The 144,179-nt window shown below is 45.6% G+C and overlaps 2 protein-coding genes across 2 annotated transcripts in view; one reads left to right on the top strand and one right to left on the bottom strand.

Moving 5' to 3' along the window:
• The first annotated feature begins 4,665 nt into the window (after positions 1-4,665).
• On the top strand, positions 4,666-81,303 carry ATP8B3 (ATPase phospholipid transporting 8B3). The gene is made up of 27 exons (XM_087702736.1): positions 4,666-4,724; positions 8,321-8,412; positions 8,988-9,101; positions 12,711-12,809; positions 15,089-15,150; positions 19,063-19,135; positions 21,414-21,484; positions 22,776-22,858; positions 27,117-27,275; positions 28,914-29,002; positions 32,060-32,253; positions 33,157-33,365; positions 37,002-37,030; positions 40,492-40,642; positions 46,170-46,358; positions 50,095-50,207; positions 51,812-51,976; positions 53,477-53,588; positions 55,412-55,487; positions 60,198-60,339; positions 61,937-62,207; positions 63,753-63,976; positions 67,092-67,175; positions 72,484-72,723; positions 76,193-76,331; positions 77,507-77,637; positions 79,175-81,303. Exons 1-27 carry the CDS (start codon positions 4,670-4,672, stop codon positions 79,460-79,462), a joined length of 3,654 nt encoding a protein of 1,217 aa, XP_087558862.1. The 5' UTR covers positions 4,666-4,669; the 3' UTR covers positions 79,463-81,303.
• A 25,683-nt stretch (positions 81,304-106,986) lies between these two features.
• LOC106554934 (one cut domain family member 2) overlaps positions 106,987-144,179 on the bottom strand; it is a 97,140-nt gene continuing 59,947 nt past the window's right edge. The window contains exon 2 of the mRNA XM_014073681.2: positions 106,987-109,101. Within this exon, the coding sequence (XP_013929156.2) occupies positions 108,809-109,101 (293 nt within the window). The 3' untranslated portion in view covers positions 106,987-108,808. The remainder of the gene's footprint in view (positions 109,102-144,179) is intronic.

The raw sequence follows: 144,179 nt of genomic DNA on the forward strand, positions 1-144,179 counted from the left end.
TCTCTCACTCACCCTTCATTCCAGGGGTGGGTTTCAGCCAGTACAGAGCGGCATGGGTGTACCAGTTGGTGAAATTCAGCGTGCTTTCCCGTACCCGTTCTTCCGGAGGCCCCATATCGGAATGCTCCCTCCTCTGGCCTGCCCCCCCTGCTTGCTCCCCCTGCCCACCCAGTCACCGCTTGCTCGCTCCCCTTGCCCGCCCACCCCGGCTGTGGAGGTTTGGGAGAAGTGGAGGATTGGGAGAAGCCCACATGGCGCACACTCCCTTCTCTTTGACAGCCTCCTTGTTTCCAATGCAGGGGGTGGGGAATCCATGCAGTGGGAGGAAATCACATGGATTCCCCATCCCCTTCATTGGAAACGAGGTGCCTGTCAAAGAGAAGAGAGCAGTGCGCGCCACGAGGCTTGGTCAACAGCCAAAGAAGGAACAGGAGGCAAGGATTCGGCTGTTGGACAAGCCCATGTGGCGCGCGCTGCTCTCTTCTCTTTGACAGCCACTTCGTTTCCAATGAAGGGGGTGGGGAATCCATGCGATTTCCTCCCTCTGCATGGATTCCCCACCCCCTGCATTGGAAACAAGGAGGCTGTCAAAGAGAAGGGAGCGTGCGCCATGTGAGCTTCTCCCAATCCTCCATTCTGGCAAAGGAAGAGCCTTCTCTGTGGCTGCTCCGACCCTTTGGAACGAACTCCCCATGGAGATTCGAACCCTCACCACCCTCCAGGCCTTCCGCAAAGCCCTTAAAACCTGGCTGTTCCGACAGGCCTGGGGCTAAAGAACCGTTGCCCCTGTCTCGAATGGTATGACTGTTGTGTGTTTTAAATCATGCATTGTTTTGTGTCGTTTTTAATTTTGTCTGTATCCCCCCTTCCCTGGTTTGAGTTGTGAGCCGCCCTGAGTCCCCTTCAGGGGAAAAGGGCGGCATATAAATATAATAAACAAACAAACAAACAAACAAACAAACAAAGGAAGAGGGTGGCCGGGGCAAGCAGGTGCGGACAGGTGGGGCGAGTGAGCGGCAACTGGGCAGGCAGGTTGGGGGAGCGAGTGAACAGTAACTGGGTAGAAGGGGAGAGTGAGCAGGTTGGGGGCAGGCCAGAAGTGGGAGCATTCTGGTACGGGGCCTCTGGAAGAACAGGTACGGGAAGGCATGCTAAATTTCACCAACTGGTATGCCTGTACCGGTCCATCCTGGCTGAAACCCACCACTGGTCCTATCACACTTGGCCAATAAAGAATTCCATTATTGATTCATATTTACAGGTAGACCTTGACTTATGACCAGTTGCTTAGCAACTGAAATTCCAACTTACCTGGGGGTACTTATGACCCAGATTGAAAGTTCCAAAAATCATCCCACCCCTCCTTGCAGGCATGTCGCCACCCAGTAACCAAGTTGCATTTACAACCATTTACGGCATCTTGCAATCATGTGACTGTGTTTTATGATGGTTTTGCCCAAAACTGGCATTTACTTCTGGTTTTCAGAAAAACCTTGACTATAGCAAACCTTTACTTCATTTAAAGACATGGATTCACTTAGCAACCATTGCAAAAAAGTTTGTGAAAGCAGATCAGTCACATGGCAGTCATTAGTTACGACTATAGAACACAGACTTGGAGGGGACCTCAGAGGTCTTCTAGTCCAACCCCCTGCTGGAGCAGGAGACACAGGAAGAAGAGGCTCCATAACGATTGTAACTCGAGGACTACAGGACTACTTGTATTCCATGATCTGCTCCTCCTCCTTTGAATCAGCAGCGTATTTTCTTTCGGTAGTGACAATAGAAATAGTGAATAGAGACCACACAGTAAAGATTTCAATACTATAGTGTTTCCCTGTTGCAGCCATAAAAGCCTTTATGAGAACTAGGAAGTTTTATAAACAACAGCTGTTTTACTTTGTATACTTTTGACAGTTGCATTGCTTTTAATTTGATTTCCCCCCACTTTGGCAGTCAATAAGAACTAGAAGCTTTGGTTGCAGTAATAAAAAAGACTTTTGTGTCCTGTAATAATGAAGCATGTTTACATCGTTTGCATAACTGGTTTTGTTCTACACTGTTTGGTCTTATTATTCTAGCCTTGGGAGAGATAATTCCCAGTCCACTCAGGTTTCTGAGGTCCTGCTTCACAAACATTTTTTCCATGCATATGCTCCAAAGTAGTGAGTTGATTTTAAAAACAGAAGAGTAAGTTTCTGGAAAGCATATGGCACAGAATAATCTAATTTATAATTTACAGAAACTGCATTTTCTATAATTTAACGGATACAACATGTTTTGAATAACCTTTATGCCTTTCACCTTTAGGGCTCCTTTTCTCTGTTTTTCTTCTTCCTCCTCCTCCTCCTCCTCCTCCTCCTCCTCCTCCTCCTCCTCCTCCTCCTCCTCCTCCTCTGTTGGTCAGAATATTCCCTGTTTAACACATCGTCCTCCTCAATATTGCCTTCCTTTGGCTGGCTCCTCTCTGTCACTACTTGTCTGGAAACCCCCCGGATTGGATCACTCTGGATTTCTGCACCGTAGTCTGACAGACTTCTCTAAACCTACTCAAGAGAACTCTATGATGTTGACATGGGTCCAAAAAATATAGGAATCTTCCAGAGGTGGTATTCAGCAGGTTCTGACCAGTTCTGGAGAACCGATAGCGGAAATTTTGAGTAGTTTGGAGAACCGGTAAATACCACCTCTGACTGGCCCCCCCTCCCATCTATTCTCTGCCTCCCGAGTCCCAGCTGATGGGGAGAAAATGGGGATTTTGCAGTAACCTTCCCCTGGAATAGGAAGGGAAAGGACATTTTACAGTATCCTTTCCATGCCATGCCCACTAAGCCACACCCACCAAGCCATGCCATGCCCACTAAGCCACACCCACCAAGCCATGCCATGCCCACTAAGCCACACCCACCATGCCATGCCCACTAAGCCACACCCACCAAGCCATGCCATGCCCACTAAGCCACACCCACCAAGCCATGCCATGCCCACTAAGCCACACCCACCAAGCCATGCCATGCCCACCAAGCCATGCCCACAGAACCAGTAGTAAAACATTTTGAATTCCACCACTGGAATCTGCATAATCTCAGAGGAGACTATTTCTCCAACTAGAAGACAAGATAGTTGCACTATTTAAAGAAGGAGATATGGGGAAACCTCCTGTGGTTTCAACATTTTCCACCCCCACAGATTGCAAGTTTGAAAAATCTCTGCATTCTAAAAAAATCCCAAGTGTGTTGTTAAGTGGATTGCAGTGTTTCTCACCCTTGGTAACTTCCAGAGGTGTGGACTTCAACTTCCAGAATTCCCCAGCCAGCTATGCTCTGCTAGCTGGGGAATTCTGGGAGTTGAAGTCCTCACCTCTAAAAGTTGCCAAAGTTGAGAATCACTGAGATGGAGGATGACCACATTATTACTATACCAAGCACAGTATTTCCTGCAGGTACTTGGAAGGATGTGAATGGCATTACTGGATTCTTTACAAGCAAGTTTCCTGGCCAGGAGGACAAATGCCATGGTCAGATTGGAAGGCAGATAACATTCCAAAGGCATCCTTGAAGCTTATAGGTCATCTGAATGCATCCTAGCAAACCAGACAGGCCTGGTTATTTTGTATGCACACTTCCCAGGCAGGTGGTCAGCCCCTCACAGGCTTGTGATGCTGCTAGTGGATTATTCCGTCCAATGAGGACGATTGCGTAGTCAGGATTAAACTAGCCAGTGAGGCTGTTCTTATGCTTGTGTTGAACCAGCGTGCCAGTTTCTTTTTCTGAGTTTGCTGATGTGGAAAAGAGATAAGAAGAGGGGTGAGCCCGTTTAAGCCCGTGGGAAGGAAGGCTGGTGCATTTTATCATCCTAATCCGCCCTTTGGTGTGGGAAGGACTCAGGAGTATTTCCAAAGAGGCTCTTGCAGTGTGTCCCCATCCTCACACACACCCTTGGGTGACCCATCTGATTTTCCTCTGGCCAGGCTGCAAAACTTTTGCAACTCTAGAAAGTTTGAAAGTGAACTGTTTCCCCATTCCCTGCTTCTTGAGTCTCAACTGCCTCTCACTACTGAAATCTGGTGTTACTTAAAGCAGCCTGTACCCAGCCTTAATTCTTCTAAGCCGTTTGATAATCCCGGTGGAAAAACATACAAACAACCTCCAGGAAACCAACGCACGTGATTCCCCTGCTTTCTCAGCCAGAGCAATCAGGCTGAAAGATAACTGACTTGTGCCCACCACAAAGCGAGGGAGAAGGGTGACTGGGGATCTAAATCCAGATCTCCCCTCATCCCAGCTCAACCTTTCTAGGTCTGGCAAATCGTCCAGCTCTCTGGACTTCAATTCCCAGAATTCCCCAGCCATCCTGGCCTTTGCTGAGAATTCCAAGGGTGGAAGTCCACACATCTGGGAGGCACCAAGGTTGGGAAAGGTGTGGTACCCTATCGCTTGGGAAATGAGTACAGGTGGCAGAACGGCTAAATAAGCCTTGCAGCTGCATTGGAATGTACAAGAATTATTCTGGAGGGGTGAATGTATCAGTCACAATCATCCTAATCAAAACGCTACAGATACTTCTTGGAGCACCTCCTACCACTGTTGGGATCATAGCCAACAAGGGATAAGCTATCAAATTGCAGGAAGGTTAAATGACTTAATCTTTTCGCTTTCTAGATTTGAAAATGCCAAGCCAAGAGTCTCTCGGGAGTTACCAGGATGAGACTAAAACAGGACAAGGTAAGTACAAGTGGCGATTTTTAGAATCACAGATGGGAACATTTTGGGGGGGGGGCGGGAAATATACAGATTTTTGAACCATGAAATGTATATAACTGAAGTAATTTTTTCCCCAGGTTAAAGCTTGTCCCCAGCTTTAGTTTCATCTCCAGTTGATGTAATCCAAAGGAGGGGGAGGGGAACGACACTTTAGAAGCTTGAAAAACTTGATTTTTGGGGGGAGATATATCTTGGTATTTCCTCCCTGGATCTGAGACTGGCAGACTTTGTTGGCAAACTTTTTTCTACTGTAATCAATAACAAGGAATCCTTTGTGCCCTGTTTCATTTTATTTCCAGCTAAGATCCTAAGGTGGTTGATATCTCATTGAAAGGCACGTGTGGATCTGTTCCTCACATAAGATCCCATCTGTGGACCAGAGCTAGGGACTCATAGAATCATAGGGCTGAAAGGGACCTTCGGGGTCTTCTAGTCCAACCCCCATCTCAAAGTAGGAGCTTTATACTATCCCAATCAAATGGTTGTTTTCCAAATCCTCCAGCAATGGATCACCTACAACTCCAGGAAGCAAGCTATTCCATCAATCAATTAATTGTTCTCACTGCCAAAAAAATTTCCCCTTACTTCTAGGATGAATCACTCCTTAACAAGGTTCCACCCATTGCAAGGTCCTGTCCTCTGGAGCTTTGGAGAATACATCAATCCCATCTTCTCTGGTGACAGCTCCTCAAATATTAGAAGACAATTTCTCAGGGTTTGCAATTATCACATTCCCTCCTAATCCTTCTCATGAGTAGGCTAGGTTAGAGACACCTAGCTCCCTCAACTATGTCTCCAGCTATCTCAAGATGCCTGTTCCTGACTTTTTCTGAGCTCAGAAGGGGAATAGATAGTAGGGAGAGCTCGTTATGTATGCCTGGAGGGGGAAGGGGTAGGATAGGGAAGACTGAGTAAGAGTGAGATATTACTATTAATGGGGAATCTTCATTTACACATAAATGATTTTGTTGGGAGGGGGAGATCCTTGCTCAATTGGACCATGGGGGACACACGATTTTTGAGGCCTCCTGAACTCACAGCATACACACATGGAGGACTGGGGTGATGCTGAGATCCCAAATAATTGAGGTCTTGTGATCCCTAAACTTCCCACTGAGCGAAACAGTCATCAACAGGCACATAGACGTACACAATTTCTACACACCATTCAAAGGAGAGAATCAAAAAGCCAAAAAGGAAACAAAATGACCAAAACACCTCATCACCGGCAATCAACACACAGATGAGCCGAGACGAATACCAAGATGCACATTAAAATTATAATCAAGAAGCAAAAAATGCCCCAATCAAGGAACTGCCAAACAAGCTAACAGAACAGCCCAACCAAGGAACCACCAAGACCACTCCTGACCAACACTGACATGACAAGCCACTAATATATAAATAAAACATATGATGAATGGTTGCAGGAACTGGGCGTGGCTAGTCTAATGAAGAGAAGGACCAAGGGAGCCATGATAGCAGGGTTCCAATATTTGAGGGGCTGCCACAGAGAGGAGAGTGGTCAAGCTATTTTCCAAATCCCCTGAAGGCCAGACAAGGAATAATGGGTGGAAACTGATCAAGGAGAGATTCAATCTGAAATAAATAAGGATATTTTTTCGGACATTGAGAAACCAATGGAACAGAAGTTGCCTTCAGAAGTTGTGGGAGCTTCATCACTGGAAGCTTTCAAGAAGAGACTGGACTGCCATCTGTCAAAAATGGTGTAGGGTAGTGATGACGCAACTTTTCGGCACGAGTGCGCAAACTGGAGCATGCATGCATGCATGTGCATGAAAGTCTGTGCATTTGCACACCAGAGCACCTCCGGTCCTTCCGATGCGCCCTAAAAAGTTGGCTTTTCCAGCAAGCCGGCCTGGCCTGAACAAAATAAAATAAAGGATTGATTTAATTGTTAATTTTAATTTAATTTTTAAAATGTTATTGTTAATATTAATTGGGGTTTGTTTTTGGATACTCTATCTATTTTCCTTTTAAACTTTTGTAATATGTGTTTTTTTTTTATGTTGTACGCCGCCCTGAGTCCTTTGGGAGAAGGGCGGCATATAAATCCAATAAACAAACAAACAAAAAACAAACCAGAAACCTGGAGACCAGCTTGCCGGTTCCACCACAAAACCGCGTTCGACTAAAGGGCGCTCGACGAAACCGCGTAGCTGACGTCATCACAGCGCGACAACAGCGAGGAGAAAAAAGCATGCTGTAAACGCTAAACCTAAAATTAACCCCTAAACCTAAACCTAACCCCCCTAAACCTAATCCTAAACCTAATCCTAAACCTAATCCTAAACCTAACCCTAAACCTAACCCTTAACCTAACCCTAAACCTAACCCTAACCCTTAACCTAATGCTAAATCTAATCCTAACCCTTAACCTAACCCTAAACCTAACCCTAACCCTTAACCTAACCCTAACCCTAACCCTAACCCTAACCCTAACCCTAACCCTAACCCTAACCCTAACCCTAACCCTAACCCTAAACCTAACCCTAAACCTAACCCTAAACCTAACCCTTACCTTACCTTGCTTTCAAAGTGCTATTTAAAGCGCCCTTCTTTCTCCGTGCTCGCTGTTGTCGCCCTGTTGATGACGTCAGCGACGCGGTTTGATCAGGCGCGCTTTAGTCGAGCGCGGTTTTGTCGTGCCACGCAGCTGGCCGACACACACATGCCTGTTTATTGGCCATTTTTGGCTGTTTTCAAGCCATTTTGGGCCTGAAAATGCCCCCCAAACAGCTGAAAAACAACCTGAAAATGGCCCCAAAAACGGCCCAGAAAATGGTCTGGAAAACGGCCTGTTTTTTGGCTGGTTTTGGCCATTTTGGGGGCTGCTTTCAGGTCATTTTCTGCCACTGTGGCGCCCACGAAGGCCAGCTGGCTGGTGCACATGTGTACACCGGAAACCAGAAGAGCAGCTGGCGATGGCACAGGTGCCCACATGCCATAGGCTCACCATCACAGGTGTAAGGGCTGCTTGGATGGAGGGGGGTTGGACTAGATGAGCTACAAGATCCCTTCTAACTCTGTTAATCTGTATCTGTACGAGATCAAACCCCACCCTCTACTAGAACTGATGATGTTACCTAGTTTGGTAGTTAAATGTCTGCAAGGAAAAACCTAGCTCACCTCTGGAAGACCCTGTGTGATGATCACTTAGGGGACCTTTTTCTTTCTCAGCATCCTTTCAGTGAGACTCCGGCTTGTTGCAAGGGATTCTTCACCTTTTGAAGAGCCCCTCCCCTCCCCCTCCCCAGGGCTCCTTTGAGATGCTGGTGAACCTCTGTGGATCCCTCCGCAGAAAACTAGTTTTCAATGCATAGCTAAACTTCATTGACACAGATTGTATTGCAAAGGCAATTGATTATACTTGGACTTGGTGAGCAGGATATTCACAAGTTGTGTGGGTATTTAGTTTGAAGTACAAATGGTGCTGACCATTGCCAAGGCAGGGCATGCTTTCGGAGAAAACGGCACAGATAGTCCACGAAGTGCAACCACAATTGGGGCCAGTATTTACTGTCCTTTCCTTCCAGATTTTACCTGGGTGGTTAAGGCTAATAACCGGGCGTATCATGCACAAATTCGAAAGAGGCATCTCTGGTGTTTGAAGAAGAGGAAATATGCAGTAAGTCTTATTGGAGGTCAGGGGAGGGAGGGAGGAATAACAATGTTAGGGATTTCAAACCCTCTTTATATTCTGCTTCCCTGTTTGTGTGTGTGTGTGTGTGTGTGTGTGTTTGTCTCTCTTTGTTTTAAGTTTAGTGAGCCTCCCAGAAGCTAACTAGTTCCTTTCCTTTCCCTCCCCTCTCCTCCCTTCTCTTCCCTTCCTTTCCCTCCCCTCCATCCCCTCCCCTTCCTTTCCTTTCCTTCCCCACTTCCTCCCTTTCCCCTTCCTTTCCCTTCCCTTCCTTCCCTTCCCTTCCTTTCCTTCCCCCCTTCCTCCCTTTCCCCTTCCCTCCCTTCCTCCCTTTTCACATTTCCCTTTTCACATTTCTAAACCTTTTTGCTGTTTTTCTGCTAGAAAAATAAACATGGCAAAAATGTCACAAATCTCAGCTTTGGTCTTGCCAAGAATACTACCTGCCTATTCCATTCTTCACACTTCGCAAAGTGGATTTTGATTTATGAAAATGTACACGTGATAATAAATTAGTTAGCTCAAGTTTTCATGTGAATCTTTTGCTGGTTTCTCGTTTGCAGGCCAATGCCATTAAGACAGCCAAGTACAACTTTTTCACTTTTCTCCCTCTCAACTTGTATGAACAATTTCACCGGATGGCTAACGTATACTTCTTGTTCATAATTCTTTTGCAGGTAAGAGGGCTCTTTATTCCATTCCCGATTAGCAGCAAAATTAGGACCTTTCTACTTTTTTATAGAGATATGTACATAACCTGTTTAGAGAACCTGTCAATTCTCTAAAGCAATTCTATTCCCAATCTATTTTTTAAAAAAATATGGCATCCTTTGGGGCAAAAGAATCAAGATGGCTGCTGCAATCACATGACTGAAGTCCAACCCCATTTTAGCATGCATCACACATGTGAACAAGAGATAGAGCGGTCAGCCTTATGAGATAGACCAGTCAGGAAACACAACCAGGTGAGCTAATTGGAATTAAGTAGAAGTGTAAGGTAAAGGTAAAGGTTCTCCTTACACATATGTGCTAGTCATTCCCGACTCTAGGGGGCAGTGCTCATCTCCGTTTCAAAGCCGAAGAGCCAGCGCTGTCCAAAGACGTCTCTGTGGTCATGTGGCCGGCATGACTAAACACCAAAGGTGCAAGGAACACTGTTACCTTCCCACGAAAGCTGGTTCCTATTTTCCTACTTGCATTTTTATGTCCTTTCGAACTACTAGGGTGGCAGAAGCTGAGACAAGTAACGGGAGCTCACTCCGTTTCGTGGCGTTAGGGATTCGAACTGCCAAGCTGCCGACCTTTCTGATCGACAAGCTCAGCGTCTTACCCACTGAGACATCTCCTAAGTAGAAGTGTAAAAGTATATTTTATGAGTCTAAAACTACATTTCTTCCCCTGCCTCTTTTACAACCCAGAATCTAGGGAAAGTTTCTTCTGAGCTTCTTGCTATCCCAGATTTCTACTGAGAGCTAAATTGCCTTTTGCCTGACATTCCCTTGTGACATATTTTTGCTCTGCCTTCCAAGGTCATTTTTCACATAACATTACAGAAGCTTCAGTTTCACTGGCAGACTTGCCATCCTGACTTTTTGGATTCACTTTCTAGAGCCTTCTTGGTATGAGGAAAACAACAACAACAACAACTCCATGAGAAATCACACCACTTAAATTCAGCCATTCTGCCCCCAACCTGAAGAGTATGAACTTGAATGACTGAAAGCTGGAAGTAAGGATTGCATGTGGGTGGATGGTATTGGTGCAGAGGTGGCATTCATCAGGTTCTGAGCAGTTCTGGAGAACCGGTAGCAGAAGTTTTGAGTAGTTCAGAGAACCGGTAAATACCACCTCTGGCTGGCCCCGCCCCCATCAATTCTCTGCCTCCCGAGTCCCAGATGATTGAGAGGGAAATGGGGATTTTGCAGTAACCTTTCCCCACCACGCCCAGCAAGCCACACCCACCAAGCCACACCCACCCAGCAATGCCAACAGAACCGGTAGTAAAAAATATTGAATCCCACCATTGTATTGGTGCTTACCAGATTGAAGTTTGAGGTTAATGTGGGTTTGAACAAGATGAATAATATTTTGGTATACGCTTTCACAGCCTGTATCTTTTGGACAAGGTTGAGCTTGAGGGTTTAGTAATTATATTGTCTAGGCCATGGTCACTATACTCTGAAGCTCCACACTGCCCAACAATGTGGACATTCGTAGGCATTCCATCATTGGATGTTTTTAAGAAGAGATTGGACAAGCTTTTGTCTGAAATGATATAGGGTCTGTTGCTTGAGTTCCCTTCCAACTCCCTTCCAACTCTGTTATTCTGATACCAGTTTTGGCTTCTATTTTTTCCTCACCTTTAATTACACATGAATCCTACTCTATGAGGATGCAAGGAAAATTGCATTCATAGTTTTGTCACGTCTCATGAGTTGCCACGATATTTTCCAAGGGTGACTCAACACTATTGCTTAGGAAGTTGGAGTGCTAGAATGGTTCCACCACAAATGCGCGAACGACAAAAGCGCGTCTGACTAAACCGCGGTGACAAAACCGCGCCGACGAATGAGTGCTGAAGCGCGCTGACAACAGCGCGCCGACAGAAGCGCACTGTAACCTAACCCTAAAAATAACCCTAAACCTAACCCTAACCTTAACCCTAACCCTAACCCTAACCCTAACCCTAACCCTAACCCTAACCCTAACCCTAAACCTAAACCTAACCCTAAACCTAACCCTAAACCTAACCCTAAACCTAACCCTAAACCTAACCCTAAACCTAACCCTAAACCTAACCCTAAACCTAACCCTAACCCTAACCCTAAACCTTACCTTAAGTTAAATTGCGCTTCTGTCGGCGCGCTGTTGTCGGCGCGCTTTTGACATGGTGGTTTTAGCGCCGCGGTTTTGTCGGCGCGCTTTTGACGTTCACGGTTTTGTCGGGTCATGTGCTTGAATTACTTTCCCCATAATTTTGCAATGTTATACAGCTTGTAAGTGAGCAAACAAAGTAGAAGCATAAAGAGTTTGTATATTTAATTTTGAAGACAGAGGATCCTTGAAGTGGTAACCCTTTAAAACTTCCTTATTTCCTGTTCCTTGCCCGCTTCCCTAACTTGGTGGAGTACCATACTGTCTAGATCCACGTAGAACAAACTTCTACATCAATGAAGAGAGCAGGATTCTAGTTAATCTTATCAGATCTACCTTGGGGTAAGAGCCTATTTGCCTGTGAACCTCAAGGCCTCTGCTTTGCCACTTGTCTGGCCCTTCTTGTACAACAAGAATACAGGTAGTCCTCGATTTACGACTTCAACTGAGCCCAACATTTCTGTGTCTAACCAAACTGTTTTTAAGTGCATTTTTGCCCCCTTTTATGACTTTTCTTTTGTTGACACCCTGCCAACAAAAGTGCGTATAGTCAAGGCTGTGGTTTTCCCAGTTGCAATATATGGCTGTGAAGGTTGGACCAGAAGGAAGGCTGAGCGTCAAAGAATGGAGGCCTTTGAACTATGGTGCTGGAGACGACTCCTGAGAGTCCCTTGGATTGTAAAGCTATCAAACCGGTCAGTCCTAGAGGAGATCAACCCTGATTGCTCTTTAGAAGGCCAAATCCTGAAGAGGAAACTCAAATACTCTGACCACATAATGAGAAGGGAGGACTCACTGGAGAATGCTGGGAAAGATGGAGGGCAAAAGAAGAAGAAGGGGACGACAGAGAATGAGGTGGCTGGATGGAGTCACTGAAGCAGTAGGCGTGAGCTTAAATGGACTCCAGAGGATGGGAGAGGACAGGAAGGCCTGGAGGAACGTTGTCCATGGGGGTCGCAAAACAACTTTGCAACTAACAACAACGATGACCTTTCTTGCCACTATTGTTAAGTAAATCACTGAAATGGTTAAGGTAGTAACAAGGTTGTTAAATGAATCTGGTTTCCCCTTGACTTTGCTTGTCAGAAGGTCGCAAAGGGTGATCCCACGGCCCCCCGGGACACTGCAACCGTCATAAATATGAGTCACTTGCCAAGCTTCTGAGTGTTGATCCCATGACCATGGGGAAGCTGCAATGGTCCGAAGTGTGAAAAACGGCCATACGTTTTGTTTTCCAATGCTGTTGTAACTTTGAACGGTCACTAAATGAACTCTTGTGTACGTGCCCTGTTTTGATTCTACTTTCCCCAAATGGAAGGAATGCTTTGTTCCTGCTGAAGGTATTGAAGTGAAATTCTCCCTTTAAGCCTCCTTTGTAATAAGTAAAGTTTCCCTTTTACCTTCTGTTACAGACCGTCCCACAGATCTCCACACTGCCTTGGTTCGCACTTCTCTTTCCCCTCGGTATCTTGTTCTCCATCAGGGGCATCCGTGATTTAATTGATGATGTCGTAAGTACCGTATTTGTTTTCAGCGCCTGCAAAGGAATCCGCCTAATTGGATGATGAGTGTCTGTTATCTCTTGGAGGAGGATAGTAGGATCATTCTGTAGCGGATGAGTCATCTGTGGGGTGGTGGGGGGCATTGGGGGGTGAAGGCAACTCAACAATCTAGACCAGTGTTTCTCAACCTTGGCGACTTGAAGTCCACCGAACTTCAAGTCGCCAAGGTTGAGAAACACTGATTTAGACCAGTTGTCAGGTCCCCGTAGGGACACTGTCATTCTGGAGGGGGAAGGGGCAGGTTGCTGGAGCTAGATTCCTTCCATGGCTTTCGCTGTTGCTGTAATGCATGGGTCCTCAAACTACGGCTCGCGGGCCACACGTGGCTCACCAAAGCCATTAATGCAGCCTGCACAGAACCAAGAGGCTGTCCCGCCCACATCGCCCCGCCCACCCTTACCTTTGTGAGCCCCGCGGGCTGGAACTGAAAGGTAAGGTCAACAATTTTGGTCTGCCAAGACATTCTGGAGGTGGGGAAGGTGAAAAACGGGGCATAGAGATGCCCCAGGAGGCAAAAAAAAAAAAAAAATTGGGCAAAACGGCTCGTTTTTGTCCTGCAATGAGGTTCTGGGGGCAAAAAATGGGGTGCACAGACACCCCAGGAGGCCAAAAATACAGTCCATTTTCACTTAGTTTTGGCCTGCAGAGATGTTCTGGAAACAGGGGTGGTGAAAAATGGGGCACACAGACACCCCAGGAGGCCAATGTTTAGTGGACTGTTAAATTGACCGTGCCCCCCCAGTCATATGACCACCTAGCCATGCCCACCCAGTGGTCCAGCGACCCCAACAGTCTGAGGGACCATGAATTGGCCCCCTGTTTAAAAAGTTTGAGGACCCCTGCTGTAACACATGGAATTTGGAGAGAGAGACAAATGGATGGGCTTCCTCCCAGCCAGAACCAGTTTACTGAGGTTGCAGCACCCTGAGAGTGAACTGCTATCAAGTTAAGAGCCAAGGTGGCGCAGTGGTTAAATGCAGCACTGCAGGCTACTTCAGCTGACTGCAGTTCTGCAGTTCGGCTGTTCAAATCTCACCGGCTCAGGGTTGACTCAGCCTTCCATCCTTCCGAGGTGGGTAAAATGAGGACCCAGACTGTTGTTGGGGGCAATATGCTGACTCTGTAAACCGCTTAGAGAGGGCTGAAAGCCCTATGAAGCGGTATATAAGTCTAACTGCTATTGCTATTGCTAAAGTCTTGGAGTTCTCAAAACACCTTTGGGGCATATTGTTGGCTACTGGTGGACTGGGGGATTGGGGTGGGGTGGGGTGTTTGAAAAAGGAGAATTAGCTTAACGCTTTGCGTAGGAACTTCAGGTTCTGCCTGACTTCTCCGCAATCACTGTCTCTCAGTAAAAGTCATTTCAAGAGTCATGCTTTCCTGAGAAGATAGCTGAGGCAGATCCTTTTCCAGTTTGACAACTTTAAGATCTATGGACTTCATCTTCAATTCCCACTCAGAACGCATGGGCTGAATGTCTGTGTCTTATCTTGTCCAACCAACTTTCCTCTTTCCTTTTTTCTTTGTTGTGTGAACTATAAAAAGGAATGTAAGATGGGTCTTGAGGTCCTCCTCTTCCTCTCCCCACTTTGTCAGGTTACTTTAATAAACTGCTTTTTAAATTATCTTTTGACTCGGTTGCTTATTGGGAAGGTAAACTGAGGCAGAACCTAGGGCCAGATTTGGCTATCAGGGTCACCTAAGTTTAAAGAAGGTAAGCCTAGGACAAGAAAAGAGCCAAGAAAGGCAAGAAGGGTGCTTCACCAGTTGTTTTATCATTGTTCAGCTGAAGAACTCCACTGTTAAAATATACTGTAACAGTTAACTCTACTCTATTCATGCCCTGGGATTCTCAGGTTGACCAAAGCTAAATGAACACATCTTACAGGACAGAATTATGGTCATCCAGAAAAGGCAAAAGAAGATCAGGGACTTATCTAGCATTGCAAAAGCTCATTTCCTGTATGCATGCTTTGTATAAACTTTTCATGATTTGATGGAAATATTTCACATTCCACCTTTGGTGAAATGTAAGATGAGAGTTTCTGGTCAGAGGGCTGGCAACGTTTGATCTTGGATTAAAACAGTGTTCCTCAAACTTGGCATGGAGCTGAAGTCTACACATCTGCCAAGTTTGAGAAACCCTGGATTAGATGCCGTTCTGGATGAACAGAAGCCCAGTGTACCAATGCATTTCATTCATTCTTTTTTTTAATGTTGCTTCGCAGGCACGACACCGAAGTGATGGTGAAATCAACAACCGCCCTTGTGAGATCTTGACAGGTGGAAGGTAAGCCAACCGGGGAGATGCTTTCAGAAACACGTTAATCTCCTTTGAGAAGCACTATCCTTTTAAGTAAGAGCGTAAAGTCGGAGAACAGGGGATCACTAATACTTTTCTGAATGCTTATATTCTTCCTGGAAGTTATTCCTAGTAATGGGCTTCCTGGAATGGAATAGCTACTCATGGGGCAAATACAGAGATCGTCAAGGCATTGACAAAAGATCCATATTAGAATAATATGTAGCCATGGCTTCATTCTGAAAAAATTGGGATGCGATCTTCTACCTGACTGGCGATTGGCGGGAATCACCCCAAAAAAGATAGCAGTAGCACTTAGATGTCTCAAGGGTGCTTTTTAAAACAGGCAACTGGATTTTCTGGTTTTTCTTTGAAGACGTTTCGCTTCTCATGAGAAGCGAAACGTCTTTAAAGAAAAACGAGAAAGTCCAGTTGCCTCTTGAAAAAAGCACCTTTCGGACAACCATGATCTCAATGGCTGAGAATCTCCATAGACAATAGACATATACTGCTTCATAGTCCTTTACAGCACTAAGCAGTTTACAGAGTCAGAATATTGTGCTCAACAATCTGGCTCCTCATATTAATGACTTCAGAAGGATGGAAGGTTGAGTCAACCTTGAGAGACCGCCTTCTGCCGATTACCTCCCTCCGACCGATAAGATCGCACAGGCTGGGCCTCCTCCGAATCCCATCCGCCAGTCAATGTCGACTGGTGACTACACGGAGGAGAGCCTTTTCTGTTGCAGCTCCGACCCTGTGGAACGATCTCCCCGTCGAGACACGCACCCTCACCACCGTCCAGGCCTTCCGCGCAGCCCTCAAGACCTGGCTCTCCCAACAGGCCTGGGGATAAGTCTCTAATTTGCCCCACCCGAGTGTTGAATGTTGAATGCAAGTTGTGTTTTTATTACTTTATTTTGTTTGTATATTGTTTATTTTGATTTGCACCCCCTCGCTGGTGATTGTAAGCCGCCCTGAGTCCCCTCAGGGAAAAGGGCGGCCTATAAACCCTAATAAAATGAAAAAAAATGAAAATGAAATGAATGAAAATGAGCCGGTCAGGATTGAACTCCTGGGAGTGGGCAGAATTAACCTGCAATACTTCATTCTAACCACTGCACCTCCAGGGCTCATAAGCTTGATTGACTTGATCATTATTACTTCTTCCAATGGCACTGGATCATCAGATAGCAAACGCCCAAGCAAACCACAAGAAACAGGGAGAGTGGAGATCTGTGGGCCTTTATCTCTCACAATATCACATTTCATGCTCAAAATGCTTGCTTGGCAAAAATGAACTTGGGGTTGAATTTTCCTACAGCGTCTAAGGTGTGTCCGAAGAACAACCGTGACTTTGCTTATTTACAACTATAGTAGGGAAAGTTAACGTGAGGGCAACTTGGAGTGAATTTCTTCAGAGTGGCGGGGGGGGAAATATTCTCCAACAACTCTTTTAAAACTTTTTCCAGTTTTAAAACTTTAATAAACACACACACACACACACACACACACAGAGAGAGAGAGAGAGAGAGAGAGAGAGAGAGAGAGAGAGAGAGAGAGAGAGAGAGAGAAGCTAGAAAAGGGGAAAGGGATAGCAAAAAAAAATTACAGTGTGCAAGGAACAACAAAAAACTATTTAAAAAGGATCTTCCGTCTTTCTTTGATAGAGATAAAAATAGCAGTAGACTTATATACCGCTTCATAGGGCTTTCAGCCCTCTCTAAGCGGTTTACAGAGTCAGCATATTGCCCCCAACAACAATCTGGGTCCTCATTTTACCCACCTCGGAAGGATGGAAGGCTGAGTCAACCCTGAGCCAGTGAGATTTGAACCGCTGAACTGCTGATCTAGCAGTCAGCTGAAGTAGCCTGCAGTGCTGCATTTAACCACCGCGCCACCTCGGCTCTTGATTCCTTAAATCAATGACCCTTTGAACTACAATATACCATAACAAACAGTATCTCTATCACCATAAACGTACTGTATTAATCATCAAAACCCAAATTTCATTTTTTCCAGTTTCGGTCAAAAATTCCAAGAGTTGGTTTCCAGGTAGAAACAAACCTTGATAAAAACTATTCTTTAATCAAATCAGTCAGTTTTGCCATTTCTCCAATCGTTCTTGAGAGTGGCATTCGCTAAAAAAAAAGTTACCCTTCTTTCTTTCCTTCTTTTTAGTCTATTGACACAAATCCTTTCATTGGTCCCACAAAGTGGATGTATTTATTTTATTTGTATTTATTTATTAACTTGTATCCCACCTTTATTATTTTTACAAATAACTCAAGGAGGTGAATATATCCAACACACCTTGCTCCTCATATTTTCCCCACAACAACAACCATTTGGGGTGGGGTTGAGAGAGAGAGTGATTGGCCAAAGGTTACCCGGCTGATTTTCATGGCTAAGGTGGGATTTGAACTTGCGATCTCCTGTCCCAAAGGTGCTTTTTCAGGAGGCAATTGGACTTTCTTGTTTTTTGTTTGAAGACGTTTCGCTTATTATCTAAGAAGCTTTGAAGGGATAGTGGGGAATGGAAGGATTTATACTCTTTTAAGATAACTGGTCATTTGCATTCTTTTAGAGGGTCATTGAAGCACTTGGAGGTTTATCTGTGTCCTCAGAGTCACCTGAGTTAATGCTCCCAGTTCCTCTAGTCTGCAATTTTTCCTCTGGAAATAGAGCATTACAGGAACCAAATTGCAGACTTCAGGAACCAGGAGTACTACTCAGCACTCAGGTGACCCTGAGGACACAGATAAACCTCCAAGTGCTTCAACGACCCTCTAAAACAGGACTGTCAAACTCAAAGCCCAGGGGTTGGATCTGGTGCTTAGATCTGGCCTGTGGGTTTGCCCTGGAAACAGCAAAGGACCGGCCCGTGGTGCAGAGGTGAGTTTCTCGCCCTGTTCCAACTGGTTTGGTTGGAACGGGGCCGGCGGCGTCCTCGTGCACGTGCGCAGCGTACGCATGCGTACTAGCATCTGTGCGATGCTCCAGCTGCTCCTGGAGGATCGCACAGGCGCTGCTGTATGCGTCCTGCGCATGCGTGGAAGCTCAGAACTCATCAAAACCGGGTAAGGAACGTGGGTGGGCGGGTGGGCCCTTCGCCGTTCCCGGAAGTTACTTACTTCCGGGTTCGCCGACCAACTGGTTCGTGGGGACCGTCGCAAACCGGTTGAAACCCACCCCTGCCGTGGTGCCTCTGCCAGTGAAAATGGAACTTGGGAGGGCTGTGTGCAGTCCTACCAAGCTCCATTTTCACTGGCAGAGGGTTGCAGGAGGCCGTCGCAGCCTAAAATGGAGCTCGGGAGCCATTTTTGCTGGCAGAGTGCTGGGGCCACCACAGGTGCCCCCAACACGAGTGATGTTGAGCTGGTCATGTCCATCCTGGTCACGCCCACTCCACTGTCCCCAAGGTCAAATAGAACCCCGATGTGCCCCACAATGAAATTGAGTTTGACACCCCTGCTCCAAAAGGGTGCAAATGACCAGCTGTCTGCAAGGAATATAAATCCTTCCATTCCCTGCTATCCTGTCAGAGCTGAAGAAGCTTCTTGGATGAGAAGCGAAGTGTCTTCAAAGAAAAAATAAAACAGTCCAATTGGCTTAGATTGGGTGCATGTTGTGTCTTTTTTAAATTTGTCATGTTTTATCTGTTTTTAATCTTTCTTAATTTTTGTTTCTGTAAGCCGCCCGGAGTCCTCCGGGATTGGGCAGCCTATAAATTTAATAAACAGTAAACAGTAAACAGTCTCCTGAAAAAGCTCCTTTGGGTCAGCCATGACCTGAATGACTGAGAATCTCTACAGACGTTTGCGATCTCCTGCTTTCTAACCCGGTGATTTAACCACTAGACCAAACTTTTCTTATCTATTATCTTTCCCATATTCCCAGTTTCTGCAAAATGAAATGGTGTGATATACAAGTGGGTGATATCGTTTGCCTCCGCAAGGATAGCTTTGTACCGGTAAGAATTTGTCTTTTCCTCTCTTAATCAAGGCTGCCCCGGAATAAAAATTTAAGTTCTCGAGAGACAAAATCAAAAGTGGCTGAGCTTCTATCAGCACCGTTTTGCTTTTCCAGCAAGTTGCCCAGGTTGAAATGGAAGACCAGGATCAGCGGCGTAGTAAATTTCCTTTACTACGCACTGAACAAACAAAATTGTTTTGGTGAGATGGTGGTGAAAAATGTTGAGATCCTAAAAGAATCTGCTGCCTCTTCTAATTGTCGCAGCTCCATTTCGGTTCAGAACAGAAGAGCGGAGTTTTGGGGGGGAAAAATTGTGTTTGCAAATCTCCATCTTTAGATTCGATCCAGTGGTTGGAAGGGAATGTCTTTTGTCATATATAGAGGCTTCTGTGAAATTGCTGGTGGGAAAGGGCAGGATTTAACATGCTTCCCATCGTTTGCACAGTGATGCTGTTTTGTGTATAACTGGACCTGAAATCATGAAATCCATCCAGGAGGGCAGCCTAGACGGTTACAATCTACTTTTTTAAAAAAATCTTGTTTAAAAAAACTTCCCCACAGAAGGCAATGGAAAACAAATACAATATTTTATTTATTTATTAGATTTTTGTCCTGCCTATTATTTTATTAGTCATTCACAGTGAATACAGCGAATACATACCGTATATTTCTTCCTCTTCCTATTTTCCCCATATCAACAGTTCAGGTGGGGTTGGGCTGAGGGAGAGGAACTGGCCCAAAGTCATACAGTTGGCTTTCATGCAGTAGTGGGATTCAGCCGGTTCGCACCTATTCGGGAGAACCGGTTGTTAGCTTTCTAAGCAATTCGGAGGACCGGTTGTTGGAAGAAATCTCATTTTGTTTTTTTCCCCACTTTACAGGGCTAATCCTGTAAGGAAGGGAGGAAGGAAACATTCTGGTGTTGTTTCTAGCCTAATCTTCTAACCTAAACCTGCTTACAGAAACTGTCTCTCCGGTTAACCTTTATTACATTGTAACGGCTAAGACAAAGTGCCCATCGACCTGAGTGACGTTGAGTTGGCCACGCCCACCCAATCACATGACCATCAAGCCACACCTACCCAGCTGGTCATTAGGGCAGAGAACCGGTTGTTAAAGTATTTGAATCCTACCATTGCTTTCATGCCTAAGATGGGACTAGAACTCCCTGTCTCCTGGTAATTGGTTGGCCTAAAGTCACCCAGTCACTTTTCATACCTAAAATGGAACTACAAGTCATAGCATTCCAGTTTCTAGGCCAGCATCTTAACAATTACATCAAAGTGGCTCTGGTATTTCAGTTTAAATTTACCTAATTTTTCATTTGCTACCAACACATGAACCGTAATTTTGGAATCATTTAATATTTGCACTTTTATGAATTTCACCAATCTGCAATTCAAATATATATTAGGAAAAAATGTATGAAAACCATATATTTATTTATATAATTTATAGGTTGCCCATCTGGCCTCAAGGTAACTCACACCAACATATTACAAGCATTAGGGGAAATGGGTTCTTAAAACTGCATTATGCAAAATTAAAAACTAAAATCTTTGACTTGAACAATTAAACTGATGATATACAGATAGTCCTCAACTTACAATCACAATTGGAACTAGAATTTCCGTCGTAAGTCGTTGCTGTTACAAGCTGAGTGAGACCTGATTTTATTACAAGTTTTACTTGTAATAAAGTTTTACTTCATTAAGTGAATCAGAGAACTTTTTAAACTTTATTAGACATTATGCCCATATAGAAAAAGATTGCCGCCTGTTCTTTCTAATAGCAATTATCAATCGATACCGCTCACCTTATATTATTTCCCCTTCTATTGTATTTCATTTGGATTTCACCATTCATAACCCTCTTATTTTACTCATAACTATTATTTTTAAGTTTTGTTATATTCCTTCATTGATTCTTGTTTCTTTCCTCCATCCATCTATACCATTTATCCCATATCTGGAAGCTTCTGTTCATATTGTATTGTGTAAATGTGGTGTATGTCTAAGTTTTGTGTGTGTGTGTTTTACATGTTTGTTAATAAAAAAAAGAAAAGAAAAAGATTGCCTAGAGTAACATTTTGTCGGAGATGTAATAAATACAATTCTTCTTTAAAACATGTTTTTACCAAGTCTTATATTTACTAAGCTTGGAGAAAAAGTAGTGGATAATGTAAATGTGACAAAAGCCAGCATTTTCAGAAGATGGATTGGTAGTTGCTGGCTGCGTTTGGGTCTATCAACAAAGCTCTCTGCTTTTTTTCCCAGGCTGACCTGCTCTTACTCTCCAGCTCAGAACCAAACAGCCTCTGCTATGTGGAGACCATGGACATAGATGGGTAATGTCTTTGCTTGTTATTTTTAAATGATAGAATTAGAATAGAATGGAATGGAATAGAATATAATTCTTTATTGGTGAAGTGTGATTGAACCAGTGGTGGGTTCCGGATCCTGTTGCAACCGTACGGTGCAATGGGTCCACCACATAAACGCGCACACGTGCAGCGTGTGCATGCGTACTTATTGCCGCAACACTCTGCGATGCCTCCGCGATGCTCCAGCTGCTCGGGAGAATATCGCGCAGGCACCGTACGCCTGCGCGGAAGCCCTGAAAAGCCCAAATACCGGTAAGGAGCACGGGCGGGCGGGTGGGTCCTCCAGAGCACTGTACCGGAATGGTACCTGGTGCTCCCGGCAGGGACTGGTACACTCGTACCGGGGTGTACTGGTCGTAACCCACCACTGGATTCGACACACAAGGAATTTGTCTCCGGCGCATAAGCTCTCAGTATACATACAAGCAATAAGTGATAAATCATGATCACAGGCATACATTCATCATAAATCATAAGATACAACACTTAGTGATAGTCACAGGATACTAAATAAGCAATCACCATAAATCATACTAGGATACTAGGTAAACAATATAAATCGTTGAACATTGAACACAAACCTTCTCAAATACTGGCTGGGGAATTCTGGGAATTGAAATCCATACACCTTCAATTTGAGGTTGAAAAACACTGATTTGGACATTTTTCACACATCAAAGGTGCTCTTGGCTAATGGATAGAATAAGGGGGGGGGGAATTATTTTGATACCAGTTAACCAATTATTTAGTTAAGGGTGATTTCAACTTGTTTCGCTCCTGGCTTAGGGAATAAAATTGAAGACCATGTAGGAAATAGTTGTGGCAGGACTCATGCTCTGGTTAGATGCCAGTATAGAGGAATGCATTCAATTAATTAATTTGAATGAATTAATTTTGATTAAATGGAATTGGTCTATTTATGCACATGAATACAGGTAGTCCTTGACTTATAGCACAGTTTGAGGCCAGAATTTCCATTGCTACGACCGTGGGGGTGCTGCATCGGTCAAAAGTGCAACGACTGGCTGTAAGTCATTTTTCTCAGTGCCGTTGTAACTTTGGACACTGAATAAACACTGTACGTCAAGGACCACTGTAGAAATCCAAAGAAAGTAGCACATATTCCCATCCCAGCCTTCATTTAGGAAATGTTCTCCATTAAATTTACATTGAAACAATACAACGCAACACTACAATGCAGAAGCACCACTCATTTTCCAGTTTTTAAGCTGACTCCACTCTGCTTTTTTTTCAGAGAGACTAACCTGAAATACAGACAAGCTCTGCTGGTAACACATGAGCAGCTGACCTCCACGGAGAGCATGGCTGCCTTTGACGGTCAGTGTTTCTCCTAATCATTTTCAGTTTCAGAAATAGTTCTCTGGGATTGGTGGTTTCGTTTATGATTAGCCTGGTGTAAAGTACCCTAACGATGCCTGCTTCATAATAAGCGACCCGATATTGTAATGCAAAAAGCAGCGATTTATTAACAGCTTCATTAGGCATTCTTCAGTAGGCATTTCTTATTCGCAGCCATCTTTTTTGCTTCCTTTATCTGCTTTTGAACTTTGCCCGTGTTTCTGTCCTCCCTTCAGTCTTGTAATAAATCACATTATCCAACAGCTTCATTCATCTCAACCCAGCTACTGTAATCTGACCTCTGGCTCTGCCGACGCTCTGCATGGAGTGTCAACACGGAGAGTTGACATCCAGCTCCCCTCACTTTTCAAAGGCAATTAGTGCAAGCAAAAACAATTCGAGTACCAGAGTGGGATTCAAGGCTGCATCCTCCCCCCAGGCTTGTTTGGATTTTTTTCATGGAATCTCTCTATAAGGCGATCAGCCTGGATATTTCTACTCTTTACCCAAGATGCCTCTGACAAGGGATAGACCTTTCAATTAATTAAGTACTGGAGTTGCCTCTTGTGCCACTTCAAATCAAGGATGCGTTGCACCGTATAATAGGTTTGCCCCCCTATGACCACAGGGCCTGGGGGCTCCCGGGGCAGTGGTCTCAGAGTGGATCCAACCACGGGATTTAAGAGACTACTATGGAATACTGGGTGTACCTTCCCTAGCAGTCGGGGCAGTTTCAGTTGCACTGAGACTGGGTTGATGATCTTTACTATGGGAATAGGAATAGGAAAGTTTATTTATAGGCCGCCCTTTTCCCTGGGGGGACTCAGGGCGGCTTACAATCCATGGGGAGGGGAACACAAACAGTAAGACATATAACGATACATAATTAAAAATAACACAACATTCATCATTCGGGTGGGGACGGATTACAATCTAACCCCAGGCCTGACGGGATAGCCAGATCTTACGGGCTGTGCGGAAGGTCTGGAGGGTGGTGAGGGTACGGATCTCCACGGGGAGATCGTTCCACAGGGTCGGAGCTACTACCGAGAAGGCTCTCCTCCGCGTAGTTGCCAGTCGACACTGACTGGCAGATGGGATTCGGAGGAGGCCTAATCTGTGTGATCGAATTGGTCGCGAGGAGGTGATTGGCAGGAGGCGGTCTCTCAAGTACCCAGATCCACTACCATGAAGGGCTTTATAGGTGGTAAGTAGCACCTTGAAGCGCACCCGGAGATCAACAGGTAGCCAGCGCAGCTCGCGGAGTATAGGTGTTATGTGGGTAAACCGAGGTGCACCCACAATCGCTCGCGCGGCCGCATTCTGGACTAGCTGAAGTCGCCGGATGCTCTTCAAGGGCAGCCCCATGTAGAGCAGGTTATAGCAGGAATATCCAGCCTTGAGGTCACAAGGGCACGAGTGACTGTTGTGAGGGCCTCCCGGTTCAGGTAGGGTCGCAACTGGTGCACCAGGCGAACCTGGGCAAATGCCCCCCTGGTCACAGCCGACAGGTGGTGATCAAAGGTCAGCTGTGGGTCCAGGAGGACTCCCAAGTTGCGAACCCTCTCTGAGGGGTATAGTGTTTGACCCCCCAGCCTGAGTGATGGAACACTTGCCAAATTATTGGGAGGGAAACACAACAGCCACTCGGTCTTATCCATGGGGAATGGTCCCACAAACTTTGGTCCCAGTTTCTTGCTTGGGAGTCTTAACCTCAAATATTTTGTGGAGAAATAAACCTTCTCTCCCACCAGGAATGGTCGTTGCGGAGCTCGGAGTTTATCTGCCTGTTTCTTATAGGCTTGTGCTGCTTTAGCTAGAGCTTTTTTGACATTCTCCCAGGCTGCTTTTAGCATTGACATCCAGTCAGTCAAGCTGACTGAGGAAGGCAGATCCCTCGGATACTCAGGCATTGGGACAAAGTCCATGCCACTCACTACTTTGAACAGTGTTAGACCTGTGCTGCAGTGAACAGGATTATTGTACGCAACCTCAGCGAAGGTCAGAAGATCTGCCCAATTGGACTGCTGATAGTTCACGTAGCACCTCAGGTACTGCTCTACCATAGCATTCAGTCTCTCTGCCCCCCCATTGGTGTTCGGGTGAAAAGCCGAGCTAAGGCTCTGGGATGACCCGGTGGACCGCAGGAACTCCCTCCAGAACTTAACCATGAACTGGACCCCTCTGTCTGAGATAATTCTCTGAGGTACTCCATGCAGATGGTAGATGTGCTTTAGGAACAGTTTGGTCAGCTTGTGAGCTGAGGGTAATCCGCTGCAGGGTGTGAAGTGTGCCTCTTTGGAGAACAGGTCTATTACAGTCCAAATCACCCTGTTCCCCCCACTTTTCAGCAACTCTACTATAAAGTCCATTGTGATCTCCTCCTACGGTCTTGTTGGCTCTGCTACTGGCTGCAGCAATCCGGGGGTTTTTCCTGGTGGCCTCTTCATTGTGGCACAGATGGTGCAAATTTTCACATAACTATCCACATCTTTCTTTATTTTGGGCCAACAGAACTGTCTCCGGGCTAAGTGTAACGTCTTTAGGAATCCAAAGTGGACTGCTGGTTTGGTGTCATGGCTCCTCTGGAGAATTAGGGTGCATAGGGATTCTGGGACATAGAGTTTCGTCCCCTTCCATGCAAGGTCATCTCTTTTTGTCAAGATGTGTTGGTTGTTTTGGAACCAAGGGTCTGCTAGCAGTTCAGTTTTGAGATGGCTGTCTGTAAAGTACCCTAACGATGCCTGCTTCATAATAAGCAACCCGATATTGTAGTACAAAAAGCAGCGATTTATTAACAGCTTCATTAGGCATTTCTTATTTGCAGCCATCTTTTCTGCTTTCTTTATCTGCTTTTAAACGTTGCCCGTGTTTCTGTCCTCACTTCAGTCTTGTAATCAATCACATTATCCAATAGCTTCATTCATCTCAACCCAGCTACTGTAATCTGAGATCCGGCTCCGCTGATGCTCTGCATGGAATGTCAACACAGAGAGTTCACACCTGGTTCTATTCGGGTTTTACACAATTTAAAGAATGCTGTAACTGAATCAGGGATGAGCGTCAAAAATTTCAGCAAGGGGTTCTCTGCCCGGTTGCTGGGTGGGCGTGGCTATGATGGGCATGACCTAGTTGGTCTCCTACACTACAGTGGGGGGGGGGATTTTCACCAGTGGTGGGTTTCAAAAATTCTTAGAACCTACTCTGTGGGTGTGGCCTCCTTTGTGGGAGTGGCTTGCCGCCCATGTGACCGGATGAGAGTGGCTTGCCGCCCATGTGACCAGATATGAAGATGCTGACGACACTTGTCAGAACCACCTTAAATTACCTCACACACAGCACTGGCATGCATAAGAATATGATGTAAACTTGTTTTTTAAAAGGCATTTTTGGTTTGCGTTAAAACAACTTCAACACACGCAATGTTCTGATTGCACCACAAACGCAGTAGTCATCCTTACCTTTCACAGAGGCACTGAGTTTTAAAAATATGAGCATGATAGTGTAGAATAATCATATCCAAGGACCAGTGGTGAGTTTCAAAAAATTTTGGAACCTCTTCTGTAGGTATGGCCTGCTTTCCGGGTCCATTGGTGGAACCTCTTCTAACCGGTTCGGTAGATTTGACGAACCGGTTCTACTGAATAGGTGCGAACTGGTAGGAACCCACCTCTGATTTTCACCTTCCGCAGGCTCCGGAGGCTTTTCTTGAGCCTCTGGGAGGGCGAAAACTGCTTCCCCCAGACTAGCCCGTTAGAAAAGGGCCCCTTTTCCGGCCTTCCAGAACTTTCGGGAGGCCCGTTTTCCCCCCTCCCCGAGCCTCCTTGCAGGCCCTGCACTTACCTCACATCCAAAACGGGCTGCATGGAGACTCCTGGGAGGGAAGGGGGCAGGGCCAACCGGGGGTGGGATTTGGAGGTTCTCCAAACTGGCCCTAACGTTAAGTACAGGTTCTCATGAACCGGGCGAATCAGTAGCAGCCCACCCCTAAATTGAATTCTCTTTCCTTTGCTATTGAAGTTTTGATCTTATAAATGACTTTAGGGATACAATTCGCAGAGGAAAATATGCTTGAAATTTTTTTTTAAAAAAATACACATATCAATCCTGGTTGGCATATAGATGCCATTTTAAGACGAATGCTTAAATAGGTGCTGGGGTTGCAGGAAAAGGAGGGTTTCTTTACAGAGGAGAAGCAGATGAGCCAGGTTCTTATCTCCTCTTTCCAACCATCCAGGTGAGGTGGTCTGCGAAGAGCCAAACAGCCGGTTACACAACTTTGTTGGTACCTTGGAATGGCACGGAGAGAAATACCCTCTTGACTGTGAGAAAATCCTGTTGCGTGGCTGTAGAGTACGTAACACAGCGGTCTGCTACGGCCTTGTTATTTACGCAGGTAAGTGAGCAAGATCAGGCTGGCTTTTCATGGAATCGGGGTTGGAAGGGACCTCTGAAGTCCAACCCCATTGTGCAAGGCAACATCTTGATGCAGCTTTAATGGTGGAACTTTTGCAATTCTGGCAGTGGCAGTGTATCATTGCCATCTCTCTCCAGCAAAAAAATCTATCCCTCCCTCCCTGCCTCTCTCCCTGCCTCTCTCTCTCTCTCTCTCTCTCTCTTTCTTTCTTTCTTTCCCTCTCTCTCTCTCTCCATCCATCCATCCATCCATTATCTCCCATCCTCCCTCCCAAGGCAGAATATTTGTCATTCATTGATAAGTATTTCCTAAAGTTTTCCAATTCCTGTTTCTCTGTAAATGTCTGTCCAGAGAAATAATAGCAATAGCACTTAGACATATATCGCTTCATAGTGCTTTTTACAGCCCTCTCTAAGCGGTTTACAGAGTCAGCCTATTAACCCCCAACAATCTGGGTCCTCATTTTACCCACTTCAGAAGGATGGAAGGCTGAATCAACCTTGAGCCAGTGAGATTTGAACTGCCGAACTGCTGCTAGCAGTCAGCTGAAATAGCCTGCAGTGCTGCCCTCTGGATGGATGACTGAGAATCGCCATACACAGGAAGCAAAATTGTTCTATCTTCTCTTTAGCAGCTGGTCAGAGACATCTGAAACAGAGGTGGGTTTCTGCCGGTTCGCCCCGGATCAGGAGAACTGATAGTGGCAGCGGTGGGAGGCTCCGCCCACCCATCTGGATGCTTCTGCACATGCGTGAGTGGATGTGCACATACGAGCGAACCGGTAGTAAAATAAATTGAAACCCACCACTGATCTGAAGGGAGAAAGACCATAAATCAGTGGTGCCACAGAAACCACTTTCCATTTTAATTCGAGATGGATTGACCAGCTTTATGTCTGTAATCCAGGATTTTCCAAATTTGGGAACTGTAAGGCATGTGGACTTCAACGCCCAGAATTTCTTAGCCAGCCATGGGAATTCTGGGAGTTGAAATCCATGCATCTTAAAAGTTCCCAAGGACTAGAAACCCTACTGTAATCCTTTCTTCTCCAGTCTAGACTTCTCCATAATCTTTTACCAAGCTCCGGTCTACTTCTTCCAAACGAACTTTTCTTTTGGATCACATGCCATCCCACTTCTGTGATGTATTTGCTTTTCTCTGCTCCTTTTTCTATATTTACTCAACTGGGAAGTGTTAACGTTCCAGTTCATGCTATCTGGGCTCTGGATAATCTCAAATAGGATCTCCCTTGCTTCACCTGAAAAAGTTGCACCCACATCTGTGATGAGATGAGAGGCTTACGATCTGGTTTGAAACTGTTTATAAGAGTTTTTAAATTAAAAAAACAGCTAGATAAGTAAAGGAACCTAATCCAACCCCATCAATCAAGATCAAATAATGTGCCAGGTCTCAGCATTATTTCATAGTGGAAATTGGTGACAGCCTGTTTGCGCGTATGCCCATCTGCCCTCAAATAACATCTTAAACTGAGGTGGCACTGAATGGTAGCCAATCCAGTTCACAGCTACTACAGGCATTTGGTGACTGGTTTCTCCCACTGTGGCAGCTGTGTTTATTTTGTTTTCGATCCAACCATCTCAAATGTCTCATTTCCAGGTTTCGATACCAAAATCATGAAAAACTGTGGAAAGATCAAGTTGAAAAAAACGAAACTCTGCCATATGATGGATCGTCTCGTGCTCTTGGTAAAAGCTCCCTGCTATTCAAGGTTTCTATGGCCAAGGAGGAACAAGAAGGAGAAGAAAGGGAGGTGGTTCAACCCTGAACATTAGAATAGAGTAGAGTAGAGTAGAGCAGAGCAGAGCAGTACTTAGACATATATACCGCTTCCTAGTGCTTTACAGCCCTCTCTAAGTTGTTTACAGAGTCAGCCTATTGCCCCCAACAATATGGGTCCTCATTTTATGGACCTCAGAAGGATGAAAGGCTGAGTCAACCTTGAGCTGGTGAGATTTGAACTGCCAAACTGCTGGCAGCTGGTACTCTGCAGTACTGTGTTCTAACCACTGCTCCACCACAGCTCAGAATAGAATAGAATAGAATAAACTTTATTGTCACTTTGAATGTACAGTAATTGGCATACATTAACATGAAATAAAAAAGCATGCAAAGGGTGTGTGTGTGTCAAAAACAGCAAGATGGCGGCAGCAGCAAAGCCCCCCCCCCATTTTTCTTTATTTGACCGCCTCCCCTGCAAATGCCACTGCTCCCTTCACTAATGTTTAGTTTCATTATTCAACATCTGCTTGTCACATCCCTGAAACCTGCATCCACAGAATTAGTTCCACAAGCTTTGAAGTTGTTCTCTCTTATGTATAGATAGTCCTTGACTTATGACCACAATTGTGCCCAGAATTTCTTTTGTTTTTTGTTTCAATTTTTTAAAAATTAAACATAAAACATTCAATGTCTACATAAACTCGGTTTTATCTGGTATAGTAAATTTTAATTTTAATAATATTTATAACAATAACAAGGAGAAGGAGGAGGAGGAGGAGGAGGAGAAAAAGAAGAAGGAGGAGAAGGAGAAGGAGAAGAAGAAGAAGAAGAAGTAGTAGTAGTAGTAGTAGTAGTAGTAGTAGTAGTAGTAGTAGTAGTAGTAGTAGTAGTCTGGAAGCAAGATACAATTTGGAGAATAAGGAGATTGCGGCAGTAATTGAACAGCTGAAGCAGAGGGTTGTTGCCATTGCTGAAAAGATTAAATGGTATGAAAATCGAGTAACTCAGTTCAAGGAAAACTCACAGTTCCGAGCAAATCAGCACCAGTTTTATAAGAGCTTAGAAAGTGGAGATGGAGTAACAACAAATGAGAAGCCTGATAAAGAGAAAGCTCTGAAATTCTGGAAGAATTTGTGGGAAAACAACAAGAAGCACAACAGAAATGCAAAATGGATCAAACAGGTTATGGATTCTATTAAAGTACATAAAATGGAAGATGTGAAAATAACAAAAGAAATGGTGCAAAAGCAGTCAAGAAAAGTGAAGAATTGGAGTGCATCTGGACCAGATGAACTACATGGTTTGTGGCTAAAGGCACTTACAAGTATGCACGAAAGATTGGCAGCCCAAATGAACCAGATCTTAAAAATACCTGAAAATGATGAATGGATGACAACTGGAAGGACATTTTTGAACCAAAAAAATAAAGAAAAAGGAAAGGACCCTGGAAACTATAGGCCAATCACCTGTTTGCCAACAACATACAAGCTCCTTACTGGTATCATCGCAAACCAAATTTATGGATACTTGGAAAGAAATGACTTGCTTCCTGTAGAACAGAAAAGATGCTGCAAAAATTCAAGAGGAACAATAACAAATAACAAATAACAATATTTGCTTATCCATTTTAGCGAATCTTCCTTGTATAATTAATCATTTTCTTATGTTTTTAAATTTCTAACTTCTCTTTCTGCTAGTTAGCCATTGATAAAACAAATCCCATGATAAAAAGTATTCAGTTTCTTCCGTCTTAGTTTTAAGTATTAATCTATCCATTTCTGCACATTCTAATATTTTTTAATTACATTTTTCTTTATAGGGATCTCTTCGTTTTTCCACTATTGTTCAAACAGAATTCTAGCTGCTATTAGCACGTGTAAAATTAAATATGTATTTCCCTTTATTGTATTTTTTTTGGTAGGATATGCAACAAAAATATTTCTTGGTTTTAGATCTATGTGTTGCTTTACTATTTTTTCTAACCATGTGTGTATTTTTGTCCAATATTTTTTTGCCTTTGAGCATATATGATAATATGAACCCAGTATCTGATTACATTTCCAACATTTTGCGGACCAGGGCTCAGAATTGCCATTGCCAAGGAAGGTGGTTGTTAACTGAGTTGCATCTGATTTTAGAACCTTTTCCCCCATGGTTGTTAAGTGAATCACTGCAGTAATTAAGGGAATCATGCAGTCATTAAGCAAACCCATCTCCTTCCATTGACTTTGCTCATCGGAAACCTCCTGGGAAGGTTGCAAATGGCTATCCCACGACCCCAGGATGCTCAACTGGCATAAATATATGACAGTTGCCAAGTCCCCAAATTTTGGTCACATGACCTTGGGGATACTGCAACAATTGTAAGTGTGAGGACTGGTCTTAAGTCACTTTTTTCATTGTCATTGCAACTTCACCTATCACTAAATGAATGGTTGTAAGTTGAGGATCACCTGTATAGACCAAATTCTACATCAGCCACTTTCTGTATAATTCACATTATGCCAAGGGCATCAGATTGGGCAAGGCCTGGCATCCTCTTTTTTGATTGAGGTGGAATTTCCCCCCGCTTTTACAGGTAGTCCTCGACTTACAATAGTTCACTTAGTGACCGTTGAAAACGACACTGAAAAAATATGACTTGTGACCATTTTGTCATACTTACGACCGTTGCGGCATCTCCATGCGATTAAAAATTCGGATGCCTCGCAACTGACTCATATTTATGACGGTTGCAGTGTCCTCACATCATGGGATCCCCTTTTGCGACCTTCTGACCAGCAAAGTCAATGGGGGAGCCAGATTCACTTAACAACTATGCTACTAATTTAACGCCTGCAGTGATTCGCTTAACAAACATGGCAAGAAAAGGCATAACAAATTTCCCACATAAATTTTGTGCTCAATTGTGGTCAGAAGTTGAGGACTAACTATATTTGGAGATGCTGAAGGTTGGTCATAAGTTTTTCCCTCCTTCTTCAAACTAATCTAACACCCTTCTTATTGTTCCATGTTTCCTTTAGATCACAGTCACTCTCCTCCTGGTCTCCTTCGGCCTTGCCATTGGCTCAGGGTTATGGGCCACCAGGTTCTTCAAAGAACACAGCTACCTTTTTGCCTTTTACCGCCACACCAGTGCAGTCAGCTATGCCTTCTTTGCGTTCTGGGGGTTCCTCATCCTCCTCAGCTTGGTCATCCCCATGTCCATGCTCATCACGTAGGTTTCAACTCTTCCTTTTCTTACTCTAGAGCGGGAGTGGGGAACCGTGGCCCTTTTATGACTTGTGGACTTCAACTCACAGAATTGGAAACAAATGAGTAATTGGAGCATGTGAACTTGAAAAGGATGATAAGCCGTACGGACCAGATCCTATAGCTAAAGATCTCTCAGCTTTGATGCATAATGACTAGCATCAGTTCTCTACATCAGTTTGAAAGCAGAATCTATAGCAATAGCAATAGCAGTTAGATTTATACACCGCTTCATAGGGCTTTCAGCCCTCCCTAAGCGGTTTACAGAGTCAGCCTATTGCCCCCAACAACAATCCGGGTCCTCATTTTACCCACCTCGGAAGGATGGAAGGCTGAGTTAACCCTGAGCCGGTGAGATTTGAACAGCTGAACTGCAGAACTGCAGTCAGCTGAAGTAGCCTGCAGTGCTGCATTTAACCACTGCGCCACCTCGGCTCTTCCCGTGTCCTTCCTGGGGATTTGAAGGGTTGAATCAGGACCAGTGGTGGGATTCAACGTTTTTTACTACCGGCTCTGTGGCCATGGCTTGGTGGGTGTAGCAGGGGAAGGATACAGTAAAACCTCCATCCCTTCCTCACTCCAGGGAAAGGTTACTGCAAAATCCCCATTTTCTCCCGATCAGCAGGGTCTTGGGAGGCAGAGAACAGATGGTGGCAGAGCCAGTCAGAGGTTATATTTACCAGTTCTCCCAACTACTCAAAATTTCTGCTACCGGTTCTCCAGAACTGGTCAGAACCTGCTGAATACCACTTCTGATCAGGATTCTTTTCACCCAAATCTGCTGGCTAGATCATCTTGTGCAGGGGAATAAAAAAAGGAGTGTGGCCTCTCATCTGCCTTCCTAATCATTGTTGTCCTTCATCCCTAGGTTTGAATTTATCTACCTGGTCCACAGCTGTTTCATCAACTGGGACACGGAGATGTATTATGCAGAGAAGGACACACCTGCCAAAGCTCGGAGCACAAGTCTGAATGACCAGTTGGGGCAGATTGAATATATTTTCTCAGACAAAACAGGCACTCTGACTCAGAATATCATGACTTTCAAGAAATGTTGTATCCACGGAATCATCTACGGTAAGGTTGACCTGGAAATGAATGGATTCAGAACGCAGGCAAATGTACTGGTCATTTTAGAGTGTTGAGATTTGCAAACACTTGAATCAGTTGGAATAACAGAATACAGAATAACAGACTTGGAAGGGACCTTGTAGGTCATCTAGTCCAACTCCCCCCCGCCCCGCCCAAGCAGGGGGCCCTACACCATTTCTGACAGATGGCAGTCTAGTCTCGCGCACACAAGAGCCCGAGTAAACCAGTAGCGCCAAGATTTGCAACCCACTTCTGCCCCTAATCATCTTGGTTATAGTTTATAGTTTATAGTTTATTTATTTGTATGCCGCCCTTTTCCCTGAGGGGACTCAGGGCGGCTCACAAGTTAGGGGAAGGGGAAGACAAAACAAGTTATGAACATAAAACAATACATTGTTAAAAGAGAACACAACAATCATACCATTCAGGTGGGGTTAGGATCTTTAGCCCCAGGCCTGCTGGGACAGCCAGATTTTAAGGGCAGTGCGGAAGGTCTGGAGGGTGGTGAGGGTATGAATCTCCACAGGGAGTTCGTTCCAGAGGGTCGGAGCAGCCACCGAGAAGGCTCTCCTCCAGGTAGTTACCAGATGACATTGGCTCGTTGATGGAATTTGGAGGAGGCCTAATCTATGCGATCGGATCGGTCTAGTGGAGGTAATTGGCAGTTGGTTGCTCTTCTCTGCACTCTTTTTAGAGTCTCAACATTTTTTTTTTATAGTGTGGCGACCAAAACTGGATCCAGTTATTCTAGGTGTGGTCTTACTAGGGCTTTATAGAGTGGTATTAGTACCTCGCTTGATCTTGATTTGAATGTTAATGCAATTTAAGATTGCATTGGCTTTTTTGGCTGCCGTTGCATAATGTTGACTCATATTTAATTGGTTGTCCAGTAAGACTCCAAGATCCCTCCCACAGTTACTGCTATTAAGCCTGGTTTCTCCCAACCTATATTTGTACTTTTGGTTTTTCTTGCCTAAGTGTAAGACTTTACTTTCCTCTACACTGAATTTCATTTTGTTAGGGCCCAGTGTTCAAGTCTGTCAAGATCCATCTGGATCTTGAGCCTATCCTCTAGGGTATTGGTTATTCCTGCCAGCCAGGGGTGGGTTTCAGGCGGTTCGCGGCGGTCCCCACGAACCGGTTGGTCGGCGAACCCAGAAGTAAGTAACTTCCGGGAACGCCGAAGGATCCACCCGCCCGCCCGCGTTTCTTACCTGGTTTTGACGAGTTCTGCGCTTCCACGCATGCACAGAACGCATACAGCGCCTGTGCGATCCTCCAGGAGCAGCTGGAGCATCGCACAGGCGCTAGTAAGCATGCGTGCACTGCGTGCGTGCACGAGGACGCCGCCGGCCCCGTTCCAACCGAACCGGTTGGAACGGGGCGAGAAACCCACCCCTGCTGCCAGCTTAGTATCATCTGCAAATTTGATAAATTCCCCTTCTATTCCCTCATCTAAGTCATTTATGAAGATATTGAAGAGTAGTGGCCCTAAGATGGAACCTTGTGGTACCCCACTGCTTACTTCCCTCCATGTAGACATAATACCATTAAGGACTTCTCGTTGATACAGTTTGTCAGCCAGTTACAAATCCATCTGATGGTGAAGCTATCTATCCCGCTTGAATCCACTGGAGGATTCAAATGAGTTTGTATCTTGCTGATAGATTCTTATTTACATGAACAAGTAGCCTTGACTCTAAAACCATTCATTTTAGCAAGTGTTCGATGTTACCATGGCAGTGAGAAAAAGACGTATAATAGGACCTCATACTATGACCAATGCAGTCTTGTGATCAAAATGTGGGTGCTTGACAACCAGCATATATTTATGACAGTTGCAGTGTCCCGGGGTGAATTTGAAACCTTCCCAGCTGGCTTCCAACAAAAGAAAAATCAATGACTTAATGACCATATGATTCACTTTTGCAATCAGGGTGATTCACATAACAATTGTGGCCAAAAATGTCCTAAAAATTGAGCACAATTCATTTAGCAACCACCTTGCTTAGCAATGGAAGTTCTAGTCCCAGTTGTGGTTGTGAGTCAAGGGTAAACTTTAATTTAGCTTAGCATATTAGATCAGAGTCAGGGACGCAGTGGCTCAGTGGCTAAGATGCTGGGCTTATCAATCAGAAGGTCGGCAGTTCAGCGGTTCGAATCCCTAGTGCTGCGTAACTGAGTGAGCTCCTGTTACTTGTCCTAGCTTCTGCCAACCTAGCAATTTGAAAGCATGTAAAAATGCAAGTAGAAAAATAGGGACCACCTTTGGTGGGAAGGTAACAGCGTTCTGTTCGGTGTTTAGTCATGCTGGCCACATGACCGTGGAGGTGTTTTCGGACAGCGTTGGCTCTTCGGCTTTGAAACGGAGATGAGCACAGCTGCCTAGAGTCAGGAACAACTAGCACATATGTGCAAGGGGAATTTTTACCTTTACATATTAGATCAGAAGCAGGCAAAGAGACTTTGGATCTCATATGGCCATTTTGCTAAAACTATTGACTAATCTTTAAAGTGCTTAATCCTTTCCCAGGGTTTACATGGTTGATGTAGAAAAACCTCACACACAGCTACCAAGTGAATGCAGAAAAAGGAGTGGTGCCTTAAAGGGAATTACTGACAATACAGCAAGGATGCCCACACTGAAGCCTTTACCAGTTTAAATCTGAATATTTAAATTCAGTTCAATTTGCAAAAAAAAAATTATTAAGAGAAATGACTTGAAAACCAAAACAAAGGCTTAAAAGAACCATTTTCTATGACACAAAAAGGAGATGAAAAGGTAACAAGTTTGCCTTCTTCCCAGGCAAACAAACTAAAAACAAACAAACAAACCCTCCTTCCAAATTTTTTACCATGGGGAATATTTTTTTTACAAAAGAATTCAGTAGAAATATATGATTTGAACTGCCAGAGCACAATTTGCAATCTTCCTTAGAAATCAGGGTTTCTTGAACCATGTACATGTTAGATTTCCTAGGATGCGTATGTGCTTAACTTCTGTTGAAAGAAATGTCCTTCTGGGTTCAGCTCCAAGTGGGGAAAAAGACACTGGAGACATGAAGGCTGCTTGGAAAGATGGTTTAATGGTGGACAGGATCACATGGCTTGAGCTCCTGAACAGAAATGTTGATGGAGAAGAAGAGAAAGAAGGGCTGAGATGCTGAAAGTCCCTGGTTTTATGCCCTCTCTGGCCTTTGATCTTGAGCTTGTATTCTGATTGGTTGTCAGACTCCCATGGGCCCATGCAGGGGCAACTCTCTAGGCTGTGTTTTGAATCCAGGTTTGGTTGAGTTCTCAGATGCCATGTGGTGAGTGGGTGATGGCTAGTCATGCCTGAAGGGGAACTGAGCAGAAGGGGAGAACTCTTTATTATGTAAATGGACTCGCTTGGGCATCTTAATGGCCCATTGACAAAAGGGGATGGGCAGGAAGCTGCAGGGAGCTACTCTGTCTTTTTAAAACACGTTTCTTCCTTTTTCACATCCAGGGAAATATTCTGCCATTTCAATATTTCCTAGGATATTTCATTTTTCTGGGAGAGGGCTGGGTGATAACTTTCCACACTTCCAAACATTGTTTCCTTAATATTCTCTTTCTCCCATTTTCAAATATTTGTAGGCTCAAGCAAGACTGAATGCAAATCAATGGTACGTCACATGTTCCTGTTGTGGATCTGCCTGTACTTGTGGCCATACAAAAAGGGGATTGCACAATGGCAATCAAATGAACCTTCCACCAGCTGGTGGCAGGATTGTACTGCTGCATTTACAGAAGGAAAACAATTTTCTCAATCAATGTCTTCCAGAAACTCATCAACCCCATTCATTTAAACATCGCACCAAGGCAGTTGGGTGTGTCAGGCTGAAGTCACTTTAGTATGGCTGAACAACAGGGTTTCACCACTGAAAACTTCAAGATGTGTGGATTTCAACTCCCGGAATTCCCTAGTCAGCTGGGGAATTCTGGAAGTTAAAGTTCCACATGTCTTAAAGTCATCAAAGTTGAAAAACCTTGGTGTACAAGCTTATACTGTACTTTTGAGATCAGTGGGGGTAGAATTAACCTGTGGTAGAGACCTGGAAAAGAGTTTGCAAGGATAATCATAATAATACACATCATTTTTCTTCTTTAAGCCCCCTATAAAAAAGTAGCATTAGATAACATGATATAGGTTAATGCAGCGATGGTGAACCTTTTTCAGGTTCAGGTTTCAGGTTTAGTTTATTTGTATGCCGCCCTTCTCCGGGAGGGACTCGGGGCGGCGAACAACTCCGAAGGGGAAAAGGGGACACAGACACAATACACATAATTAAAATACACAAGAGTCATACAGCCGTACAAGTCGAGAGGGGAGGGGAACTCATCAACCCCAGGCCTGCCGGCACAGCCAGGTTTTGACGGCTTTCCGGAAGGCCTGGAGAGAGATGAGGGTCCGGATCTCCGCGAGGAGTTCATTCCAAAGGGCCGGAGCTGCAACAGATAAGGCCCTCCCCCGGGTGGTAGCCAGATGGCATTGGCTGGTGGACGGAACCCGGAGGAGGCCGACCCTGTGCGATCTAACGGGTCTATGGGAGGTAATTGGCAGCAGGCGGTCTCTCTTTTTGGGGGGTTGTGCATGGGCGTGCCGCACCCATAATGCAATGTGCGACACACACACCCCAGTGTACATGCGTGCATGAGAGGCATTCCCCCTATTTTTTGCATGCTTTTTTCACCCTCCCCAGGCTCCAGAGGCTTTATAGGACCCTGGGGAAGGTGAAAACAGCCTCCCCTCCCCCCCCCCCGGAGGCGCTCTGGAGGCTTCAGGGACCTTCAGGAGGCTTCCCTGAAGCCTCCAGAGGGCTTAAACCAGCCCCAGGAGCATACCGGAAGTGACTCCTGGTTTGCTCGTAGGGTCGTTTGTAGTCTTGAAGGTCCCTGAAGGGTCCGGAGGGCTTAAACCGACTCTACCAGCAAACTGGAAGTCCATTCCCGAACTTCCGGTTTGCCCCATAGTGCCGTTTTTTTGCGCACCGGAGGCTTCAGGGAAGCTCCAGGGAGAACGGGGGGGGCTCTTTTTGCCCTCCCCAGGCTCCTATAAAGACTCTGGAGTCTGGGGAGGGTGAAAAATGGCTTTAAAAAAGGCTGAACTAGCTGGCCAGTGCGCGCATGCGCGCTGGCCAGCTGACAAGGCAACGCCTCGCCATCCTGGGGTTAGTGACATGATTTTCAATTGATCTGTCTGCTTTTGTGAGTGTTGGGGAACACTTGACTTATAAACATTTGTTTAGTGACCATCTGAAGTTATAGCAGCCCCGAAAAAGTGACTTACCACTGGCCATTGCACTTACAACCATCTCAGCCACGCCACTCTCACATGATCAAAATTCGGGTGCTTGGTAACCAGCATGTGTTTATGATAATTGCAGCATCCTGAATCCTGTGATTCCCATTTGCGACCTTCCCAACAACTTCCCAACAAAGTCAATGGGAGGAGCCAGATTCATTTAATGGCCACATGATTCACTGAACAACTGCAGTGATTCTCTTAACAACCACAGCGAAAAAAGGTCATAACATTGGGTATGACTTGCTTAAAAACACCTTGCTTTAACCCAGGGGTCTCCAGCCTTAGCAATTTTAAGACTTGTGGACTTCAATTCCCAGAATTCCCCTTTCAGCAATCTGGCTGAGGAATTCTGGGAGTTGAAGTCCACAAGTCTTAAAGTTGCCAAGGTTGGAGACTCCTGCTTTAACCAACAGAAATTCAATCAATTGTGGTCCTAAGTGAAGGACTACCCTGCACTTGAACAACATCTGAAAAGTGTCAGCTTCCCCAGAGACAGCTTTTAGAGTGAGTATCAGGGTATAGGAGTTGCCAACAAAATATTGGTGGGTAACCCAGAGGTTGAACAGAGGTTTGAACTATGTGGCTGGAGAAGACTCCTGCGAGTCCCTTGGACTGCAAGGCAATCAAACCGGTGAGTCCTAGAGGAGATCAACCCTGACTGCTCTTTAGAAGGCCAGATCCTGAAGAGGAAACTCAAATACTTTGGCCACCTAATGAGAAGGAAGAACTCTAATGCTGAGAAAGACTGAGGCCAAAAGAAGAAGGGGACGACAGAGAATGAGGTGGCTGGATGGAGTCACTGAAGCAGTAGGCGTGAGCTAAATGGACTCTGGAGGATGGTAGAGGACAGGAAAGCCTGGAGGAACGTTGTCCATGGGGTCGCAATGGGTTGGACATGACCTCGCAACTAACAACAGCAACCCAGAGGTTGTGGGTCGCCCGTGACACTATTGGTGCACTTCTCTCTCCTGTAAAGCCCAAATAGGCACTGCTAAACCTCAGTGACAAAACATCAACTATACAATTGTCATTTTATTTATTTCCTTCTATTCCCCAAAATAAAGAGGGGCACTAGCAGCCCTGGTGGCGCAGAGGTTAGGATGCACTATTGCAGGCAAATTCTGCCCACAGCCTGGAGTTCAATCCTAATGGGCCTCAGGATCGTTGACTCAGGCTTCTATCCTTTGAACATCGGTAAAATGAAGACCCAGATTGTTAATATGCTGACAATGTAAACACTATGAAGTGGTATATAAGCCTGCTATTGCTATAAAGAGGAGGCCTTCTATGAAAGGCTATAAAGAAGTGAACGACTTCCAAATTGAGCAAAATATTTGAGCTTCATTCCCTCTAATGATTTTCCCATTTGCTGGCAATGAAGGGGACCTTAGCCAAAGAAAGTACCTCACCCCCTGCACTCTATGGTTTTCCTTCTTCCCAAGATAGCAATAGCACTTAGACTTATATATCGCTTCACAGTGCTTTTGCAGCCCTCTCTAAGCGGTTTACAGAGTCAGCCTATTGGCCCCAACAATCTGGGTCCTCATTTTACCAACCTCGGAAGGATGGAAGGCTGAGTCAACCTTGAGCCTGGTGAGATTTGAACTGCCAAATTGCAGGCAGTCGGCAGAAGTAGCCTGCAGTACTGTACTCTAACCACTGCACCACCGCGGCTCAGGGGGGAGTTTGCACAGTTTCAGAGCCAACCAATATAAATGGGTAAATTATCCTGGTGGTTTCCAAGCCCATCTCTGACCCTTGTTTGTCTTTTTCTCCAAGGATTTGAGCTGGAACAAATATATAGACAAGAACCTGGAATTTTATGACCAGTTGCTTTTGGATACCATCCGGCGTGACCAGGATCCGGTGGTGAGGGAATACATGCGGTTGCTTGCCCTGTGTCACACTGTCATGGTGGAGGAGAAAGAAAGTGAGTAGACTAGTAGTTGATTCTACTTTTGGTCATCTCAGTTTGGTAGGAGTTGGTCACGAGCAAAGCTGGAACAAGCCGAGACTGGAGATAACAGAAAAATTCCCAACAGCCATCTTCTTTTTTAAAAAAAAATTATACCCTGCCTTTATTGTTTTTACACATAACTCAAGGAGGTGAACATATCCAACATGCTTATTCCTTCTCTTATTTTCAACCTTGTGAAGTGGGTTTTGCTCAAACAGAGTGACTGGGTCAAGATCACCCAGCTGGCTTTCATAGCTAAGGCGGGATTTGAACTCAAGAGTCTCCCGCTTTCTAGCCTTGGTGCCTTAACCGCTAGACCCATGATGCCACCAGTGACACACAGAGCCCTCTCTGCGAGCACGCGAGCCTTCGCCTAAGCTCAGCTCCACTGCTCAGGCGTGCGCGCCTCCTGCCGGCCAGCTGATTTTTGGGTTGTGTGTGCATGTGCGGAGGGGTCATGCACGCATGCACAGGGAGAGTGCTGGGATGTGTGGAGCCCCCCCCCCCAATGGCCCGTTTGTTTGTCCCAGGAGGCTGCAGGAAGGCCTACTGGGCCCAAAATGGGGCGTGGGAGGGTCATGCGTGCATGTGCAGGAGCCGGGGCCGGGGGGGGGGGGCGCACGTGCATTGCAATATTTGGGCATGTGACGACAAAATGGTTAGCCGTCACTGCATTAGACCAAATTGGCTCTCTGAATACTGGATCCTTTTGCACCCCAAATAATAGATTTTATGTGGGCTTCACGTTCTGTTGTGATCTTCAGGAAAGGGTTTAAACTGACTTCAGCAGAGAGACACTCAAACAGAAAGTTCAGATCATGGGAACTGGAAGGAGTGCCTGTCTAAGCTATGTTCTAGAAAGACTTCAGACATGCATTTGCACACTTTTCCAAGAAGCCATTTGTCTCTGATAACCAGTACAATGCCTAATCTTTCTAACATTACTCAGACAGGCCAGCTGTAGGTCTTTTAAGCACACTGGGGAGAGGCTGAAAAAAAGATATCCTCTGTTTTGGTTGTTGTGCTGGCATCTCAACCCATCTGATTTGCTTGACTGCATTTCGTTGCCAATAGGAGAAGGATGCCGGTATGGCTTGACATTAGATCTGAAGAGATCAAAATCTTCTTTTGAAACTGCAATTAATTCGACGACACCTGAGCCACTCTTTCTAATCCGATTACCTGTCCGCTTGAGGCATGACCAAGGAGGGCGTCTCCCCAAGTTACAAACAATGCTGGGCTCTACTGTGACGCCTCATCATCAATGCTGAAAGAGATACAGTTTTGTTTTGAGAAACGAAATAAGGGTTGGCGACGGGTATTTTTAGGTAAGCTCCCCGTTAGGAGAGCAAGTGCGTTTAGAGAAGCGTTGTGAGAGTTGTGTTGGAGAACACACAAACCAGCATACAGAGACACTGCAGTTTAAATAGGCTTTTACTTTCGTGGAAATAGAGGTATCAGTCCATCAAACAGTCCAAGTCATACACGGATAAGACAGTCAGTCATCAATGTCTTTCAGTTAAGGGATAATCCAAATAACATAGTCCAGTATCATATAATCAGTACAGTACTCACAGTTTGCTAGCAATTGCAAAACTTACAATACCACACGGCAATTTCTAACAGCCAGCTTCCAGAACACTCAGATCAGCCCAGCATCTAATGAACAGAGAGCTAACAGTCATTGTGGCTTCCTCTTATGGCTGATTGAGGAGAACAGCAACCAATCACATTTTACAGTATGATTTAAAGAAACAGGTATAGCATTGTGTTGTGGCCCAGCAGGAGCCGTTGGAGCTGCCACCAGACTCCGACAGCGAGAGGCCCGATGAGTCGGCTCTGGGGGATGTGGAGGACCCTGGACAGGGTTCTGACTCCGAGCAGGGCGCAGAGAGGCTGATTGGCCATTAGGAGGCACCTGAGCCTTGGACCAGTGGGGAGGAGACAAGGGAGAGTGAGCCGGATGCCAGTAGTGAGTTGTTCCTGGATGCACGCCATCAAAGAGCTACAAGGCGTCAGGAACAGTTGCGCAGTTACAGGAGGTGATTGCACTCAGCTGGTGGTCATTAGGCTCCTCTCCATACTATAAAAAGACTCCTTGTGCACACGCCCCTCTTTGCAGAAGTCAATGCAGGATTGAATGTCGGAGGACATTACTGTGAGCTTGGCAGGCTGGATTTCTGCCAAGCCTTATCTGTGCTGGATTGCTGCCCAAGCTTGTCTGTGCTGGTTTGCTGCAAAGGACCTGTCTGTCTGTTAATTAAATGCTGTAACTTATCTCTGGCTCAGAGTGTTTGTTGGTATGGGACGAGGGGGGTCAGAACACATTGCTATATGATTTATATATTGCCAACCCAACCGTTAGATTATATTCCTGACAGGTATGCTTATTATGCCTGTGTCAAGAAAAGTGTTCATGACATGTCAGTCAGTGGTGGGATTCAAATTATTTTGTTACGGGTTCTGTGGGCTTGGCTTGGTGGGTGTGGTGTGGCTTGGTGGGCATGGCAAGGGTAAAATCTCCATTCCCACTCCGGGGGAAGATTACTGCAAAATCCCCATTTCCTCCCGATCAGCTGGGACTCGGGAGACAGAGAATAGATGAGAGCAGGAAGAGGTAGTATTTACTCTTCTCCGAACTACTCAAAATTTCCGCTACCGGTTCTCCAGAACTGGTGAGAACCTGCTGAATACCTCCTCTGATGTCATTATAACAGAGAAACGGTTGTCCAATCTTTTCTTGAAACCCTCCAGTGATGGAGCCACCTTCGGGACATTTATGAAGATGTTGACGAGTATAGGACCTGTGACAGAGTCTTGGAGTAGCCCACTGCATGCTTCTCTCCATGTAGATGTAATATTCACGGTTCATCTATCTCGGCATTAAATAGTTTTTAAATTTTTAAATTAAATTTTAAAATGTGTTTAAAACTAAAGGTAAACTGCTCCAAACTCGATTGCAGAAAATATGGCTTCAGCAACAGAGTGGTCATTGCCTGGAATGCACTGCCTGACTCTGTTGTTACATCCTCAAACCCCCATAACTTTTACCTTAAACTATCTAGCATGGACCTCACCAGTGGTGGGTTTCAAAAATTGTTCGAACCTACTCTGTGGGTATGGCCTTCTTTGTGGGAGTGGCTTGCCCCCATGTGACTGGATGGGAGTGGCTTGCCGCCCATGTGACCGGATATGAAGATGCCGATGACACTTGTCAGAACCACTTTAAATTACCTCACACACAGCACTGGCATGCATAAGAATATGATGTAAACTTGTTTTTTAAAAGGCATCTTTGGTTTGCGTTAAAACAACTTCAACACACGCAATGTTCTGATTGCACCACAAACGCAGCAGTCATCCTTACCTTTCACAGAGGCACTGAGTTTTATAAATATGAGCATGATAGTGTAGAATAATCATATCCAAGGACCAGTGGTGGGTTTCAAAAATTTTTGAAACCTCTTCTGTAGATGTGGCCTGCTTTCCGGGTCCACTGGTGGAACCTATTCTAACCGGTTCGGTAGATTTGACGAACCGGTTCTACCGAATAGGTGCGAACTGGTAGGAACCCACCTCTGGACCTCACCCTATTCCTAAGAGGTCCGTGAAGGGGGCGTGCATAAGCGCATCAGCGTGCCTACCGTCCCTGTCCTATTGTCCCCATTTATTCTTTCCCATTTCCTGTTGTTATCTCGTAGATGTTGGACAAACTAAATAAATAAAATAAATAAACACAGACCCCTGAGCCTTCACATAATGTGTCCCAAGTAGGATAATGTGAACCTGGTCATTCCTGCCTTGAGGGAGATCTCTGGGTTGATTTCTTCAATCATCCATTTGTTTATTTTCTTGGCTATCCATAAAATCCTCAGGAGGCTCCCACAATACCAGAGTTCAAAAGCGTCAATATTCTTCCTAGCCTCCTTTCTCAAAGTCCAACTTTCACCTTCATAGAGTATTGCAGAGAATACTAAGGCTTGCACGATTCTGATCGTGGTAGTGATAGACACATCAGAGCATCTGAAGAATCATAGGATATTTTCTGTTTATTTATTCTATTATCAAAGGCTCCAAGAGAAGTATAGATGGCTTCCCCCACCACACATCACACACTTTTTTATGTTCAGGCTAATCCTGTGAGGGTTTTTATGGCCTTTCAACTAAACGTTTGTGAAATAGTTTAGAAGATACAATAAAGAAGCCGTAATAAAGAAGATAATAATTCCTGGCAACTGTTAGTAGCCTAAGAACAGCCACAGCAGAAATAAATAAATTAAAAAATACACTTGAGTTTTTAAAAGTCAGGAAGAATAAAAGGTAAGATATCTAAAGATACTACGGGCGCGGTGGCTCAGTGGCTAGGATGCTGAGCTTGTCGATGAAAGAAGTCGACAGTTCGGCGGTTCAAATCCCTAGTGCCACGTAATGGAGTGAGTTCCCATTACTTGTCCCAGCTTCTGCCAACCTAGCAGCTTGAAAGTATGTAAAAATGCAAGTAGAAAAATAGGAACCACCTTTGGTGGGAAGGGAACAACATTCTATGCACCTTCGGGGTTTAATCATGCTGGCCACATGACCACAGAGACGTCTTCGGACAGCTTTGGCTTTGAAACAGAGATGAGCACTGCCCCCTAGAGTGGAGAATGACTAGCACATACAGTATGTGCGAGGGGAACCTTTACCATTATCTTATCTAAAGGTATTAGCATAAACCTCAGGTGAGTTTCCTTCACAAAAGGTTCCAAAACCCATACCCTTTCCCCCCTCTAAGATTTAGAATGTTTTACAAGGTCAAAATATTTATACAAGGTTAAATATGAGCCAGCTGTGTGCAGCAGCTGCCAAAAAAGCCAACACAGTTCTAGGCTACATAAACGGAGGGATAGAATCAAGATCACGTGAAGTGTTAATACCACTTTATAATGCCTTGGTAAGGCCACACTTGGAATACTGCATTCAGTTTTGGTCACCACAATGTAAAAAAGATGCAGAGACTCTACAAAGAGTGCAGAGAAGAACAACAAAGATGATTAGGGGACTGGAGACTAAAACATATGAAGAACAGTTGCAGGAACTGGGTATGTTTAGTTTAATGAAAAGAAGGACTAGGGGAGACATGATAGCAGTCTTTCAATATCTCGGGGGCTGCCACAAAGAAGGGGGAGTCAAGCTATTCTCCAAGGCACCTGAGGGTAGGACAAGAAGCAATGGATGGAAGCTAATCAAGCAGAGAAGCAACTTAGTACTAAGGATAAATTTCCTGACAAAACAATTAATCAGTGGAACAGCTTGCCTCCAGAAGTTGTGAAAGCCCCAACACTGGAGGTTTTTAAGAAGATATTGGATAGCCATTTGTCTGGAACGGTATAGGGTTTCCTGCCTAGGCAGGGGGTTGGACTAGAAGACCTCCAAGGTCCCTTCCAACGCTGCAATTGTACTGCATTGTATTAACTTCTGGGACACTCTTTCGACTTTGGTCTAATCTTTTTGTTCTTAGGTGAGCTTGTTTATCAAGCTGCTTCTCCAGATGAGGAAGCCCTGGTCACAGCTGCCAGAAACCTGGGTTATGTCTTTCTCTCCCGCACTCAAGATACCATCACAATAAGTGAACTGGGCGTACAACGAACTTACAAGGTGCTGGCATTGCTAGATTTCAACAGTGTGAGAAAACGGATGTCTGTTTTAGGTGAGTATATGGGGTCCTCTGGTACTATTTCTCTGCATATATGTTGAACTGCGAAGTATAGCTTCTCTAATGGGTATTTGGCAGAGGTGGGTTCCTCCTGGTTCAGCCCGGATCAGGTGAACCAGTAGTGGCGGTGGTGGGAGGCTCCGCCCATCCGCCCGGATGCTTCTGCACATGCGCACGAACTGGTAGTAAAAAAAAATGGCAACCCACCACTGGTATTTGGGCAAATGTGCAGGATTGGAAAGAAAACCTTTTTTTAAAAAGTGGAGAATTTCATTTTAAGGAGGATTAGTGTGAAGTACCCGTGGTTCGCCTCATGAGGCCAATGTTGAGAAAAGACACGGACACGAGCTTTCTCGGGATGAGGCGACCCAGATTGGGGGTCTGGTAGCCCCTTTTATTGAGATAGGACAGAGGCAGGAGGAGCAATAGCATGTGATTAAAGACAGCCTGTAAAACTACAATTGCTAATCTACTGCTCAGGGAAGTTCTGTCTATATATGGTCAAATCCTGGGCGTCATTGGGTAAGGCACGTCTAGAGTGAACTATCAGGACGTTATGTTGTGCACTATCAGGATATCAGGATGTTATGGAGTTTGTTTCCTGTGGTTCAGCGTGGCTGCGCATGCCCTGTTATGCACTGGGCCATGAGTGACCGCCACACCTACACAAGGAGTTATGTGACAACATCTACTTTTTTCTTTTTTGTCAAAAAGACTTTTCCTCTTCCTCTGCCAGGGCTCTCAACAGTGCTTTTTGTTGCTGCACATCAAGGCCTGTTAAAGCCGTGTTGATAAGAGCCGAGGTGGCGCAGTGGTTAGGGTGCAATACTGCAGGCCACTTCAGCTGACTGTTATCTGCAGTTCAGCGGTTCTAATCTCACCGGCTCAAGGTTGACTCAGCCTTCCATCCTTCCGAGGTGGGTGAAATGAGGATCCAGACTGTGGGGGCGATATGCTGACTCTGTAAACCGCTTAGAGAGGGCTGAATGCCCTATGAAGCGGTATATAAGTCTAACTGCTAACTGCTATTACTCTTTTTCTGTACCATGCCCTCCACTGTGGACTGGATTATACTTCGGATGACAGGGATAATCACAGCATTCTACAAATAAACCAGTAGAAAATCACATCATGGCAAAGGGTGGGCAAAGAGGGAATAGAAAGTTACAGCACAGCATAGGGGGGGGGAGAAAGGGCATGTGTGGGAGTAGCTGGCTCACATAGTTCATGTTACATGAGGCTGCATAGTGAGTCCTGGCCGTTTAGGCCGGAAAGATGTTTCTGATGCGATGTTTTTGCATCCCTGTGTATGTGTGTTTCAGACAGCAGAAACTGCCCTGCACACACACACACACGGAATGGATTCCAACATATTAGGCAGATCCATCTGCTTTATTGAAAACAGCCTAGAACTGTAGGAAGGGGTGGCGTATAAATTAATGCAATGGACTAAGGAAATCTGGTGAGAAACAAAACTTACAATTTGAACCCATATTGGCAAATGGAAAATGAAAGCAACCGATAAGGATTTTGTGTCTAAGTACCTCCATGTTCACTCCTTACCTGCTGCTGAATTGGGATAAATTAAAATGAAATCTCATTGTTTTAAGACAAAATAAGCTGGGGGATATCCCAAAGGTACTTTTCCCGAAAAGGCAGCCAGACCTTCTTGGATTTTTGCTTTGAAATCCAAGAAGCTTTCTCCATTCTAACAGACAGGTGGGGAATGGAATCAGAGATGGGTTCCTACCGGTTTGGCCAAATAGGTAGTACTCTGCTGGACATGTAACCATATCAGTTCTATCCTGGCCCATCTTTATTTTCTGTTCTGCACAGGTGCAGAACAATCTTCATTGCAAAAATGTATTATTTTTTTTTGCTTTTTAAATGGTGTGCGCATGCACAGACCTTTTAAAGTGTAAATGTGCACATGTGAAGCGAGTGAGCGTGCACAAAAATTTTCAGGCATCGAACCAGTAGTAATGCCACCAGGAACCCACCCCTGAACTTTTTTGATGGAGGTGGGTACATTGTGAGACATGCCGGCAGAATCAAGTTAGGCATTTTCTGAATTTTTGATACATTGAGCCCAAAACATTGACCATCGCTGATCTAGGAACAGAGAGACCAAGTGGGGAGGGGGATATTCACTTACTTTCCCTACCGGTTCGCAAATGTGAACCATCCATGCATGCACTCTGCCTTCCACACGTGCGCTTTGGCTTGAAAACGTGTCTACATAAGATGGCATAGAGCCGGGGCAGGTGAGTGCCACCCAGGGATGGGTTCCTGCCAGTTCTAACCTCTTCTATAGAAGAGGTTCCACAAATCTACAGTGCCGTTTAGAACCGCTTCCAGCTCCCTCCCCCCGCCCGTCCGCACATCATCAAGATGAAGAGCGAGAGGAGGAATTCTGGGAGAGTTGAAGTCCACAAGTCTAAAAGCTGTCAAGTTTGAACACCCCTGGGAGTTTTTTCCCTAAAGGGTTAGGGGTGCAAGGGTCTTGTAACTTGACAGCTTTAAGACTTGCGTGCTTCAAATGCCAGAGTTCCTGAGCCAACATTTTGGTTGCTAAGCAAGAGCGTTGTTAAGTGAGTTTCACCACATTTTTACAAGTTGGCCACGCCCACCCAGTCACATGGCTGGCAAGCCACTCCCACCTGGTCACATGGCCAGCAAGTCACTCTCACAAAGCAGGCCACACCTACAGAAGAGGTTCTAAAAATTTTTGAAACCCACCACTGGTGCTACCCCTTTACACTAAAACCATCCAAGGACAGCCTTGAGCCATGTGAAAGCTGTTAGGCTTAATCACCCATTACTTGGGAGGGAAAGCTGGAAAAAACAGCTGTGAATGGGGACTAAGACAATAAAAGTAGGATAGCAAATGTCATGCCAGCATATTTTTCAGCAGCCTCAAAGTCATTTGGAGACTAGAGCAGTTCAGCTCAGCAGTGGCAAAAAGCTTTTCAACTGAATTTGCTTCTGGAGTCCCTTCTCAGGCCGCAACATCCCTCCCCCCCCCTCCTTGCCCACACACACACTTAAACCAAGCAACCACTGGGTGGCAGCAAAGATCTTCTGACTGCCATCTAGTGGTCATCAGGATTTTTTGCATCCCAGTTCTGATAGCTCGACATTGGACAAGCAGAGAGGAATAGGATGAACTTCTCACACACCCTGGGGCAGTGATGATGAACCGTTCTGGCACCGAGTGCCCAAACCAGAATGTGCATGCGTGCCGGCCACCCGCAATTTCCACTACCAGTTCGGGCGAACCAGTACAAACTGGCTGAAAACCACCTCTGAGAGAGACCGAGGTTTAAATGTGCTGATCTCAGCCATGAAAGCTCATGTATAACTTGGATCAACCTATTGTAAGAACTGAGTGCTTGGAGGGAAAAAGAAATGTGAATGTAACAAACAAGCAGGCAAACCAACCAAGAGATGAATACAAGGGGACATAAAGCCGAGGTGGCACAGTGGTTAGGGTGCAGTACTGCAGGCCACTTCAGCTGACTGTTATCTGCAGTTCAGCGATTCAAATCTCACCGGCTCAAGGTTGACTCAGCCTTCCATCCTTCCGAGGTGGGTGAAATGAGGACCCAGACTGTGGGGGCGATATGCTCATTCTGTAAACCGCTTAGAGAGGGCTGAAAGCCCTATGAAGCGGTATATAAGTCTAACTGCTATTGCTATTGCTATAAATATCCTTATCTCTTTTTCTCAGTGCAAGATCCTGAAGGTTGCATCAAGCTTTACACCAAAGGGGCAGATTCTGTCATCCTAGAAAGACTCCACAGTGACCGGACTAATGAAGATTGCACCGTCAAAGCACTGGATGTAAGTTTTGTATTGTATAGAAAAGCCATAAATGGGGGCCATGATTATCTCGTTCAAGGGTGTCAAACTCAAGGCCCACAGGGTGCTTAGATCTGGCCCGTGGGCTCACCCTGGAAACAATGAAGGACCGGCCCACGGTGCCTCTACCAGCAAAACCGGAGCTTGGGAGGGCTGTGTGCGGCCTCCCCGAACTCTGTTTTCACTGGCAGGAGGCTGTAGCAGCCGAAAACAGAGCCTCGATGAGTGACGTGGAGCTGGCCATGCCCCTTGCCCCCGACGTCAAGCACAACCCTGATGCGCCCCACGATGAAATCGAGTTTGACACCCCTGATCTAGCTGAAGCTCTGCCCCATTTTTAGGTGCATCTATGTGTGTTAAAAGGAGCAGGGGCGTCAATCTTGCAGTTCAGCTGTCATCTTGATGGCTTTAGTTACAATTAACACCCACCTAATTAATCTGCTTAATTTTGAGCCAATCACTCCTCCCAGGGGTGGGCTGCTGGGGGTTCGCAGGGGTTAGGGAGAACCTCTAGCTAAGATTCTGTGCAGTTCGGAGAACCCCCAAATCCCATTCCTGGCTGGCCCCACCCTCCCCTCCCCTCCCAGGAGTCTCCATGTGGCCTATTTTGGATGCAGGTAAGTACAGGATGCTCGCAGAGGCTTGTTGGAAGGCGAAAAACAGGCCTACCAAAAGGTCGGGCCTCCGGAGCCTGAGGAGGGCAAAAATACCCCCCACCATAGGGCAGGAGGCTGACTAGGTCATGCCCACCATGGCCACGCCCACCCAGTAACCAGGCGGAGATCCCTTGCTAAAATTTTTGAAGCTCACCCCTGCTCTTCGTCCAGGGACCATGTGGGGGAAAAACTGAACTAAGAAGAGATTGGAGAGCCATTTGTCTGAAATGGTTTCCTGCTTGAATCTGGGGTTGGACTAGAACAGTGATCCCCAACCCCCGGGCCGTGGACCGGTGCCGGGCCGTGGAATACCTGGCACCGGGCCGTGCAGCGGCCGGGGGCCATGATCGCTGCAGCGGCCGGGGGCCATGATCGCTGCAGCGGCCGGGGGCCATAGTTTCTTTCTGTATGCAAATTAGGGCTAACTGGCACAAGGGGTGTTACTGGACCGCTGGTGGCACTCTGACGTCACCAGCGGCCCACCGCCCCCCTGTGTCCAGCGCCGCCCTTCTCATTCCTTTTCAGCGCTTCAGCGCTGGCCGATTCCTGAAAAAAACCTAAGAGCGCCTGCGCAGCTACGTAGGGCTAGCGTAGACAGCGCTAGTAGCGTAGCCTTGCGTAGGCGCAGTTTGTGCTACGCTATCTACGCTAGCCATACTGAACTGCGCCTGTGCAAGGCTACGCTACTAGCACTGGTCATCGACGCGCTCAGTGGGCCACGGTAAAATTATCAAAGGCTGACTGGTCCGCGGCGATAAAAAGGTTGGGGACCACTGGACTAGAAGACCTCCAAGGTCCCTCCCAACTCTCTTGTTTTGTACACTACTGAAGTTCTTGGAGGAAAGTTTGGATGGGAATCTCACAAATAGGCGCACAAATTCATAGCCAATGCCGCCCCCTGAACAACCCATGCTTCTCCTCTTCTCCCAGAGTTTTGCAGCGGAGACCTTGAGGACTTTATGCTTGGCTATGAAAGAGGTGGACAAAAACGACTACGCTCTGTGGAGGAAGAAACACCATGCGGCGAGCATCTTACTACAGGGCCGAGCCCAAGAGCTGGACAAAGTATATGAGGAGCTTGAGCAGAATCTCAAGGTAAACATTGGTTTTGGTCTGGACTGACAGCCGAGTCAAAGGGAGATCGAAGGGATATATTAAAAGACGACGTATTAAAGAAGAGAGTTGTTAAAGAAGACAATGTGAAGTACTACTGTTATTATATCACTGTTATTACATTATTATTATTATGTGGTTAATCTTTGGTGAGATTCACAGTCTTTGGGGCTGATTGGTAACCAAGGACATAGGAACTGTTAAGGTAACGTCGGAAAGTATAAGCTGTTCCAAGTAAGGTGTTTTTTTGTAAAATCAGGATGTTCAAGTCCGATAAATTTAAAATTTCCAAATAGCGAGGTAGCCCTTTAGGTATTGCTCCAAGGGCTCCAATTACAATCGGGACAACACATGATTTATTTTTCCACAGTGGCTCAACTTCAATTTGCAAGTCCCGGTACTTTGTGATTTTTTTTCTTGCTGCTGATTATTGTTGTTGTTGTTGTTGTTGTTGTTAGAATACTAAAACAAAGATGAATATTTTTTTAAAAATAAAAACAAACGGAAATCTTGGATATTGTTCCATTTTTTGTGTAGGAAGTTAATCCCCCCTCCTCTCCTAGAAAAATGAAATATCCTGGAAAATATTGAAAAGGCAGAATATTATATTTCCCTGGATCAGAAATGGAGAAACATGTTTTTAGGGAAGAAGACTATCTTAATAGCCCCCATCTTTTAATGGGCCATTAAAATTCCTGAGCTAGTCTATTCTACATAACAAAGATATCCCCCTTTCAGCTCCAGGGTGATGGGATTAAGGACTTTACCCATCTCACTACAGGGCACCTGGGAAGAAGCAATGCTCAACCAAACTTAGCCTACAGCAGTGATGGCGAACCTTTTTCGCCTCGGGTGCCAAAAGCCACCCCCCCCTAATTTCATGCCCTGCCGGGCTGTGCCCTCTGCGTATGTGCACTTGACCTCCCCCGCTACCCCATGCATGTGCACACAGTTTTCTTGGAGCCTGGAGACTGGAAATTGCTCGTGTTCTGACGTCCGGTGGGCCGGCCCGGTAGGTCCATTTTTCACCCTCCCCAGGCTGCAGAGACTTTGTAGGAGCCTGGGAAGAGCAAAAAACGGCCCAACACGCAAACTGGAAGTTTGGTAACGGACTTCTGGGTTGCCCGTTGAGCCGTTTTAAGCCTCCGGAGGGTGAAACACGGCCAAAGATCAGCTGGCCAGTGCACTGGAGCTGACACAGCAATGCCTTGTATGTCCTCAGAAATGGCTCCATGTGCCACCTGTGGCACGCATTGCATCACATGGCCATGGGGATGCTGCAATGGTCTGGGGGGAAAATGATCCTGTCACTTTCTTCCGGTCCTGTTGCAACTTTGAACGATCACTACGCAAATGGTTGCATTTTGAAATGTTGGGCTCAGTTGGGTCATATGTCGAGGACTACCTGTACTGTACTATGAAATTTGTACTGTGAAGTTTGTACGGTGAAGTTTTGAATCAACTCTCCTTTTGTTCTTTCAGCTTCTGGGTGCCACAGCCATAGAGGACAAACTACAAAATGGGGTCCCTGAGACCATTCATCTTCTCAAAAGGGGGGGCATCAAAGTGTGGGTGCTAACTGGAGATAAGCAAGGTACCTCAGCCAGTTTGTGACTTTCAGAAATGACGTTCTTTTATGGGAATTTTTTTGGGGGGTGGGGGGTGGGTAGGCATCCAAATGATTTTACTTTGCTTCAAGACATAGGTCCACAGCTAAGTACAGAATCTGAAAAAAATAAACTGCATAAACAAATTAAAATTCATAACTCACTGAACCCCTAAATCCGTGATGGTGAACCAATGGAACCATCTTTTGAGGCCATTTTTCACCTTCCAGAGGCTTAGCAATAGCAATAGCAATAGCAGTGAGACTTATATACCGCTTCATGGGGCTTTCAGCCCTCTCTAAGCGGTTTACAGAGTCAGCATATTGCCCCCACAGTCTGGGTCCTCATTTCACCCACCTCGGAAGGATGGAAGGCTGAGTCAACCCTGAGCCGGTGAGATTTGAACAGCCGAACTGCAGAACTGCAGCCAGCTGAAGTAGCCTGCAGTGCTGCATTTAACCACTGCGCCACCTCGGCTTCAGGGACGCTCCTGAAGTGTGAAAAACCAGCCCTATGGGCAAACCGGATGTTTAGGAACGGAGTTCCAGTTTGCTCGTAGGGCCGGTTTTTTGACCTCCAGAGCCTTCAGGGAGGCCTCCTGGGGGCTCCTGAATGTTCTGGAGGGCTAAAACCACCCAGGGGGCCTCCAGGGGCGCTGTTTTCACCCTCCCCAGGCTCCTATAAAGCCTCCGGAGCCTGGGGAGGGCAAAAAAAGCACTCCAAAAATTTGGGGGGGGGGGAGTGCTGGTTGTGTGCGCATGTGCACTGGGGTCATGCACAAAGCATTATGGATGTGGCACGCCTACGCCCCCCCCCTGCGCTCCCCCAGCTTTTGGCACGCAAGCCAAAAAAGGTTCGCCACTAATGCCCTAGGTTAATAACAGCCATAGTGGTGCAGTGGTTAGAATGCAACAGGGGTGGGCTTCAAAAATTTCAGCAACCAGTTCTCTGCCCGGTTGCTTGGTTGGGGGGGGGGGGCTAGTCAGATTCCTGCAACCCATTGGGGAGGGGGTGTTTTTCACCTTCCCCAGACTCTGGAGGATCTGTTGTTTTAAGGTATAGGTAGTCCTTGACTTACAACTCCTCATTTAGTGAGGTTAGATGTTACAACAGCACTGAAAAAAGCGACTTATGAGCGTTTTTCACCTTCTGCATTGTAGAATCCCCATGGTCACACAGCCGAAGTTCAGGCTCTTGGCAACTGGAATGTATTTATGATGGTTGCAGTATCCCGGGGTCATGTGATGAGGGGTGGCATTTATTTACTTTCCCTACCGGTTCGCAAATGTGAGCGTGCACCCATCAATGCATGAGCTCGGCCTTCCATGCATGCGTTTTGATCGCATGCGCGGCTTGCATGCATGCATGCACACAGCTTGAAAATGTGCCTAAATAGGACGGCATAGAGCTGGGGCAGGTAGACAGCCACCTGCGATTTCCACAACTGGTTCGGGTGAACCAGTCCGAACCGCCTGAATACCACCTCCGTATGTGATCATTTTTTGTGACCTTCAGACAAGCAAAGTCAATGGAGAACCCGGATTCACTTATCAACCATGGTACTAGCTCAATCACTAGAGTGATTCATTTAACAACAGTGGCAAGATAGGTCGTAAAATGGAGCAAAACTCACTTAACCAATGTCTCATTTAGCATCAGAAATTTTGGGCTCCATTGTGGTCGTACGTTGAGGACTACCTGCAGTCTTAAAAAAAAAAAGACTCTTGTTTCAGGCACGGAAGCAGAAATAGAAGAGAATGTCCCATGCTCCAGCTTTTAATCCCATTTCTGGTCTCCATTGTGTTTGCAGAAACTGCTGTCAACATTGGGTTTGCTTGCCAACTCCTTTCTGAAGATATGACCATTCTGGAGGAGAGCGAAATCAGGTACCGAGTTCTGAAAGACGGGCTTGGGTGTCTGTGGTTGGGCAAGTGAAAGGAAGGAACTCAAACTGAGAAATAATCAGGTGTTCTTAGGAAACCCTAGATCCGTGATGGTGAACCCATGGCAAGCAGAATTCTCTCTGTGGGCATGCAAGCTATTGCCCCAGCTCAGCTCTACCGCACACGCGCGCCACCTGCTGGCCAGCTGCTTTTCAGGTCTCTGCTGTGCAGGGGGGGGCGTATGTGGGAGACATGCACACATGCAAGGCGGCATGGGGTCACATGCAGGGGTCACATGCATATGCACGGGGTCGTGCACACATGTGCAGGATCAGGGAAGAAGGGGGGTCATGAATGCATGTATGGTGGCAGGGGAGTGCAGGGGGTGTTGCATGCACATGTGGGGTGTGTGTGTCACACGCACATTGTATTATGGGTGTGCATTCAACACGCAGCAACAAAAATGTTAGCCATTCCTGCCCTAGATCAAATTTGGATCTAGGTTCACTAAGGCCAGTTGCAAAGGGAGAACTAAAACTCATAGTAGTATCTAGCCTAGCATCTTAACCATCACACCAAACTGGCTCTCTCTTATGTTCAAATCATTGGATAATTACTCTCTGTCACACACCTTGACTGTATTGATTGAATGTTTTAGTACAGCTTGTACAGAGGTTTTCCCCCAAAACTTCATGAGCCCTTAATACAATTAGGCCTCAACTTATGGCAGCTATTGGGAGCAGAATTTCCATTGTTAAGCAAAGCAATTGTTAACTGAGTCAAGCCCGATTTCACTATTTTTTTGCCGTTGTTGTTAACCAGATCACTGCAGTTGTTAAGTGAATCATGTGGTCATTAAGCAAATCCAACTTGCTTCATTGGCATTGCATGTCAGAAGTGGGCTGAGAAGATTGGCAAAGGTGATCACATGACCTATTATGGCCCGCCAGCGGATCTGGCAGCAGATTCGGACAGTGGGGAGGTTGGGGAGGAACATGGGCCAGTCCTGGAGTCTGGGGAAGGCTCTGATGAGGGATCTGTGTCGGAGGCAGAGATGGGTCTGGGCCGTGTGACAGTTATCAGCTGCCTTCAGAGTCAGACATTAGTGAGGCAGATGAACAGCTGGAGCCTGCTTCCAGTGTGTGAATGCCCAGAGTTGCCAGATGAAGGGAACAGCTAAGGATCAGGGGTTGACTTGAGAGTAAGGCCACAGGTGGAGGGTGAATGGCCCCTCCCAGAGGGAATAAAAGAGGAGCAAAAGGCGAGGGAAATTCGGATATTGGGCAAGTAGTTCATATTTATGATGGCTGCAGTGTCCCAGAGTCATGGGATCCCCTTTTGTGATCTCTTAAGCAAAGTCAAAGGGGAAGCCAGATTCACTTAACAACCGGGTTACTAATTTACGACCTGCAGTGATTCAGTTAACAACCATGGCAAGAAAGGTCATAAAATGTGGCAAAACTCACTTAACAAATATCTCACGACGACAGAAATTTTGGGCTCAATAGTGGTCATACGCAGGGGACTACCTATACTTCTTCAAGGGAAGAGCAGCTGTCCAGCGCGCATGCGTGCAACGGGACCCAGAAGAGCAGCTGGCAATGGCGCATGTGCCCACAGAGAGGGCTAATACGGACTCTGTTCCTGAACTTTCAGCTTTTCTTTGTGTCAGAGTTTGTTGCAGAACAATCAAATCCAGAAAGCACACAGAGATAACTGATTCAGTTGGATTCATTAACTTCTTTATATACATAATAACAGATGAATAAATGTACAATACCGAGAAGCAGGTTCTTCCAATGTGGTAGAAAAGTAGAGAGCAGTTACAAGCAAGCACAAAGCAGAGGAGAGCAGTTAGTTTCACTTCAGAGTTCAAAGCAGACAGGCCTGACAGACTGCTAGTTTACTTCACAGACCAGCAGACTGCTTTCTGCTTAAGTTTCTGTTTCAATTCTCTGCACCAACTCAGATCTATTTAAGCTCCCATTGGCTGACTTAGTTGCTATGCCTATTCATTGGGAGAGACATTGTTCCCATGTCTCTCCCACTCATAAATATTCTTTTTTTAAATAATTTTTTTATTTTTTATTTAAAACAAACAATTCTTCTTTACATGCTGTAGAAAGTGTATCAGTTGGTTACAAAAAGACTTTCGTGCATCTCTTCCACAGTCAACAAACATAATTCATATTAACTCAAGCATTTTAATTCAAATATTTAAACATGTCACCATCATCATATCTCCATTTTCATTTGACTATAATTGTTTAAGCATCCTTCATCATAAAATATACCAAAGTTTAATACATAACTACATACTGGCCTTTCAATTACTATTTTTAAAATCCTCCACTAACACTAAATCCTTATGTCCTATTCTAGCTAAACATCCATAATATTTCGAGTTTCGAGTTTCGAGTTTCATTTTATTTATATGCCGCCCTATTCCCAGCGGGACTCAGGGCGGCGCACAAACCCAAGGAGGGGAAGGGAAACACAAAAACTACACAAAAAGTACAGGGCATATAAAACAACCAACAGCCACACGATTCGAGAGGGGAAGGGAACTCATCGACCCCAGGCCTGCTGACAGAGCCAGGTTTTAACGGCTTTTCGGAAGGCCTGGAGAGAGGTGAGGGTCCGAATCTCTGCGGGGAGCTCGTTCCATTTAATAACAAAGTTTTCTAATCCTCCTTTCCAAATCACTGTTTAAAATTTACATCCAGTTTCTATATTATACCCATATCTATATATATGTTGTTATTCTTATCCCTCCTTTATTTAACTATATCCTGTATCATAACATTTTCCCCCTAATAATCAAAACTTTAACTGTATCTAAGTTGATTCCCTTTTTTATTAACCTTTATGTATAATCCAAAGGGATTTCTAATCTTCCTTACATGGGTACAATTCCATATTCCTATCCAATTATACTCATCATAACACTACACATTGTATACATTAGTAACATTATCAATTATTTATTTAAACTACATCTATTGTCAATAAATTTCACTAAGTTTAACTAGTTTTAAATTATATTCTTCCATCTATCAACCTGTATCTTTCCAATAGCAAAACAGTCTCATATCTTCTGCCATTTGTGGTGCCAGTCCTCTAATCATCTCCTTGATCAACTTTGTATGGACTCCTCTTAGCAACTTCTTGCTTATAAGATCTCTCATGTAATCCTGATGCCTTCTTCTGTTTCCTTAATCAGCTTATCTTTGCTTGTCAGTAGTGTTATCCATGCTATTGCTAATAAAATTTCACTCTTTAAAATCTATGTTTTTTTTTCTTCTGTATCTTGCCCTCTGGGATAAGTTTCCTCTCCCTTTAATTCCTCTTTCAGTATTCCACTCTGTCCATTTTCAGAGAGCAGCCAATCACCATAAATATCAGCAAATTTAATCTCTTAATATTCATTTTCCACTTCAATTTTTTGAGTTTTAACCACCACATTTTTCATTTGATAAACATCTTCAACTTCTTCATCATATTTTGCTGTTATGTACTCTAAGTCTTCCAGCTTCTTCTCTATCCTCTCCTATGTATTTGATAATTTCTGTATTTCTGAAAATATCTTTTGCAAGCTCAAGATTTCTGTTTGCTTTTGAAATTGTGCCATCCTCTTCAGCTAACAAACACAGCTGCTCTAGCTTGGAAGGTTAAAAAAAATTAAACATAGATTCACAAAAATGTTTGTTTTCACTTTTATCTGGTTAGAGATATACTTCAAAGGGACATCTGTATGCTTCCCTTCTTATCACTCTCTATAACCAAGCAGTAAGACCTTGCAGTGCCAAGCCAAAACAATCAGCAAAGAAAAAAAAAACCTGTTCCATTTCCAATACACAAACTCCAATACACAAACCCTCCAGCCTCCGAGCAGCAGTGTTATCGTTGCAAATCTTATTTCTTTTGTATCTTTTTTGTATTTCAAGTTAGAAAAAAGAGTCCAATCTTTAAATGAGTTAGAAAAACACCAACAGCAATGAAAGATGAAAACTTTAGTCCATAGGTTACAGAGAACAATAGAAGAAAAAATAGAAGAAGAAAGCTTAATCAATCCGTTTCAAAAGGCTCGCATAAATTCCATCCACGAAGATAGCATTTAAGAAGTAAGATAACCTCTGTCCAAAACCATTCCAAATTTAATTCCGCCGCTTGATTCTTCTGTTCTCCAATTTAAATTAATTTTAAGTTTTTTATAGGCAGTCTCTTTTTAAAACAGTAAAAATTCCTCACCAGCTGGAAACACTTTCTCTTTCCGTATCCTTCCGTTTTGGAGCCGCCCCGACTTTGTCAGCCTTGGCTGGATTTTTGGTCGCTGGCTTGAAGAACTTCTCTTGCATCGATCAGGGACTTTGCAGTGTCCCTGAGGTCAGAAGACGTATTCTTCCTGTTCACTGTCTCTTCAGGGCGGTTTAGGTCGGATTGGACCACACAGTGGCAAAAGTATTGGCTGCGGTCTCGGAGCATCGAGACCGCATGTCCATATCGTCGTGACGTTGGCTCCTCCCCACTCATGAATATTCTAACACTTTGTCTTTATCTCGGACTCAGAAATTAAACTTTGCATGAATATCCTGCAGATTCCACAACCGAGGGATGGGAAGGTTAGATGTTGCAGATGCAGATGTGATGACTTGTGGTCCCAGGTTCATGACACCTGTCCTTGTCCCCCCCCCCCTCCGCCTTGTTTTTCAGTGAGATTCTTGAACCAGCCTGGTACAGCGGCGACAGTTTGGCTGGCAGTGGTGAAGCCCTGTGCAACATCGGCTCTTTTCTTCCTTACCAGGCATCTGGAGCGCATGGCAAAAAAGCCCTGGTGGTCACAGGCGACTTCCTTGTAAGATAGAACATTTTCAATGGGTCCCTCTCTCCTCTATAGTACGGGTAGTCCTCGATTTACGACCTCAATTGAGCCCAACATTTCTATGGCTAAGCAAAACAGTGTTTAAGTGCATTTTGCCCCAGTTTACAACTTTTCTTGCCACAGTTGTTCAGAGAATGGCTGATGTTAAGTTAGTAACAAGGTTGTTAAGTGAATTGGGTTTTCCCTTTGACTTTGGTTGTCAGGCGGTCGCAAAAAGGGAATCGCATGACCCCTGGGACACTGCAGCCGTCACAAATATGAGTCAGTTGCCAAGCGCCCAAATTTGGACCATGTGACCATGGGGGTCGTCAGTGTGAAAAACTGTCACAAGTCACTTTTCTCAGTGCCATTGTAACTTCACACGGTCACGAAATGAACTTTTGTAAGTCGAGAACTACCTGTAACTGGGTTTTCTTTATGACATCTGGGATATTTTCCTGCACATTGATAGGAGAAATTCAGAAGAAGAGATTTCCGTCAAGGTAGGGAAAAGCCTATTTTTTAATTAATTTAATTAAGGGTTCCCTGACTTCATCTACTGACTGAGGTAACAGAATAATAGGATTATAGAATAACAGAATGGGTAGGGACCTTGGAGGTCTTCTAGTCCAACCCCTGCTCAGGCAGGAAACCCTACACCAAATGGTTATCCAGCATCTTCTTCAAAACTTCCATTGTTGGAGCATTCACAACATCTAGTGGCAAGTTGTTCCACTGATTAATTGTTCTAACTGTCAGGAAATTTCTCAGTTCTAAGTTGCTTCTCTCCTTGATTAGTTTCCACCCATTGCCTCTTGTCCTGCCCTCAGGTGCTTTGGAGAATAGCTTGGCTCCCTCTTCTTTGTGGCAACCCCTGAGAGATTGGAAGACTGCTATCATGTCTCCCCTAGTCCTTCTCTTCTTTAAACTAGACTTACCCATGTTCTCACCTAGGCTTCCGCAGCAGCATGAAGCCAAGTCCTCATCCCAATAAACCCCTTTTATTTAATTTACAGTGAATTCCTCTCCAGCAAAGTCCCAGTCACAGTCTTTCAAGATAGTTCACAAATACCGACCTTTATCAGGCTTGGAGTGTGGCCAGGCTGATATCTTTCAGATGCCGCAATACTTGGCACGAATGCAGGGATAAACTAATTGTCTCCTGCAAACCCCCCCCCCCTTCGCTTCTCTTTTATTCCCTATGGGAGGGGCCATTCACCGTCCACCTGAGGCCTTATTCCCAAATCGACCCTTGTTCTTTAGCTGTTCCCTTCGTCTGCAGGCGCACACTGGGAACAGGCTCCAGCTGTTGGTCTGCCTCACTGATGTCTGACTCCGAAGGCAGCTAATAACTGTCAGACAGCTCTGGCCCCTTCTCTTCCTCCAACTCAGGGCACTTGTCAGAGCCTTCCCCAGACTCCAGGACTGGCCCATGCTCCTCCCCAACCTCCACACTCTCCGAAGCTGCTGATAGCTCCATTGGCGGGCCGCAACAATCCAATTCCAGCAACCGTTCTTGGTAGGAGAGCTATAATTCTGGGCAAAGAAATCAGGCCCCTGGGTTATATGTCTGGGCTTCATCTCTCCCCAGGAGAAAATCTTTCACACGGTGGAGAACAAGAAATCCAAGGAGAAGAAAGGTCTTTTGGAGCATTTGCGCTTCCGGATTAAGGATACCAGCAAGGAGCACGGGTACTTCATTGAAAAAGCCTTTGTGGAACTGGCTACCACTTGCCAAGCTGTGATCTGTTGCAGGGTCACCCCCAAGCAGAAGGCCCTCATTGTGCAAATGGTGAAGAGACACAAGAACCCCATCTCCTTGGCCATCGGAGACGGGGCCAATGACGTCAACATGATTAAAAGTGAGTCTGCTGCCCTTTTTGGTCTCAGAGATACAGTCTTGGGTAGCCAGGTTAGGACCTTAAGCGGGCTTTTCTCAGCCAAGACGCATGGAGATGGTACAGGTTATCCTCAACTTACAGCAGTTCGTTTAGTGACCGTTCAAAGTTACGACGGCACTGAAAAAAAGTGACTTGTGACCATTTTACACAGTTACGACCTTTGCAGCATCCCCACGATCGTGTGACCGAAATTCAGATATTTGGCAACTGGCTCATACTTACGACGGCTGATGGAACCAACCTTGAAAAGCCACACAGAATTTTGATTAGTATTTGGATTTCAGAAATCCTTGGCCTGTAAGCTAGGTTTAGAAATTTCAATTCCTTCAACTTGAATTTGATTGGAAGGTATCTTAAATGGTAAAAAATTTTCCCCCAAGAATCAAGGAAGGGAGAACTATCCCTTACAAAACGTTTAAACAGATTTCTTGCTGAGGATGGTTGAAAGTTGGCCCAAGTTGCCTTCAGTTTCACTTCTACAGGGTTATCTACCTGGTTTATTGGAACAGGTGGTGGTTTTCCACTCCTTTGGGCCTCTTTCTGGGAACTAAAGCTGGGGTGATTCGCAAACAAGACTTGCAGTCCCCTGCAAGGATCCCTCCTTCCTTCCGCGTCTCAGTCAGAAACTGAGCTTTTTATTAAACCACAAATTGGAATACTTGGAATACTGTATTCAGTTTTGGTTGCCACGATGTAAAAAAAGATGTGGAGACTCTAGAAAGAGTGCAGAGAAGAGCAACAAAAGTGATTAGGGGACTGGAGACTAAAACATATGAAGAACAGTTGCAGGAACTGGATATGTCTAGTTTAATGAAAAAAAGGACTAGGGGAGACATGATAGCAGTGTTCCAATATCTCAGGGATTGCCACAAAGAAGAGGGAGTCAAGCTATTCTCCAAGGCACCTGAGAGTAGAACAAGAAGCCATGGGTGGAAACTAATCAAGGAGAGAAGCAACTTAGAACTGAGGAGAAATTTCCTGGCAGTTAGAACAATTAATCAGTGGAACAGCTTGCCTCCAGAAGTTGTGAATGCCCCAACACTGGAAGTCTTTAAGAAGATGTTGGATAGCCATTTGTCTGAAATGGTATAGGGTTTCCTGCCCAGGGAGGGAGTGGAGTAGAAGATCTCCAAGGTCTCTTTCAACTCAGCTATTGTATTGTAGTGTATTGTATTGTGCTGCTCCATGGACAGCATCATGGAGGAGAGGATAGATATTCTGTTGTTATCCTAAGAGTCCACAACTTGTGCTTTTTCCAGATCAATGGCTACACTTAATGCAGCGGCAAACAGCTGCGGCCAAGAGCAAAGAAATGGAAGTGGCTAAGACCAAGATTTAATACAGTTTAATTTAATTTGCATCCAAATGCAATTAAAATAACTGAAACGGTATAGGCAGGGGGTTGGACTAGAAGACCTCCAAGGTCCCTTCCAACTCTTCTGTTAAATTGCCGAAGTCAGAAGTGGAATGCGGTCTGACATTAGCCCTTCCTTGTGTTCTCTCCAGCTGCAGACATAGGGGTTGGAATCAGCGGGCAAGAAGGCATGCAAGCGGTGCAGTGCAGTGATTATGCGTTGGCTCAGTTCCGCTACCTTCAGAGGCTTCTCTTCGTCCATGGCAAGTGGTCCTACATCCGGATCTGTAAATTTCTCCGCTACTTCTTCTTCAAGACATTTGCTGGCATGATGGTGCAAATCTGGTTTGCTTTTTATACAGGATTCACAGCACAGGTGAGTGTTAAGCCCCGTACCCCACCCTAAACTCCTGATTCCAATCTTTTCAGTTGGCCTTTCATTTCTCGTATGATGTTGGAAAGCTCCCAGCCAGACATGGAGGAGGAGATGTCAAGGAAGGAAGTAGTCTTGAATCCTTATGTGGCCACAAGAAGCATAACCCTGACACCCTACCCCTTTAAGTTAAATGAAACCTTATCAGTGTCAGGTTTCCTAATGATGCCATAACTGATTCATAATAATTGTTTGTTTTAATACGAAAAACAGTGATTTATTGATAGCTTCATTAGGCAAGATTTATTCGCAGCCAAATCTTTGCTCTGTTTATCTGCTTCTGAACTTTACCCTTGTTCCTCCCCTCCCCTCAGTCTGTGTCATAAATCACATTACCCAGTAGATACACCCCTCTCAGCCGGCAGCAGTAATCTGAGATTCCAGATTCCAGCCGAGCGGTATGCATGGAATTTACTCCAACTCATTCTGTTCCCATGACAACAAGGAGAGTTGACAATAAGTTTGTCCCCAAGGAAAAACAAGAAGCCTGGGGAGATTCTTGTAATATAGGTAGAACACAATAAAGTTGTTGACTTGAACCTTTCATGAGTGGATCTGGTTGTTTGCTTGTGCCAGACATGTTCATAGCATTTCTCTGGTCTACTAAATTTTGTCACATTGTCAAAGAACGAAGTAAGATTTCTCTGGCATGTTCTGTTCTTGACAAACCCATGTTGGCTTCTAGTTATGACTTTGTTTGTCTTTAGGTGTTCGGAGATTTATTGCTTAATTATCTTTTCCAGAATCTTCCCAGGTATTGATGTCAGGCTGATAGGTCTGTAGTCCCCCCCCCCCTTTTTTCCCCCTGAAGGTAGGAACTACTGTATTTTTCGGTGTATAATGCACACTTTTTTCCCTCCAAAAAGAGACTGAAAATCTGGGTGTATCTTATACACTGAATACAGCATTTTTTGCCTCCCAAAACTCCATCCCCTTCACCAAAATGGCCGTGCATAACTTTTAGGAGCCCTGCAGAATGCACCTGGGGATTGGGGCGGGCAGAAATGAGCGAAAAATGGGCCAATTTTTTGCTCAATTTTGCCCCCCCACCCCACCAGGAGTACCCTGCAAGGCTCCTAAAAATTATGCATGCCCTTTTTTTGACAAAAAATGGGGCCGTTTTTGCTCGTTTTGGGGGCCCTCCACCCCTCCAGGAGCACCCTACAAGCCTCCGAAAGGCTATTCATGCCCTTTTTTTGAAAAAGGTTCAGAACCTTGGGGTGTAATCCATCTGATCCTGACAATAGAATAGAATAGAATAGAATAGAATAGAATAGAATAGAATAGAATAGAATAGAATAGAATTATTTATTGGCCAAGTGTGATTGGACACACAAGAAAGCTGTCTTTGATGCATATGCTCTCAGTGTACATAAAAAGACAATATACATTCATCACAAATCATAAAGTACAACACTTAATGATAGTCACAAGGTACAAATAAGCAATCAGGAAACAATATCAATATAAATTGTAAGGATACAAGCAACAAAGTTACAGTCCTGCAGTCATAAGTGGGAGGAGACGGGTGGAGACGGGTGATAAGAACGATAAGAAGACTAATAGTGATAGTTCGACAGTGTTGAGGGAATTATTTCTTTAGCAGAGTGAGGGCGTTCGGGGAAAAACTGTTCTTGCGTCTAGTTGTCTTGGTGTGCAGTACTCTAGTGTGTCGTTTTGAGGGTAGGAGTTGAAACAATTTATGTCCAGTATGTGAGGGGTCTGTAAATATTTTCAATATTTGACTCATGCAGTATACAGGTCCTTAATGGAAGGCAGGTTGGTAGTAATTGTTTTTTCTGCAGTTTCAATTATCCTGACATGACTTCATGCGCAGTCACTAAAATTCAAAATGGCGGCGGCCAAGCAGCAGCGAGAGTGCTGGTTTGTGGGCGTGGCAGGCCTGAGTCACTGTCGGTTCTGCGACCTAGGCCTGAATTCCACTACCGGTTCGGCTGAACCGGGCCGAACCGGCAGCAACCCACCACTGCTCCCCACAATCTAACAGACCCTTTGCGTTTGTTAAGCATACATTAATAACCCAGTGCAAACAGCCCCAGTTTCATTAAAGAGAACCAGCAAGAGCTCCTAAAAATAAAACATCCACTGGTGATGTGTGATGTCCACTCCTTCATTTAAGCCCTCCAAGATAATTCACATTTTAGCTCCTTCAAGCACAATTTCCACAGGGAGATTCTTCTAAACACAGCAATTGAAAAGCTGCCTCCCAAGTTCACAAAAAACTGGAAACACTCAGCAATTTGTCTCAGGATGCAGATCCATTCCAGCTAAGAGAGGCATTTCTTGAAATCAAGGCCCTTCGGCTTGGTTTTCCCATGTATATCTTTGGCCATATCAAGTAGTCCAATTCAGCCGGTTCTCATTGGTTTGTGCAAACTGATTGTTAAACCCCACCGTCTCCCCCACTATCAAAGTGGATCCTGGGCGCTGCACTGCAACGGAGAAATGGGCAATGGAGCAGCCAGAGGGAACCCTAACCCTCCTTCCCTCGTGCCGGCTGCTCCGTTGCCTGTTTATTGCAGCGCAACACTTAGTGATAGTCATAGGTTACTAATAAGCAATCAAATCATACTAGGAAACAAATAAAAACGATATGAATTGTAAAGATACAAGCAACATGGTTATGGTCATAAGTGGGAGGAGATAGGTACTAGGAAGGATGCGAAAAATAATGGTAATACAGTCTTAGTAGATAATTTGACAATGTTGAGGAATTAGTTGTTTAGCAGAGTGATGGCATTCGGGGAAAGACTGTCCTTGTGTCTAGTTGTGCAGTGTCCTATAGCGTCGTTTTGAGGGTAGAGGTTGAAACAATTTATGTCCAGGATGTGAGGAGTCTGTATAGAAGAAGAGCAAAATGCAAATCAACTGGTTCACTTTAGAAGCATCATCATAGCTATGTTCAGATTTTAAAGAAATTTTTCTGTTCTGTTTCTGGATAATATGCTGAGGAAGAAAATGATAGTCCTGGTCATGGAGTTCAAGGTGTCTCTCTAACCTTTTCTTTCTTTTTTTTCTTTCTTCTCTTTCCATGCAGCCTCTGCTGGAGGGCTGGTTCCTCGCCCTTTATAATGTCGTCTACACTTCGTTCCCAGTCCTGTGTTTGGGCTTGTTTGAACAGGTAAGTAACTTTGCATTGTACAATGTTTTACACTGAATCATTTTAATTGTAAGTTAAATCAATGGCCACTGCTGTGTTCGTAAATATCCTTTACCTCCCTAATGCAAAAGAGGGAGGGAGGGAGGGAGGGAGGGAGAGAGAGGTGCATCCCTGATTTAAAGACAACCACTTAGATAGAACCTCAAATAGCCCAGTGTTTTCAATGTCTCTGGTGGGAAACCACCCCCTTCCTAGAAGAATGAAATATTTTGAGGAATATTTTAGGCAGATTATTATATTTCCTAAAGGGAGAAATGGAAAGTCTCTAAAAGTCTTAAAGTTTAAATCTTAAACACAAGACCTACCACAAGACCCATCACAAGACTCACTAATGTCTCACAGCTGACTCATCACAAGACCCATCACCCCAGCTCCGCTCTAATTCGCATGTGCACATGCCTCCCACCGGTCAGCTGATTTTCGGGTCTCTGCCACGTGTGTGCACAGTGGGCGGGGGGAGCGCAGGGGGAGCAACAACCCCCACACCCTGTTTTTGGTTCCAGAAGGCTGCAGAGAGGCCTGCTAGGCCCAAAACAGGGCATGGGGAGGGAGGTGCGGCGCGACACCCCGCGGCCCGTTTATGGTCCCAGGAGGCTGCAGGGAGGCCTGCTAGGCCCAAAATGGAGCACAAGGGGGGGGGGTGTTGTACATGCAAGCACGAGGAGAGAGGGGTCATGTGTACATGCACAGGGGGTTGGGGTTGGGGTGCACGGTGTGTATGTGTTGCGCGCACATTACATTATGGGTGAGGGCATGCGACACGCAATGACAAAAAGATTAATCACCAATGCAACACTGACATCCCCTAAACTCCATTGAAGATGTTATCTAGCCTAGTAATGAAATCTTCGGAAACCAACCAACAAGCTTGGAGAATGAATCTTCACCCTAATTTTACAGTAGCCAAGGTTGCACATACCCTCCCTACAGTATCTTTTAGCCCAGGGGTCAGCAAACTGCGGCTCTGGAGCTGCATGTGGCTGTTTCCTCCCTCTGCTGCGGCTCCGTCACCGGTCAGCGCCACAATTTTGAGAGGAGCTTCCGGGGGGGAGGGGGGAGAGAAGCACAGTGCGCCAGGAGAAGACTCTATGGCAAGGGGAAGGTTTTCCAGTTATCTCCACAATTGATAGGACTTTCGGTTATGACAGGTAGAGGAAAAAGGACGCCGCGCTAGAAGGAGACTCTATGGTGGGGGAACTGAACTTCTGGACGGCTCCAGAATTGAACAGGGGGCTTCCGGTTAGGAACTTTGTGGCTCCCGGTGTTTTCTTTTCTGTGGGAAACGGGTGACTCTTTGAGCGTTTACGGTTGCCGACCCCTGTCTTAGCCCAACCAACCCAAGAGGTTTGCTGTGTAACCATGAGTGTGGTCTGAAAAATGTAACAAATTTAGCAAACCAGTAGAAAAGGGGAAAAGACGAACTGAAATGTTAAAGCTTTATGTTATGAAAAACCCAAACTTGGGACATGTTATCAATGAAACTCATTAGTAGGATTATAATCCAAAACTCAGATTCATATTGATTTAAATTCTAGATAAATTTAAAAACACAACACAACATGAAGTTAGCTTTTACTCCCATAGCTTAAGTTGTCATACTTCTGCGGGAGAAATTAATAAAAGATAGCAAAAACCACATTGGTGTATTTTTCAAGTTTGCAAGTTTAATAACATTTATATGCCGCCCAATCCCGTAGGACTCCGGGCAGCTTACAGTACAGAAATAAGTAAATAAAAAAATAGAGAGAGAGAGAGAAAGAAAAGATAGATTTAAAATACAACACACCATGCACTCCGTTCTAAATGGGGCTGGACCGTATTTTGGGGTCAACAGCCCCAGGCCTGTCGGAACAGCCAGGTTTTAATGGCTTTCCGGAAGGCCGAGAGAGTGGGGTATAGAAGGTATAACTATATTTTTATTCAGCACTATTTGCCTTTCAGCAAAGTGCAATGATACTACTTTGACAACATAAGGATAGATGCTGTTATTTCAAGAGTTAAAATTGAGAAGAAGTACATAATGGCCTAATGGTTGCAGGCATTACTTAACATTTTGAGGAAATCCCAAATTGCATAGGGCTATTTCCCCACCTCCCACCCCCTTCTTCTTTCTCGGGTAATTGGGTGAAGGGTTTTTTGTTTTTAAAACTATAGCAAGCCTCTTGTAGGTTTTCCAATATAGTTTTCATGCATTTTCCACCCCAAAATGGGGAGAATTGTGACGTTAATTCTCTTTCAGAGTCTCAGGGAATGAGTCTGGCTGTAGAGCTGTGAGTTACAGCATCCATCTTGGAAATAGAGAATCTGTAGATCAGATTTTTGCCTTCTGAACCTGACATCACCAGCAGGGGGCAGCAGTATCCCTTTTGTGATAGGACATTGTCCCATGTTCTTTTACTAAGGCACAGATGGGAAATATTTGTTTATTATCCTCCCCCCCCCCTATAAATATTTCAAGAAAGCAAACATGCGTAATATTCCTTCCTCTTCTTATTTTCTCCCATCACAATCACCCTGTGAGGTAAGTTGGAGAGAATGACTGGGCCAAAGTCATCCACCCAGCCTTCATGCCTAAGGCGGGACTTGAACCAAGGGTGGGATTCAGCCAGTTTAGACCGGTTCGGATGAACCGGTAGCTCCCATGATCAGCTGAGAGCAAATCACTTCGCTCCAACGATCAGGTTGGCCCGCCGGCTCACCCTTGCGCTTTACTTACCTATATCCTCTCAGCTGATTAACATGGCAGAGCGCTGTGTTACTCCCCAAGAAGTAACATGAAAGGTAAGTTTTGGTAAAACTGCGCGCACACGGGCAGCCAAACCGGTTGTTAAACCGGCAGGATCCCACCACTGATTAGAACTCACAGTCTCCTGGTGCCTTAACTGCCAAATCAAACTGGCGCTAGTTTAGTTTGCAGATGACACCAAGCTGGCAGGAATAGCCAACACTCCAGAAGACAGGCTTAAGATGCAGAAGGATCTTGACAAACTTGAACATTGGGCACTATGTAATAAAATGAAATTCAATGGTGAAAAGAGTTAAGGTTCTACATTTAGGCAAGAAAAACGAAATGCACAGGTAGAGTATAGGTGGTACCTTGCTCAATAGTAGTAACTGTGAGAGGGATCTTGGCGTCCTAGTGGACAACCATTTAAATATGAGCCGTGTGCAGCAGCTGCCAAAAAAGCCAACACAGTTCTAGGCTACATAAACAGAGGGATAGAATCAAGATCACGGGAAGTGTTAAATACCACTTTATAATGCCTTGGTAAGGCCACACTTGGAATACGGCATTCAGTTTTGGTCGCCACGATGGGGAGACTCTAGAAAGAGTGCAGAGAAGAGCAACAAAGATGATTAGGGGACTGGAGACTAAAACATATGAAGAACGGTTGCAGGAACTGGGTATGTCTAGTTTAATGAAAAGAAGGACTAGGGGAGACATGATAGCAGTCTTCCAATATCTCAGGGGTTGCCACAAAGAAGAGGGAGTCAAGCTATTCTCCAAGGCAACTGAGGGTAGAACAAGAAGCAATGGGTGGAAACTAATCAAGGAGAGAAGCAACTTAGAACTGAGGAGAAATTTCCTGACAGTTAGAACAATTAATCAGTGGAACCGCTTGCCTCCAGAAGTTGTGAATGCCCCAACACTGGAAGTCTTTAAGAAGATGTTGGATAGCCATTTGTCTGGAATGGTATAGGGTTTCCTGCTTAGGCAGGAGGTTGGACTAGAAGACCTCCAAGGTCGCTTCCAACTCTGCTATTGTATTGTAGTTTATGTCCAACAATTGCCTTTTTTGAGCAATATTTTTAGTGGTTGAGTATAAAGGTGCAGCAATCTGTTGATGATGTCATTGGAGGAGCAGTGATGAATTCTTACTTTTTTCTGCCACTGCTGTGGAGGTTGTGGGCCAAAGTAAAGTTAAGGGTTAAGCTTATCAGTGTTTCTACACGTCTGGTTTTTTTTTTATTGTCTTTTTTTATTTGTCATTTTATTTTTGCAAAAACTAGAAACCACCTGTTTGCTACCCAGGTTCAGCGGGTCACATGTGGAGTGTTTTGGGAACCAATAAAAAGGAACAGGAGGGGGGGGTTATTAAATTGCACCCCTGTTTTAGAGTACAGGTAGTTCTTGACTTACAAAAGTTTGTTTAGAGATGGTTCAAAGTTATATGAACCATGGGAGCCGAGGTGGCGCAGTGGTTAGGGTGCAGTACTGAAGGCCACTACAGCTGACTGTTATCTGCAGTTCAGCGGTTCTAATCTCACTGGCTCAAGGTTAACTCAGCCTTCCATCCTTCCGAGGTGGGTGAAATGAGGACCCAGACTGTGGGGGCGATATGCTGACTCTGTAAACCGCTTAGAGAGGGCTGAAAGCCCTATGAAGCGGTATATAAGTCTAACTGCTATTGCTATTGCTATTATATGGCACTGAAATAAGTGACTTAAGACATTTTTCACACTTATGACCATTGCTGAATCCCCATGGTTACATGATCAAAATTCAGATGCTTGGCAATGGATTCATTTATGACGGTTGCAGTAACCCAGGGTCACGTGATCACTTTTTTGTGACCTTCTGACAAGCGAAGGCAATGGGAAAGCCAAATTCATTAAAAAACTTCAGTGCTTCACTTAACAATTGTGGCAACAAAGATTATAAAAAGGGGCAAAAATCCTTTAAAACTGTCTTGCTTTGCGACAGAAAGTTTGGGCTCAATTGTGGTCATAAGTTGAGGACTACCTGTAATCTTATCCAGTGTGACTCCCTCCAGATGTCAATTCTGAAGTTGAGCTGCCTGAAGCCATCTTTTCTTGCCTCATAGTTGCCATGAACTTTGAAAGGGGGAAGAGAAGGGGGAAGCAGATAGACCGGCTACCGGTCAAAACAAAAAGTTTTCTTGTGAGAATCAAGGTCATCCCAGCAGATGGCAAGGGAAGGAGGGGAGTGACCAAGCAGCCTCCCAGCTACCTTCATTAGACAATGTGAATGGGGACACCTGGGGAGGGAAATATTTGCTCTTTTAATTAGGGGGGAAACCGCTGGAATCTTTGGAGTTGATTTTCACTACCTGTGCCAATAGGATGTGTCCAATACACATGTTCTTTGAGGTATCTAACCTGCCTTGGAGTTCTGCTTTTAGTGGATGCGTTACTCGGAACCTTGACACCAGATATGTTTAATCTGCAACTGCCAGCAGTCAGTTCTACTGTTCCAAGCAGCCTTTTCCCTTATTCCTAGATTGCCTTCGCTCTTTTTTCCCATTAGGATGTGAATGCCAAGAAAAGTCTGCAGTTCCCTGAGCTGTACAAGGCAGGTCAAAAAGACCTCTTCTTCAATTTCTGGATATTCTTCGTGTCGTTCATCCATGGATCCTTTGTCTCTTTGGCCAACTTCTACATCACCATGTGGGCTATGGGGGACAGATCGGGCGTCCGGGTGACGGGTGATTATCAGTCCTATGGTATGGTTGTTGCAACCTCCGCCATCTTGACAGTCCTGACTGAGGTGAGTAACTTTGTGCAGTGGTGGGGAGGTTGAGTGTGATGGAATTTCTCCATGAATTCCTCTGGGAGTAGATTGAGGAGCAAATGCCTCCAAAAACATCCCTAAAGATACTGGCCAGAGATAGTCCAGAGTTGGCACAAAATAAAACAAATAAAGAGCTGGTTAAAACCTGGCTGTGTCGGCAGGCCTGGGGTCGATGAGTTCCCTTCCCCTCTCAAATCGTGTGGCTGTTGGTTGTTTTAAACGTGACCCGTCAAAACCGCGGTCCACTAAAGCGCGCCCAATTAAAGCGCGTACCTGACGTCATCAGCAGCGCGACAAATACGACCGCGGAGAAAAAAGGGTGCTTTAAAAAGCGCTTTTAAAGCAAACCGATTCACATAAAGGTAAGGGTTAGGTTTAGGGTTAGGGTTAGGTTAAGGGTTAGGGTTAGGGTTAGGGTTACGTTTAGCGTTAGGGTTAGGTTAAGGGTTAGCGTTAGGTTTAGCATTAGGTTAAGGGTTAGGTATAGGGTTAGGTTTAGGGTTAGGTTAAGGGTTAGGCTTAGGGTTAGGTTTAGGGTTAGGTTTGGGGGGTTAGGTTTAGATTTACGGGTTAATTTTAAATTCACCGCTCACAGCGTGCTGTTTTCATCGCGCTGTGATGACGTCACATACGCGCTTTCGTCGAGCGCGCTTTAGTCTACCGCGGTTTTGTGGTGGAACCGTTTTAAATGCCCTGTACTTTGTTGCAGTTTTTGTGTTTCCCTTCCCCTCCTTGGGTTTGTGCGCTGCCCTGAGTCCCGCTGGGAATAGGGCGGCATATAAATAAAATGAACCTCGAACCTGGTTCAGGATTGTGCAGGGTCATTCCAGGAAGTGCTGAGAAAGGGAAGAAACCCTTCTAGAAAGATCCTGTCTCTGCTATAAGCACAACCCGTCAGGGTGCTTTTTTAATATAAATTTAAGAAAGCTTTGGAGAATAGCTTGACTCCCTCTTCTTTGCGGCAGCCCCCGAGATATCAGAACTCTGCTATCCTGTCACCCCTAGTTCTTCTTTTCATTAAACTAGACATACCCAGTTCCTGCAACCGTTCTTCGTATGTCTTAGCCTCCAGTCCCCTAATCATCTTTGTTCTCTGCCCTCTTTCTAGAGCAGTGATGGCTAACCTTTTTATTGTCACATGCCAAAAGCAAGGGCACACGTATGCAGCAGCGCACATATGCACACCCATAATGCAATACATGTGACCCCCTGCATGCGCTCCACCCCCTGTGCATGTGGCCATGACCCCCGTGCTCTCCCGCCCCCCCACCATGCATGTGCAACCCCGCGCATGTGCCCCGCCCCATAAATGCGCGGCAGAGACCTAAAAAGCAGCTGGCTGGTGGGAGGCACGCGCAGGTTTGCCATCGCGGTTCTAGAGTCTCGACATCTTTTTTATATTGCCGCGACCAAAATTGGATGCAGTAACTGTGCATCCAGCTTTGGTTACCACAATATCAACTGTGGCTCAATTGTATGTCAGGTTCCGAAGGGTTAATGAAACCAGCCAAACACGGAAACGGTTTGTAAATGCAGTTTGTATCCTTCCTTCGGCACGAACTGACCAACAAAGCACTAAGGCAATGAATAAATTGTCAGAGCTGCCTCCCTGTGCTTCCCACCACGTTTTATAGCTACATTGGTAATTAAGATAAACCGCACCCCGTGTGTGCACACACCGATCCCCTCGTGACCCAGAGCGAAAACCACCCGGCAATTAATCATGGATTGTTAGCAGGAGTTTCTTCTGCTTGTGTAGGTGGACGGTGAGTCTTGGCAGCTGGCCCAGTCTTCTCCCCTGAATGGCAGCTCCAGGTCTCTGGGCTGGCTGGAGCTGACATGGTGGTTATAAGTCAAGGACTACCTGTAGTGGGAAAAAATGCTCTTTGATGCCACCACTGTTGTGGACAGGTTCTAAGACACAGAATCCTACTCACCTCCCATCTGTTTCTGTTCATTTTCGGGGGCGGTGGGGTGGGGAGAGAAATTTACCAAAACAGCTATAGAGACGGAGAATTCAGGAAGATCCTTTTTACAGAGTCTCTCCAAAACTTTCTCTTGATCTCAGAACTGTTAAGCAGTTCCCATGAATGCATAACCTGAATGAAATGAGTTTGACCCTCTGCTTGACTGGGTTTATTTGATCCCCCCTCAGGATTAGTTTACTACCTCAATTGACTCCATTTTAACCTCCCTTAACCCAGTTAAATGCATTATGGGAACAGGATCAGCATGTCTGACACCGTAGCATTTATTTTAAAGCAATCTAATGCAAAGTATAGTATATTTTTTATAGGAAATGAATGCAGTGGAAATGAGAGATATACAGTATGTCCATGTTTTGTAGCCACTCTTTCCATTCTCCTCCACTAGTTTCTTTCTTTCTTTCTTTCTTTCTTTCTTTCTTTCTTTCTTTCTTTCTTTCTTTCTTCTCTTTCTTTTTCTTTCTTTTTTTCTTTCTGTTTTTTCTTTCTTTCTCTTTCTCTCTCTTTCTTTCTTATTCTTTCTCTCTTTTTCTCTCTCTTTTTCTCTCTCTTTCTCTTTCCTTCTCTTTTTTCTCTTTCTCCTTTTTCTTTCGCTTTCTTTCTTCTTTCTTATTCTTTCTTTCTCTTTCTTTCTCTCTTTCTTTTTCTTTCTTTCTCTTTCTTTCTTTTTTCTTTCTTCTTTCTCTTTCTTCTCTTTTTTTCTTTCTCTCTTTCTCTCTCTCTCTCTTTCTCTTTCTTTCTCTTTTCTCTCTCTCTCTCTTCTTTCTTTCTTTCTTTCTCTCTTTCTTTGTCTTTTTTCTTTCTTCTCTTTCTTTTTCTTTCTCTTATTCTTTCCCTCTTTCTCTCTCTCTTTCTCTCTCTCTTTCTCTTTCTTTCTCTTTTTTCTCTTTCTCTTTTTTCTTTCTTTCTTTCTTCTTTCTTATTCTTTCTTTCTCTTTCTTTCTCTTTCTTTCTTTCTCTCTTTCTTTTTCTCTTTCTTTCTCTTCTTTCTTTCTTTCTTTTTTCTTTCTTTCTCTTTCTTCTTTTTTTCTTTCTCTCTCTCTCTCTTTCTCTTTTTCTCTTTTCTCTTTCTCTTTCTTTCTCTCTCTCTCTTTTCTTTCTTTCTTTCTTTCTCTCTCTCTCTCTTTCTTTGTCTTTTTTCTTTCTTTCTCTCTCTCTCTTTCTTTCTTTCTTTCTCTTTTTCTTTCTGTCTTTCTGTCTTTCTCTCTCTCTCTCTCTCTCTCTCTCTCTTCCTTTCTTTCCTGCCTTTCTTATTTTACAAATAACTCAAAGCAGTGAACATATCCAACACACCTTCCTCTTCCTATTTTTTCCACAACAACAACCCTGTGAGATGGCTTGGGGTGAGAGAGGGTGATTGGCCCAGGTTGCCCTTCTTCTCCCCCCAAGTCTACCGTTTTTTTTATCAGCACAATTCTGACAGTGTCTTCCACCCCCACCCACATTCCCTTCTTGCATAGATCATTCTGGAGTTGAAATTCTGGACCATCTTCTCTTTCCTGGCCATCTTGATCAGCCTCCTGCTTTATTGCTTTTTCACGTATGTCACTCAAAACTTCCAAGCCTACACAACCTCTCCCCAGATGTTCCCCTTTCCTGGTAAGTTAAGAGCTCCAGATGTAACTCTTTGGGATTTTCTTTTGCACGTGTGATGCTAAGATGCAAGATTGATTGACTTCTGGGAGGGCTTGAGTCATACAGTATTAACAATCTGGTTCTAAGATGTTAAAAGAAAAGAGAATTGGGTTAATTGGATCCCTTATTATCCCTGGCATCTCATGCCTTAAAACCATAATATTCAACATCATGTTAAAAAGCGGTGGGAGAAACCTAAGGAGGGGATTGGTTGGTCCAAGAAGCCAGAAGAAGGTTTGGAGTATTTGTGGTCCAGTGGATTTAAAGCAGAAGTCTCCAACCTTGGCAACTTTAAGCCTGGCGGACTTCAACTCCCAGAATTCCCCAGGCAGCGATTCACTTAACAACTGTAGCAAGAAAGGTCATGAAATGAGGCAAATCTAACAAGCATTGTCTTGCTTGGCAATGGAAATTTTGGGCTCAATTATAGCAATAGCACTTATACTTATATACCGCTTCACAGTGCTTTACAGCCCTCTCTAAGCGGTTTATAGAGTCAGCCTATTTCCCCCAACAATTTGGGTCCTCATTTTACCCGCCTCAGAAAGACGGAAGGCTGAGTCAACCTTGAGCCTCATGAGATTTGAACTGCCAAATTGCAGACCACCATCAGTCAGCAGAAGTAGTCTGCATTCTAATTATGGTCATAAGTTGAGGACTACCTGTCAGAGTTTTGGCAGTGTGACTATTATTATGAGATAAACCCAGGAGCAAAACAGAGCACACAGAGCCTTTAGACAATTAATAGTGGTTTATATATACATATATACAGACATACACATGGCAGATAAATCCCTTACCACTCAGCTATGGACACAAGGAGAGAAATGAGATACACGATGAGAGAAATACACCTTCTAATGGCCACATATATATAGACACCTCTTAAAAGGGTAACAGACTTGTGTGGATCACACCTGAGTCTTAAGTAGGCTATACCTATATTGCTGAATCATCCTCATTGCATCAGCTTACAGTTTACAGCTTACAACCTTACATCAGTTGGCGGCTATTAAATCCTCAGTACCTGACACTACTTGTTTATTTGTATGCACAGCATACTGTTATGCAAACTCAAGTGTAAGGTTTATCAAGTTGTGTGAATTGCCCTATTCAAAGAATCCTCCTTTCTCCTCCAGAGGCCACCAGGAATGCTCTGACTGACCCAACTGCTCTGCTTGTCATCTTGCTGTGTGTTGTGGTGAACACCATCCCCTCCCTTGCCATCCGTTTTGTGTACCATACCATCAGCCCTCCAACTATGTCAGAGGTGAGTCCTGCTTTCCCAGGGCAGCAAGCATCCATAGACAGCTTGATTGGTCAGGTTGCAAGGAATGGTGAAAGAAGAGTGACAGATGAATGACTTTGCCTTGATGAACTAGACAGGCTTTTAAATAATTAGTCTGTTGGATGAAGCTATTCTGGTTTGGTTCTGATTCGGTGTATTATGTGAGTTGAGAAGCTAGATAATGTCAGTAATTGGTTAGAGACACAGTGCAAATCTAGCCTTGATTTCTCTGGATTTGGGGCAAAAGTTGACTATCATATTTTTCGGAGTGCATGCCAAAACCCATAATTTAATGCCCCCCGGTGTCATGCCCCTGTGTATGCGTGCATGACCCCGCTGCCCCGCGCATGCACGCATGGCTTTCTTGGAGCCTGGAGAGGGCGAAAATGGGCTCCCCCCCCCCCCCCGTGGCCCTTTGGAGAGTGGAAACAGCCCATTTTCTGACTTCCGGTGAGCCTGGTACGTCTGGTTTTTGCTCTTCCCAGGCTCCAAAGGCTTTCTAGGAGCCTGGGGAGGGCGAAAAACAGCCTAACATGCAAACCGGAAGTTTGGCAACAGACTTCCTGGTTGCCCATTAGGCCATTTGTCTCCCTCCTGAGGCTTCCGTTCCATTCCCGAACTTCCGGTTTGCACATTGGGAGGTTTTTCACCCTCCGGAGGCTTGAAGAGGCTTCCCTAAAGCGTCCGGAGGGCGAAAAACAGCCCAATGCGCAAATTAAAAGTCCGTTCCCAAACTTGATTTTCGTTCATGTTGGAGCTGACAGGGCAAAGTCTCGTGTGTCCTCAGAAATGGCTCTGCATGCCACCTATGGCATGCGTGCTATAGCCTCGCCATCACAATGCTAGGATAAATCTTTGGGCTCCCTCTAAAACCTGCTCGTAACCTTGTTGTAGAGAGAATGTGCTGTTTAAACCACAGCAAAATCTGCATTCCCAGGAGGTATTAACACTGGACCCTCTCCAACTTGGAAATGTCTTGAGGGAGTGAGGAACTTCCTTGATGCCCAGATTTGAGGGCGTATGGCAGGGGTGGGTTTCAAAAATTTCAGCCACAGGTTCTCTGTCTGGTTGCTGGGTGGGCGTGGCCCCAGTGGGCATGGCCTAGTCATCCTCCTACACCACACAGAGGCGCCTGTTTTCACCTTCCCCAGGCTCCAGAGACTTTCCTTGAGCCTCTGGAAGAGCGAAAACTGCCTCCCCTGGGCTCTGGAGGTGTTTCTGGCCTTCCAAAACTTCTGGAAGGTCCATTTTTCCCCCTTCCCGAGCCTCCGCGGAAGCCATGCACTTACCTTGCATCCAAAACTGGCCACATCAAGACTCATGGAAGGGGAGGGGTGGGCATGGCCAGCCAGGGGTGAGATTTGGAGGGTCTCTGAACCAGCCATAACATTAGCTATGGGTTCTCCCGAACTCCTGGCATATGGGAGCTATAGTTTATCCCAGAGGGAGGATTGCGGAATAAGGAAGGCTGGTACATAAGTTATATGCTGATTCATCTCCCTTCCTTCTTTCCTTTCAGATGTTTCAAGCCCGGGAGATGCAGAAGAAGCAATCGACGGTGGAGCTGACATCTCACAACAATAGGAATTCGCTCCTGAGGCGTTCCAGCTACGCCTTTTCCCACAAGGAAGGATATGCCCACCTCATCGCTAAGGGAGCCAGTCTGCGGAGCAAGACTGTCCCTGTCCGCAGACAACTGAATGGCTTGTACAGCACCCACAGTCCTGGAAAAGACAACTCACTGCCAACAGAGATCAACGCTGCCCCTAAAGAAGATTCTTTAGAGCAGAAGGTCCAGCTCGGTTGAAGGAGACAAAGCCAATTGCAGATAACAGGAAGGGCCATCGCTGGGCCTGTATTCTCTGTCCTGCACATTGTGCCTGAATGCCACAATGTCTTCCTGAAACTGAGGATTGCACTGGGCAGAAGCTTTCCATGGACAGCGTCTGTTTGTCATTCATGAAGTTCTGAGTTCGAACCTGATTCAGACTTCATTGATCAGATCTTCTCATTCTTTTTTTTTCCCCTGCCGTATTCTATTCTGTGCAATATTCTTGTGAGTGATAATAACCCACATTGACTAGGTTACATGGAGATGGTGGGCAGTCACTGGGTACCAGTACTGGCCCATTGCCAACCTAACAAAACAGTGTTTGTTCTGGTTTTGAATCTGGAAAGCTTTGGAGATCTCAGCCGGAAGTTCTCGTCTCTAGGCAACCTTAAAAGCCTCTGAACTGGGCACGGCACTTCCTGATAAAGGAGAAAAATCCTTGCTTGCAGAAAGCCGCCATCTCAGGCAGGAGGTCCTCCAAATTCAAGGGTGGGATTCAGCTGGTTCGATAAGTTTTTAAGCTTAAAATGGGCGGTTTTTGAACGCTGTGTGCGCACGTGTGAAACACACATTAGGTGCCCCCGCATGCAACTGTTAAACTTTTAAACCAGTTGCATCCCACCACTGTGCAAATTCTGGTTGTGGAAAGGGCAGATTGTGAATGCCAGAAGGAAGGCATGCCATAGGCGTTGCCCTGTCAGCTGGCCAGCTGCGTGCTGGCCAGCTGATTTTCGGCCTTGATTTTCACCTGTTTTTTGCCCTCTGGAGGGAGAAAAACGGCTCAACCAACAACCCGGAAGTTTGGTCCCAAACTTCCGGTTTGCGTGTTGGGTTGTTTTTCGCCCTGCCCAGGCTCCTAGAAGGCCTCTGGAGGCTATGGAGGGGAAAAACAGACCTACTGGGCCCACCAGAAGTTGGAAGTTGGCCCGTTTATGACCTCTGGAGGACCTCCAAGGGGGTACGGGGGCTATTTTCATCCTCCCCAGGCTCCAAGAAAGCCGGGCATGTGCAGGTTGCACGGTACGGGGCGGTATTAAATTATGGGAGTGGGCATGCAACCACACGCGATTGCGCACCCATGTGTGCTTTTGGCACCTGAGGCAAAAAAGGTTTGCCCTCACTGCTATAACATTAAGAGGTTTGGACTTCAACTCCCAGAATTCCTTGGTCCCTATGTCTTTCAAGGTGTTTCAGATGTATGAGCCTAAGTGGTTAAGCTGGTTTGCAAAGCCAAGTCCAAACACCATTGTGCCAAAAAGAATGTTTTCTCTCCCGAATCAGAGAAAAAGGCAATGCCATCCAGCATACTCTTCATAATGGTCATCAATCAAAGGTCTCTGGAAAGTCCATAGATAAGTTACCATTGCAATAGCCTTCTTCTGTTTATTGTCCCACATGTCTGGTATTTAAGTTCCACTTCCTTAACTTGTGAAATCCCAATTAATACAATTTCAGAAAGTAAGAGAAGGGCAGCCAGGTCCGACAAAATTACTACCTAATTTGGAACAAACATGCAAAGAGCCAGATGGGAGATCTGTGGAAGTTCCCCAACAATTAATCCACGTGCCAACTGCCTATTGCAAGGAATCTAAACATAGACTTTCTTCTGTTTACGGATAGTTTCTACTGAGCTATCATGGCTTTAGAGACAGGGGAAGACAATCAGAGTAATATGATGGCACAATTTTCACTCTACTTTTTAAGATTTATTTTAAAAAGTAGGGCTTTATCTATCTTTTCTGGCTGCGAGAAAGGTGAACAAGATGTGTTTACATATTTCTTTTACAAATATAATAAACCTATTTTTTAAAAAACAACCCACTTTTAACATTGAATTTGTTTATAAAATCATTCCTCCCTCCCTCCCTCCCTTCCTTCCTTCCCTTGTTGCATAATAGATAAAGAACCAGCATCCTTTCAGAAGTTGCTGAATAACCACTTCAAACACCCTCAGCTGTCATAGTTTGTGGTTAAAGTTATTGGGAATTGTAATCCAATGATTTCTGAAAGGTTATTGGCAGGGGTGGGCTTCAAACATTTTAGCAAGGGGTTCTCTGCCCAGTTGCTGGGTGGGCATGGCCATGGTGGGTGTGCCCTAGTCAGCTTCCTGCACCACGGTGGGAGGGGGGCGTTTTTTTTTTTAAAATAATCTTTATTGGTTATACATTTTTTTAAAGAATAAAACATACAAATACAACACCCCCACCTCGCAGTGACAGTCATTCACAGCCCAACTTTTTTTCCCCCTTCCTCATTGTTTAGTCTCTAAGCAGCATCTTCTTGTTACAAAGTTCAGGGATCTATTACAATACCCATGTTCACTTTTAGTTCCCATTGTTAACAACTGCTATTTAACTTTCCCCGTTTTAAGTCCCTGCTGTTCTCCTTGTCGCCCACATATACCATAGGTTCCAGCTAAGATAATGTTCCGTTTCTCCTTCGTCCCTCAGCCAACCCGTCATTCTGTCCATTTCTGCACATTCATAGATCTTTTTAATTATGGCATCTTCCGACGGTATGGTAGTAGATTTCCAAAATTGTGCATGTTATTCTTGCCGCCACAATTATATGTGGGCTCAAGTGCCATATAGATTTACTCATGTTTTATGGTTTTATGCTTAGTAAAAAGTTCTCGGGTTTCCTTTCCATGCTTGCCCCAGTAACCTCTTTTAGCCATTTTTGAATCCTTCTCCAGTATTTCATGGCCTCAGTACAAGACCACCAAATATGGTAGAATGTGCCATCCCTTCTTCCACATTTCCAACACAGTGGAGATAACCCAGGAAACATTTTGGCTAACCTCGCTGGGGGGAAGTGCCATCTATAAACCATCTTGTATATGTTTTCTTTAAATGCTGTAGATATTGTAAGTTTAACAGTCTTACTCCATAGATCCCACCATTTGCCCATTTCAATCTCATAGCCAAAGTTTCTCTCCCATGTTATTAGAAGGCTTTTGTCCATCTCTTCTTTAGCATCTTGACAGGTCAAAAATTGATAAATCTTCGATAACATTTTCTTATCTCCGCCAAACAAAATCTTATCTAGCCCCTGAGGGTTTGGGTAGATCCCAAACCGTACCTTAGCGCTTTTAAACCTATTTCTAATCTGTAAATATTCCCACCTCTAATTCCATCTTTCTTTTCATGTTGCCATCTTCTGTCATAATGTCTTTATATATTATGTTTCTTGTCCAATTAAATACACTGGGATGTGTTAAGGCCTCTAACGGTGCCAACCAGCATGGAACCCTAAGATAGTATTTTTTCCTCATCTTTTCCCACCACCCCCCATCAAAATCTTCTGAATATATGTCCCATGAAGTACCTATGGGGGGTATCTCTTTCTTGCCAGAGGGAGGCATGCCATCCCTGTGGGAGGTCATGTCCCTCCATAGCCAATAGGCGCCTTCTACTCAACGTCACCCAATCCTTCACCCATGTCATAATTGCTGCATTATAATATGCTTCCCAGTTGGAAGGGGGGCATTTTTGCCAGCTGTGAAATCCTCTGAAGTCTGCTACCGGTTCGGCGAGGCTGCTACCGAGTGTGCTCACACAGCACTAAAAAATGAAATATTTTGAAGCCTTCCGAGTCTGCAAAGGTAACAGCTTGGTGGGGCGGGGGGGTATCCACTGTGCTATATGTTTTAGATTAGCTAGAAAGCAGGAAATCCAACAATTCTAGCCAGTATAAATCACGCATCACAGCTGATCGTCGGAAAACGGTTCGCCTGAACCAGTAGCAATTTTTTTTACTACCGATTTGGGCAAACTGGCAGCATTTCACCCCTGGTTTTTGTGCTCCCCAGGCTCCAGAGGTTTTCCTTGAGCCTCCGGGAGGGCGAAAACAGGCTCCCCAGGCCCTCTGGAGACCAGAAATGGGCCTGTTTCCAGCCTTCCCGAACTTCCAATAGGCCCATGTTTTGCCCTCCCTGAGTCTCCATGAGCGTCTTGCACTTACCTGCATCCAAAACAGGTTGTGTGGGGACTCCTGCGAGGACTGTGGTGGTGGGGCCAACAATAGTGGGATTTTGGGGTTCTCTGAACTGCACAGAATCTTGGCTAGAGGTTCTCCCGAACCCTTGCAAAAACCCCAGCAGCCCACCACTGGTTATTGGTTACATACCTTGTAATGTATTATTTAATTTATACTGGGTGTCACCAATGTTCCCTCTAATTTTTTTTCAGTGTGAGCGGAAAAGTATAGTGTTTGAGCAGCACATTTTCATACCTGAGCACCTGGATTTTTTTCATAGATGTCACCCAAGACAACGAAATTAGTGTTATTTGAAACTCAATTCTACCATGTAAATATCCATTAAGTAAAGAAATCTCCCTATACAGGTAGTCCTCAATCTACGACCATAATTGAGCCCAAAGTTTCTATTGCTAAATGAGACATTTGTTAAGTGAGTTTTGCCCCATTTTACAACCTTTCTTGCTACAGTTAAGTGAATCACTGAGGTTAAATCAGTAACCTGGTTGTTAAGTCAGTCTGACTTTCCTACTGACTTTCCTTGGCAGATGGTTGCAAAAGGTGACCCCAGGACACTGCAACCGTCATAAATATGAGGCAGTTGCCAAAGATCCAAATTTTGATCCTATGACCATGGGGATGCTGCAATGATCATGTGTGAAGAACAGCTGTAATTCACTTTTTTCAGTGCTGATGTAGCTTTAGTCATTAAGTGAACTGTTGTAAGTTGAGGACTATACTTTCCCCCTTACTATCCAATAGTCTGCAGTGATTTAGCAAGTTATGAATAAATTACCAACTGATGTAGATTAGCAATTGGAGCACTTAAAGAAGCAAACAAAGAGGGGAGAGGAAGGAAGGGAGGAAGGAAAGAAGGGAGAGGGAGAGAGAAACAGAGACAGAGGGAGAGACAAAAAAGGAAAGAGGAGAAAGAGAAAAAGAAAGGGGAGAGGAGGGTGGGAGGATAAGAAAAAGAGGCAGAAAAAAGAAAGAGAGAGAAAGAGGAAAGGAAGAAAGAAGGAAGGAAGGAAGGAAGGAAGGAAGGAAGGAAAGAAAAAAGGAAGAAAAAAGGAAGAAAGAAAAGAGGAGAGTAGAGAAGGAATAGAGGCCAAAAAAGCAAACAAGGAAAAGTAGGGAAAAAACTTTCACTGGAAAACACTATTTTTCCATCAGTGCAAAACTTTCCTAAACAAGGTTAATTTTCTGGATTTTGACTTTCCGGTCCAGGTGGACCAAGAAGCCTTTATTTTCTTTTTCTAAAATCAAATAAAATCTGCAGAGCACCAGCACGCCATATGAAAAAGAATTTGTATTTGCAAGTAGGTTGATCACCAATCCATGACAAATAAGCTGAAATGCAATATTTAAAACATTCTTACTAAACAGCAGTCTGCCTTCGCTGGATGGCTTGGATCTCTCGCTGACTCTCCATGAAAGCACCGAGATAGAAACAGCCCTCCTGTGCGACATTGACAGTAGGGAGATGGGGGAGGGGTGCCTCGCCCTCTCCTGGGGAGCCCTGTCTGGGGAAGAACCCCCCTCCTCCGGCCTCGGGACCGTCGGTTTCTCCGACGGGTCTCCCCCCCTCCTCTGCCCCCGACCGACTTCCTTTTCTGGGCTTTTTGCAAGTGAGCCGGACGCAGCCGAATCTCTCTCTGTGTGTATGTGTGTGTGTGAGCGCGGGTTGCCCAATCCAGTTCCTCCCTCCGTAGTTTTGAACCTGGGAGGAACTGGTTTGGGCAACCCGAGAGCTCCGCCTGACGCCCGAAGGGCTTTGCACGAAGAAACGCGGCTTGAGGCGCAAGGACGGTCCTGGCTGTGGGGCGCAGGCCCCTAAAATCCTCTCTTTGGTTCCCTCCTCCTCCCCCTCCTTCCACAGCCTGCGTGACGCCCTAGGCTGAGAGCTGCTGCTGCTGCACAGCTGAGGGAGGGAGAGCGAAAGCAGAGGCGGGGCACCAAGCTTTGGTTAAGGCAGGCAAGGGAAACCGCGAGCCGAAAGGAAGTCTTGCTGGGAAGACGCGGCAGCAGGGCTTTAAAGGGCTCCCCCCTCCCCAGCCAGCCAGCCCACCCAGCCCATTCTTCCCCCGCCACAACTGTATCCAACAGGCCAAGTTGCTGGGAGGAGAAAGTTTGGGCTGCAGGACATGAGATTCCTCTGGGGAGGTCCTTTGTGGGTGGCCAGTTCTAGCTGCCTGCAAAGGACTTCCCCACGTTTGCTATGAAAGAAATCTCTGCGCGGGAGTTGAAAAGTCCTGCGCGGGGATTTCTTTCTATGTGTGCGGCCACGCAGGCGCGCACCTTAGAGGGAACAGTGGGTGTCACATTGAGTGGATCTACCAGTGTTTCTCAAACTTGGCAATTTTAAGAGGTTTGGTCTTCAATTCTTAGAATTCATCAGTCATTGTGGTGGCTGGGGAGTTCTGGGAGTTGAAGTCCATACATTTTAAAGTTACAAAGATTGAGACACTCTGCTGTAGAATGATATGGTGGCCATAAAAACTGTAGGTCTATTGGTCCCATGTAATGAATTTCTCTTTAAGCAGTATGTGTCAACTCGCAAAGCATCCCTGGCCTGCTCTTGAGTTGCCATAGGCAAGGGGGATGGGAAACTGATGAAGCAGCATGGCATCTACAGACAGAAACACATTCCAAGCATATCTTTCTCAAGGCTGTCTCCCAGGTTACGTGCAGCAGCCGGAGGGGAGTGACCTCTACAGCCCGCAAAAGTGCTCCATTGGTGAATGTGATTTATGACACACCCTGGGGGAGGAGGGAAACAGACTCATAATTGGACCTAAATTACGTGGGGTGAGAGTTGGCTTCATTTGAGTAAGTGCCAACATGTTGCTCCTAACTGGATTTCTTTTGAAGTTTGGCTCGAGGCTCATGATTTAGTTAGGGCATCCGTCGGAACCCTGACAGTGTGTAGGATGTGTTTGTGTGTTTGTGTGTGTGTTTGTATGTGTGTGAGAGAGAGGGGAGGAGAGAAGATGTATATTATGCCAATGTTTTGAAAGCATTGGGACTTCCAATATAACTGGGGTTCAGTTCACGGGTGTCTCAACAATTTTGCACAATCCAGTTCTTCTAAAATAAAATAGACTCCACACTTTTGGAAAAATCTGTCTGATCTTGCATGGTCTTTAAAACCATCTCATTCAAGCTGCCTTGCTCACCTGAACAAGGTTTCTACAGTATAAAAATATCCAACCATGTTGGGCACAGTCCAAATCTCTGCTCTTGTTGTTGTTGATGTTAGTTGCGAAGTTGTGTCTGGCCCATTGCGACCCCATGGATAATGTTCCTCCAGACCTTCCTGTCCTGTACCATCCTCTGGAGTCCATTTAAGCTCAGGCCTACTGCTTCAGTGACTCCATCCAGCCACCTCATTCTCTGTCGTCCCCTTCTTCTTTTGCCCTCAATCGTTCCCAGCATGAGGCTCTTCTCCAGTGAGTCCTTCCTTCTCATGAGGTGACCAAAGTATTTGAGTTTCATCTTCAGGATCTGGCTTTCTAAAGAGCAGTCTTAAGACGTCTCTGCTCATGCAGAGTGACAAAATATATGGCTTGATAATGGAAGCCGGATGCATTTGTATTTTCAAGAGAGGCAGGATCTGACCCTCTGTTCTCTTCAACTTGGCAGCTGCTATTTTACTCTTCCCAGGCAGTGGTGGGATTCAGACAGTTCGTACCACTTCAGGAGAACCGGTTGTTAATTTTCTAAGCAGTTGGGTGAACTGGTCGTTGGAAGAAATCATTAGGGCAGAGAACTGGTTGTTAAATTATTTAAATCCCACCACTGCTCCCAGAATGCTGTGTTCTGGGAGGCAGTTAAAACAGGAAGTGGCAACCTGACCAGAATCCAAATAAAAGCTTCTCCCTCCATCTGAAGACTCAGGATTGACCAGTCCAGACCAGGCTGGAATCTGGGACACCTTGTTCCCAAACCAGCACCTTCACTGTTGCACCTGATTGGCTCTTGAGGTGACAGGGAGGGACTGACCCAAAGTCCTCCAATGAGCTTCCACGATTGAAGGGAGACTAGAAGTTGAGTCGCCCTGCTCCTGGCCCTGCACCTGATTGGCTCTTGGACTTGAGAGGGAGGGACTGACCCATAGGAGCCAATGAGCTTTTGTAGTTGAAGGGAGACTAGAAATGGGGTCTCCCTCAGTGGTGAGATTCAAAAAATTTTTTACTACCGGTTCTGTGGTTGTGTCTTTGTGGGTGTGATGTGGCTTTGTGGGCGTGGCTTTGTGGGCAAGGCAATGGAAGGATACTGTAAAATCTCTCTTCTCTGCCCACTCCAGGGGAAGAATACTGCACAATCTCCATTCCCTCCTGATCAGCTGGGACTTGGTAGACAGAGAATAGATGGGGCGGGGCCAGTCAGAGATGGTATTTACTGGTTCTCCGAACTACTCAAAATGTCCACTACTGGTTCTCAAGAACTGCTCAGAACCTGCTGAATACCACCTCTTGTCTCCCTGCTCCTTAATTACCACCTCACATTGGCTCTGTCTGCCCACAAGATTCTCACTTCCCCAAATGTTCACAAAGTGAGCCTTTTCAAACATACTGTGAAAGATTTCAAAGTAAATGTGAATTGTACCTTTGCATGTAAAAAACAACAACTGGTATTCTATTAGGAGCATGTGCAGCAAGTTTATTATGTGTAGGTCGCAGGACATAAGGTGAATGAGAAAAATAATTCATTAAAAGAACCTGAAATTTGTTGTAACGTACAGCATAGTTATGTGTTCTGCCCCCCCTCCGTCTGGTAATGAACACAGACAAAGTCTTAGCTGTTTGCCACTCTTTATTCACAGCAATTATAATCCTGTTGGCTGAAAGCCCAGACACGACTCACTGGCAAGAAGTGGGCAGCAACCCAGACTCCAACAGACACGGGAACCCAAGGCAGACCAGACAAGGAGTTCTCCAGATTACTACGAACGATTGTGTCCTGCAAAAGGATTCCTCCCAAAGTCTCTTCTTATATACTCTCTTGGGAGGGGCCAAGCCACAACCACCTGGGCTTGATTATCTCTTATGATTCTGTCTCCATTACTGCTGCCTCTGTTTCTCCGCCCTACATTGCCTGGCGTCAGGAACAAATTCCCTTTGATCTTCCCCACTGCTCTATGCCTCAGGCATGGCCAACCAGCCTCTCTGGTCCCTGCTCTGAGTCTGAACCCTGCCCAGGGTCTTCCACACCTTCCATAGCAGACTCATAGGGTCCCTCGCTATCGGAGTCCATCGGCAGCTCCAACGGCTCCTGCTGGGCCACATGAGTTATGGAACAGTATATAATATTATGAACAGAGAAATTTTTCTGCTTGTCAGATTTGGTTTGATTTGACTTGGTTTCCTTTCAAAAATAAGCCAACAAAAGGTAGCCCAGCTACTGGTGCTAAAACCCAGCTGCAAATAATACAAATAGCTCCTTCTTATTATTATTATTTGATAAAGTGCCCAACACATACCTTCTTTTTGTAAAATGATTGCTAAAAATAAACCAAAAGACCCCAAAACTTGTTTGTATTCATTAAAGGGAAGATGGGCATTTATACTTCTAGATCAGAGGTGGGTTTCTGCCGGTTTGCCCTGGATCGGGCGAACCAATAGTGGCAGCTCCATCTACCCATCTGGATGCTTCTGCACACGAACAGAAGTGCCACATTAGCGTGCAAGCGCACAAGTGAAATGGTAGTAAAATAAATTGAAACCCACCACTGTTCTAGGCCCAGATTTTTCCCCTTAGTTGCAAAATTTGAATTACTTGGCACAACTTTGAAGGACAAAACAGAAATTCTGCTGCTGAAATTCCAGATTATGCCACTGTTTCATCACAAACCCCACCAATTGGGTCCCTAGATTCAGTTTTTCACCATCCCCTTCCAGGTGACAGTAAATCTCCTTTTCTTCTGGTTGGAATGACTTTTTTTTTTTAAATCCAGTCATCCGGAATTTGGTCGTTTTAAAATGTAAATCTTCATGAGGTTTGAAAAATGAAATTTGATGCCCAGAGAGGAGCAATTGATCATGGTTTATCAAATTAAAAAAAACAAACCACTGGTTGCATTCCCAGAACCTAAGCAACCAAACCACTGAAATTGAGTTTACATGGCACACTGAGCTGTAATCAAGGAAAACATTATGGCTTGATGTCTATGGAGATTCTCAGTCATCCAGGATATGGTTGTCCCAAAGGTGATTCTTCAAGGAGCAACTGGACTTTCTAGTTTTTCTTTGAAGACGGATGGTGTCCTACCTCACCAGAAGAAAACCTTTTGTTTCAGGCCGGGCATATTTCCCTAAGCTTTGATACATTTAATAAATAAAAATTAATAAATTATTAATATAGCGAATAACTTTAAGGGATGTCCTAGATGGCATGTCCTCCATCAAGAACAAGATTGGTCAAGATATTTCTTAACTTCTCTGTTTATAATACAATACAATAGCAGAGTTGGAAGGGACCTTGGAGGTCTTCTAGTCCAACCCCCTGCCTAGGCAGGAAACTCTATACCGTTTCAGACAAATGGCTGATTTTAAAGCAGGATTAGACCTCACTAATACTTGGATGGGGGCCTTGACTAAGAAATTAAACAAAAATTGGAAGACAACAACCGATTTTACATTGAGCCACAGTAGGGTGGTGGTTAGAATGAGGTACTGCAGGCTACTTTTGCTGCCTGCTGGCTGGCTGCCTGCAATTTGACAGTTCAATTCCCACCAGGCTCAAGGTTGACTCAGCCTTCCATCCTTCTTAGGTGGGTAAAAGGCAGACGCAGATTGTTGGGGGCAATAGGCTGACTCTGTAAACTGCTTAGAGAGGGCTGAAAAGCACTGTGAAGTGGTATATAAGTCTAAGTGCTATTGCAATTTTTCGCAAGAAACCTATGTCCTTATATTCAGCCAACATCAAGCTAAAAAAAAAGTTGTATTTTTATTGTTCCTAATAATTTGAACCTAAATTCCTTTTTTTTAATTTGCATTTTTTTAAAAAAATATGCCACTGGTTCTGATTGTCAGACTGACACTACTGAATTAACAGGGTAGTCCAGGTTTCATGGCATGTACATCCTGGATGGATCTTCAAGCAAGGAAGCAGAAGAAGAGCAAAGGTTGATATGAGGTCTTAGATAGAATAAATGTTGGGGAATCAAGTCCAAATTTACTTGTTCCAAACTCCACACTCTGGACTGTGATCTTAAGACAGACTCAAACTCCAAGATTCAACCCTATTATTGTCATTACATTGAGAGCAGGTGGGAAAAAAAAGTATTAATTAAAGTTTCTCAGGAGAGATGGTGTATTCTAGATCAGATTACTGCTCCGAATTAGATCAATTCTTGCATCAGGAGTGATCACACGCACGGCGCTGAAAATGGAGCATTTAGAAGTTCAGCTGTTTACCTTGTAAGTCAGCAATGGCAAGTAAAACTGCTGGGGAAGGGAATCAGCTGTGCTGCGCCGATTGAGATGAGCTAGAAAGTAAGAAATAAAGAACAGGATAGAGCAGGAATCGGTGGGCAGGGCCAGCTGATCATCAGAGCTACCGGTTCACCACTCCGAACCGGCTGAATACCACCTCTGCCTTTAACTCTTTTCAATTTGGAAGAGAATGGTTTTACTGGTGAGTTATGTTGTACCCAGGCCAACATTCAGCCAATAATCAAATATGCCCAGAAGATTCACCAAGAAGAGTAGGAGAAACAGAACAGCTGAAAAAGCAATTCTGTCCAGTAAGGAAGTCCATACCAAGGCAGTATGAAGCATGAAATACATTTCCCAAATGGATGCAGTGTCTAAACTACATGGTTTTTTTTTATTCCTGCCTGGCCAGTGGGGAAGGGAACAGACTGAAGTATTATCAATATTTGTCTCCTGGACATGATCTCAAGACATGGAGGATAGGGAGGAAGATTCAGTATTCTTTATTACAAAGAAAACCTAACCCTCTTTCGGTGACTATGTCCTACCAAAATCATTGGTAATAAGATATGACTGGTTAATGCAGTGATGGTGAAACTTTCTGTCCTCACGTGCCGAAATTGTTTGGAAGTTATGGATGTTTCAGCCAATAGTTTATAAACATTTTCTAACTGACAATCCTTTTTTTCTGTCGTCCAGTAGACTGCTTCTTTTGAAATCTTTAGACAGTTCTTGTTCTTTTTTTTTCCCTAATGAATTTTTATTAGACAGTTCTTGTTCTTGAAGAGCTCATTTCAATTGCCCCCGTTCCCCGGTTCCACCACAAAACCGTGTTTGACTAAAGCGCGCTCAACGAAACCACGTAGCTGACGTCATCAACAGGGCGACAACAGCGCGGAGACAGAAGCACGCTGTAAACGCTAAACCTAAAATTAACACCTAAACCTAAACCTAACCCCCCTAAACCTAATCCTAAACCTAACCCTAAACCTAAACCTAACCCTTAACCTAACCCTAAACCTAACCCTTAACCTAACCCTAAACCTAATCCTAACCCTTAACCTAACCCTAACCCTAACCCTAACCCTAACCCTAAACCTAATCCTAATCCTAACCCTTAACCTAACCCTAACCCTAACCCTAACCCTAACCCTAACCCTAACCCTAACCCTAACCCTAACCCTAACCCTAACCCTAACCCTTAACCTAACCCTAAACCTAACCCTAAACCTAACCCTTACCTTAAGTTGAATCGGCTTGCTTTCAAAACGCTATTTAAAGCGCCCTTCTTTCTCCGCGCTCACTGTTGTCGCCCTGTTGATGACGTCAGCAACGTGGTTTCATCAGGCGCGGCTTAGTCGAGCGCGGTTTTGTCATGCCACGCCGTTCCCCCCCCCAGCTCCAGAGGCTTTCCCTGAGCCGGGGGAGGGCGAAAACGGCCTCCCCCAGCTCCCCGGAGGCCCTCCAGAAGCCGGAAACGTGTATTTCTGAGCCTCTGGTAGGTCCAGTAGCCTGTTTTTTGCCCTCCCCAGGCTCTGGAGGCTTTCCTGGAGCCTGGACAGGACAAAAACGGCCTCCCCTGGCCTTCTGGAAAGGCCAAAAATCAGCTGGCCAGCACACGCATGCACGCTGGAGCTGACATAGGGCAACGGCTGGCTTGCCCGCAGAGATGGCTACATGTGCCACCTGTGACACATGTGCCATACGTTCACCATGATGGGGTTAGTGGCTTCCTGGGTTCTGTATGATGTGTGAAGAGGTCTGCTGCTTCTTTAACCCAAGATCAGCTGTGACTGGGTCTTCACTCGGTGGTTTTAATAGCAATAGCAATAGCAACAGCAGTTAGACTTATATACCGCTTCATAGGGCTTTCAGCCCTCTCTAAGCGGTTTACAGAGTCAGCATATTGCCCCCAACAACAATCCGGGTCCTCATTTTACCTACCTCGGAAGGCTGGAAGGCTGAGTCAACCTTGAGCCGGTGAGATTTGAACAGCCAAACTGCAGAACTGCAGTCAGCTGAAGTAGCCTGCAGTGCTGCATTTAACCACTGCGCCACCTTGGCTCTTTTGCCATGATTATCACAAGCATTGCTGACCTTGAAGGGATGGGCACCCCAGTAGAAGTCAATTCATGGTGAGAAAAGTTAAAATGATAGCCGCACTAAAATGGAGTGCAACTTTTTAAATTTGAGGGAGGGCACAGGATGCTCTAGAGACCGATGTTTCTCAACCATTTTAAGATGTTTGGATTTCAGTTCCCAGAATTCTATAGCAATAGCAATAGCAGTTAGACTTATATACCGCTTCATAGGGCTTTCAGCCCTCTCTAAGGGGTTTACAGAGTCAGCATATCGCCCCCACAGTCTGGGTCCTCATTTCACCCACCTCGGAAGGATGGAAGGCTGAGTCAACCCTGAGCCGGTGAGATTAAACCCGCTGAACTGCAGATAACAGTCAGCTGAAGTGGCCTGCAGTGCTGCACCCTAACCACTGCGCCACATCGGCTCATTCTAGAGTTGGAAGTCCACACATCTTTAAAAGGTTAAGGCAGTGGTGGGATTCAGCCAGTTCGCACCACTACAGGAGAACCGGTTGTTATCTTTCTGAGCAGTTTGGTGAACTGGTTGTTGGAAGAAATCATTAGGGCAGAGAACCGATTGTTAAATTATTTGAATCCCACCACTGGGTTAAAGGCAGAGGTGGGTTGCTACCGGTTCACATCGGTTCAGGCGAACCGGTAGTGGACATTGGGCCTGGGCTGCCAAACCGGTAAGGATGGCCTGGCCAGCTAGCCACATCCCCGAACCAGCTCCCTGGTTGCCTATGCCATTGCCAGCATGTTTTTTACTCATTTTATAATGTTATGCGCATGTGCTTGCACAAGTAATGTACGGTGCACGGGAGTGTAGCTAGCAGCACCCGTGCAAAGTGAGCGTGAAGCGAACCAGCAGTAACGCTGGTAGCAACCCACCCCTAGTTAAGGGTGAGAAACACTGGACTACGTACTAGGGAATTCTGGGAACTGAAGTCCCCTACATTGGAGGGAAAAGGACCGTGACTTCAATTTCATCCTTTAAGACAGGGGTGGAGAACTAGGGCCCTTTTATGACTTGTGGACTTCAACTCCCAGAATTCCTGAGCCAGCACTATCTAAATCCAGCACTATCTAAGTTTCATATATCATTAACGACAAGTAGTTCCCTCAATGTCACTCTGCCATAATTTCCAATAGTAGATCTACCATTATAATTGTTCTCTTGTTCTCTCAGTATTCCAAGGCCATACTTGGAATACTGCATTCAGTTTTGGTTACCACGATGTAGAAAAGATGTGGAGAGTCTAGAAAGAGTGCAGAGAAGAGCAACAAAGATAATTAGGAGACTGGAGGTCAAAACATATGAAGAACGGTTGCAGGAACTGGGTATGTCTAGTTTAATAGAAAGAAGGACCAGGGGAGACATGATAGCAGTCTTCCAATATCTCAGGGGCTGCCACAAAGAAGAGGGAGTCAAACTATTCTCCAAGGCACCTGAGGGTAGAACAAGAAGCAATGGGTGGAAACTAATCAAGGAGGGAAGCAACTTAGAACTGAGGAGAAATTTCCTGACAGTTAGAACAATTAATCAGTGGAACAGAAATTGCCTCCAGAAGTTGCGAATGCCCCAACACTGGAAGTCTTTAAAAAGATGTTGGATAGCCATTTGTCTGAAACGGTATAGGGTTTCCTGCCCAGGCAGCAGGGGTGGGTTTCAACCGGTTCGCGGCAGTCCCTGCAAACCGGTTGGTCGCCGAACCTGGAAGTAAGTAACTTCCGGGAATGGTGAAGGGCCCACGCGCACCCGCGCGCCCGCTCCTTACCCGGTTTTGATGAATTCTGCGCTTCCACGCATGCGCAGGATGCATACAGCACCTGCGCGATCCTCCAGGAGCAGCTGGAGCATCGCACAGACGCTAGTATGCATGTGTGCGCCGCACACGTGCACAAGCGCGCCGCACGCATGCGCGAGGACGCTGCCGGCCTCGTTCCAACCGAACCTGTTGGAACGGGGCGAGAAACCCACCCCTGCCAGGCAGGGAGTGGAGTAGAAGATCTCCAAGGTCCCTTTCAACTCAGCTATTGTATTGTAGTGTATTGTATTGTGCTGCTCCATGGACAACATCATGGAGGAGACGATAGATATTCTGTTGTTATCCTAAGAGTCCAAAACTTGTGCTTTTTCCAGATCAATGGCTACACTTAATGCAGCGGCAAACAGCTGCGGCCAAGAGCAAAGAAATGGAAGTGGCCAAGACCAAGATTTAATACAGTTTAATTTAATTTGCATCCAAATGCAATTAAAATAACTAACACAGATAATGTGAATATTTGCAATGTATTTAATTATTTCCTCTTTGGTCACATTAAGGCTGGGTTTGCACACTTCACCTTAAACCTGGGTTAAGAAAACATTGTAGTCATCTTTACGAAACATAATGAGCCAAAACAGACCAATCGTATATTATGGCTTAATGAGAGGGCGGCTTCACCCCAAATGTTGAGAGAATGGCAGGGTTCCCCCAGTACATCAAATCACAAATGAGCCAACTTTTTAACTAATTGAAAAGTACTGTGTAAGTCCAACCTTAGAGAAGATTTACTGTATGTACCTGGGAGACACATCCAGGACTGAGATCATCGTGTGTCTCTCCCTCCCAGGATTGTGAAGTTGTACACTCCTGGCTCATCTTAAAACACACACTCAGCCAGATGTGTCTTCAGTGTACCAAAAAAAAAAAAGCTATTTGCAATGGTTCTGTACTTCAAGATGGTGATGTAACCCTAAACCAGGGGTCGGCAACCTTAAACACTCATAGAGCCACAAAGGTCCTAACCGGAAGCCCCCTGTTCAATTCTGGAGCTGACCAGAAGTCCATTTCCCCCACCATAGAATCTCCTCTTAGTGCGGCATCCTTTTTCCTCTACCTGTCCTAACCAAAACCTCTATCAATTGTGGAGTCAACCAGCTACAGGGAGCCGCAGCAGAGGGATGAAAGAGCCACATGCGGCTCCACAGCCACAGGTTTGCCAACCCCTGCCCTAAACTAACTATAATTGGATGACACTATAACAGGGAGGGATCTCAGTCTGAAGAGACTACTAGAATCAGACTACCAAGAGATCTATTAAACGTTCTGCAATTTATTAAGAGAATGAGGGCATGAAAAAAAAATTGGCCTGTATTGGCTGTGGTACAGTGTTTTAGGGATTTTTCGTCTTCTGCCTCACTGTTCCAAAAATTTACAGCACTTGTCTTGTTGTTCAAGGGAATTATTTCTAGGGCAACAAAAAAAAAAGTGGTGTGTCAATACATGTTTGGAAAGGAAGGATGTTTTATCTATGGGAAGATTGGTTCTTCACACTGTTTGCGAATGATATGAGGTCACAGACGAGAAACACAAACCAGAAAAGGCAAGGATCCTTGCTGTGTTTCGTAAGTTCTTTTCATGTGTGTCTGAACAATTTGTTTCTTCTGCAGGTAATCCAAATACTCATTTCCTTTTATGTGGTAGAAAAGGAACTACAGCTAGCCAGAGGTGGGCGTCACATAATGTAGCAATGGGTTCGCCCAGAACCGAAAATGTGTGCTCAAGTCATCAAAAACATAATTATATAGGACAGGATAGCACCTGGGCAGGTGAGTGAGTCCAAGTGCTGGTCGAACTACCGGTTTGTCCGAACTCTACAGGTAGCTCTCAGCGCATGACCAAAGTTGGGACCAGAATTTCTGTTGCTAAACAAGGTGGCTATTAAGGGAATCTAGCCCAGTTTTATGACCTTTCTTGTCGTGGTTGTTAAGTGAATCATGTGGCTGTTAAGTGAATCCAGCTTACCCCATAGACTTTGCTTGACCAAAGCCAACTGGGAAGGCCGCAAATGGCAATCACATGACCCCAAGATGCTGCAACCAGGGGTGAAATTCAATTTTTTTTACTACCAGTTCTGTGAGCGTGGCTTGGTGGGTGTGGCGGGGGAAGGATACTGCAAAAGCTCCATTCCCTCCCCACTCTGGGATCAGCCAGAGGTGGTATTTGCCGGTTTTCCGAACTATTCAAAATTTCTGCTACCGGTTCTGCAGAACCTGTAGCAGAACCTGCTGAATTTCACCCCTGGCTGCAACCAATGTAAATATATGCCAGTTGCCAAGTGCACAGATTTTGATCATGTGATCGCAGGGATGCTATAACAGTCATAAGTGCAAGGACCAGTCATAAGTCACCTTTTTCAGTGCCCTTGTAACTTTCAACAGTTGCTAAATGAATGGTTGTAAGTCAAGGATTACTTGTAATGCTGAGTCCTTTTGTCCCCCGATTTGCTTTTTAGTGGTTCCTTTGTACCGTGCCTTAAAAAAACAACAGGAACATTTCTGGAAGAACAGCACATACATCTGTATGGACACCTGATTTAAAGAGTCAGTGATCCCTCCTTCTAGATCAACTTCTATCTATTCAGGTAGTCCTCATCTTACAACTACAGTTAGGACAAGCATGGATGGAAACTGAACAAGGAGAGATTCAACCTGGAAATAAGGAGGAACTTTCTGACAGTGAGAACAATCAACTCATGGAACAGAAGTTGCCTTCGGAAGTTGTGGGAGCTTCATCACTGGAGGCTTTCAAGAAGAGACTGGACTGCCATCTGTCAGGAATGGAGTAGGGTCTCCTGCTTGGGCAGGGGGTTGGACTAGATGACCTACAAGGTCCCTTACAACTCTTATTAGCCTGTCCCTGCATCTACGTGCTAAGTAAAGCGGTGTTAAATGAGGCATGCCCAATTTTATGACTTTTATTGCCACGAGTGTTAAGTGAATCACAAGGTCATTACATGAATTCGGTTTCCTCCACTTAATTTTTCTTGTCATAAGGCAGCCCGGAAGGTTGCACTTGGAGATCGCATGACCCTTGAAGGCTGCAAGTGTCATAACTTTATGCTGGTTCCAAGAGCCCAAATTTTGAGCCCGTGACTGTGGGGATGCTGCAGTGGTTAAGTGTGTGTCCCTGTAAGCGTCAGTCGCTTTTTTTCAATCCCATTGTAACTCTGAACAATCACTAAACCAGTGGTGGGTTCCAGCCGGTACACCCTGGTATGGGCGTACTGGTGCCTGCTGGGCGCAGCAGGCACCGTCCCGGAACGGTGCTTTGGCGGGCCCACCCGCATTCCTTACCTGTATTTGACCCAACTAGGCCATTGGCGCAGTGTGCGGCGCCTGCGCGACGCTCCGCCGAGCAGCTGGAGCGTCGCAGGGCAATGGGTGCGCATGTGAATGCAGAGCTCGTGCATGTGGTGGACACCCGGCCCCGTCGCAGCATACCTATTGCAATGGGATCTGGAACCCACCACTGCGCTAAACAAATAGTTCGGGGGACTACCTGTACTCACCGGAGGCAGCTTTCCAGGGTTTGAACCAGTTTGAATCAGAGACGTTTTCATGCGAAACAGAGTCCTCTCATTTATTGTTAAATTCCTCATGTGTATACCAGAAGCAATATATACTGTGCCATATAAGTCCATCTCACTTACACGGATTGGCATTTGCTCTCTTGACTGGTTCGGCTGGGTTTTTTTTCCCCTCAGCCCCTTTGTTAGGACATGAATACAGGCAGTCCTCGACTTACAATCACAATTGAGTCCCCAAATTTCTGTCGCTCAGCGAGGCAGTTGTTAAATGACTTACGTACCCCCCTTTACGACCTTTCTTGCCAGTGTTGTTCAGTGAATCGCTGCCGTTGTTCAGTTAGTAATACGGTGGAGAAGTGAATCTGGCTTCCCCATTGATTTTGCCTGTCAGGAGGCCACAAAATCAGGGCCCCAGGACACCACGACCATCATAAATATCATGTCAGACCTGGAAGCCATTTTTTTGCATTGGGCCTTCAGGCCTGCCACATTTTCTATTGTGGGAAAATGGGAGGGGGGGTTATCTGGAGTATGGGAGATATATATAGTCAAAAGAACATTCCTTTCTCAGAGAGTCAAGGACACCTTGCCCTGCACTTGGAGTGGTGTGACTGGGAGGCATCACCAGTTGGGACCGTGCCTGATTGGGCCACGTGACGGACATGTGGGCAGGGAGTTGGACTTTCATTTGGGAGGGGAAACCCTGGAAGCTTTCAGATTCGGGTTTTCCCAGATGTGCCAATATGACATCTCTAATAAAATGGAACTTTGAGGAAACTCAAGTCTCGGAGTCTTCTTTCATTGGGGGGGGTGTTACTTGGAACCCTGACATATAAGTCAATTGCCAAGCATTTGAATTTTGATTACATGACCATGGGGATGCTGCAACGGAATGGTCACTAAACAAATGGTTGTTAAGTCAAGGACTACCTGTAGTGGGTTTCCTGCCTCTAACCTGCCCCCCACCATCGAGCTTCCTGCCTGACATGAATTTCGAACTTCTGAACAGTGTAGTGCTTGGAAAACAGGGTTGGTGAGGGAGGTCCCCCATCACTCCCCAAAAGGTCTAGGAAAATTCGCCATGGTCAACTCACCACAGGACAATTAGCAATAGCAATAGCCCTTAGACCAGTGTTTCTCAACCTTGGTGACTTTAAGTCCTGTGGACTTCAACTCCCAGAACACAGCACAGCTGGCTGGGGAATTCTGGGAGTTGAAGTCCACACGACTTAAAGTCATCAAGGTTGAGAAACACTACCTTAGACTTATATGCTGCTTCACGGTGCTTTGCAGCCCTCTCTACAGATTGCAGGCAGCCATCAGTCAGCAGAAGTTGCCTGCAGTACTGCACTCTAACCACTGCGCCACCACGGCATTAATCTCAAGACTCAACATTAATCATTTCGCTAACTTTTATTACCGGTGACCACATTTTCATTGGAATTATTTGCAACCCTTATACTTCTAGATTGGTTTTCTTTATTTTATTATTATTGGCCATAGTTCCGTTGAAATGAATTTAACTTTTCTATTTGTTGAATTGTCCCGTGGTGATTTCTCCGTGGCAAGTTGGCCATGGTGAGTTGTCCCAGTCCATCTTCAAATGGGTGTGAGTGTGTGTGTGTGTGTGTGTGTGTGTGTGTGTGTGTTTATCTCATCCAGACCACCCCAAGAAGGACCTAAAAGAGGATTAGCATAAATTCAGACTGCCCCTTGGTTTGGTTGCGTCCCCTTGTCTCCAAGGGGAGCATAAGAAAGGACGATTGACCGATCAACTTATTTGGATGTGTACACAACACACAAACACACACACATTGCAAATGATTGTCTCTTTTTCTCTCTTCTGAATAAAGACACTTGTGATTGGATGCTAAAAAGGAACACACCAGTCTGGGGGTGGGGGGAAAGATGCTAAAATCCATTTGTTGAGTTTGTTGGAATGATAAAAGGGCTGCTGGCCAAGACACAGTTCTCGTGTTTGGTTGATGATGGAACAACTGAAATCCGTCCTATCCAAGCACCCCCTTTTCTCATGAGCTGTTATTCCCACTTAATGGGCAGAGCAGAAGTGGGTTCCTAATGGTTCGGCCCAGTTCCGCCCAACTGGTAGTGGTACGGCGACCTGCGTCGCTGGAAACGGCAGCAACACAGGCCTGCCACGCCCTCAAACCGATTCCCTGGTTGCCATCGCCGCCATCTTGTTTTTTTAGTTCTGTGCATGCACAGAACAATTTTAATTGGACTACGCATGTGCAGGCATCACGCATCCAGCGCGTACACGAGTGAACGGCAGTAAAGCCATCCAGAACCCACCCCCTGGTGCAGACTGCAGAGACACGTCTTCCAACACCCCATTGGATTTTTAACAATGCACTAATATACAAAGGAAAGAAAATGGTGGAGGAAAAGGAGGAACCAAATAAAACAAGAGAGAATTGACAAAGAAACGTCCACAGTCACATGAAATTAATTGATCCATGCACATACCTCCAATTGAAATTAAATCTTGTTAGACAAATAACACGGCAAACCCAGCTTCGCCCTCCCTGCCCTCCCCATCTCAATAATTATTACATTACTTCAAGAAAGAGTATATTTTTTTTCCATGCATAAATCAAATTTTCATTTCTTTTTTTGTCTTTTTTTCCCCCTTCTTAAATTACATTTGAACACATAAACACATATAATAAATACTCTTGTAAGACATGACTCAGCAGAAAAAAAGGAACACATCCCCAAAGCATAGGATATTACTACTATCTGTGATTTTTTTTTCTTTTAAAGGACTTGTTTAAATACGAAATCTGTAAACTCCAAGGAACCTTCTCTCTCTCTCTCTCAATCTTTCTCTTTTTAAAAAACAAAAACACAGACAAAAAAAATCATGAAACTAACCAGTTTTTCCTTTCCTTTCCAAACATTCAATATGTCTTCCATTGAGCATGTCAACATAGTAACACTTGCCATCTCTGCAAAAATTATAATTTAACAGTATAAAGCTTCAAGTTGCAAATTCCAAAAACTAGCTAAGTAATTATTATTATTATTATTATCATTATTATTTTGTCACATAAACTATACATTAAATATTTTTTTTTTGAGGTATTTCAGAGAACATTGTCAAAGGCTTGCCAGGTTTGTGCTGGAGAGAAAGGCAGGGCCACTGGTTTATTTCTTCATTTATTTATTTTTCTCCTGACTGGAGACATCTTTGGTATCAACAAGCCATTTGGGTGTTGGGTCAAAAGGAAACAAGGGGGAAATGCCAGATGAAGGGGTAATTCTGTGAAGAAATAGGTTGGTCGTTTGTGGTGGGAGGGGATGGGGACATTTGCACAAGCACCGTCATCAGACAATACAGAATATGAGAGAGGGCAGTTTGGTGTAGTGGTTAAGGTGCTAGGCTAGAACCTGAGAGTCCACAAGTTCTATTCCTCCCTTATCCAAGAAGGGCAGCTAGATGATTTTGGGCCAACCCACCTCTTAGGGTTGTCGTTGTGGGGCAGCAATAGAAAGCAAGAGCATTAGATATGTACCAATAAGGTAAAGGTTCCCCTCGCACATTTGTGCTACTCGTTCCCAACTCTAGGGGGCGGTGCTCATCTCCTTTTCAAAGCTGAAGAGCCAACACTGTCCGAAGATGTCTCCGTGGTCCTGTGGTCATGACTAAACGTCGAAGGCACACGGAATGCTGTTACCTTCCCACCAAAGGTGGTCCCTATTTTTCTACTTGCAGTTTTACATGCCTTCGAACTGCTAGGTTGGCAGAAGCTGGGACAAGTAACGGGAGCTCACTCCGTTACGCGGTGCTAGGGATTCAGTCGAACTTCTGATCGACAAGCTCAGCGTCTTAGCCACTGAGCCACCTGGTCCCTTTTTATGTACCAATAGAAGAGAGTATTTGGAGCTCAAGACTGAACTGTGAAGTCCTTGGTGTTCCCTGAGCTTGGTTGTTTTCTTGCAGATGTTTCATACCTAACTAGGTTACGTCATCAGTGTGTAGTTAGAGCAAACCCCACTTCCTTCTAGCACTGACGATGTTACCTAATTGGGTAATGAAACATCTGCAAGAAAACAACCAAGCTCAGAGAGCACCAAGTACTCCCACGTTAGATACGTTGCTACCTTGCGTGGCGCAGAAGAAAGGTGGGATATAAATTTAACGAATAAACTCCGAATTCAAGTACCGATTGACCAATCAAAATATCATGATCCCTTCGTCCTTCCTCTGCATTATTTGAACTGAGTTCTCTGGAGAGAAAACAACATTAATTTGATTTTATGACTAGCATTTTTCAAATTGCAGGTGTGGGAGTCAAGAGGCTTGCCTAAGTGGTGGGTTGTAGACGGTACGCCCCGGTACGGGCGTACCGGATCCTGCCCGGAGCACTGGGCACCATTCTGGTACGGTGCTCCAGAGAGCCCGCCCACCCACCCAAGTTCCTTACCTGTGCTTTAAGCTTTTGGCGCTTCTGCACACACTCTTGGTGCATACAGCGCTCGCGCGACGCTCCGCCAAGCAGCTGGAGCGTTGCGGAAGCGTCATTTGATGCTACAACGCATTCGTGCAACGCACGCATGTATGTAGGTAACTCCGGGGCTGTTCCAACCGTACCGGTTGGGACGGAATCCAGAACCCACCACGGGCTTGCCTGCATTATGGAAGGAGAGCAGGGGAGAAAAAGGCTGCCTGGGGGCCTCGTTGCTGGATCAGTTAGCTTTCCCACAGGCAGGGTCATTTGGGGGTCAAAGCGGGTCTCATTCAATCCACTTCATGATCTATGCATACAATATGGTTTATCCAGTGTGAGCTTTTTTGGGGGGAGGTATCAAATGACTCCCGGGACATAGTTATTAGGGCAGCTTATCAATATTCCTACATCGGATCAATAGAAGAGAGTATTTGTAGCTCAGGGTTGAACTGAGAGGTACAGATAGTCCTTGACTTACAATCACAATTGAGCCCCAAATTGCCAAAGCTAAGCAAGGCAGTTTTTACATGGGTTGTGCCCCATTTTACAACCCTTCTTCCCGCAGTTGGTAAGTGAATCATTGCAGTTGTTAAAGGAATCTGGCTTCCCCATTGACTTTGCTTGTCAGAAGATAGCACAAGGGGATCACATGACCCCCCGAGACACTGCAACGGTCATAAATATGAAGTCAATGGCCAAGCGTTTAAATTTTGATCATGTGACCATGGGGATCACGGTCATAAGTCACCTTTTTTCCCATGCCGTTGTAACTTTGGTCGCTAATCGAATAGTTGGAAGTTGAGGACTACCTGTAGCCAGCTTAGTTTGATATGGTGCCATATTTGATAGAGCCGAGATGGCGCAGTGGTTAAATGCAGCACTGCAGGCTACTGCTAGGTCAGCAGGTCAGCGGTTCAAATCTCACCGGCTCAGGGTTGACTCAGCCTTCCATCCTTCCGAGGTGGGTAAAATGAGGACCCAGATTGTTGGGGGCAATATGCTGACTCTCTGTAAACCGCTTAGAGAGGGCTGAAAGCCCTATGAAGCGGTATATAAGTCTACTGCTATTGCTATTGCTAATATGCACTACTGCATAAATGATCAGAGATATGTTTTAGAGCAGGGGTCCCGAACCGTTTTGGTTCCGCAGACTGGTGACGATAGCGGCTGCTTTAGTGGTTTTGATGGCTGGGGAAATGGTTTTGTGTGCGCAACCTAAATCCCGTGATGTGCAGATAAAGCTTCGCGCACTTTCCTGCCACTTCAGCAGTAGCGGTAGTGGACTGCAGCCCGGGGGTTGAGGAGCCCTATTTTAGAGTAGTTTTTCTCCAATCTTTCTTCACATTAGCCTTAAAGGTAAAGGTTCCCCTTGCACATAGGTGCTAGTCGTTCCCAACTCCAGGGGGCAGTGCTCATCTCTGTTTCAAAGCCGAAGAGCCAGCGCTGTCCGAAGACGTCTCCGTGGTCATGTGGCCAACATGACTAAACGCCGAAGGCACACGGAACGCTATTACCTTCCCACCAAAGGTGGTCCCTATTTTTCTACTTGCATTTTTTTCCCTGAACTGCTAGGTTGGCAGAAGCTGGGACAACTAATGGGAGCTCACTCGGTTACACGGCACTAGGGATTCGAACCGCTGAACTGCCAACCTTTCTGGTCGACAAGCTCAGCATCTTAGCCACTGAGCCACCCTGTCCCTTTTAACCTTAGCTTCATCTTATTTCCCCCTTGCCCTAAACAGCTCCTGATGACTTGTGCATGTGTAAAGGGCAGCCATGCACCCCAACAATGTGCTGCTGGGATTTCCCAAATGCATTCGTACCGGGCTGAAAAAACTCCTTTGCTCACTTTTAATCCTGCATCAGCCCCTCTAGCCCAGGACTGTGGTAGAGATTTGGGCACAGTGAAGTTTTCCCCAAGAATCTTGCATACATGAAGGGTTGGACATAGCATCCTTCGTATGCCAAGCATACGCACAACTATAGGCTGTGCATCTCACTCTACTGTCCTACTTGGGTGGGTGGGTGGCAGTGAATCAGCGGATGCCCATTAGAGATGCAGAGTTCTGGAGGCAGAAGACAGAATAACAAAGAGTTGGAAGGGACCTTGGAGGTCTTTTAGTCCAACCCCTTGCCCAAGCAACAGACCTTATACAATTCCGGGCAAATGGCTGTCCAATATTTTCTTAAAAACCTCCCGTGTTGGAGGATCAACTAAACTTTTCTGATGGAAATATCACAAATAAAGAACACACCTCACTGTTTCTTGTGCATCTACTGAATTAGATGTGCATTGCACGTGAAACACTGGGGAGAGGGGAGGGGCGGGGAGGAGCTGGGAGGGCAGGAGGAGAGGACCCAGGGAATGGCTTTTGTCTCATCACCCAAAAGCTACAAGAGTTGCCAGAATCCCTCTGATTAAGAGAACTGAGGTAATATCTCATGAACTTATAGGACAAAGAAAACAAAAGGGAAAAGAAAAAGAAAAAAAGAAAAACCAGAAAAATGGTTTTACACCTTTTGTACAAGAAAAAAGGCACTCAGCTATCACTCCAAGTTTTCATTCGTGCTTCTAGCACTCTATCTCTCTTTTTCTCTTTCTTTCTTTCTCTCGGGAAGTTGGAAAGCACAGGATACGGGGGGGGGGGCGAGGGGGGGAATGAGGAAAGGTCTGTGACTACGAACTATAAATGGAGAATCACAAAGGGAACAAGAAAAAGGGGGGGGTACAAATGTGTGTAATCCAGCACAAACCAGGCAAGGAGAACAAAATCTTTGGTATCAGGTGTGATTTTCAAATCACAAAAATCGAAAACTCAAGTGAGGTAGCCTATATTTTCTGGTTCTCACTAAAAATGTCTTTGCATGTTCGGGTCGTCGTTCTTTTGATAAGAATTATTCCTTTTATTTTATTTTTTTTCTCCCCCTCCCTTCGGTTCTTCTACTAAGTTCAGGCCCCATCATTTCATTACATTATTTCATTTCATTTTTTTTCCCCATTTCCCCCCCCCCCTCCTTTAGTGAGGCTTCTCAGCCCTTCAATACTTCACAAAAACCAGGTATGGGAAATCCACCAGAGTCCTTCTCCATCATTCTTTAGCATCGACAACTCACAACAAGACAAGATGATGCGGTAGGTTGGGGTAGATTTGAAGGGGATGGACACTCAGGGAGTCTGAGAGAGGCAATTTCGGGGGGGGGGTTGTTGTCCTCCTGCAGTATCCCCCCCCCTTCTCTCTGTATGTGTGTTTTGATAAAACATATCAGCATTTGCTATTTTTTTCCCTTTTCCAGTTTTCTTTGGTTGGTCCAAATAAGTTCCCACTCCATCCCACACCTTGATTGGCAGCACCCAACAGTCAAGACCGGGACAAAATGTTTTGCTGAAGATAGGAAATATTAGGAGTCATTTCATTCTTTTTTTCCCCCTTCTTCCTTTTCTGCTCAAAGAATAAACTTTTGATGGTTCTGGGGTTGTTTTTTTTCCTTTCTCTCTCTCTCTCTCTTTTTTTCTTTCTTTCTGTTCCATTCCCAAAGGTGCCTAAGGGTCGCTCGACACATTGTCTTCAACATAAAGTGAACGCATAAACCACTGCGCAAGGATGGTGCTCTTATTACCCGCATCAATTTGATAGTGTCCCGTTAAAAAATAATAAAACAAAGAAACGACACACACACACAGACACACACGTACAAAGAATCCCACATTTAGCACGGAGAGGGCGAGGCTGCCATTGTGCGGCCTCTTTACCTTCTCAAAAGCCTTTTTTTTTCTGGCTCTGTAGGCAAAAGGGGAGGGGGGGGGCTTCAACTTTGCCAGCCAGACATACAGGTTTAACTGGTGATGCTATTTCTCATCAAGCTGACCAATTCTTTCTTTTTCCTTTCTTTCTCTCTTTTTGCCTTGCAAACGCTCCTGATTCATGACGTCAGATGCTACTGAAGTCAAGCCCTTCTTTCCAAGCGAAAGAGGACGATCATCTGGTATCCATCTTCTATTTTTAAGGCAAGCTGTTAATTGGCACACACACAAAAAATAGTCACTTATCTTTCGTACGTTGCCAGGATTCCTTTTTTTTTTTTTAGTTTCTTTTTTTTTTTTGTAGTTTGTTATTTTCACCAGGGAGGGTACGGAGCTGGGGCTGGAAAAGGACTGGGGGGGCGTATATGTCTTCCCCATGTGAATCTATCGATCCATTTAGCAAACAGATTCCTAATTTGTCCCCTGCTCAACTCAACTTGCCCAGTCTGATTCCTACCACATATACTATCATGGTTTCTCTCCCCTTCGTGCCATCCTGTATGTATTGGGAGGCAGAAAACGGGGATAATAAGAGGCAAAAAAGAGGAGTGAGGATGGAAATCATTCAGCTGGGGCTGGCCTTTGAAATGAAACCAACATTGAATGGAAGGTCAGCTGTCGATCCAGTGTCCAGGAAATAAAAATTCAGCTCCTGCACTGCTTCGCTTTGATTTCTTTAAAGCTTTTTTTTTTTAATTACCCGATTTATGTACGTAAAATGTGCTTCATGACCCGCTTTTTCTCTAGGTGACACAGTGCAACTTCGCTTTGGATTCCACGTGACTCATTCAAGGGAGAAAAGAGGGGATCGTTTTTCGTCAGAGTTTCTGGTTTCCCCCCTTGACACTTTGGCTTGGAATTCCTTGGAGAGGAATCGTCAAAAAAGAAAAAAAAGGAAAGAAAAAAAAAAGTCTTCTTTCGAGAGTTGAATTTGGTTTCGATAACTTTCAGACTGTGTGCCGGGATGCACTTGGCAAGACCTCTGGTGGATTTTCCACGGGGACCGCTTGGAGTGTGAAGGCTGTTGTGGAGGACACGAGGTGAGAAAAAAGTGGGCTGAGCTGTAGGAAATGTACATGAGGACAACATGACAACATTTTGAAGATGTTTTTTTTTTCCTGGAATGGATTTTCATGCATTTTCCCACTGTTACTAGGATGAAGGATGTTCAGTAGGATTGTGGGATTTTTAAAAAAAATCTCAGGCCCTATATGCATCCTTGACTTGCAAACTGAGCAACCCCCTAATCTACATTCACACATGGCATCACTGAACTCTCATTTCAGGATAAACAATTGCAGCTCGTCCTCCGTACAAAGGTTAAACGATTCCCACATGACCCTCTCATATGCCTTTTCCCATATCAGAGGTGGGGGTCATTTTCAGCTTCACAAGAAATGACCTTTCTTTGAAATAGAAAGGCGAGACAGAATCAGATGTTAACAGGGTCTTGGTATGAGTCTTTAAAATACCCCACAATTCACTTCTATCTCGGTGGTGAAAGACAACCCCAGTAGGAACGATTAAGTTGGTCTGGAATTTAAAACCCAGAAATTAGACAAGGTCCAGTTACGTTGGACAGGTATCTAGAAAATACATCTGAGGGAGCTGAATCAGCTTGACAAATTAATAAGTTACTTGCTTCTTGCCCTCCCTTCAATTTTCCAGTGCTGGGCTGTTTTTTAAGGCATACACCACTCACTTGCTCCTCAGATAGCCAGGCCCTCTGGGATAAACATTTTGTTTCCACAATGACAGCTTTCAAATCAAAGTTTCTGCTCTTTAAGCTGCTCCTGACAGATCCCTCCCCCCCTCTGCCACCAGAACAATATAATTACTCGCTGGCTGAAACTTCTAAGGGAGGAGAGACGTCCCTCAGCTAAACCCAAGGCTGGGGGGGAAGTTGCTCACCAGATGAGGAGATGAAATGGCCCTTTCACACATGGGAAGGTCTGAGGGAGGTCAAAGACGGAGGCTGCTATGGGATGCCCCTGGAAGATCTGGGATGTCCCAGAGGCATCCAACCATGGATGGTTATGAAGTGGGCGCGGTGCGTTTTCGTTGCTCAACGTATATGCAGTATGCAGGTGAAGGGAGCAGACACACGGAGAAGGGAATGGGCTCTCTTCTGGGTGGAGTTCAGCGGGGGGGGGGATGCAAGGGTTATGAGAGGCGTATGAAAAAATTAAAGAGAGAAATCATGCTTTGGAAAAAGTGCTTGTGGATGAAGAGGGGACTCCGGGGTTGGTGCCTGGCTCCTCTTGCCAACGGTTCATACACCGCCGGCGAGCATTCATGAAGAAGTTGCTGACGGTGTTGAGCTCCAGGCCCAGCTGCTGCGAAATGGTCATCTGCATCTCCTTGGAAGGTCGCTTGTTCTCTTTGAAGATGGCGATCAGGGTGCGGCGTTGAAGGTCGGTGAAGACCAGGCGCTGTTTCTTCGGCTGCAGATTCCGGTCTTTTTGCTGCTCCTGTTCTTTGCGTTTGCAGGCTACGCGGGTGGTTTTGAAAGGAGAAGAGGGGGAAAGGGGGGAAGAAAAGAGAGAGAGAGAGAGAGAAGAAAATAACATAGCTATCAAATTCATGCACATCGAGCCTGTTTTCCATTTTTCTCCTCCCCCCCCCACCCGCTACGCCCCCGTACAACATTTGCAACGACCCATTCTCCAGATAAAGGAATACACCAAAAGGCTTTCATTAGCATTTTGTTTTTTTTCTTCTGTTCAGTCATGTCCGATTATTCTTTTTTTTCTTGACAAGGCTTTTCAGAAAGTAGTTTGCCATTGCCTCTTCCCTAGGGCTGAGAGAGAGTGACTGGCCCAAGATCAGCTGGCCTCGTGCCTAAGGCAGGACTAAGCACTAGAACAGTGTTTCTCAACCTTGGCGACTTTCAGTCCTGTGGACTTCAACTCCCAGAATCCCCCAGCCAGCATAGCTGGCTGGGGGAATTCTGGGAGTTGAAGTCCACAGGACTGAAAGTCGCCAAGGTTGAGAAACACTGCACTAGAACTAATCTTCCAGTTTCTAATCTGATGCCTTATCCACGACTACCCCAAACTGGCCTTCATTCATTAGCACTGCCTTCTATTCAAAATTTTGGGATTTTTTTTTTAAAAAAACCCCATAACTAATGTACAGATAGTCCTTGACTTATGATCACAACTGAGTCTCCGATTTGTGTTGTTAAGCAAGGCAGTTGTGGTTAATTTTGCCCCATTTTGCGACCTTCCTTGCCACCGTTTTTAAGTGAATCGCTGCAGGGGTTCAGTTAGTAACCCGGTCGTTAAGTGAATCTGGCTTTCCCCCATTGGCTTTGTTCGTCAGAAGGTCGCGAAAAGTGATGACGCAACCCTGGAACAACACGGCAACCGTCATAAATACGAGTCCGTTGCCAAGCGTCTGAATTTTGGTCATGGGGGATGCTGCGTGAAAAATGGTCAGAAGTCACTTTTTCCAGCGCCGTTATAACTTCAAACGGTCACTAAGTGAACTTTTGTAAGTCAAGGGCTATCTGTATAGTGTCAATGTGATGGAAGGGTCTATTTGTGTCAAATATTCTGATTCCATTCCTCAAGCAGAAATAGGTGAGATTTAACAATCTCTGATCTTCTTCTGGAGTGTAAGATTGCCACACTGCAGCTATCCACCTGCCTTTTTTTTTGTTGTTGTTGAAGAGGGCTAGAAATGAGGTTTTTATACCTAAAAACTAAATAGCAAAATGTCTGCGCTCAAATTCTGTACTCATTTATCATGATTAGTTCACGGAGCTTTTGTCTGAACCGAATCATTATGGCTTCCCATTGATATCACATGTTCCCTGACTGGCTACCCTGTGAGAGAGAATCATTAGTATTTAAATCGATTAAACTGTAAATCCTGCCTTGAGTTGAGACAGGCACAGTGATTCCTGAAGGAAAGTCTGGAAAACCATGTGTGTGTGTTTTTTTAAAAAAAAATATGTTATGCACATTTGTGCATTTAAATTGGAGAAATGCTTAATGGCAGTTTTGAAATGTATTTTGAAATGTATCCACCTGCTCCATTCAGGAAAAATCGTCTTAAGAGATACTTTTGCAAATCCCGTACTGAGGAGGAGTTGATGATCTCTAAGGGCCCTTCCAACTCTAAGATTTTATGAAAACAGGAGGAATTAATCAGATACTCTACTATTGAAGTTCCCAATAAGCCCAGTAACTAGTAACCTTTTAACTCTTATCTCCTCATAAATCATCTCCTACAGCTTCCCTAAATCTTGGTGTCTTCCACCTGTTTTGGACTACATTTCCCATCAACTCTCAATGTGGCCAATAATCCAAAATGATGGGGATTGTAGTCCCCAACCTATGGAGGGTCAGGTTGAGAAAGACTTGGTTCAAGTGTATAGAATGCACAATTTTGGCACAACATTCGTTCAGAAAACAATCCAACTTAGGATAAAACCCAGAAATGGAGTCTCTGTTTTTTTGTTTCGAAAAGTGTCATCAATCAAGCATCAGGAAAACGCCATGAAGAAGTATTAATACCAGTGGAAGAGAATATTTGCAGCTCAAGGTTGAACAGTGGAGTTTTTGGTGTTCTCTGAGCTTGGCTGTTTTGTTGCAGATGTTTCATTACCCAGCATGGTAACATTGTCAGTGCCACGGAAGTGTTAGCGCTGACAATGTTATCTAGCCATGGTGGCGCGGTGCTTAAAATGCAGTATGGCAGGCTACAATTCCCAGCAGTTTGGCAGCTCAAACCTCACTGGCTCAAAGGATGACTCAGCCTTCCATCCTTCGGAGGCTGGTAAAATGAGGACCCAGATAGTTGGGGGCAATATGCTGACTCTTGTAAACGGCTTAGAGAGGGCTGTAAAAACACTGTGAAGCAGTATATCAAATCTAAGTGCTGTTGCTGTTGAGACTCTAGAAAGAGTGCAGAGAAGAGCAACAAAGAGGATTAGGGGACTGGAGGCTAAAATATAGGAAGAACGGTTGCAGGAACTGGGTATGTCTAGTTTAATGAAAAGAAGAACTAAGGGAGACAATGATAGCAGTGTCCCAATATCTCAGGGGCTGCCACAAATAAGAGGGAATCAAACTATTGTCCAAAGCACCTGAGGGTAGAACAAGAAGTAATGGGTGGAAACTAATTAAGGAGAGAAGCAACTTAGAACTAAGGAGAAATTTCCTGGCAGTTTGAGCAATTAATCAGTGGAACAACTTGCCTCCAGAAGTTGTGAATGCCCCAACACTGGGAGTTTTTAAGATATTGGATAACCATTTGTCTGAAGTGGTGTTGGGTTTCCTGCCTGAGCAGGGGGTTGGACTAGAAGACCTCCAAGGTACTTTCCAACTCTGTTATTCTATTCTATTCTATTCTATTCTATTCTACTGTACTCTGTGCTGCTCTGCTCCGCTCTCCTCTATTCTATCTAGTTGGGTAATGAAATGTCTGGAAAAAAACTCAACCAAGCTGAAAGGGCACCAAGAACTCCGTGAAGAATTAATACTAGGAAAAATGTCTCCAGAATGTCTCCTGGGAACATTCAGTTCGCTCTTAGAAAAAAGAACCCACAATTTCTACATTTTGAAGGTGAGATGGCTACTCCCAGAGTCTGTATCAGGCCATCATTCACCTGCTCATGAACAGGTTCAGTAGGTTTTTTGCTTTGCACCAAAAATCCACGAAATTCAGGTTTGAATAGGGTGCAGCAGGAGACATCAGCACGGACAGGAGAAGACATTTTTGCCAAAGGCCTTGATATTCTCTTTCAGACTTCATGTGTCCCAACTGACATTTAATTCATGTAAAGATAAAAATGCGGGCTGTGTACCTCCATCAAACCCTCCCCCAGCAGATGAATGAACCACCTACCCTATGACCATCAGATGCTTGCAAGGAAAACAAACAAAAATAAGCCTTTTTTGGGGCACAAAAACATTAATATTTTCTTTCAGTTTTTTTTTTTTAAATAGATACCAACATTTTTTAAAGGAAATTAAAACCGAAGGAAAAATATAAACCAATAGCAACGACATAGATTTGCAAATCAAAATTTGGATCAAAGCATTCACTACAATTTTAAAAAAAAAAACCACCCTTTCATTTCCCCTTCCTTTCCCCTCTTTCCCTTAGCCGGCTTCCCACTGCACAAAATTGATCCGGTCTTGCAAAGACATTGATGCTGTAGAAGCAGAAAGCGAAAACAAAAATCCACCCAGTAAATTCAGCCTGTGGCAGGTGATGAGCAGAAAACGGACATGAGAATCACACTGATTTAGTTGAGAGCGTTCACACCGGCAGAGGTCAATGCTGAAGTCCAGACAGGGTTGAAAGAACAAAGTGGCAGAATCTATGCTGTAAAGTTAAATTATAGACCTGCCATGGTGAGCCTATGGCATGCGTGCCATAGGTGGCACACAGAGCCCCCTCTGTGGGCACGCCAGCCATCGCCCCAGCCCAGATCCACTGCGCATATGCACACGCCTCCCGCCAGCCAGCTGGTCTTCGGGTCTCTGCCACACATGTATGGGGCACATGTGGGGGACACGCACACCTGCACGGGGCGGAGGGCCACATGCCCAGGGGGTGCTCGCACTGCATTTTGGGGCCCCACACAGTGCTGCCGCACCCCATTTTGACTTCCAGGTTGGTGCAGGAGGCCTTCCAGCCCCAAAACGGGGCATGGGAGGGGCATGCCCCGTTTTGGGTTTGGAAAGCCTCCTGCAGCAACCTAGAAACCAAAACCGGGTGGGGGGTTCCGTGCAAGGCCCCCCTGCATCTTGTTTTGGGCCTGGAAAGCCTCCTGCTCCAACCTGGAAGCCAAAAATGGGCAGGGGGGGCGCATGCACAGGGATGGGGTACACGGAGCAGGGGTCGCGCGCGGATTGCATTATGGGTGCGGGCCAGAGGTGGGTTCTTACCAGTTCGCACCTATTCGGTAGAACCGGTTTGTCAAATCTGCCAAATCGGTTAGAAGAGGTTCCACCAGTGGACCCGGAAAGCAGGCCACACCTACAGAAGAGGTTCCAAACTGTTTTGAAACCCACCACTGGGACAGGATCTTGTAACTTGACAGTTTTAAGACTTGCATGCTTCAATGCCAGAGTTTCTGAATAGCTACTTGGACCAACCTAAGTACTAATTCATAATTTCATATCCGGTCACATGGGCGGCAAGCCGCTCCCATCCGGTCACATGGGTGGCAAGCGACTCCCACAAAGGAGGCCACAGCCACAGAGTAGGTTCCAACAATTTTTGAAACCCACCACTGGTGCGGGCCCACACACGTGCTGTCACAGGCACGTGCTTTCGGTACGTGACGACAAAAAGGTTACCCATCACTGTGATAGACACAATTGGAACCAGCAAGAAGGGGCCGAGGACCACGGAAGCTGACTTCGCCAGGTTTCTGAGCCAAAATTTGCAGGTGTGCCGATCTGCTAGGAACTGAATCAACTGGGAAGCTTTTGAGTTCATTTAAATCAAAGGGCAATGGAACGGCTCCAGAGCAGTCCTTAAAGCCGGGGTCTCCAACCTTGGCGACTTTTAAGACTTGTGGACTTCAACTCCCAGAATTCCTCAGCCAGCAAAGCCTCTGGGAATTGAAGTCCACAAGGGACCTCTCCCTTAAAGAGAGTCCGTGGTTGAGCAACTTGCCCTGTTTAGAGATTGTTGAAAGTTTCAATGGTGATGAAAAAGCAAACTTTACCACAGTCCTCACATTTATGACCTTCACATGTCTGTGTGAAGTAAAGGAAGGCTGAAATATGATTATAAGCCCAGTCGCGGTTTTACTTATCAACCTCTTCGTTTAATGACTGAGCTGCTGGTTGGAATTGTAGTCGCTAAATGAGGAGTACCTGTGTTTTAATTATTGTTGTGGTTGTTCTGTTCTGTTCTGCTCTGCTCTGCTCTGCTCTGCTCTGCTCTACTCTAACTCTAATGCTAATTCTAACTCCACTCCACTCCACTTCACTCCGATTTGAAAGAGGATGCCGTGTCCTAATGGTGGCAAAAGCAGTTTCAGTTCATGGGAAAAGAGCTATGAAAGAGTGTTGACAAACTGCTAAACAGAACCTCCATGCTCCAAGATAGTATACCTTAGAACAGTGGTTCTCAACCTGTGGGTCGGGACCCCTTTGGGGGTCGAACGACCCTTTCACGGGGGTCGCCTAAGACCATCGGAAAACACAAAAAATACGGAAAACATAAAATAATTTTATGGTTGGGGGGTCACCACAACATGAGGAACGGTATTAAAGGGTCGCGGCATTAGGAAGGTTGAGACCCACTGCCTTAGAATATCTGATGTTGTTGTTCCTTCTCAAATATTTGGTAACTTCTGCTAAAAAAGGGGTAGCAAACTCATTGGGTCTTTGCCCCAACCTGCAGGACACTTACACATGGAGCGTAGATCTTTCAGATTTACACAATCAAACCACAATCATACCCACACATCTGAAGATAGGGAGAAGACTGTTAATTTACAGAGAGGGGTGTGTGTGCTTTTGAGTCCCCCGTTAGGCTTTGCTGCATGTTAAACTAAGACAGAAAGAGCTTGAGAGCATGTGCAGAATGCCTTTCCCCCGTTAATGAAATGGCCATTATCCTCTGCGTGCAACACTGATAAATACACATTTGAAAGAGATTCTTCATTTTTTTTAAAGAGGTTAAAAGGAAAAAAAAAACACGGAGGAGAAGAGAAAGCTTTCCGCAGCTTAACATGTCTCTTCACAGTTCAATATAATTACTGTTCCACAGAGTAGGAATCAATAGCTGCTGTAGTTGAATTTACTACATACTGTGGGTCTCCAGAGCTGCAACCGATGGGGCTATTTCATGTGCTCATCTCCCCACGGATGATTGCCTTGGCGGTCTCCATCTCACCATCAGGTGAGAGGGGTGGGGGTGGGGATGCAGAGGTGTTTCTGCAGATGTAACCAAGGTTGGGTAAAATACAGAAGAAGGCCGGGCAGGTAGTCCTCGGATTATCACCGCAATTGGGACCTGTTTTGGCCCACTGGCTGCTGTGGAGCTGGCAGCAGAGTCGGACAGCGAGGAGGTCAGGGAGGAACATGGGCCAGTCCTGGAATCTGGGGAAGGCCTGGACAAGGGCGCTGCGTCGGAGGCGGAGAGGAGGCCAGGGCCATCTGGGAGTTATGTGCTGCCTCTGGAGCCTCCAGAGTTTGACAGCAGAGGAACAGGCTCCCCCTGTTCCCAGTGCACGCATGCGCAGAGCTGTCAAAAGGCAAGAACAGTTAAGACAGAAGGGATGACTCAGGAGTAAGGTTTGGAGGTGATTGGCCCCTCCCACAGGACATAAAGAAGGAGCAAAGGCACATGAGCCTTTGCAGGAAGCAACTTGGTTCATGCTGGTCAGTTTACCTTCTGAAGCTCCGTTTTGACTCTTTGCTCCATGTGGCCTTGCCAAGCTAATTGTCAATTAAGTCTTTGGCAGTGTTTTAAGGAAGATAAAGGTGGGTGTTTATCGGCCTTTTCCCAAAAGACTTTGGCAACCTACTGTAGGACTCTTTACAACTATTTGGGACTCATTAGGGGCTGCGAATGAACATAATTAACAGCCTTTGAAATAAAAAAGAGGGTTTGGGGGACTGTGTGCTTTTTACTGTATCAGGAAGCCTAGGTCAGAACAGGATCTGAATTTTCATTGCTAAGCAAGGTGCTTGTTAAGTGAGGGGTAATTTTACAATCTTTTTTTTTTTTTGCCATGGCTGCTAAGTGAATCATGTGGTTGTTAAGCAAATATGGCTTCCCTTTTGAGTTTGCTAGTTAGGAAGTCAGTTGGGAAGATCGCAAATGGCAATCACATGACGCAGGACGGCGCAACAGAAAACAGAGCTCAGGGAGCCCCACGTGGCACACACACACACCCCGGCTCCATTTTCAACTGTGACAGCCTCCTGCCAGTGAAAAGGGACACCACACGCGGCCCTCCCGAGCTCCATTTTCGCTGGCAGAAGCACCGCAGGCTGGTCCTTCGCTGTTTCCCGGATGGCCCCATAGGCCAGATCTAAGCACCCCGAGGGCGGGATCTGGCCCACGGGCTTCGAGTTTGCCACCCCTGGGCTAGATCTTTAAGGCCTTTGTAAAAGTTGTTATCCTTGTACTGAATCCTGGTGTGAAAGGGATCAAGGTCATTGGTTTCCTCTAGGAACCTCTGCAGCTGCATCTTGATCATCTTTTCCAAAACCTTCTCCAAAATGGGAAGGTTGGAATAAGGCTAAAATAGAGCAGTTGGTCCCAGTATGTTGTGGCCTGCTAGCGGCCAGCGGAGCTGGTGGCAGACTCAGACAGTGAGGAGGTTGGGAAGGAACATGGGCCAGTCCTGGAGTCTGGGGAAGGCTCTGACGAGGGGTCTGCATCGGAGGCAGAAATGGGGCCAGAGCCGTCCAACAGTTATCAGCTGCCTTCGGAATCGGTTATCGGTGAAGCAGATGAACAGCTGGAGCCTGTTCCTGATGTGTGCATGCACAGAGCTGCCAGGAGAAGGGAACAGCTAAGGAACAAGGGCTGACTCGGGAGTAAAGGCACAGGTGGACGGTGAATGGCCCTCCCATAGGGAATAAAGAGGAGGGTGAAAGGGGAGGGGCGTTTGCAGGAGACAGTTAGTTCAATTCATTAGGGTGAAGATCTGTTCCTGGCTTCTTGCTGAGTAATTGCTGCTACAACATGGTGTTTGGAAGATATCGGCCTGGCAGCTCTCCAAGCCTGATAAAGGTCTGTAGTTGTGAAATCTCTTGGAAGACTGTTGCCCGGGACTTTGCTGGAGAGGAATTCCCTTTAACCTAAATAAAAGAGGTTCTATCGGGACGAGGAGTCAGCTTCGTGATCTTGGGAAACCTAGGTCAGAACACAATGATAGTTTTTTGAGAAGGAAACAGACCACCACTTCCTTCCAGGCATATAGAAGCACCCTCTCACACAAGGATGCTTCACCTCTGCTTGGACCCAACCAAATGCTCTCCCGTAGGAGGCCCTCAGCAGTTAGGAGAGACATAGAGGTGAGGTGGCGCAATGGTTAGGGTGCAGTACTGCAAGCCACTTCATCTCACTGTTATCTGCAGTTCAGCGGTTCTAATCTCACCGGCTCAAAGTTGACTCAGCCTTCCATCCTTCCGAGGTGGGTGAAATGGGGACCCAGACTGTGGGGGCGATATGCTGACTCTGTAAACCGCTTAGAGAGGGCTGAAAGCCCTATAAAGTGGTATATAAGTCTAACTGCTATTGCTACATACAGTAGACCGAACACACAGGTGGCCATCCAAACAGCTCCAAGGACCCCTCCATCTCCTTCAGCTTTGTCGACTCATCCTGCCCGATGGCAGAGCAAGGCTGTGCCTCATCCAGCTCAGAAGAATCCATTACAATCATAAATTGAGGGCTAACCTGTAACCAAATCCAGTGGCGGGTTCCAGAATCCCGTCGCATTTGTCATTTTTTTTTTGTCATTTTATTGAGATTTATAGACCGCCCTTTTCCCTGAGGGGACTCAGGGCGGTTTACAATCAAAGGGGAGGGGGTGCACGATCAAAGACAAACAATATGTGAGCAAAAAAAGAAAATTATAAAAACACAACTTGCATTCAACAGTCAACACTCGGGCGGGTAAATTGGGAACCTATCCCCAGACCTGATGGGAGAGCCAGGTCTTGAGGGCTGTGCGGAAGGTCTGGATGGTGGTGAGGGTGCGGATCTCAATGGGGAGGTCGTTCCACAGGGTCGGAGCTGCAACAGAAAAGGCTCTCCTCCGTGTAGTCGCCAGTCGACATTGACTGGCAGATGGAGTGCGGAGGAGGCCCAGTCTGTGCGATCTAATCGGTCGAAGGGAGGTGATCGGCAGAAGGCGGTCTCTCAAGTACCCAGATCCACTACCATGGAGTGCTTTAAAGGTGGTCATCAATACCCTGAAGCGCACCCAGAGATTGACAGGTAGCCAGTGCAGCTCGCGGAGGATGGGTGTAACGTGGGCGAACCGCGGTGCGCCCACTATCACTCGCGCGGCTGCATTCTGGACTAACTGCAGTCGCCGGATGCACCTCAGGGGCAACCCCATGTAGAGCCCATTGCAGTATTCCAGCCTAGAGATCACAAGGGCTCGAGTGACTGTTGCGAGGTTTAGGTAGGGCCGCAACTGACGGACCAGGCGAACCTGGGCAAATGCCCCCCTGGTCACAGCCGACAACTGGTGGTCAAACGTCAGCTGTGGGTCCAGGAGGACTCCTAAGTTGCGGACCCTATCTGAGGGGTATAAAATTTGACCCCCCAGCCTAAGTGTTGGAACATTGGCCAAATTCTTGGGAGGGAAACACAACAGCCACTCGGTCTTGTCCGGGTTGAGTACCAGTTTGTTAGCGCTCATCCAGTTCTTAACGGCCTCAAGGCCCTGGTTCATCACGTCCACCGCTTCATTGAGTTGGCACGGGGCGGACAGATACAATTGCGTATCGTCCGCATATTGGTGGTATTTTATCCCGTGCCTCCGAATGATCTCGCCCAGCGGTTTCATATATATGTTAAATAGTAGGGGGGATAAGACCGAACCCTGCGGCACCCCGCATGTTAGGGGGCTCAGGGACGATCTCTGCCCCCCGACCAACACCGACTGCGACCTGTCCGAGAGGTAGGAGGAGAACCACTGCAAAACGGTGCCTCCCACCCCCACCTCCCGCAGTCGTCGCAGAAGGATACCATGGTCGATGGTATCGAAAGCCGCTGAGAGGTCAAGGAGAACCAGGATGGACGCATGGCCTCCATCTCTGGCCCTCCAGAGATCATCGGTCAATGCGACCAAAGTGGTTTCTGTGCTGTAACCAGGTCTGAAGCTGGACTGGAAGGGGTCAAGATAACTAGCTTCCTCCAAGACCCGTTGGAGCTGGAAGGCCACCACCTTCTCCACAACCTTCCCAATAAAGGGGAGGTTGGAGACAGGACGATAGTTGTTTAAAATGGCTGGATCCAAGGATGGTTTCTTCAGGAGGGGTCTCACCACCGCCGTTTTGAGTGCGGCGGGGAAGTGCCCCTCCCGAAGGGAGGCGGTCACGACCGCCTGGATCCAGCCATGTGTCACCTCCCTGCTGTTGGCAACCAGCCAGGAGGGACACGGGTCCAGAATGCAGGTGGAGGCGCTTACAGCTCGAATGGCCTTGTCCACATCCCCAGAGGCAACGTCCTGGAACTCAACCCAGTGATGGTTTGCCAAGTAATCCTCCTGTGTCCCGGCTGGATCTACTGCGGTGGAGTCCAAGTCCGATCAAAACCGAGCCACTTTGTCCGCCAAGAACTGAGCATAGTCCTCAGCCCTACCCTGCAAGGGGTCTCCCGCCTCCCTCCTATTGAGGAGGGAGCGGGTGATCCTAAACAGGGCGGCTGGGCGTGACTCGGCGGATGCTACCAAGGCGGAGATGTGTGTTCTTTGGGCAGCTCTTAGTGCCCGGACGTAGTCCTTGGTGCAGGTAGTCAAAAGTGCTCGGTTTGCCTCAGACTTATCGGACCTCCACTGGTGCTCTAGGCGTCTCCTCCAGCGCTTCTTCTCCCGGAGCTCCTCGGTGAACCAAGGAGGTTTCCGGGATCCGCTGACCCAGAGGGGCCGTAGTAGCGCAATCCGATCAAGAGACTCCGACGCCGCCGAATACCAGGCGGCAACCAGAGCCTCCGCCGAACTGTGGGCGAGAGTATCAGGAATAACCCCAAGCTCCGTCTGGAACCTCAAAGGGTCCATGGGTCGCCTGGGGCGGAACCACCTGGTCGGTTCCTCCTCCCTACGGTGGGGGTTTGGCCTCCGGAAGTCAAGCCTCAGTAGGCAGTGGTCTGACCACGACAGGGGTATGATCTCATTACCCCTCAGACCAAGATCACACATCCACTGCTCCGAGAGGAATACGAGGTCGAGCATGTGACCCGCTGCATGAGTTGGGCCCCGAATTACCTGGGTCAAGCCCATGGCTGTCATGGAAGCCATGAACTCCTGCGCCCCATCAGAGCGTTCACCGAGTGATGGCAAATTAAAGTCCCCCAGAACTATGAGCCTGGGGAACTCAACTGCCAGCTCGGCTACTGACTCGAGGAGCGAGGGGAGGGATGCTGCAACGCAGTTGGGAGGCAGGTACGTTAGCAGCAAACCCACTTGACCCTTGAGGTCCAACTTTATCAGCAAGGACTCACACCCGACAAGCTCCAGAGCAGGGACCCTACGAGGTAACAGAGACTCCCGGATAACAATAGCCACATCGCCACCCCTTCCCTGGGCTCTCGGCTGATGAAGCACCTGAAATCCCTCTGGGCACATCTCTGCAACTGGTACATCGCATACATGTGTTCTGCACACATGGAGCGGAGCATCGCACAGGCGCCATACATTGTGTGTGTGTGCACAAATGGCCCCGGTTGGGTCAAATACAGGTAAGGAGGGTGGGCGGGCGGGCCCTCCAAAGCACCGTACCAGAACGGTACCTAGTGCTCCAAGCAGGCGCCGGTACAGCCGTACCGGAGCATACGAGCCATAACCCACCACTGATGAAATCCCTAATACAGGCTCTAACATGTGTTGGGTCAGGCTCAATCTTTGTCTTTTTCCATCTCTTCTATCGAGTTCTTCAGCAAACCCCCAAAGCCTTTGGCTCAATGTACAGGAAGAGGTCACTGGGGAGCAACCTGATCCTCCTTCTCCCTCACTTCCCTTCACCTGCCTTTCTTTTCAATGAGAAGTTCCTAGACCTTATGACCTTTCCTTATAGGGGGGTTACTGCAGCTTCCCAACCATCTGGCCCCGCAGTCCGAGATCCTTCCCCCTTCTGAGAAGCTTGAGTGTACAAAACATGCCACACATATCGGCTCACTCATGTTTACAGCCACGGACTGCTAAGGTCAATGCAGACACAAAGGGGATTAGTGGGGCAAGAGATATACCGATCATAGTCTCAAGTTTCTATAGAAGTGGATTTATGAGATCCATCAGAACAAACTCCAACATAATAGAGCGAGTCCTCATCTTACAGCATCCATTTAATGACCGTTTGAAGTTACAACAACACAGAAAAAGAGGCTTACAACCATGAGGACCCAGATTGTTGGGGAAAATATGCTGACTCTGTAAACTGCTTAGAGAGGGTTGTGAAGCATTGTGAAGTGCTAAGTGCTATTGCTATCGTACTTACAATTGGTCATAGGATCAAGATTCAGATACTTGGCTATTGGCTCATATTTATGATTGTAGAAGTTTGTAGAAGTTTATTTATATGCCGCCCTTTTCCCTGGGGGGACTCAGGGCGGCTCACAACCCAAAGGGGGGGGGGGAGACAAACTTTTAACATATAAGACAATACATAATTAAAAAACACAACATTCATACCATTCAGGCGGGTTACAGTCTTAGCCCCAGGCCTGACGGGATAGCCAGATTCTGAGGGCTGTGCGGAAGGTCTGGAGGGTGGTGAGGGTACGAATCTCCACGGGGAGATCGTTCCATAGGGTCGGAGCTGCCACCAAGAAGGCTCTCCTCCGCGTAGTTGCCAGTCGGCATTGACCGGCAGATGGACCGGCAATGACGGTTGCAGTATCCCGGAGTCATGTAATCACCAGTTGTGACCTTCTGACAAACAATGTCAACGGGAGAGCCAGAGATGCCCTTAACCATCAAAATTACTAACAACAACTGCAGTGATTCTCTTAGCAACTGTTAAGGAGGGTCATAAAATGGGAGAAAACTCACTTAAGAACCGTTTGACTTAGCAACAGAAATTTTGGGCTCAACTGTAATCATAAGTCGAGAATCACCGACTTGGCCTAGCAAGGAGGAGCTAAGTTCAATGTAAAGATGTTATCAATTTTCTATTCTTTTTTCCAATATATTTTAGACGGTTTTTGTTAAAGATTTATACCGTGTATGGGTTCTGGGAAGTTGGGGGAGGGAAGGTTGGGGGGGGTTGGGGGGGACGGGTGGGAGGGAGGGAAGTATATTAGGCTTGAGGAGGGGTGTTAGATTTTAATGTAATATGATTGCACATGTATACTGTCTTCTCTTATTTTTTCTTTAAAACTAAGATATGTTAAGTATATTGATATGGAAGCATAAATACCATCAACATAGAATGGAGTTTGCTCAGAAGCTGAAATACACCAAGTGAATGAGAGGAAGAGTGGGAAAGGAGAGAAGAAAGATAGGAAGAGAGGGATAGGAGAGAGGGTAAGGGGGGAAGATGAGGAGGATAAGGAGGAGTGGAATGAAGAGAGAGGAGAAGGAGAAAGGAAGGGGAAGTAGAGTAGAAAAGGATGATGTAGAAAAGAAAGGAGGTAGGAGAGAGGTAGAAGAAAGAGGTGTATGGAGAGCAGAAGAGCTAATAATGGGGTTTTATCTTTCTGGGCGTTGATGGCAAGAGGAACTGATGTAATTACTACTTAATACAATAGGATATCGGCTATGTAATAGTATAGATGTGATTATATGTTATGAAAATGGAAAATAAAAAAGTATATTCAAAGCCCCTGAGGGCAGAATAAGTCAAGAATCACCTGTGTTCATTTCCACTACGTACAGGGAGGTCCATGTAGTGTGATTAAAAAAATTCCTCTACCTGTATAATCCCAGCTATCTGCAGGGATTCACAGTACACCGAGTCCTCAGATTATTAAAACAAATGTGACTGTCAAAATGTGAACTGGAAAAAACATGGAATTGAACATAATTAGAGCACATTATCAATGCTAAAATAATAGAACAACTTAGAATAGGATATAAAAAAATATATTTATTATTGGATATATTGAAGGTGATATAATGAATCCTTATAATATAAATGGACACATATTTAGAATACCCTGTTTAAAATGGTGAAACAATAGTGATAATTAAACAAATGAAGGACAATAATAATGTATACAAAGATATTGGATTGACAATAAGTGATTTTTGATAAAGCTCAAGCGATGACTATGGAAAGGACGGAGAAAGATTTCATAACCAATCGACACACTGTATGTAGTTGAAGAGGTTTTTTTATGTTATATGTTTCGCGTGTTTATGCCTGTTTGAAAATTTAAAAAATTATTTTAAAAAAACGTGACTGTCAGCTCTTCAAGGTAGTCCAGACGGAACAGAATAATAGAGTTGGAAGGGGCCTTGGAGGGTCTCTAGCCCAGTCCCCTTCTCAGGCAGGAAACCCTATTCCCATGATGGCGAACCTATGGGAGGCATGCCAGGGGTGGATATGCGCACTGTCGCCAGATGTTCTTCTGATTTTCAGCATGCACACTGGCGAACTGGTCTTCGCCATGACCCGACAAAAGCGCGAACGTCATAAGCGCGCCGAAAACAGCACGGTGCTAAAACCGTGATGTCAAAAGTGCGCCGACAACAGCGCGCCGACAACAGCGCGCCGACAGAAGTGTGCCGACAGAAGCGCGATTTAATTTAAGGTAAGATTTACAGTTAGGTTTAGGGTTAGGTTTAGGGTTAGGTTTAGGGTTAGGTTTAGGGTTAGGTTTAGGGTTAGGTTTAGGGTTACGTTACAGCGCGCTTCTGTCGGTGCGCTTTTGTCAGCGCGCTTTAGGGCTAATTAGTCGCTCATTCGTCACGCGGTTTTGTCACCGCGCTTTAGACATCGCGGTTTAGTCAGGTGCGCTTTTGTTGTGCGCGCATTTGTGGTGGAACTGGTCTTCGCACGTGCTGGAGTGCAGGAACCCCGAAGACCAGCTGGACGGTGCACATGCCACCTTTGGGTCTTTGGGTTTCCAGCGCTCTGGCATGCACGAAGAACAGCTGACTAGTGCGCTTGCACATGCCGGAAGCCCAAAGATCAGTGTGTGCATGTGCATCAGCACGCTGATCTTTGGGTTTCTGACTCTCCGGCGCGTGTACATGCATACACATGTTTCAGTTTGAGCACTCAGGGCTGAAAAGGTTCACCATCCCTGCTCTATACCAGGGGTCGGCAACTTTAAACACCCAAAGAGCCACAAACATCCTAACCGGAACCCCCCCCCCCTCTCCTTCAATTCTGGAGCTGACCGGAAGTCCGGTTCCCCCCATCATAGAGTCTCCTCCTAGCATGGCATTCTTTTTCCTCTACCTGTCCTAACTGAAAGCCCTATGAATTGTGGAGCCCACCGGAAAACCCGCCCCTTGCCATAGAGTCTTCTCCTGGCGCAACCTGCTCCCCCCTCCTAGCCAGAAACTCCTTTCAAAATTGTGGTGCCGATTGGCGACAGGAAGCCGCAGCAGAGGGATGAAACAGCCACTACTACGGTGTTTCTCCGAAAATAAGACAAAGTCTTATTTTCTTTTGACCCCCGCAAAATAATTGGCCTTATTTTCGGGGAGATCTTGTTATTTTTGAGATGCAGGAGGCGGCAAGCGTGGTCACCTCAGGGCTGCTGCTGTGTTGCAATGTTTTCGGGGGAGGGCTTATTTTAGCGAATAGACTTATTATTATCTGGGGAAGGTCTTATTTTGGGGGACACAAGGTACCAATTGCCCAGACTGTTTCTCTTTCAGGTTTCATGGCAAGCAAAAAAAAATCCAAAATAAAAACCCCTAAGCCTCCCTGGAATTGTTTCTAAAAGAGAAGGATGGTATAATAGAGACAATCAAGAGTCTTAGCTGTTGAGAGGACGATTATCTCCCTGCGGGGGTCCCTTCTAAGCATTCCACTAAATAGCCCTGATTTTAAGGGCAAAGCAATTCTTCCATTGTGCCTGTCAAGGCACTTGTGTGTCCCCCCCCCCTCCCCACAATCCCTCTGCCCTCTTGAGGCAACCCAAACCTGTAATTTTCTCTTCCTCCCTTCTCTTTTATTGAAGTGCTGGTGGTTTGGAGCAGATACAAAGGATAGCCGGGGAGGGGAGCGTTCAGTTTCACACCTGCTGGTGGTAACTGGGACGAGGGAGCGACAGGCACGAACAGGCCTCGTCTTACACTCTGCAGGCCGACAAAAAGAAAATAAAAACTGGGGCAGAGTAAGAGGGAAATGGAGGATCCCCTTTGGATAGTCCACACTTTGGACAGAGAGGAGGGGTTTGAAAGAGGGATAAAAGAACCCGCCCGATGCTATGTGGGAAGAAATGTCCGTCTGGGTTCAGTTCCAAGTGGGGGAAAGAAGACACTGGAAACATAGTGGCTGCTTGGAAAAATGGTTTTAATGGTGGACAGGATCACATGCCTTGAAGATCTTGGGCGAAAAAAAGATGCTGAGAATGCCTGGGATTTATGCCCTCTCTGGGCTTTTGAATTTGAGCTTGTATTCTGATTGGTTGTCGGACTCCGTGACCCGTCAAAACCACGCTCGACTAAACCGCGCCCGATTAAACCGCGTCGCTGACGTCATCAACAGGGCGACAACAGCCAGCGCGGAGAAAGAAGGGCGCTTTAAATAGCGCTTTGAAAGCAAGCCGATTCAATTTAAGGTAAGGGTTAGCTTTAGGGTTAGCTTTAGGGTTAGCTTTAGGGTTAGCTTTAGGGTTAGCTTTAGGGTTAGGTTAAGGGTTAGGGTTAGGTTAAGGATTAGGGTTAGGTTTAGGGTTAGGTTAAGGGTTAGGATTAGGTTTAGGGTTAGGTTTAGGGTTAGGTTAAGGGTTAGGTTAAGGGTTAGGTTTAGGGTTAGGTTAAGGATTAGGGTTAGGTTTAGGGTTAGGTTAAGGGTTAGGATTAGGGTTAAGGTTAGGGTTAGGGTTAGGTTAAGGGTTAGGTTAAGGGTTAGGGTTAGGGTTAGGTTAAGGGTTAGGGTTAGGGTTAGGGTTAGGATTAGGTTTAGGGGGGTTAGGTTTAGGTTTAGGAGTTAATTTTAGGTTTAGCATTTACAGCGTGCTTCTGTCTCTGCGCTGTTGTTGCCCTGTTGATGACGTCAACAACGCGGTTTAGTCGGGCGCGGTTTAGTCGGGCGCGGTTTTGTGGGTGAACCGTCGGACTCCCATGGGGCCATGCAAGGGCAACTCTGTGGGTTGCTTTTTTTGAGTCCCAAGCTTGGTTGAGCCTTGCTGGGTGATGATGTAATGAAAGGGCTTTGGGTAATTCCTACTATGGCTCTGCCTGAAGGAGGTAGATCTTTGTTATGTGGAATAGACTGGCCCAGGCCTTAAAGGCCTATTGACAAAGATGGGGTGGTGGTGAGTTTCTGCCTCCCCTTTTAGGGAAAATATTCTGTCCTTCTAGTATTTCCTAAAATATTTCATTTTTCTAGGAGACGGGTGGGTGCTAATTTCCCACAGTTAGACTTGAACACCCCTCCCTCAACAGTGGGGGAGGAATAAGACACCCCCTATCTCCAGTTTACAACGCAGCCCTTGCAACTGTTCCACAACCAATGGCACCCTGATTCAGGAGACCCTGAGGGCACAGATAAACCCCCAAAGAGCTCTCAGGGAGAGTATTAACAACCAGACGTCTGCAAAGAAATACAATTAGGCTGCTGGTTTGCTCTCCGAGCTTGGCAATTTGATTGCAAACCTTTCATCACCATTCGAAGAGGCATCGTCAGTGTGTTTTGAATTGTGCTCATCTGCCATCTGGACAAGTTACAAAAAACATAATTTAAAATACTATATTTATAATATTTATAATTTATAATATAGTATTTGGGGAGGAAGGTGGGAAGAGGGGGGAGAGAGAGAGACACAGAGCATGAGAGAGGGTATATCCCCAAAAGTCAGGCTTGCGAATTGTGCTCATCTGCTATCGGAAATACAATCCTTCCATTCCATCCCCCATCCTATGAGAACCTATCCTTCCATTCCCCCACATCAGAACTGATGAGGCTTCTTGGATGAGAAGCGAAATGTCTTCTTCTTCTTCAAGAAGAAGAAAAAACACAACCCAGTTGCCTTTTGAAGAGAAAAACTAAGGCACCTTTGACACAACTATGACCTGGGTGACTGAGAATCTCCACAGACAGACTGAGAATCTCCACTCCAAGGCAGAAGTTTGCAGCGTGGTAAAAGAGTTAAAACTGACTGCCTGGAGCAATAAATTGCAGATCAGGCCTGGATTTATGAGCTTCACAATTCGCCCAATCAACTCGGGCCTATATTTCTGAATTCTGTCAATAGGTACAGCAGATGACTGGAAGGGTCAGGGAACATATTTTTTAACCAGGTTAAAGAATCTAACAGGTGCAAACACGCCACCGTGAAATGTGGTTAGTGTTGACCTCTTTTATTTTTAATGGTGTGGCCTGGTCATGGGACATGGTGGCTCAGTGGCTAAGACACTTGCTTGTCGATCAGAAAGGTTGGCAGTTCGGCGGTTCGAATCCCTAGCATCGTGTAACGGAGTGAGCTCACGTTACATGTCCCAGCTCCTGCCAACCTAGCAGTTCGAAAGCACATAGATAGAAAAATAGGAACCACCTTGGTGGGAAGGTAACAGTGTTCCGTGGGCCTTCGGCGTTTAGTCATGCCGGTCACATGACCACGGAGACATCTTCGGACAGCGCTGGCTCTTTGGCTTTGAAACAGAGATGAGCACCGCCCCATAGAGTCGGGAACCACTAGCACATATGTGCGAGGGGAACCTTTACCTATGGTCCGGGTGGTTTGATTAGAGAACGATTCAATGTATTGCACAAACCCAAATGTATTCAGTTGGATTTATGCAGGATCAACAGGCACAAGCCTAGCTTGTTACCAACTGTAATGCCATCCAATCTTTAACAATAAGAAGAAGTTTCTCTGATAGATGGGAGAAATTCAAGGCAAAGACTAGGATATCAACAGAGGTGTACTAATAGTTAAGGTCCATACACAGTTTATCATATAAATCATATTCAATGTCCAATGTTGCCATTTTTTCCGAAATGCTTCTTTACTTCTTGATGCATAACCTCTGAACATTCCTGATTACATTTTACATAAAAAAACCATAGTAATTAATAAAACAGAGTGCAATAGAGCTGCATTGTTTTTATTTTGAAGGCCGCTGCCACCCTCCACCCCCACCCCACCCCCGATTTATGTAGGTGCATACATACGTGCCTACTCGTGGCACGACAAAACCGCGGTCCACTAAAGCGTGCCCAATTAAAGTGCGTACCTGACGTCATCAGCGACAAATACGACCGCGGAGAAAAAAGGGCGCTTTAAAAAGCGCTTTGAAAGCAAGCCGATTCACGTTAAGGTAAGGGTTAGGTTTAGGTTTAGGGTTAGGGTTAGGGTTAGGTTAAGGGTTAGCGTTAGGTTTAGCGTTAGGTTAAGGGTTAGGTTTAGGGTGAGGTTTAGGGTTAGGTTTAGGGTTAGGTTTAGGGTTAGGTTTCGGGGAGTTAGGTTTAGGGGTTAATTTTAGCTTTAGCGCTCACAGTGTGCTTTTTTCGTCGCGCTGTGATGACGTCAGGTACGCGGTTTCGTCGAGCACGCTTTAGTCGACCGCGGTTTTGTGGTGGAACCGTGCCTACTACCCTTCACAGTCCCAATTTCTCAGATAACTCTTTGGAAAACTGATTGCCCATCCCTCATTGCCCACCAGTCACACTGGTGAGAAGGCAGCCATATGTATCTACATCAGTGGGTCTCAACCTTCCTAATTCCCCAACCCTTTAATACAGTCCCTCATGTTGTGGTGACCCCCCCCAACCATAACATTATTTTATGTTTTCCGTATTTTTTTCAAAAATATGTGTTTTCCAATGGTCTTAGGCGACCCCTGTGAAAGGGTCATTCGACCCCCCCAAAGTGGTTGTGACCCACAGGTTGAGAACCCTTGAGCTACATAAATAAGTAAATTTGGGTTGCAAACATCTTTTTGAAAAAGTTATGACTTCTGTCTGTTTGGTGCCATCTAGCGATCACTAAGAGCATCACACCCCAGATCAGGTAACTAATCCAATGATTCTTAAAATGTGGCCTGTGGACTCTCAGGAGTCTCTGGGACCCTTTCAGGAGGATCCTCACAATCAAAACTCTTTTCATAATAATATTAAGACATTAATTGCCTTTTTTCACTCTAAATCTCTTGTGAACATGTAATGGAGTTTCCCAAGGGCTGCATGATATTATCGCTCAGAATGCTAATCATGCTTGTGTATATTTTAAGATAGTAAATTTAGGTATCCACACTTGGCAACTTTAAGACTAGAGGACTTTGACTCCCAGAATTCCTCAGCCAACCATGATGATTCAACTGGGAGTTGAAGTCCACAAGTGTTAAAAGTTGCCAAAGTTGGATACTCTTGATTTAGGGGTATAATTATGGTATGCACATTTTTCAGAGATTTTCTGTTTCAGAGTTAGGTCTGTTTACTGGTAATGAGTGTATTCTTGATATTTTTAAATGAACTAATGACTACATGTTTTTTAAAATATCTCCCTTTTAATTTCTAACATGGTCAACACTGATAGATACATCCCATATAAACAAAAATTCCTTGTGGTCTTCATCTATTTTTAAGAGGGTAAAGCAGAGGTGGTATTCAGCCCGTTCAGACTGGTTCAGGCAAACCGTAGCACCGACAATCAGTTGGCCCTGCCCACCCACCTCTGCCGTACCCTGTCCTTTATTTCCTGCTTTCTAGCTCATCTCAATCACATGCACAGCTGATCTCCCCCCCCCCAGCTGTTTTACTTACCGTTGCTGACTTGGAAAGTAAGCAGCTGAGCTTCTAAATCAGTGTTTCTCAACTTGGCGTCTTTAAGTCCTGTGGACTTCAACTCCCAGAATCCCCCAGCCAGCACAGCTAAAGTCGCCAGGGTTGAGAAACACTGTTCTAAATGCTCCATTTTCAGTGCTGCGCGCGAGCGCTTTAAACACATGCACGCACAAAGCACGTGCTCACCAAACCGGTTGTTAAACCCGAAGCATCCCACCACTAGTGTAAAGAGATCCTGAAAACAAAACATCCGAGAACCACTATCCTGGATAAACCCTTTTGTTCATTGCTTTACCTCAAGAGTCAAATTCTTTCCTGCTGTTTCAAGGAGGGGCAAATTAACTGCGAGATCTCCTTAGCTTGCCTTGCCCTCCTCCCACCAGGCTTCACCTGGAGATGAGAAAGTCAAACACTACTCCTTGCTTGGATTGGTACAGGGCAGGGAGATTATTGCACCACCTTACAAGTTGGTAGTCACCTTAAGTTCAACATTGCTGTTGGCTCTACCTGTTAACTATAGTTTTTTTAAATATAGTTGACAGATGTTAGGTTGGGTAAACAGAATTGTAGAAGTCCATAAATTGAAGGCCTGCTTTGCAAGGGGGGGGGGGGGAACTATTATCCTTAAAATATATGATAAATATTAGATAGATAGATAGATAGATAGATAGATAGATAGATAGATATAGATACATACATACATACAGACAGACAGACAGACAGAGACAAAGACAGTGACAGAGAGATATATAGATATATATAGATATATAGATATATTTAGATGTAGGTCTTTGGTTATTCGGGTTTTCTCCCGTGTAAAATTGGAGGTGTCTTGACGACCTTTCGACGAAGTCTCATTCGTCATCTTCAGACTTCGTGCTTCCAGGAGCAAAGAGCAAAGAGCTCCTGGAAGCACGAAGCCTGAAGATGACGAATGAGACTTCGGCGAAATGTTGCCAAGACACCTCCAATTTTACGCGGGAGAAAACCCGAATAACCAAATACCTACATACTAACACCCGCGAAAACCTCAGAAAACATATATATAGATAGATATCCGTATTCAAGTGGGGGGGGGAATAATCTATGTGTTTAATTTTTTTTCCTATGCACATTTTTCCTATGCACATTTTTCTTTGTTTAATGTATTGTTTAGATTTGTTTTGCTTTGTTCTTATACTTTTTTCTTTTTCTGTAGTTTGTATTTTTATTTTATTGTGAATAAAATAAAAAAAGTATTTTAAAAAAAATCCCAGTTGACAACGAAGATACAAAAATAGTATACAGCTTCTGCCGTTTAGGGTGAAGGAACAAGCAGTCATGAAATATACCATAGACTAGCACTGGATAGAGCAGCCATGAAGGCCTTGGAAAAGTTATTTAGACACCGGGATGTGTCGCCTCCTACCAAGATCATAACTGTGCAAGCCATGGTGTGGTCCCTGTGACACGCTCTGGAAACGAAAGTGGGATTTAAAGGATAGGAAAAAATATTGACGTTTCTGAACTTTGCTAACGGAGGAGATGCTGTGAGAGAAGTCTCAAAGTCCTAGTTTAGTCCTAGTTAGGTTCAATGACAATAAAGTAAACTAAGCTAGTGGACAATCACTTAAATATGACTCAGCAGTATGCTTGCTGTTGTTATTAGTTGCGAAGTCATGTCCAACCCCTCACGACCCCATGGACAACGTTCCTCCAGGCCTTCCTGTCCTCTACCATCCTCTGGAGTCCATTTAAGCTCATGCCGACTGCTTCGGTGACTCCATCCAGCCACATCCATTCTCTCTTGTCCCCTTCTTCTCTTGCCCTCAATCATTCCCAACATTAGGCTCTTCTTCTTTTGGTGACTCGCAGTATGCTAGTCACCAAAAAGCCAATGCAATTTGAAATGATAGAAAATATTAGTAGTTCAAGTGGTAGATGTTGGCGGCGGTTTGTTCTCTGAGCTTGTTATTCAGCTTCCGAATGTTTCATCAACATCATTTCCAGGCTTCAACTGAAGTCCTGCTGCTGATGTTGCCAAGCCTATTGACAAGACATTCAGAAGCTTACCAGCGGTTCCACCACAAAACCACGTTCGACTAAAGCACGCTCGACGAAACCGCGTAGCTGACGTCATCACAGGGCGACAACAGCGCGGAGACAGAAGCACACTGTAAACGCTAGATTTTAGATTTTTTTAGATTTTATTTAGCATTTATAGGCCGCCCTTTTCCCTGAGGGGACTCAGGGCGGCTTACAATAGTAAGGGAAGGGGAGTGAAAGACAAAATACAGAAGAAAAAAAAATGTGAGATAACTAAAAGGTACTAAAACACAACATTCACTCAGCATTCGGGAGGGGCAAGAAAATTTATCCCCAGGCCTGACGGGCTAGCCAGATCTTGAGGGCTGTGCGGAAGGCCTGGACTGTGGTCAGGGTACGAATCTCCACGGGGAGATTGTTCCATAGCGTCGGAGCAGCAACTGAGAAGGCTCTCCTCCGGGTGGTCGCCAGTCGGCACTGACTGGCGGATGGAATACGGAGGAGGCCCGCTCTATGCGATCTGATGGGACGCAGGGAGGTTATTGGCAGGAGGCGGTCTCTCAGATAGTCAGATCTGAACCTAAAATTAACCCCTAACCCTAAACCTAACCCCCCTAAACCTAATCCTAAACCTAACCCTAAACCTAACCCTTAACCTAACCCTAAACCTAACCCTAAACCTAACCCTTAACCTAACCCTAAACCTAATCCTAACCCTTAACCTAAACCTAACCCTAACCCTAACCCTAACCCTTAACCTAACCCTAACCCTAACCCTAACCCTAAACCTAACCCTTACCCTAACCCTAATCCTAACCCTTAACCTAACCCTAAACCTAACTCTAAAGCTAACCCTAAACCTAACCCTAAACCTAACCCTTACCTTAACTTGAATCGGCTTGCTTTCAAAGCACTATTTAAAGCGCCCTTCTTTCTCGGCGCTCAATGTTGTCGCCCTGTTGATGACATCAGCGACGCGGTTTAATCGGGCACGCTTTAGTCAAGCGCGGTTTTGTTGTGCCACGCTTAACAGCAAGCTTGGAGAACAAACCACCAACAACAAGCCAATGCAATCCTAGGCTGCATTAACAGAGGGATAGAATCAAGACCAAGTGAAGTGTTAATACATCTTTATAATGCCTTGGTAAGACCACACTAGGAATACTCCATCCAGTTTTGGTCACCACAATATAAACAGATGTGGTGACCCTGGAAAGAGTGCAGAGAAGAGCAACAAACATCTTTAAGGGGGCTGGAGGCTAAAACGTATGAAGAACAATTGCAGGAACTGGGTATGTGTAGTCTAGTGAAAAGAAGGCCTAGGGGTGACATGATAGCAGTGTTCCGATATTTAAGGAGCTGCCACAAAGAACAACCTATTTTCCAAAGTACCAGAAGGCAGAACAAGAAGCAGTGGATGGAAACTAATCAAGGAGAGATGCAACCAGGAACTAAGGAGAAATTTCGTGACAGTGGAAATCAGTGGGACGCCTTGACTCCAGAAGTTGTGGGTGCTCCATCACTGAAGGCTTTTAAAAAGAACTGGACAACCATTTGTCTGAAATGGTACAGGCAGGGTCTCCTGCTTGAGCAGGGGGTTGGACTAGAAGATCTCCAAGGTCCTTTCCAACTGTTACTCTGTTACTCTGAATGTCATGGATAACCAAGGAAATGGATCACTGAACAAATCATATACAATATAATACAATACAATAGCAGAGTTGGAAGGGACCTTGGAGGTCTTCTAGTCCAACCCCCTGCCTAGGCAGGAAACCCTATACCATTTTCAGACAAATGGCTATCCAACATCTTCTTAAAGACTTCCAGTGATGGGGCATTGACAACCTCTGGAGGCAAGCTGTTCCACTGATGAATTGTTCTAACTGTCAGGAAATTTCTCCTCAGTTCTAAGTTGCTTCTCTCCTTGATTAGTTTCCACCCATTGCTTCTTGTTCTGCCCTCAGGTGCCTTGGAGAATAGTTTGACTCCCTCTCCTTTGTGGCAACCCAGAGTTCTCACACAAGCACAAATCCCCAGGTTTAATTATCCTATTTCAGAATAGAAATACTGTTTCCCTGAAAATAAGCCCTCCTTGGATAATAAGCCCAATTGGGCTTTTGAGTGCATGCGCTAAAATAAGCCCCCCCCCAAATAAGCCCTTCCCTAAAATATTTAAACGCATGCGCAGCTGGTGGCTGCCATTTCTGAGAGCAAGGAGGGAACATACTCCAGACGGCCCACGTGTACCTGCCATCCATGTGGAACAGCCTCGCGGAGGCCGCTCCCACAAACCCTAGCTACCCTTCTCTTAGTGGCAGCTGTGTCGGAAACAGACACAGAACTTCTGGTCCTCTCTGGATCAGCTGATTCATAGGCCGAGGTTAAGGGGCCTCCTGCATCTCAAAAATAAAAAGATATTACATTATGCAAATACCCAGCTCTCTGGAAAAGGCTCTGATGCTGGGGAAGGAAGAAGGAAAGAGACGATGAGGATAACCAGGAGCAAGATGGATGGATTCAGTAACAGAGGCGATGAGCGCCCCATTGGGAGACGAGACGTGAAAGAACAGGTTAGGACTAGATTGTCTTGGAGAAAAATTTATCTACGTGGTTGCTAGGAGTCGAAAACGGCTTGATGACACATAATCAATCAATCAAAATGTTAGTTTGTGGGGGGGGGGAGAATAGCATCACTCACCCTGCTGTATTATAGCTTATTCTAGTGGTTGTTGTTGGGATCTGGGAAACACGCCATCATACAGATTTCCTTTACATGTAACAATAAGATTATACCAATTTGAAACAAGAGGGGGAAAAAACCAAGTCTAATTGCTGTATATGTTCTTGGCCAGTAGGGGGCGGAATGGTTTCACAGACACACAATATTTTTTCCCCTTTCTTTCACACCCAATCCAACCTTCTCTTACACAAAGAGAGCTGTTGTACATACTTTACATTGTTGGAAATTTTTTAAAAAATGACCCAATAGAAATAAAAACCCTGTGCATCCCCCTTCATTTTGCTGGATCGTCCCAGATGTCCTTCAGAATTACTGCTGCTGTGGAGACAAGGCAAACCACCCTTAACAAAGTTATTTTTTCTTTCATTTCTCTAATCCTCTTTTCCCCCCAAAGATGCTCAAGTGAAGGCCCAATGTTACATCCAAGTTCTAGAACTGCATTTCTCTTGGAAGTCAACCATCAGAAGGAAGCCAGTAGCACCTTTCCAGATTAACCAATTTTATTAAAAAGGAACAGCTATCCTGAGCTACAGCTCCCTTCATCAGGTTCAGCTTTTTAATCAAACGCTTTAGTGCTCAAAATGGTGCTGTCTGACATCTTCTGATTCTTGCCCATCATCTGCTAACACAGGTCACCTAATACAAGGGTCACCAACCTTTCGGACTTCAGGGGCCACTAAATTCATAATTTTAAATCCCGCAGACCACTAATATGATTTTTTTTAAAAAAAGATAAGTACTATTTAGTGCAATATGAAAAATGCAAATAATTTTTCTGCGGACCACCAAAATTTTCTTGCGGACCTCCAGTGGTCCACAGCAGAGGTGGTATTCAGCAGGTTCTGACCAGTTCTGGAGAACGAGAACCAGTAGCAGAAATTTTGAGTAGTTTGGAGAACTGGTAAATACCACCTCTGGCTGGCCCCGCCCCCATCTATTCTCTGCCTCCCGAGTCCCAGCTGATGGGGAGGAAATGGGGATTTTACAGTATCCTTCCCCTGCGATGCCCACCAAGACATGCCACGCCCACCAAGCCACACCCACAGAATTGATAGTAAAAAAAAATGAATTCCACCAGTTGGTGACTGCTGTCCTAATACATTATCTGAAGACTGAAAAGGTTCTATTTTTGCAGCAAAAATACATGCCATTTTTAACATGTATTGCTATACAGGTAGTGCTTGAGTTATGACCACAATTGAACCCCAAGTTTCCATTGTTAAACAAGTTGGTTAAGTGAGCTTTGCCCCATTTTATAAGCTTTCTAGGCATAGTTGTTAAGTGAATCAGTGCAGTTGTTAAGTTAGTAACAGTCTTGCTAAGTGAATCTGGTTTCCCTATCGACTTTGCTTGTCAGAAGATTGCAAAAGGGGACTGCATGGTCCGGGGGGGGGGGCACTGCAACCATCATAAATACATGCCAGCTGCCAAGAGTCTCAAATTTGATTATGTGACCACAAGGATTCTGAAATGGTCGTAACTATGAGTAATTGTCATAAGCCACATGAAGTATCAGTGCCGCTTTATAAAACCCTAGTAAGACCACACCTGGAATACTGCAACCAATTTTGGTCACCTTACTACAAAAAAGGTGTTGAGACTTTAGAAAAGTTGAGAGAAAAGCAACTAAGATGATCAAAGGCCTGGAGACTAAACCATATGAAGAACGGCTGTAGGATTTGGGTTTGGCTAATCTAAAGGAAAGAAGAATTAGGGGCGACATGATAGCAGTATTCTAATATTTGAGAGGCTGTCACAAAGAGGAGGGGGTCAAATTATTTTCCAAAGCACCAAAGAGGGCAGGACAAGAAACAATGGATGGAAACTAATCAGGGAGAGAAGCAACCTGGAATTAAGGAGTAACTTCTTAACAATGAGGACAATTAACCAGCTTGCCTCCAGAAATCATGGGCACTCCATCACTGGACGTTTTTAAGAAGAGACTGAACAGCCTCTTATCTGAAATAGTATAGCTTCCGAAGGCAACTTCTGTTCCACTGGTTGATTGCTCTCACGGTCAGAAAGTTCCTCCTTGTTTCCAGATTGAATCTCTCCTTGGTCAGTTTCCATCCATTATTCATTGTCTGGCCTACAGTTGCTTTGGAAAATAGTTTGACACCCTTCTCTCTCTGGCAGCCCCTCAAATATTGGAAGACTGCTATCATGTCTCCCCTGGTCCTTCTCTTCACTAGACTAGCTCAGAGTCAAGAGTGCCCCAAAGACTTGTGCAAAAACACACTCATGTGTTGTGGCCCAGCAGGTTCCGTTGGAGCTGCCACCAGACTCTGACAGCGAGGGGCCCTCTGAGTCGGCTCTGGAGGAGGTGGAGGACCCTGGACAGGATTCCAACTCTGAGCAGGGGGCAGAGAGACTGGTTGGCCACCAGGTGGCACCTGAGCCTTAGACTAGTGGGGAGGAGACAAGGGAGAGTGATCCAGAAGCCAGCAGTGAGTTGTTCCTGGATGCACGCCATTGAAGAGCTACTCCGCGTCAGGAGCAATTGCGCAATTACAGGAGGTAATTGCGCTCAGCTGATGGTCATTAGGCTCCTCTCGAGACTATAAAAAAGACTGCTTGTGACACGTCCTCCTTGCAGAAGTCAACGCATTGACTAAAGAGAATGTAACTAACTTGGCAGGCTGGATTGCTGTCAAAGTTTGTCTGAATTGCTGCCAAGGTTTGTCTGAATTGCTGCCAAGGTTTGTCGGACTTGCTGCCAAGGTCCTTATCTGTTTGTTTGCTTGGCTTTCAGCCACCGAGATTCTAGTCTTGTTATTAAAGGACATTCCATTTAAGCTTGTCTCAGCTTTCGTTACTGGATGGAGGAGGGGGCCAGAACACTCATGGTACTAAAAAGACTGAAAGAGACAATCCAATGATTCTTCTCCTTTTATTTTATTTTTTTTAATTCTACTTTCTATAAACTATTCTCTTATTAAACAAGAAGCAACTCAAGAGAACCCTCAGCAGTTTTTCCCCCATCATCAATTTTCATGCCAAAGTTACCCTAGCTGAGCTCTTCCCAATAATTCCCGCCACAGCCAACTGTGCCATGGCCAATTCGCTAGGGTCCACTCACCAGTGACGTGCAGTCAGGGGAGGCAGAGCCTCACCACTATCATCATGAAAAGAAAAGAAAAATATAAAAGGAAAAAGGCTGAGGTAGTTGCTGCCAGAGTCACAGTGGATGACTCTGCTTAGTGCTTAACTGTTTAAAAAAGCCTCTTTAAAAAGCACCCTCTGCAGGAGGAGGCGAAAGAACCACCTGCCTCATTTAGTCTATCTTTATGATCACTTGAGCAGAGTTAAGCAAGGGTTAAAAGCCAAAAAATTCCTTATGTAGATGAGGCACGGGGTTCTCTCGCCTCCTCCTGTAGAGGGCACTTTTTTTAGAGGCTTTTTGTAAACAGTTAAGCAGAGTCATCCATTGGAGGCTCTGGCAACAGCTAATCCAGCCTGACAGGTTGGGCGGCAGACATAGGGCGGCTTTTCACCGCTTGCCTCACCGGCCATAAACCTCACCACACGTCACTGCCACTCACTGAGGGACAACTTGCCACAGGATAAAAGTTACATAATATAATATACAGTGCATGATAACATCGAAGAAATGGTGAAATTAGAACCATTAAAGAAACGATGAAAAAGGAGGGGCAAAAGGAAATGGGAATGACAAAAATTAAAACAATATTTTAATTATTTTAAATAATCAAACAACATGGTTGAATTGTCCTGCGGTGAGTCTTTCCATGGGGAATTGGCCATAGGGAAATGTCCCGTGATGAGCTGCCCATAGCAAATTGGCAGTGGTGAAAATTGGCCATAGCAAGATTACCATAGTGAATTGTCCCATTCTGGCTCCTGCACAAGTCTCTCGTTATCTACTGAAGCAGGGTGGGCAACCTGTCCAGCCTGGGTCGCCAAAGGCCCTTGGGCAGGGATGGGATCAGTGGTGAAATTTAATTTTTTTTTACTATCGGTTCTGTGGGCGTGGCTTGGTGGGCGTGTTGTGGCTTGGTGGGCGTGGCAGGGGAAGGATACTGCAAAATCTCCATTCCCACCCCACTCTGGAACCAGCCCAGAGGTGGTATTTGCCGGTTCTCCGAACTACTCAAAATTTCTGCTACTGGTTCTCCGAACTACTTAAAGTTTCCTTTACTGGTTCTCCAGAACCTGTCAGAATCTGCTGGATTTCACCCAATAGCAATAGCAATAGCAGTTAGACTTATATACCGCTTCATAGGGCTTTCAGCCCTCTCTAAGCGGTTTACAGAGTCAGCATATCACCCCCACAGTCTGGGTCCTCATTTCACCCACCTCGGAAGGATGGAAGGCTGAGTCAACCTTGAGCCGGTGAGATTAGAACCGCTGAACTGCAGATAACAGTCAGCTGAAGTGGCCTGCAGTACTGCACCCTAACCACTGCGCCACCTCGGCCCTGGGTGGGAGTCTACCAGTTCGGACTGGTTCAGGCAAACCAGTAGCTACGACGATCAGGTGGGCCTGCCCTCCCCTGCCCTTTACTGACCTATATCTTCTCAGCTGATTACCGTGGCTGAGCGCCTTGCCCCACCTCAGCAGTAACGCGGAAGGTAAGTTTTCTTAAATCTGTGCACACACGTAATCACTGAACCAGTTGTTAAACCAGTAGGATCCCACCACTGCCCTTGGGCGAATTGCAGCAGGCCCCTGAGAGTAATCAGTGAAGACCCCAGGCACGTGGGAGCTGCCATCTGTCTCTTCCTTAATCAACTGGGCTGGGGGGGGGGGGAGAAAGAGGGAATGATTTGGGAGGAAGGAGATAATTTTCCTTCCACAGCCACAAAAAAAAAAGTTTCTTGCCTTTGATTAAGAACTGCACAGCAGACTGAAATGCAAGAGCGCATTTTTCCTTGCTTGAGTTGCAAACCAATCAACAAATGTGGGACACACCGGGAATTTAAGATCGTTATGTAAATACAGAGCCAGGTTTGCCGAAAATACACCAGATTGAAGAGGAAAATATGTAAACACAACCACGGAAAGAGGGAAAGGAGAGAGGAGTAGAGGGAAAAGGTAGGAAGAGGAGAGGAGAAAGGAGAGGGAAAGAAGAAAGGGGAAAAGGAGAGGAAGAAATGGAGGGGAAGTAAGAGTAGGAGAGAGGGGAGGAAAGGGAAGAAGAGGGGAGGAGTGGGGGAGAGGAAGGGGAAGAAGAGAAGGGAAAGGAGAGGAGGAAAGAAGTAATTAGAGAAGGAGAAAAGAAGGGAAGGAAGGAAGGAAGAAGGATTGTTGTAAAATAAGATGGGTGTATATGGGGTGGTAGAAAAGAAATCTCGATTATATTTTTAACTTTAGTGGGAGGAAAAATTGTTATAAGTGCTAAAAGATAACACATATTGTTAATAATAGTTATGAGATTGTATATTTGTGAGTGTATGTATGAGAAATAAAAATAAAAACTTTAAAAAAAAACAAATTGGGACACAAATGTGGGAAGCTTTATTTCGCCCCCCCTAACACACTCAGGTGCACGCTCCCCACCACCCCTATTAGCTTTGTACTTGAGACAGCAGGATCTGCCTCTGGAGAATAGCCTGTGGTTCTTTATAGCGTGAGGCCGTTCTGCTTGCGGTTAAAGCTAGAAACTCTTTATTGGCTCCTGCACAGCATCCCTGAAGCTGACCCAGGAAATGTTCTTAGCCTCAAAACTAAGGAAGGGAGGGTGGGACAGCATGGATGGAGCAGGAAAAAACATTTTTTTAAAAAGCAGCTGTTTAACCCTTGATAGGAGGAAATCCAGGAAAGGCTTGGAGGGGACAGATGGGTGATGTATGCAGAAATGAAAAGGAGACCTATTATGGTTTATTAGGATCTATTATGGTTTACAAGGATCTATTTTGATAGTATAGGGTTAGGGTCACAGTGATGGTGAACCTTTTTCTCATGGCGTGCCAAAATTGTGCGCACGCGCGCTATTGCACATGCCTGTGTACCCACTTATTCCTTCCCACCCAACTGCGTATGCACGACCCCTCCTCAGGCTCCGGAGGCTTTCCTGAAGCCTGGGGAGGGTGAAAACAGCCTTCCCTGGCCTCCCAGAAGCCCTCCAGAAGCCAGAAATGGATCGTTTCCAAACTTCCGGTTGGGCCGTTGGGGGTGTTTTTCGCCCTTCCCAGGCTTCACGAAAGCCTCGGGAGGGTGGGGAGGGTAAAAACCGGCCCCAACAGACCAACCGGAAGTTTGGAAACGATCCGTATCCAGCTTCTGGAGGGTCTCCAAGTGGTCAGGGGAAGCCATTTTCACCCTCCCCAGGCTTTAGGAAAGCCTCCGGAGTTCATTCCCAAACTTCCGGTTGTGCCATTGGGGGTTGTGCCATTGGGGTCGTTTTTCGCCCTCCCCAGCCCTCGGAAGCTTTCCTGAAGCCTGGGGAGGCAGAAAATGGCTTCTCCTGGCCCTCCCAGAAGGGGAAAAAAATCAGCTGCCGGGCACACGCATGCGCGCTGGCGCTGATGGCTGTTGTGCCACCAAATATGGCTCCATGTGCCACCTGTGGTTCGCCATCACGGGTATAGAATATTTGCAGCTCAGGGTTGAACTGTGGGGTCCTTGGGGCTTTCTGAGCATGATTGTTTTCTTGCAGACATTTCACTGCCTAACTAGGTAACATCATCAATGTTCTCTTGCTCTTCACCCCGTACTCTTTCTCCATACTTTGCCTTGTCAGTCAGGCCAGAAGGCACAAAAGTGAAATGGAAGGTAGGTTTTGTCTGTGACTACGGCTGGTTGAGCCAGCAGTGAATGGTCATCATTTTTAGCTGACAGAAATAATACACCAGGGGTGGGGTGTTGTTTCCCAACCTTGGCAACTTTAAGATTTGTGGACTTTTGACTCCCAGAATTCCCCAGCCAGCTGGCTAGGGAATTCTGGGAGTCGAAGTCCAGAAGTGGCCATAGTTGCCTACTCCTGCCTTATGCTGTCCATTATCTTCTCTGCTTCCACCTCCATCGGAATTTGACTCTCCTTATTGAAAGGATGTGATCCTGACCTATAACGAAGGTCATGCCAACTTGAATGAAAAAGGGATTTCCATTTCCAGTGGGATAATACCAGAATGTCAGACTTTTGCAGGTTCTTGAGAGGTTTCATGCCTCATTGGGTTGGGCTAACTGTGCCACAGATCTTCCCCCAAGAGCAAGTAATGAAATCCAATAAAAGGGGAAGGTGGAAGAAATAGGACATGGGGTCCTTAAGAGACCCCTTCCTCCTGACATCTGTGGGAGGCAGGAAACTGGGTCAGAAGTCCTCTGCCTGGCTATGGGGACTGGTCCCAGTAGAGAGGCAGCTGAAGATGGGCATTCTCCGTCCAATAGTAGTTATTAGTATGCGGCTGGTATGTCCTGAGAAAGCCCGCTCGCCCAAGCAGACTGTCTGCCGCAAAGCAAATTAAATCTTCCTTTGAACTCGGCAAATTAGGATATAAAACAATACAAAAAGCTCCTAAGCCATGGGCTGCCCTCTTGATCTGGGCTTATTTTGAAATGAACTCGGTTGAAGGAAGGAAGGAAGGGAGGGAGAGAGGGAGGGAGGGAGGACAGGAAGCTGAAAAATAGAATAACAAGAGTTGGAAGGGACCTTGGAGGTCTTCTAGTCCAACCCCTTGCTTAGGCAGGACATCCTATACCTGTGATGGCGAACCTATGGCAAGCATTGCCACAGGCGGCACGTGGAGCCATATTTGGTGGCATCTCCAGCGCGCATGCGTGTGCCCAGCAGCTGATTTTTTGCCTTTCTGGGAGGGCCAGGGGAGGCCATTTTCACCCTCCCCAGGCTTCAGGAAAGCTTCCAAGGGCTGGGAAGGGCGAAAAATGGCCCCAATGGCCCAACCGGAAGTTTGGGGATGAACTCCGGAGGCTTTCCTAAAGTCGGGGGAGGGTGAAAACAGCCTCCCTTGGCTACCTGGAGGCTCTCCAGAAGCAGGAAATGGATTGTTTCTGAACTTCCGGTTGGCCCATTGGGGCCGTTTTTTGCCCTCCCCACCCTTCCAAGGCTTTCATGAAGCCTGGGGAGGGTGAAAAACGGCCCCAACGGCCCAACCGGAAGTTCAGAAATAATCCATTTCCGGCTTCTGGAGGACCTCCGGGGGAGGGGGCAGGGAAGACCGTTTTTCCCTCCCCAGGCTTCAGGAAAGCCTCTGGAGCCTGGGAAGGGGTTGTGCATGCGCAAGAGAGCCGAGGTGGCGCAGTGGTTAAATGCAGCACTGCAGGCTACTTCAGCTGACTGCAGTTCTGCAGTTCGGCTGTTCAAATCTCACCGGCTCAGGGTTGACTCAGCCTTCCATCCTTCCGAGGTGGGTAAAATGAGGACCCGGATTGTTGGGGGCAATATGCTGACTCTCTGTAAACCGCTTAGAGAGGGCTGAAAGCCCTATGAAGCGGTATATAAGTCTAACTGCTATTGCTAAGTGGGTGGGAAGGAATAAGTAGGCACACAGGCATGTGCAATAGCACGCGTGTGCGCAATTTTGGCATGCCATGAGAAAAAGGTTCGCCGTCATTGTTCTATATCATTTCAGTAAAAAAAAAATGAAGGAAGGTGGGAGGGAGGAAAGAAGGAAGATGGTAGTAGAAAAAGGAGAGAGGGGAGGGAAGTGGCATCTAAGGAAGGAGGGATGGAGGAGGGAAGGAGGAAGAGGGAGAATAGGAAGGAAGAAAGGAAGATAGGAAGGAAGGAAGGAAGGAAGGAAGGAAGGAAGGAAGGAAGGAAGGAAGGAAGGAAGGAAGGAAGGAAGGAGAAAATAGAATAGAATAACAGAGTTGGAAGGGACCTTGGAGGTCCAACCCCTTGCTTAGGTAGAAAATCCTATACCATTTCAGACAAAAAGAATGAAGGAAGGTGGGAGGGAGGGAGGAAGGAAGGAAGATGGTAGTGGAAAAAGGAGGGAGGGAGGGAGGGAAGTGGCATCTACGGAGGGAGAGAAGGAAGGAAGGAAGGAAGGAAGGAAGGAAGGAAGGAAGGAAGGAAGGAAGGCTGGTGTGAATGGAAAAGAAGAAAGCAAATGGTAAAAGTAAACGAAGCCTTTCTTCCCTTCCCACTCAATATCTAATTCTTCTGAGTCAGCCTCAGCTAATACAACATGAAGCAAATACTCCTAATAAACTCCCACGGTGACACAACATGGCAGTTGAAGTCTGCCTGGGTGCCAGAGGGTACCTGGAGGAAAGTCTGACAGCTCAATTTATACCTGGTGCAAGGAG

The sequence above is a fragment of the Thamnophis sirtalis genome, unplaced genomic scaffold (genome assembly GCF_051295495.1).
Source record: "Thamnophis sirtalis isolate CommonGarterSnake01/CBP01778 unplaced genomic scaffold, rThaSir2_p1.2 scaffold_1, whole genome shotgun sequence".
In the NCBI taxonomy this organism is placed as follows: Eukaryota; Metazoa; Chordata; class Lepidosauria; order Squamata; family Natricidae; genus Thamnophis; species Thamnophis sirtalis.

Bases quoted from the DNA above. Each gene is read 5' to 3' on its own strand.
- ATP8B3 (XM_087702736.1), top strand. From the start codon at position 4,670: ATGCCAAGCCAAGAGTCTCTCGGGAGTTACCAGGATGAGACTAAAACA. The intron at 27,276-28,913 runs GTAAGTGAGCAA...TCTCATTTCCAG, and splicing joins CGGCCTTGTTATTTACGCAG to GTTTCGATACCAAAATCATG. The intron at 40,643-46,169 runs GTGAGTAGACTA...TTTTGTTCTTAG, and splicing joins CATGGTGGAGGAGAAAGAAA to GTGAGCTTGTTTATCAAGCT.